Genomic DNA, 144,179 nt, shown 5'->3' with positions numbered 1-144,179 from the left:
TATGCTATACTCTTGGACATGCACATTGCTTTCTGTAGGCAATACAGGCTCAATCCTTTTCACATTGGCAGTCAATAAATCTTCCCAAGAGCTGCTGTTGCTGTGGAAGGCTTGCAGGGTGTTTGTCTGCCAGATGTTTAGAAGGCTGGATTCTATATCTGACTATTTTTACCGCAGCCAGAGAAAAAATAATCCATTTTTGAACTTAGTAATAAGCATTGTCAGTCTGGGTCAGCATTTTTGACAGCTGAGAAGCTCTATTCAACACAAGGTGTTGAGATGATTATTCTCCTCTGAATGGGAAAAGGAAAGTAAAGGGCAAAGGAAAAAAAAAACCACAAACGACGGAGGTTTGAGACCTCATCTTGCAAAATGTGACATGAGCAACAAAGACAGCACTGTGCCAAGTAAGATTAACATCATTGTCCCAAAATACAATTCCCCAGGCAACTTCACCCACATTTAAAAAGATTTTGCCCAGAAGCACTATCTTCTTAACATCTTTGGGATAGTGATGTTTACAGACACATAAAGCATTCTCTCAAGTGGTGGTTAAACACTAACAATGCGCTAAGAACATGCACTGACAAAACCTTTACAGATCATTACCATCACCCGATTGGCCTCTAAAAGACCTTTGAAGCATACTCACAGTTCACCATCTCCAAAAGAAACATTACAAAGGAAGAAAATGGGAAAACTCACTCAAAATTTCCAGGGCAGAGGAGGTTTTTTGCCTCTTCTCTCACATTTCTTCAGCGAGAGTCTGGTTGATAGGAGCAAAACCACCAAAAGCTTCCAGGGGGCTATGTGGTCTCAGAGACTCAGGGACACCAGCTACCTGAGGATGTCTGTCCATACCAAACTTCATAAGGCTTCTCTAGAGGCCTTATTGGAAGGTCAAAAGGGTGCCGAGGAGTGGGGGCAGATCTTTCTGGTGTAATGCAGTGGATGCAGGGGGCCCAAGAGGCAGCTTTAAGAACCAGATTCTGAAGACCTCATTTATGAAGTAAGGCATGGTACTAGTAGGTGTAAGAATATAAACTCATGGTGCTACACAGTGGTGAACAGGGTCACATTACCACTTTGAGCTCACCTCCAGAAGCAGGGACACGACTTCTTTCAGAGTACTTAAAGAACCCAGCCACTCTAATTCCAATTTACTCTTTTTGCAAAAGTACTTTTAAGGGCCCTGCCTTATGAGCAGTGGTGAAGAGATGACATATTCTGTTCTTTTTCTCTTTGCGTTGCTCAGCATCTCCGAGGTGTTGCCACATGGTGGCTTTCTGTAAGAGTACAGTTTTATTCCCATCTGAATCTGAGTAAAGGCACAACTTGTCATCCAGCATCCTTTACATCCCTTGCATCTGCATTCCTTCTGGGGTGCTACACTTAAGGTATTTATGAACTTTTTCTTCCAATCTCTTCAGGATAGACCTCCTGCTGGACTCTTCCCATCAGGTAGAAGAGGATTCACCTCACTAATGGGAACCTTCCTTGGAGGGGTTTTGACCACTTTTTAGGCTGTGCACTGTATACTCTTTCTGGGTGAACAGACAAATTTTTCAACAAGGGTATCCTGCAGCTTATGACAGAATTCAAATATATCTCACATATTAACATCATGATTCGTAGTATAATTTTGTGCCATGAAAAGGCCATCATTTGTCATTTAAAAAAGAGAATGAATCATTTGCAGCTGAAAATGTTTTATTATCTCTTCTTGAAATTACTTGGTCATTCAGCATCTCACACTATGTTGCCTATTTGAGAGAAGGAAACAAATAACGTCAGCAAGATCTTAGGAAGCCAGATAATGAGCTCTCTTGGTATCAGTTCTTTAGTTACAATTTCTGATCTGATGTTAAAGCTCACCAGTTGGTCTCAGTGTTTGTAATAGATAATACACAGAACTTCAGAGTCTTAAAATGAGAGCTGCTGAGTGCACCTCTATTTTTGTCTTAATAGCTCACATGCTTTTTGCATGGGAATAATTGAAGGTTATGAAAACTTTCACAAAAATGAACAAACTAATTTTAACACCCAATTTAAAACTCTTGGTCTAATATGGTAATGTTTTACTGATGTGGAATGCATTTGAAGTAGAGCTGTATGAAGATAAAGTAAGGCAGATTTTAGCCTTAACTTCATTTAGTCAGCCTATTCTCCCAGTTACAGACAGGTTGTTGCATGTCTGCTTAGTACTGTTATTATAGAAATATTTCCACCCTCTTCTGTTATTTCCTTTAAGGTCTGCAGAGTCGTCCTCTCACTTCTTGTCTTTTTTTTCAAAACTGCCTACAAGACTACGACTCTTTGACAATTCTGATATTTCTTCTCCTGGCACTTTTTGAAGTTAATCACTTCAGCTCATTACAAAAACAAAAATAAGATCAAGGGCAATCAAGTAATCCAAATGACAGTTTAAAGTATCTTCACAGCTATAGACTAAAATATTTTTTCTCCTTTCCCATTGTAAGATATTTTCATGCTGTTCATTTGAAACCAAATCTGAGTAAGTTCTTATGCAGCTAAGGTCTGGAAATTGGCTTCAGAAAACCAGCAACCTGCAGAAATGAGGTGACAGAGCAAACGCCATTCTTACTGCCACCAAGCAGCTCAAACCTACATGTGAGTCCAGATTCCCTGACTGCAGCTGGAGAATGAAGCCATGGAGAATGGAGCTCTCCTGGCATGGCAGGGTAATGCCCCTTGCAGCAAATGTCACCTTTCTCTGCAATAATGCTATGGCCACAGCCTGCACCATTTCTTCTGAAAATTTAACCCCCAAACTTCAGCACAGTTGTCAAATATCTTGTTCTCATATATCTCATAATGCAATATATAAAGGGAAGTGAGAGGAGCACTTTGTGTCCTCTGGAGACTGCATTGCTGGTCAGCTGCAGGTAACACCCAGAGGTACCAATGCCTTCATAAGAGAGACAGCTGTGAATCTCTACAACTACCAGTGACAGGAACAATATTTTAGCCACTGTTTCCATCTATCTAACCAGAATTCTGGTTGTTTTGGAAAAAACATGTCCCTCTGTTATTTGTGGGCAAAGTGTATTGTGCAAGGGAACCTTGGTCCCTCAGTAGAATCCTTAATTTTCTGCAGTTGAAATACCCATACTGTGCATAAATAGGCTAAAGGTTTCACACTACAGCCTCCTAATGTATTTTTTCAAATGCTATTTTTTCAGCCTTTTATTCTTTAACTGCTCTTTATTTTGTTAATTTTTTTCCTTGAAGTAAAGTTTGCCAAGGAGACTGCTCTAACACATATGTCAGATATGAAAGCATTAATGTTTTATTTCAAATCCTGACTATAAATTTGCTTTTCCTAGTGGGGTTCCAACAGACAACTGCTTCATTTTTTCCTTTCCTAGTGGAAGTTTTGTATTCATTTATAGCAGAGATTTATGAGTCAAGCTCAGCAGTGGGAAAGCAGTAGCAGCCTGAAAACACAGCAAAGTGCATAATGAGCATATGTACCTGAGCTACTACAACACTTTACAGCAATAACATTACTATTTTAAAAAATCTGAGCTTCCAAAAAAAAAAAAAAAACCAACCCTGCTACAGATAAGACTGGCTCTTTCCCAGAAAATATTATACATATTAATATAATATCCCAGCAAATAGGTAATACGATGCTATCTTTTCAGTATCTCGGAGAAGCATTTCCATGTGTCTCTTAGCCAGAAGTGATATTCAGTGTATCAGCGACTGGGGTAGAGTGGTGATGAGAAGCTGCGGTAGCCGTGTGACCCCTGCTGGCAGGAAATAATTGAGAGTAAAACGTGAGAGGAAATTAGACTCTGATTGTAATGAATGACACGCTGTGACTGAATCAGTAACCTACATAAAGATTTGCAGTACCAATAGAAGAAATAAATAAAAGGTCCTGTCATTGTGAAACGTAAGACAAATGAGTAAAAATTCTTCATTTAAAATGTCAGTTTAGCATTTTTCCAAGAGAGGATGAAAACCTCTGCTAGCCCACCTAGTCTTGTCCGGATGCATTTGTGTCATGGATGTCATTTTCATCCCCAAGAGCCAAACCTATCTAGGATAAAGGATGTGCTGACAAACTGCCCCTCCTGGAACTAAGGCAGTGCTCAGAGCTTCCCTTCTGTCCCAGTGACTGCAGTTCACCCAGGCCAGCATCCAGGCTGCTGCAGGAATGTCTGACACATTATCTTCTCTTGCCGTTTAAGTGCCAATCTTGGACATGGTTACTGGAGTTTTCTAATGTTGTGGCCAGTAGTAGTGGCCACAACAAATCCAGGCCTCAGTGGCACAGAGTTGAGCATGGTCCAGAACTGACACCTACTTCCCAGATGGATCACACTGAAGTCAATAGTATGCTATAGCATATTTCATGCTGCACCTTTTTCTTGAAGCCAAGTAAAACTTAGGAGATACAGAAAGGAAAATGCTCCAACAGACTCCATGATCTTGTTAGTATATAACATTCCTCTTAGTGTATAACAAATACCTTAATTTGTATTACACATTATTCCCCTTTCAAAACACAGTAGATTTCAAACACACTTAGACTAGGTTCCACGTTGATAAGCTGTCATGCATTTCATTGGTAATTTGCATTACTAAGGTTGAGACTGACTCATGACCCATCAGTCCAGTGCTCCAGACTCTCTCTCTTCTCTGGGCACAGCCACTGAAACACACTCTCAAACTGAGGGTCTTTCCCATGGAGTGGTCAGTTGAGCTCTCTGCTATAACTTACAAAATTATTTTCTTCTCTGAAATATCTACAAGGTTAAAAAAAAAAAAAAAGGAGAAAAGAAAGAAAAATGGATGCAGCTGAAATAGAAAAAAACAAACACAAAGTTTAGTGTAGCTAAGTTGCATCTGGCATTTACATGGGAGGAACAAGCCCAGGCAGCATTACATGATGGGGCCACCCAGAGATGAAAAGCAGATATGCATAAAAGGACCTGGATATTCTGGCGGTCACTAAGTTCAAGCCAGACACGTACCCTTGCCATCAAAAGCCTTTTGCCACAAACCCTATAAAAGCTGGCTTTTGTAAATCATCAAAATTGGTAAATTTTGGTAAATTACTAATTCACTGGTAAATCATCAAAACTGAAAGCTTATAGTGTATAGCAAATACTTACAATTCTGGTATTGCCCATGCAGCTAATTAAAATTATTGCATATTTGCCAGACTAAATGTACATAAACAGTCCCACATCCCTACTCCTTCACTCAAGTCTGCCAATTTACTGAGGGTCAGTTTTTCCCAGTTTTTGATCCACTGATCATTACAAAACTCCATTTCATATACCAGATCCATGTTACAGAGACCAGTATACAAACAGTTTTACACACCTTGCAATCCCAACTCACAAGGTGCTTCCCCAGCGGGTTCCCACCTCCCATAGAGAGAGGAGACATGGAATAAATAAGATTTATTTCCTGAAGATGTCCAAACAACAAGCTGAAATCAGCTATGTGGGAGTTAACAAGCAAGATTGCACAGGAGAGGACAGAAGAAATCCCAGATTTTCCATGCAGGTAGGACACTCTACAGGGCTTTGGCTTCCAGTGGGGATAGGAACAAACCTCTTTAACTCATTAACCAAGGGCTGAACTTGGGTAAAGAGTAATGAACTTGGGTGATCTTTTTGGTCTAGCAATTTTACACTAAGTTTTCTTAAGTTTAGGGAAATTCAATATGACAAAGAACTGAACTGCCTCCTGCTAAAAACTCGTGACTTAAAACACTACAAGGCAAACACATACTGCACGTAAGACTGGTGAAGGGTCTTATTAAAGACATCACTCCTCACGTGCATCCCAAGAGCTGAAGCAGAAATTTGGATGCAGTAATGGCATTCAAAACAGAGCCAGCCCTTCACTCAGTGAGCTGGAAAGATATTTTTCACTTATTTCTCATGTGTGTTCCTGCTTCTGCATCTGCACTCTAGAGATATAGACACTGAATATATGCTTTCTATAAGAAAACTCTTCAGGAAAAGTGAAGTGAAGAGTGACTTTTATAATTGGTGCTAATATATGCATGGAAATTGCTGATCTTAAACAAGCTAAGCAGGGTTTGGAAATATTACAGCATTTCTATTTGGTTGTGTGTATAAAAAGCTGTTGAATGCTATTCTGACAGTATTTACAGAGTAAATATTTATTAGTCTTAAACACAAAGGAAAATATTCTGCAGATTTGTGGGCTTGCAGATTATGATTATTAATTAATATCCTCAGTGTAACTTTTGGCACTGAATTTGTTAAGTATAGTAGCCTACAAAAATAAGCAAGCAGAATTTGTTTAGTTTTGGACAAAACTAATATGAAACTTGAATTTAGCTAGTGCTCACTGGACATAAGTGGTTTGGCCATGCACATCCATGGAGTAGATCCATTTTATAGAACATGTTTAAAAAGGAAAAATTAATGCCCTTATTTTGAAAAAAAAATAATAAACATATCACTGTTCTCAATAGAGATTATTCCAGAGGAACTAAAAACCCCTGGCAGGTGTATTGGTGGGCAGAGATAAACTAACAGCTGAGGTCACCCAGACAGAAGCCTTCCCACTAGAAAGAATGTTGGAGTTCACACACATTATCTTGTGTCAGGGTCACAACCAGCAGACAACTCAGACACTGATGACCAAAAAAATCTTCGTGACAGGAATCAGCCAGACATGGTTTCTTTTGTCTCTTTTCACACTTTGCACATTGTGCTTTTACAAATGCCTCTCTACCCTTTTAGCTGTTTTCGCTGGTTTTAGCACTTCCCCTATCACAACGCTTCATGTTGCCATTCCCAATCAATTCCACTCCTCTATGCTGGATTTTCACTTTTCTGACCTTTTCTTTTCAGAATGAATGAAGATAAACACAAACAGGCATATGGCTACAGCAGTATGTCCCCACATACAGCTAATCAGCAATAGCTGCAGTACATTCAATTCACTCTTGAAAAAAAAAGGTAATTTAGATTGATTTTCAAGGGAAGCTGTGCTTGGAAAACAATAGAGTTCAATTTTCAAAGGTATAATAAGAGAGAATAAGAACTCATTACCACAGCTCTTATATTATACTTCCTCCCCCAAAAAATAAAAATTAAACAGTGCATGAAACAACCATCAGAGGGTGCATATACATCATGAGTTTGGCTTGATCCCTATTTTAGTGTTAGGCCCTGGTACATTAGCTGCTCATACACATAAAATGTGTTCATTTCAACTCTTGGACCCAAAGCTCCAATTGCTCCCCTGAGGATTCAGCCCCAGCCTAAAGGATGTGGGCCAGATCTCATTAATTAGTCTGAAGGAGCTCATAAAAATTGTATGAATGTACTTGAAGCATTCTTTTCCTAAAACAAGAGGACTGACCCTTAAAATTTATAGACTGATCTGAGTGTGAGGGATATTTCTATCTCTGTTGATAGATACTTTGAGATAAGAATGGACTTGGAAGGTGTAAAGTATTTTTTCACTTCCTACTACATAGTCCATGGAAAACGAATCAGAATAAGAATTTAAAATATAAATAGGGTAGTTACAAATAAGTTATATTCAGATTTGTCTGTGCAATGGTCCAGATACCTCCCAGTCATACGTTTCCAACTATAAGCATCAAAACCTGCTATATTGAAATTGAGCAGAAGCTTTAAACTATGACAAGAAGCAATCAGTCAGGAGAAAAATCAAGAGCTAGTGCAAAAGTTACAGTCATATGATTTTGTGGCTGTGGTAGTTCTCACAATTACTGAACTAGCCATGATGGTATTTCTATGGCTATTAAAGAAAGAAACTCAAACTTTTCAGGCAGAATGTCCAGAAATGAGGCAAAAGTTCTCCTATTACATAAAAAGAGACTGGAATTTTCTCTTGGAGAAACTCACTGGCATGTATGAGGCTATATTTCACAATCCTGTTTCCCACGGTTCAGAATTTTACTTAAGTCAACAGGGAGGTGAAGCACCAAGTTTCATCTTCAAAATCTGGCTGTACTTCATTTATGGTTGCCAAAAGAAAGAAAAAGCAATATTGCTATTTTAGAGGGAGAAATTAAATTTTCCACTCCCCTCTCAAGTAAAAAAATTAAAAATTGAGAGTTAGCAATTTTTTTTAAAGCAATCTATTGTCAGACTGAAACCAAGACAGAATGCCACAAACTGAGAAGCAGCAATCTGATAATCTGTTTATCTTTCATTCCTAATGCCAGTGGAAGTTTCACTCTGAATTATGTTCACTGAACACAGTTCAACGCATCATTTTGGACAACAATTGAAGATAGATCTACTCTGAAACGTTCTGATGAAAAGACAATCACGTACCTTTAGCCTATGCTAGTACTTCAACTGCTTTCTCTTGTTTTGCACATCCATAGATCCATATGGTTTAGCACACATTGGTGTGCTATACATCCATACACACAGCAACATTTAGAGTATAGCCCCCTCACAGCAAATGCCTCTTTTATGAAAAATATGAAGTATAGAACCTTATAAAAATGGGTTAGGGTAAAAATAAACACCAAATCACAGAATTGTTAAGGCTGGAAGGCAATGTCAGAGACCTTCCAGTTCAATCCTGCACTCAAAGCAGGGTCAGCTAAAGCAACACTGAACACTGACCAGGAAAGGTTTGGATCTCTCCAAGGATGGAGGCTCCAGAACCTCTCAGAGCAGCAGAGTGCCAGTGTTTGATAACTTCCACTGGAAAAAATAAAAATCTTGCATTTCATTTCAATTTCCAGTATTTAGTTTTTATGCACTGCCTCTTATCCTGCTACTGGCCATCACTTAGCAGAACCTGGTTTTGACTTTTATTTTTTCCTGCAAATATTCATACATTTGAATAAGACTCCCTGAGCCTTCTCTTCTTCAGGCTCAACAATCTGAACACTCTCAGCCTCTCCTCATACAAGAGATGCTGCAGTACCTTAACCATCTTAGTGGCCCTAGCTGGACACACTCTAGTCCATGTCTTTCTTTTACTAGGGAGCCTAGAACTGAACCTGGAATTCCAGATATGTTTCACCAGAGCTGGTTAGAGATGAAGAATCACCTCCCAAAATCTGCTGACAGTGCCCTTTCCCATTCAGCCCAGGTTGCTGGAACTATTGTGCAACTTTCTAATATTTACAGCATTAGCGTCCTATAGAATCTATTCATAAAACTGGTATCTTCACATGAATTTGATTTTTTACATGGAAAACCCCAACTGCTTGCATACATGATGCTTACATAAAAGAATATATCACTCAAGAATGTACAGCTTATAGAAAATCCAGTCTGTTAAATAATAAAAAAATACTTTGTCTTGGAGCAACTGGGAAAAGACACAAGCTCTTTAGACAACAGTCGCTCATAAAACAAAAACATGAAAGTTAAAGCTATTTATAGTGCCTGAGATTATAAATATTCAGAAAAAAAAATTAAGGAAACACTTCTCAGTTTCCCCAGTCTGCTTCTGAAGTTGTTTGATCTAGATAAGCAAATAAATTTAATTACTTGGAATAAAATAATAAAACTGTACCCATGATCAGAAATACCTTTTTTCACCAAGGTGCAGATAGGATGCAACATGTACAATTTAAAGGGGAATAATCACTTTCTGTTCTATATGAAAAAGCATTCTGTGTGCTTTCTTGGGTATTTCTACTGCAATTGCCAATGGATAAATATCCTAAAGTGTAGCAGGGGCTGTAAAATCTCTGTCCATAGTAGTTTCAAGACCTGACAAGGCAGTCCTAACAAATTTGGTCTTATCAGATAGCTGAGTCATCTTTGAGAAAGTTGCTGGACTAACAACCTTCCAAGTCTTCTTGCACCCTGAGTAATTCCATTATTTGATGGTCCAGATGATTAGATTTCTTCTCTGATATACATAGTGTTTGGAGACCTGAAAGGCCATGTGGTTCTACATGGAAAATAAATTCCTTGCAAATTTGTCGTGCATTTCTTACTTTATTTGTACTGTGCTGCATATGAAGCAGGAGGAAATATAATTTGAAAGTGGAAATGCACTCAGAAAATTAATTTATGCTACTTAAACTGTAAGCAATTTCTTCCTTCTCTCAAGGCTGTCAACAAAAGTATAAAATCAAAGGCGATCTGAGGAGATTTGCAATCTGACAAAATAGGGAATGGGAAAATGTGTCAGAGACTTACCCTATTTAAGCCTATCCCAAGATCTGAATGCCCTTTATGTGTTACAGAATTAATCCCACTTCTGATTTTCTGCAGACTCTGGAACTCATAGAATTAGGTTCATCTTCCCCTACACCCCCAAAGTAAGCAAGATCTGGAATAGCTCCAGAATGAGAGGCACCTCTTTATGTTAAAACACATGTATTTCCTTGAATATCCTTGTTTTTCAGATAAGTTCACAAAAATGGAATGCAGAATTTCACATTATATAAAAGATTTTATGAAGCAAACACGACTGAAAAGTGTTTGTCAATTGAAAGGAATAAAAAGCTATTCTCTGTGGAGGAGAAACTTTTACAGGATAAGAAAAGCTTTTACAACACAATCCAAAACGAAACAACATCCATTTCACGCCAAGTCTGTCTTCCCAAGTGTTGTGCAGAGTTTTACAAACCTAAAAATACGTTTAGTTTAGTACAGAGTAACCTTGGCATAAAAACTCCAGAACCTGAGTTTAGAATCAAAATATCACCACTGTTTTAATCACCTTTTAAATAAAATCCGTCAAAAGTGAAATTTGCAAAGAACTTTCCTCTGGAATTCTCCCCTGAGAAAAAACCCCTGTTTTCCAATTTAAGTAATTTAGTTAAAGAATTAAAAAAAAAATAAAAGTCAAGAATTCTAGCCAACTGAAACTGGTAAACTTCATACAGCTTTTTCTGTGAAGGTCTATTGACCTGGTATCCCTAGATCATCATAGTGTTTTCTTTAAGATTTGCTAAGCAGTTCATCTTCAAAATATACAGAATAGTCCATCTCACCAATATAGTGCAAGGAGTGAATTGAAACACAGCAGGACTAATTCAAAAGGAATTCTAAAACTCAGTTTGATAACTACTAAAATCTCAAACAAATGGGTAAAGTTGAAGGGTTTTTTCCCCTTCGCTGTGCCTTCACACACGCTTAGCACTGACCTTCTACTGTAACCTCCAGCTTCACAACTCTCTCCTTTCTCCACTCCATCCCCCCGCAGACAAGACCCAAATTGTTCTACCCTGTGGGACCCCCAGTGTGTTTGGTGACTGTGTGTGAGTGTCAGAGCCACAGGCAGTGTCTGTACGTACATGCCAAAGCTGGGGCAGGCTGAGAAGGATGCCTGTCCTCAGAAGGCACCCCAAGAGGACAAACGTATTTACAGAACAAAATCTTCCTCCTTAATCTGCGTTTGCACAATGGGCTGTGCAGGGAGGATTCTCCACACCACTCTTTCAATGAGCACAGCCCTTCTTTAAAATAAGATTATGAGGCACAGCCACCACCCTTGCATCCTGCCCCGGGCACCGCCTTGGCAGTCCCTGTACATGCCAACCCACTTACATGCCAGTCAGTGTACGTGCCTTGGTGCATCAATAAAGGCCTTTTCTGCATGGAAGCTGGAGAAAATGGCTCAGGACTACATCCCTTGGCTCTCCTGGGCTAGAGACCAGGAAGGTAAACAGCTCCACATACTTAACAAACAGGAGCAGAAGTCCCACAGGGGAAATGCAAAGAAACTGTTTTTAAAAATGGTTTGCAAAGTCTTTTTCTACTTATTTATTTATATCCTGAATGGCACAGGCTGAAGATTGAAAGAAGTGTCATTAGGGAGTGACTAGAGACAAATAAATATTCTGCATTAGAAAGCAAACAAGCCAAAACAAGGTGCTTTTTGCTCTGTGAATATTCCCTCTAGGTCTCATTAACTGTCAGAAATTAGGCAAAGTTCTAAACATTTTCCACTGTGGCTCTTGCTGCTGGGAGCATTCATATTGATGTCACCATTTCAGAAGTGATTCAGAGCAACTTGAAGGCAGAAGTCAGACAAACTTTCTACTGACACTAATATCGCTGGCTGTCATTTTACATTAAAATTTTGTTCCCTGTGCTGCAGCAGCGCTCAGTTTGTGTGACCTTCCTGGTACTGAAGTGTCGAAAAAAAAAAAAGCTCAGACATAGCTTTTATGTTTGTTCTTGTGAGTTTTCATTGTGACCTTGCCTGCCCTGGGAAGAAATGGACCAAATGTTGCCCTTTGTTGTTACTGCTCTTTAAACTCTCTCTTCGCTAACAGCTTTGGGAACCTCTAGGAAGACAGTGTTTTTAGGACTGTGCCATGCTCCTTTTCAGTGCAGCTCTTCTGGCACTGGGATAAGAGGGAAGTTATGCCAGAATACCTCTTTTACTTCCCATTCTGTGCCTCTGAGGCACAGATACTCAAAAGCACATTGATGGATAATGCAGCCCCAATAGACATCCTGGCTCTCCCAGGAGGTGCCCAAACCTCTTTTTAAAATCCAAAAGAAGTATAGAGGGGAAACACACATGGGTCAAGTTGAACACAACTATGACTGCAGGAATCTATCCTCTGAATTCATTCCCCCTGCACTTACAAAATGAATACACGTAATAAAATTAAGGGTCTACCAGCCCAGCTAGCAAACAGCTCAAAAACTGTGTTCTTTATAGCTGATATTCAGCTCTTCTGCTTCTCACTGTACCTGGAATTACTACTCCATATGAAAGTTTATCACAGATAATTTTCATTAGTTAAAACAGTATAGCAGGATGAGGAACAAGAACCTAGGGCAGAGTCACTGCAGATAAGATGATTATAACTAAGTCAGTTGACAATTTGCCATTTCTCTTGTTCCAAAAAGTATGAATATTAATTATGTACACATTTTTAAAAGAAAAAATGTATACACTGAATTACATGACTGTGGCAGTAGCCCAATTAATATACCATTTCTGCTAGATCATCTATTATAAGCAATAGAAAAATTTTATGTCTCTGATAAATATACTGAAAACTATAAATGACTTTTTACCACACTGCTCAAAGAACCTAATAAACTGGGAAAAAGTTAAATCTAGAAAGGTCTGCTCTACTCTTGATGTGGGCATCATGGTCTCACCAATCCTTAAGAGAGCAGTGTTCTGCTGTTAGCTTCGCTTCATTTAGGAGCTACTGTCACACATCATATTGTCAAGATCAGTAATACTTCTGGGAAAGAACAATTTAATAAAATTTGGGTAATCAGCTTTTACCTTGAGAGAGGGTATCTGAGTACAGCTGCAATGAGGAGTTTAGAGCAAATGCCAAATTAAACTCACAACTTCGCCCACGATCTCCATTAGCTGCCAAGGCATAGATCTTGGGTTTGTCTGTTTGCAGCAAGGAAGAACAGAGCAGTGAGAGTTATCTGCTCTAAAAGAAGTCTGCATTCTAATTTTCTTTTTAGAATCTGAGCCAGAGCTTTATAAAAGCCCATTTCTGCATGCCTTTATAAATAGTAGCTCTTTAGAAGTCCTGTAAATTGTATTCTAAAACGGCTTGGAGTGATTACTTTCAGAATGAAGCATAATTAGATGTGTCAGATGTTCTATCAGCATTTTCTTCAGCACAATGTAAACAGGTATAAAAAAAGTCCTTGGGCTAGCAGCTTAAAGCACAATGAATTACTGAAAATTAAAATACAAAGTTAACTTGGTCACTCTTTTGCATCAGCTACTAAGTAGAAGATGACCTTTGAGTGAAGCAAGAAATGCCCTGTTGTGGCTGAAAGAAACCCATACAGGTTTACCTACATATAAGTTACACAAAATGGAATTTAATTCATTCTTATCAACCAGTCTTAAATATACCAAACAGATGGCATTTGAGACACCGTTACCTATGTGGGAAGCACATGTTGATCACCTCATCCATTATGGCAACACACCGCTCCTTCATTCTCACTACACGAAGATTCATGAGAAAGCTTGTTCATATATTCTTTCTAATCAATTGGGTAATAATGACACAATATATAACTTAAAATATAACTGAGAACATATAAATTAAAATAGCAAAGATGCAAGGCTTTGAGGCTTTCTTGGGGGTGGTGCTGGAAATAGTTATAATGAAATCTAGAGGCAGGAAAATGGAAATGCACATTATATTGCTTCCCCTCAGTGACAGGGCATTGGAAGAAAAAGTCAATCCTGCCATATGCAATGTATTATTTATACACTGTCAGACTAGTATGTAGTTTTAGCAGTAAAAAACTAACCTGGGTAGAAATAGAAATCAGTAGTATACAGGCACATGAATATGAAGCTGGCCATAAACAATTCTAATTTAGAAGTGTTACAGCAGAATTGTACTTTTTTATCATGTCTGCCGGGCAGCAACCTACATTATCAAGCAGTGCAGAACAGGAGGCCCTGAAAAGTATGTGGCAGCAGTTGTGCCTGACTCCTGTCACCCCGGGGGTGTTCTCTGTCACACATTAAACCAGAGCACAGCAAAATGTGTAACCATAAGGCATGAACTCTTGTTTCCATCTCAAAATGCCCAGCATAGTACATTGGGCTGGAATGTCCTGCAGGATTTCCTACCCTTTTTCCTTCTTTCTTTAGGGTTCACTTATCACACAGCTCTTGGTATCATCTATTTTGCACACACCAGTAGGACAGTGTAACACTGCACGTGCTGCCTCCAGAGAAAGAAGACAGTAGAAACAATGACTTCGGCAGGATCAAGTCTTCATTATTGGAAAACTGATGTCAAAGCAAATTAGCAGAAGTAAAAGCAGATATAGCAGAAGGAAGGACCCAGTATATAAGACTAGCCTCTCACTCAGTAGCTACAGTCTTCTCAATGCATTTATCCCCATCTTTGTTCTTGCTGGGAGTTGGAAAAAAGGAAGGAAGCTGCTCTTAAAACACCTGTGCAGATGGATGTATGATCACTAGCAAAGCCTAGTACTCAACACATAATGTTTATTTATTGACCACAGTTGGAATGACTTTACTAGAAGTCCAGCATGACCCAGAGAGATAAGACCTGAGGTTACCAAACACTAAATAGTAGTGAGCCTTGTTTTGAGCTTCTCTCTGTATTAAGTGGAGAGAGGGAGAGATCAAAAGAGATGTTTTCAGAAGACACAACATGCATGGTTTTGAATGGGAAGATAGGAGGAATCACTAGAGGCATCTAGATCTCCCCAAACTCCATACAGTGCACGTAAGCAGAAAGATACTCTAAAGTCCTAGGTTAAATTAAACTATACATAATAATTCTAACACTAACTCTTGTAAATTTTGGCAAGATCCATTTCAAATGGTCTGTAGCTAAGCAAAAAATAGCCAAAGATCTCTTTCTTTCTTTCATCTTGTAGACTGCAGACAGAAAACTATCCTTCAGAAAAACGTCCAGGAAAACCCGGACAGGATAAAAAAATGGGCTGACTGGAATCTTATGAAGTTCCACAGAACCAAATGCAAGGTCTTGCATGTGGGGCAGAACAACCCCCTGCACTATTGCAGGCTGGGGGCTGGCTGTCTGGGGAGCAGCTCTGCACAGAAGCTGGCAAGGGGATTAGACATGATGACCTCCAGAGGTCCCTTATAAACCAAAATATTTGGTGATTCTGTGTTTCTATGAAAAATCCTGTTCACAGGAATACTAGAGGAGCATAGGGAAAACTTCCAGCTACTATGCAAAGCAAATGATTGAAACACAATTCTGTCAGGTCTGAAAAGTATTGGAGAGGGAATACAAAAATGCAAATGTTCTACGTACCAGAGAAACACAAGATTTGGAGTAAAACATTGGAGAAAATACAGATAAATGAAGAAGAAAAATTGCTTTTAACTTAAGAAAAAGCACACTACACTTTGTCAAAATTTTCTTCTGCTACTGTCCTAGAACTGGAAACCAATTTTTCCGTATTTTAAAACTGAAATTAAATAAAATTAAAAATATATTGCTTTCATGGAAAACAATGAGTAGAAATACTTCAAATATTAACATATAAAATGGAAAAAACCTAAAATTTTGACTGAAAAGAGAAACAGAAACCTTAGATATGAGAAATAAACCCCAAAATAAATCTAGTCATTATTTAAAAAAATCAGTTCTTAACAAAAATTGGTCAAAGTGCCCCTTTTAAAGAAAACCTGTTTACAAAGGGCCTGGAATTAATGAAATTATGTTGTTTTGTACAACAGCACAACTCAGTTCTTCAGCTTTCAGCTAGCCATACATTTTTGGCAATGCAAACCTGTAAAAATTTAGTTTAATAACCTATAGCTGTCATTTCTCTCAAAGACAACTTTTCAGTAAACAAAAAGGCAGACATACTAATATTTATAAAGTGGCAGCAGCATGAATATGACAGCCTTTTATCATACTGCTGTGACGAAATGTATTGTCATCTTGCTTTAAAAAATTTGTTGAAAGACAGCATTCCATTTCCTTTTAGATTAATGCTAAAATGGTTCTGTTTAACATCTTTTTGTACTCTAACATGAAGCAGGTCATAATTCACCTGCACACTTCTGAACCAGGATAAATACCTAATTATATGTAGTTGATATTTAAAAGTACAACATCTAATACAATAGAACAGATGTGACTCCTGCAGTATCTGCTCTTTAACACTAAATGGTGGTGAGAGTGACCTGCAGCTGTTACAGAAGCTAAATGCCTAATGTATACATGATTCCAGAATATTCAGCAATATTCCACAATGTTCATCCCTTAGGAACACTTGAAAGCCCCTGCCTCTCTTTTCAAAAGTTCAGTCTTTTGCAGAAAAACAAACTAAAGACAGGGTTTGAGACAGCTACCACAAAAGTGGCCTGGTACTTAGCGACCCTTTAATAATTACACACCATATTGGCCAGAGATGCTAGAAGTGGAGAAGAAGCAATAAAATAATTTCAAACAAAAATTATTCAAATGAAAACAGTAAAAAGCTAAAACTCTGAAAGAGTTTACAAAAGCAATAATAAAAAGAACCCAAATTATCTATTGTTAACACTCTCTGTTCTGCCATCATTATAAACCACTCTAGTTTATAAACACTTATTATATTTTGCAATCATGACAGGCTTGTGAAATGGGAAGTGAAGCTAAAAAGTTCAGAAAAGATGCCTGTCCAGAAATGTACCTTTGTAGTTTGGATCAATACTGTTTCCATTCAATCTCTGAATTTTAACTAAGGTGGTGTGTTTTTAGGAAGCTCTGATGCATTAAATTCTCTTGGTTGGAAGTGTTTTGTTAGTGGGATTACATTATAAGCTTTCCATTTGGTTCGGCAGAACCAAGCTTCTGCATCTTTCAGAAATCTTGCTTATGTAAATATCTCTTTGTTCTATGATTTGAGTAGTAGTATTAAAACTTTTACTAGTTTTCCTCTCTAAAATGCCTGGGTACAGCCTGAAGATTTTGGTACAGTTAGTAAAATGGAAAAACTGAAAACATTCAATGCTTTAGCCATTCTGAAGAATATAAGTTGCAACAGGTAAAACTGGCTGAAACAGCAAGAAAACCACAATCTAATTCAAACATCATCAACTTCCCAAGGCCCACAAATATCCCTATGTTTTTTGGCTGCAATGACAGGATTTTCTCTTGTGAGGGTGCTGCTGTTCTTAAAATATCTTTTTGACTAGGTCACCAGAAGGTTGTTATGGTTACTAACATCTTGCTTTTGAAGACCCTCATCATGAAAAGCAGCTTTTTCTCTCATATGTGGAAGGACCATGCAGACATGGGGAAAATTATTAAATTGCAGGGGATTATAAATATAAGTGCAACACTCTAGCACCTAAGAACAATAACAACAAGGGGAAAGAGTGAAATTAATCTGATATAGAATAGGTGCTGTTGTATTTCCAGACTTACTCAGGGCATTTGAGGAACTATAAATGAACAGACACAATCATTATAAATTCTAGGACTGTTTTTCCCTAACTGTAAAATAGACTTAGAAAACCATCAAGAAATTCATCCAGCATCCTTGTAAGCCAGTGAAAAGGAAAAAAGCTACCTCTGAAAATGTTTGATTCACTTGTTAATAAGGCTGTCATGCTTTTCTGAAAAACTTCATTGCTACTTTAGTGATATTTATCAAGATGAGCTATATGCTGAGCTGAGATCAGTGGAATACAACTCCACTGACTTGACCAGAACCATTTGTGCTCAAAGACTTGAGCCACTTTCTTTTTGATATTTATGGAACTATCAAACCTTGGGACTCCTACTGCAGCAAGCCTTTCTGTAACTAGCATGTATGCCAGCTGAGGAGCATTACATAGCAGCCTATGCTACCTTAATTATGCAAAATGCAGAGCTGGGTACTGTGAGCCGAAAGTAAGAATCCTGATTACATAGATCTCCATAAGGGTTGATGGTGCTATATCTTGCAAAACAAGCTGCTTTTTATAAATCTTGCTTCTCACAAAGCCTGCTGTTTAGGCCATGAGAGCTTAACTGCTCTCATTATTTGCACTAGACAGTTCATTACTTGGTGTTATTACCCTAACAGCCATTCAAGGCAGAAATGACACAGGTTCTTTACTCTCTATTATTATAAAATTACTATTTCAGATGCCAAATGTACCTTTATAGATTGGATCAATACTGTTCATTCATTCATGTATATTCTGGGTGATTGCAACGTATTGACCTAGGTAGCAATTTTGAAAATGCATTCAAGAGCTGAGTTGAAAATAGATTTTGATGATATGTTTCTGAGTACTTTTCTCAGTTTTGAGGATGGTGTGCAAATTCCTTTTTTTTTTTTTAATTATAAAACATATTCAAGGCAACCTTAAACACTCAAGCAAGTTTTAAGTTTTGCCCTACAGATATTAAACTGATTCATTTGAAAAAGTCAATGAAAAATTTTCATTAGGAGAAAACCAAAACTTTAGCCAGAATTCACTCTGGCACTTCTTGTACAACAGATTTTCATAATATATATGATATATTCATAAGATATAAGAACTTCAGTGCAGCATGAATTACTACATATGTCAGGCAGATTTTGGTGGCTAATGCTGAAGGGTGAACAGTATCTTGGGAATACAATCATGGAATCATAGATTGACTCATAGAATCACAGAACAGTTTGGGTTGGAAAGGACCTTACTGATCACCTGGTTCCAGCCCTCCTGCCCATCTTTTTGGCCCTTCTCTGGATTTTCTCCAACAGGCCCACATCCTTCTCATATTGGAGGTCCCAGATCTGGAAGCAGCACTCCAGGTGGGATCTCATAGAAAGGAGTAGAGAGGTAGAATTCTCTCCCTTGACCTGTGGGCCTGTTGCTTCTGGTACAGCCCAGGATGAGTTTGGCTTTCTGGGCTGTGGGATCAGAATAGCTGGTACAGGACTTTCATTCCCATCCTCACTGTCACCCTCTGGCTTAAGAGTGCATGTGCTGCTTTTCACCCACTCTGCATTTTTACACATAACATGCAAATTCTGGTCCAAGTCTGACACAAAATTTCTGCCTTCTGTCCAGCCACTCAGATCTGCATTCTCTCCATTGGCAAAAGGGACAGGATAGGAAAAGGACTGTACCATGGCAATCCTTGGGATTCCCTGAAAGAAGGGTTTTGACTTGTGTTTGTGAATGAAATAATAAAGATTGTTTTCCATTGTTCATAAAACAATTTTAGTCAGGATACCAGCATGAACAGTGAATTTGTGAGAATTAAGGAGTGCAAAAGTCTCATCTAATAAAATACAACAACATCCAGCAGAATACTAGGGCACTAATACTGGAGATGCTTAGTGAAGTGAAAGAATAAATCTCATAACCACAATCACAAACATTCCGATCCTGGTCTTGTAGAGAATGATCCCTTCTCTTCTCTCTTTGGATCCTCATCTAGCAGTAGATACCACACAAAGTCTTTAAAACATGATATTATACAGAAATCATGCAAAAATTACAACTCCACTGAAACACAGGGCTTTAAATAATACTAATCTATCTGAAATGAATCAAATTGAAGACAAATTAATTCTTTCAGAACACTGATGCATTCATGCATTTCCTTCCTGACACTGAGAAATGTTCAATTACAAATTTTATTTGTTTTCACATTTAGATCTCTTTATGGTTTCACATAGATATAGGTTTTCCCAAGGAGAAAGCAATACTGCAAAAGCATCTTTGAAGAGATGCATTTTAAATTTTATATTGTAAGCATATCTAAAACCAGAACAGGTTGCTGTGAGGTGGCTTGCCTTACTGCATTAGAGGGTTAGAATTTTGTAACCAAGGCCATGGGGGCAGAGCTCTGTTCCTTGTAGGCTCCTTGTGGGCACTGGGTTTGGTACCAAGTGATCAAGTCTCAGCAAGAACAGGAGCAAATCAAAAACAAAACCACAATTAAATATACAATGAGATAATCTGCAAGATCTTTAGGCAGGTAAACTCCCACCTGAAGGGTCCCTTCAGAGACCAGTGCAATGCTAGACCTGCGCTGCTGTACATGAACAAAGATTAATGTTTCTGCAGCTTTTTTTCTTCCCCTACTGCTGCCCTGGGTAATAGCTTGTAAGCAATGGTTTAAGCTAGGAAAGAGACAGTTTGTCTGTGGTCATACAAGGAAATAAAGCTTGTGGAGTCATGTTTTGTATTTGATGCTTCCATTAAGGGGTGGTTTTACTCTCCATTAAACACCAAAGTTCCTCTAGTAGGGGTGAGGAAGCAGGGCATAGATGAAGAGACACAGGAAGTTGGGCTACCTCAGTTCTGTTGTGCAGAAAATTCCTTGCTTTTCATGTGGTCATTGACAGATGGTCTTAGCAGACACAGTTTTCATCCTCAATGAGATGACTGTGACACCTGCCTTTGAAGAACTGATCAGAACTACTATCACAGAAAAATACCTTTTCCTGTGTCCCTTCAGAAACAGAGTGATGAAGGCTGCCTTTAGACCATGTCCCTTGCTTTCTTCACCTCCAAACCATCCTGAAGCTGCTATGTTATCCAGAAATTACAAGCTAAAGTGAAGGAAGAGCCATCACAGCACAAGTCAAAGCAAGACTGTCTAGTCCCCTTAACTGATTTCTGACACCTCAGGGAAAAAAAGTTATGTCCAATTTGGGAAATGAGTGGCTATGTTTCTGTCAGGCTGTGTTGCCAAAATCTGTCTAGAATGGTTGATTTCCTGTGAAAGCTTGAACCTCTGATAAGAAAATTATTCCAACTTCACGTCATATTTGTTTACTCATATTTTTACACAGTTTGTTTATTCAATCAGTCACTAGTTTTATGCAGATCACACTTCACTTTTAATCCTCTCCTATCCTTTATCATGACCTAGACCCTCCAGGATTTCCTTGAAATACAATCTGCCAACTGAGCTATGCGCCACCTCACAAACAATACTTCTCTTCACTTGTGCAGTAGAAGCGTTCTTAGCACAGTCCTTATACGTAATATCTTCTTAAAATGCTTATCACTGATACACCACAACCCTCTATTCACTGCACCTTAGTTGCTGCTCATCACTGGCAGAAAAATAACACTCCAGGAGCAAATACATATTTCACTGTGAGGCAGCAGGAAGAGATTTATTTCTTGCTAGCTTGTATGACAGTTCTCACTGTCTAACACACCACTGCTGACCATCTGAGAGGCACCTGTATTCTTGCTTTTGCAATTCCTCTACTTTACAAAATCTCTGCCTCCCCTGGAAATAGAGAGTTTTTAATGAAACAAACTCATTCCAGTCTCCCTAGAAACACAGCTGAGCAGCCTTCCCAGCCATGCCAGGAACACTTGCCTCTTCCAGTTGCATAGCAGGTCTTACAAACCCCCGTGAATCTCCACTCAAAAGCATGGGAATTACTTATTTCCCCTTTCGTGTATCATTCCCAGGCAGCAATTCCTTATCTGCAAGTACCAAATCTGTACAGAAGACACAAAGTCAAATGGGACAGCATCAATATGGGAAATGTCATACACTACCTAAAAATAAAAAATGACATTCTCATCTTTACGATAACTGACTTTGTCCCCTGCCCACTAAAATGAAATTACATCACCCCTCCACCTTGTTTTCCCTCTCACTTGTCTGCCCTTTTTACTCAGGTACCATTACCTCTGGTAAGAGAAAGCACTCAAAGCCACTTGACCTCCTCTCCCCTTTCTTCTCCCCCATCCCACTGTGACAGAAAGGCCATTCCAAACAGGGCCTGAGAGAGAGAGAGGGAATTAAATTGATGGGACTTCTCCATTAATTTGCTCATTCTCCTAGCTCTGTTAAATGAAATCTGCGTGCTGATACTTGCTACCAAACTTATATTCCAAAATTATTTTTGCTACAGTTAATTTATAGGTACAAAATAAAGCATTCATTTATAGTTTACAGGGAATAGGGGTGGAGGGGGAAGTGTATACATAGTTATTTTGGTGGGTTTTACATGTTTAAAAATGCATACAATATGTAAATGAACTGTATTGTTCAATTTATTCATTGAATTTTTCTCATTAAAAATAAATAAAAAGGAGAATTGATAAGATTACAACACAGGAAACAATTAAGAGTGGCAACAATTCAGAATAACTAAGCCTTCTGCATATCTTAAAAATACTGAAAATAGAGTATTCCATTGCTTTCAGTTAAAACTAGCTCAAGCTCAGCAATCACTTGCACTACAAGAAGAGTGGCAGTAATATTTATTTTTAAATCTTCTTCTGAACAAAAAAATAGATTAAGATGTAGATTTAGACTAGTTCAAGGAGTAAAGGTACAAAAATAGCAAAAGCCAGAGGTGACATGATGAAAATAAAATACAAAACGAGTCAAAATTCTGCTTTTCATAACATAATATAAAAATGCTGTGCTAGCCAACTAATTACCATCTAATTTTTTCCTGAAATGTTTTCCCACTCAGATTGCCCATTTGTTCTTTTTAAGCTACTACTTCAAACACATTAAATTATATGATTGCATTTGTAGCACATATAGTAATGCAATTGGCATTAAAGAAAAAATCATGTTCAGAACAAAAGCTTTAATTAGATCTAAATATAGAATTATAGTGCCACTAGTTGTTTCAAAAGCCTTTTGAATCATCAAAGGTTAATTGTCAAGATAACACTGGCGTGATTAAAGGGAATAAATATGTCACATTGATTCGGCTCAGCATTAATGCACTAAGTAAATCCTAAATTACTGCACTCCCTCTAAATCAGACTACTGAAAATAGATTCTTAAAAAAACTATGAAATTATCTGCTTCCATCCTAGGGATTATTGTTCTAGATAATTGAAATGTTATATAGCTGAACAAGCTGTCAATATTTGAAGGTATTGCACTGATTTAGTAAAGCAACTTCTAGACTAGGAAACCCTGTGGGATTTGAGCACTTGGAGCCATTTTGCTTATATTATTTTTTAAATTAAAAAAATAGGAAAACAAAGAGGCATGTAAGAGATGAAAGCGAAATTAGATTAAAATATTTCATAGGAAGTGAAGAATCAGAGGCAACATCAACTTTAGCAAGTACTTGGGTATGAAGTGGGTCAACAGGGAAGCAGCCAGTGTTTGTCTTTTGTAGCTGTACAAGATGGCACAGAACTTTTCCCTTTATCCACCCCTCTGGAAGCAGACTGAAGTTGTCCAAAGGATCATGACTGATTTAGACCTTTAGGTCTCTTTAGGTTAGGATGCACTTGATCCACAGTAGGAGCACTAAACAGATTCTCGATTAATATTTATCAAAAAAATATTGAGTTTATACACATCCAACTGGTCTACAACTCACAGCAGCCAACATGCAGCTAGAGATAATTCAAGGAATTCACTACATGGCTTTAGTTATGTATCAAAGAAAAGTGTAATGCAGATGCAGCTACAGATCCCCATAATCTGCTTCAGCAAATGGCAAGTAATGTCTCCTATGGCCAGTTTATCTCTACATCAGGAGAATTAGCATGGAACCACTAGAAAAATACAGACTGAAAAAAAGCTTTTGGACATGCATATCAGTTCTTTTTCATATTTGGTAGGCTTGTGAAATACTCATGAAAATTTGATGCTTTAAGGGAGAGAACAGGATTGTGGAAATGAATCCCACTATTTCAATTAAAAATCACAATACAACTAATACAACTTCATGATTTCCTACTTATTTTTGGACAGACGTGAAATCATATATAAATCTTACTGGATAAAAGCTCAACTGATCAGAACACTTTTTTAAAAGCAGAATAGAGCAACTTGGAGAAACTGCACAATTCTTCAGGCTTTGTTCTCTGTGTTGAAAAGCTTTAGCAGTTACTCATTGTGCCTGTCAGCAATTTTGTCTGTCACATTAAAAAATAAATAAATCACTTTTCTGCCATACAAGAACTTTTTCTAGACTGCACTTCTTGTCTGAACAATGTGTCCTCAGCTTGGAAATGAAATCCAAACTGTGATCTACTCTTTCTGTTACTAATTCTACAAAGGGGTATCATCATATTGCAGGGGTTCCATACTGCTGTGTCCTTATCGCTAAGGTTCCATACCTTCTTGGTGTTTCTCATGGGCAGCTCCTCAGAGCACCAACTATTTCTTCTTCATAAAGGAGCCAACTGACTCCAGTTCCCTTCTCAACTAACCAACCCACTCTTTTATAGCACTCTTCTTCTCATTGGTTACAGCTGTGGCCCCTTAAAGTCAGGCCTGTCCTAATCTTTGCTAACTGGCCCAGCTGCAACTCCTTTAGGAGTTTAGGGGTTACATTACTCTCAACACTATCTTTATTTTCTTATATTCTATCCCCCTACAACAAAGTATGTTCTTGTTTAACTTCTCCTGGGACGCTTCTGGTGATATGCAATGCATTATTAAGATAACAAATGAATAAAATAAAAATTCTCAAATTCTAAGTAGAGCTTGCAGAATTTCAGTTTCTTTGGTGGAGACAGCCTGTCTAAGTCCACATTTGTGTGCTTCTTGTTCTTTTGCTATGAGTTTGGGAATCAGAGTGTATTGTTGCCCTTTGTATTCAATATATGGCTTTTTGGCCTTCATATGTTATATAGAAAATCCATTAATTTTGGTCTTAATTGCATTTAAATACATACATACCTGACTTTATAATTTCTGCTTCAATTTGAGTAATCAGTCATGCTTAGCTACAGTTTAAAATAAATATTTAAACTTTCTTCATCATTATCTGCCTCAGATAATGATGAAGCCTCAGAATAAAATAACTTTGTAAGCAGTGGAATGAACACTACCTGGAAAAATGAACAGAATGGGAAAGTTGCATCAGGAAGTGGAATTAATTGTTTTCTGTTCCCTTTCTGATTCAGCATGGCCAAATATGTTGAGCAACTGATGACAAATTGAATAATGTCAAGGGGGAAAGGTGGAAAGTAAAAAATAGTGACTAAGCAGCAAGTCAATGCTTCAATATATAACTTTTTTCTTATCACCTACCATGTGAAAAATTAGGTGTTATGATTTTTTCAATCTTATTATTGGTCAACATGTTCTCCAACTATTTATTTACAAATGCAAGACAACCTTCTAGTTTAACTACTAGGCTACACAAAGAGCCAGCATTGCTTACCATCACACTCATATAAAGAGCATAGAAGCAGGGAAGACAATATTCTAAGAAGTATTAAAAATCAGTGCTCTATTCATCATACATTCTTTCTACTGACTAAAAGAACTCTGTAAATTTTGAACAAAACCAGTTTTTAAAATTTTCAATTCAAAGTTTTCAAAATCATAAACATCAGCAAGTCACACTTTTCTCCCTGAAAAAAAGTCCTGAAAAGTAAAAAATAATTATTTTTTTTTGGGAAACCAAATATTTCAGTAATAAAAAGGAACTTACTTAAGAACTCCTATAATAAAGCCTCATGATAATTCATTGTCTCAAGTGTCTTTGTTTTCCTTAGGTCAAAATCCCAAGCATGATTCAATTTCCCAGTATGGATTTTGTATGAGTACTCTTGGTGCAACCTTAGATGGTTTATAAAGAAGGAAAACCAAAAAACACACCTGGGGCTTTATTTGAATCAAGGAACCTCATCTATACAGAAAAGCATGCCATGAGAAACCTAACAACAGTTCCTGTGAGTACCTCTGAAATAGAGATTTTTTTTTAATGTATTTTTCAATTTCTGAATTTTTGTCTAAATCTTCCATAAGTAAAAAAGCCTAAAAATGTTGGCATGAAATGATAGTAAACAAAGTTAAACGTTCTCAAGGATTCATTGAGTTCACAGTGTCAAGTAGACACACGTGAATTTCAGAGAAGTTAACCTACTGTGGTTTCAGCCTTTAGTGGTGCAGTTTCATAATGGAGTTTAAAAGACACAAAACAGCAAATGAACAATGTGCATGTTCTGCAGCGCAAGAACAATTTTCCTTGACAAATATCCTTCTCTGTTGTTGTGAAGGTAATATCTTAAGTTCTGGTAAATTACAGAGCCTGTTACAAGAAATATTGACACATACACTGCATTTTCTGCCAGTAATGGCTGGAAAGGAGAAGACATCTGCTGAGGGAAATGCCTTATGGTGGAGAAGAGATGATGGGCAATCTGTGAAAGGATGGGGCTACTGAATGTTTTAATGTTACCTTCTCCATCATTTTTGACTGACCTTGTCCACTTCACTGATGTTATAGTTTGAAAAGGTTTGAGAAATACAGAGCTGCAACCTGTGAATGAGATTTAAGCTTCCTCGTGATGGTAAACTTTGTTAAAAAGTAACCTTTGTTCACTTTTTAAAGAAACAGCTAACACTTCTTGTGGAGGGTTTGTAATATCAAAATAATTGCTGTGTGACAATCAATCCTGAAAACTACAAGACCCTCTCAAGTCCCACCCAACAATGAGTTGTCCTCCAGCCTGGAATGACTAGAGCAAGTCAGTAAATAAGAAATAATTGCCAAACTGCAATATGTACAACAGCTGTCTATGTTCTAGATGTCTGTGAGAGAGGGCTCAGGGGAGGGCAGAGGGCAGAGAAGAGTCATGGTGCACTAAGTAATTTTTTTGCCATGGTCCTGGTTATCTCTGTGTTTAACTTCTGGGTGTCTCAGCAACTTCTTAGCAAGTGAATATTCCTAATTTGCCCATAAAACAGAGTATGGAGAGAAGACCCAGTTTTCAATTCTTTCTTTGCAGCAAAACTCAAATATATTTAAGAGAGAACAATTCCTTGTCTCTGAAATTATTTCCACTAGAGTCTTTTAGGGCTTCTTCTTTCCAGAACTGTAATACCACAAGATGCTGTGAGTTCAGTTGTGCTGTCCTAGTGAAACTGATCTTCTGCTGATGAAATCACTGCCATTTCTGAAGTTTCCAAATCAACTCTTCCTTCCCCAAAAGCAATCTTTATAGAAAGCAGTTGGTGTAAGGGAAACATTGTCTTTCCTGATGTAATTTGGTGAAGAAATAAAAAGTGTTTTGAAGAATCAAGAATACTGGAGACATAGTTTTTCCCTTCCATTGAAGGAATGGAACTACTGCAGCAATTCCATATAGAGCTCGGAGTCCCCATTAGGTTCTCAGCAAATAATTCCTAGAAATGCAAGGTAGGGCAGATGTGTAGGTGAAACCCAAAGGTTCCATCCAACCCACTTTGTAACACTACTCTGACAGCAATCCAGCATTCTCCATAGCAGAGCAGACCTGAGATTTTTGTAGCCTTTAGCAGACTGTTCTTCCCTGTTTCATTGTCACCAGGACTGTCAGTGCTGCCATTAACATTACTTCAGAAATAGCTGCTATTCTGAAATTCTCATCTGCTCCTATGTCAGAACTCTAGAAGGCTTCAGAAACTCTCAGCAGAGATGTCATTATCAAACCAGCAGCATCACAGTCACAACAGGAACCAACATGCTCTATTAGTCTTAATGTACTGTATTTCTGTTCCTAATTTAATAGCCTTGCAACCTTTTCTGCAGCATCTGTTAGCTGCAGCAAGGTCATCAACTCTTTCATTAGTGCTGAATGGCAGAAAGGACTGGCAACATGCAGAGTTTCCTCAGAAAACCCAGTTTTCCTGAGTGTCACTTATGGTTATTAGTACAGATAGGACTTCTTTCCTAGAGAATCACTCTGCCCTTTGGTGGAGCTGGAACTGGGTTAGAAACTGACAATTCTTCAAACTACGCTAATTACAAAGATGGGAAATTCAGTGAAGGAAGAGCTACAACCAAAAAGTTTTTTAAAGGGTGGGGAGTTTAATAATATAAACCTTACCTTTTCAGCAGCAGGGGGAAAAAAGTCAGAGAAGTGTGTAAAGTGTCAAAGGTACTGGTAGTAGTCACTTCTAACTAGCACTGTTAGAATTCAATTGCCCATAAGGAATTCATGAAAGAAGTGCAAAAATAAACTAGTCAGTTCAATTAAAGGATCTAAAGCAGTAGGATAGAGAGGATAATCCAGAAGAAATAGGTATCTTCTCTGGACTAATTAGTCATTGGTCATCTAAACTGTAATAAATCACCATTTATTAATCTAACTGTTCAATATGTAGACATAAAAACATATAAGAACATAATAATGGAAACTAGAAGTTCAAAATTCTGATGCACCCATAGGTTCTAAAGAAAATGGAGCGCAATGGCAGGGTTGTGATATGACATGTCAAGGAAATCAGGCTCACCAGGTAAAGCAAATGAGATCATAATTTAGACTGTTTGAAACACCTCAGTTGAGAAATTTGTTGGGGTTTTATTAGAAACAGTTTACATTAATTTAATTAAACTATTCACAAGAAGTACTATCAGCATAAATCACCCAACACTTCTGCACTTTTAACTAAATTCTGAATAAATCTTTTAGCAAATGTATAAGGGTCAAGATTTCTGTTCCTGACATTTCTAACATTAGAAAGTAAACCCAGAAAAAAGTCTCTGTAAAGTGCTGCTCATTCTCCAAACATGAGGCTTTTATTCTTCTTCTGTTTTTATTCTTTTAAAGAGAACTGATAAACTTCTTTGCAGATCCCCTATAGTGAAATAGGAGATATATTCTCACTTTTTGATCATAAGTCAAATAAATTTGGACCAAGACCAGACCACTAAATTATATTTTGTGTCTATACAGCCACACAGGATGGTATATGGCATGCCAAGACTCAGTGCTACATGCCAATTTTGCAGATTAACCTTTCCAAAGCAACTAATATATCAAATTGTTCCAGCCATTTGATAAAAATGTTTTACTTTGTTTAGGTCAAGATAGAGCCATGGGGTTTTAAAAATTAGTTTATTCCCTTAATCTTAAACACATTTCATTACTATGACACTGAATAAGCATGAGTAAAGGAAATATAAACAGTTTTCATCAGGAATCATTCTTATCAGCTACTCCTTCCCAAAGGTTAACACACTGCAAAGCACCTACACAAATAAGGACTTGTGTTTGCAAATACATTGAATGAATATGCAGAGAAACTAAATGTTGATACCACTAGTCCTCCTATTCCAACCCCTGTATTACCAGGCTTGTGCTGCTTTGCTGTAGTTCTCCTGTGTTGTGCAATTTTTTTTTATTTCTGTTACATCTCAGAGACACCAACAGAGAACACAGATTGCCAGGAGCTGACAGCAATCTTCTGGTACGCTGTGGAATGGTACCAGTAAAACATACCAAGAAGGAAAATATACTTACAGTGACATTTTTATTATTAGATCCAAAGAAAGAGGCAAGGAGGTAGGGAAATCAGCTCACTGCACTACAAAGCACGTGCTGGTGGGCAGACTGAATTCCTTAATGACATTCTTATTAGGTTCTTTCTGCCAAATCCTGTTTGCTTTTGCTGTCAGAACTGTCTGCATTTACAATGAATAACTGCTTAGAAACTACTTACATAAAGCATTGTTTTCATGTCACTGCCAAAGATGGCATCTCTAGGCAGATGAGAGAGCACCTTGTGAATGAGTTCATTGAACAGTAATTTTTAACACATTTGTGCTGGGACAGTGTTTCTATGGACACAGTCAAACTGGTCTGGACTACAACATCCTGAGGATGAAGACCTCCAGATGCAACATACTCTTAATTTGAGTGATCTGATACTATATTTTCACTATGTTTGCAATTGGGTTAGCTCTACAGTGAAGGCAGGCTATCAGAGTAGTTATGAGAGTAGTGAGGTGCAGTGGTTGTGGGAAACCCTCCAAACAAATATAAATACACAGTATGCCAATGCCCTAGTGTAATACAATCCCAGAGGCAGAAGCATCTTGGCAGATGGGGAAGGGTTGCAACACATAAATGAGCTTGCAGGGTAGTCTTGTAAAATCTTGCCAAAATTACACTGTTTACACAACAAATAAAGCAGAGGAAGATGTCTCTTTCTTTCCACACACTGCAGTTTTACCTTTATGCTTTTATCTCCAATGTTTAATTTCCCCCTGGTCAACACCAGCTCTGTATACAAAACATATAAAGAATACATAATTTAGAGTGAATGTCTCACAGTAAAATTTCCATTATGGAGCTGGTTTGCTTGCAGTACTTTTTACTGTGATGATGTGACCGATCTGAATCCTGGCTATTACATGAAAGTTTCTACAGCAAAACTTGTTCTTTGTGAATAATTTTGTGTATAAATGTAATTCAGTAACTGTTGATGGATCACTAATATGTCTTTTCCAAATAAAGTGTGACACAGGTTGAGCCCTGGGCAACGAAACTGTTTTTGAAAACATCTAGACTTTTAAAAGTAAGCTGTACGTAGCATGCACCAGAGTCCTTCTCAGCTTTAAGAAGGTATTACTAGAAAGAAGTTTTTTAACGTGGAACAAAACACGTAGTGGCACAAAGAATTTAAAAGAGAGAAAACTATAGGAGAAGCCTAAAACCTTCAAAAGGCAAGAAGGTCAATCCTAAAATGCAGTAGTCAAGGTCAATGGTGCAAATAGGTGGAAAACAGCCTTGCAGGCTGATGTAATCCCACAAGTATTTACTTATCATCAGATATGTAATCCACACCTACCCCCCATCACATTGGCTCCAGTGTGATTTTACCACCTGCATGTTAGGTAGTTGTATTCATGTAGTGTAAAGTGTGACTGCAAACTGCTCAGAGAGAAAAAAATAAAAAGTTGTATATGTACCTCTAAGCATCATTGCATAGCATATAGGACAAGCTTTCTCAGTGCCTGGATTTGACTTTACTGGTAAGGAGCACAGAATCACTGTTTGGGTAAATTGAGTACCAGATAAAACCACATCAAAAGAAAAAATTGGAGTCTAATGCATATGTAAAATTTTGTCTTTTTTAAGTACAGTGGTGAGAGGGTGTATGATTTTTTTTTTTGCCATGTTAGAAAATTCTAGGGGCCATGTATTTCATGCAGTCCAGAATTCACCCCTTAGCCTTTCATAGTAGGTCAAATAGTAACATTACTACCCTGCTGAGAGTATATCTCAGTGGGTGGGTGATGGGGGAGGACAGAAATTTTTCAGGCACAATTACAAAGGGAAGAATTGTCAAGGTCTTAGCATGACTATCCCTTATCCTGCACAAGAGCCCTCTTCACCTCTCAAATGCCTTTTCTTTCTTCATGCAGGCATTGCACAGTATGATACCCAGGCTACTGCTAAAAAACCATGCCTGCTGCTATGAATCTCCCTGTCAGGAAGCAGCAAGGTCCAACTGTGCCATAAGGAAAAGGCAGTGGGAAACCAAGGATGATGAAGCAGCTGGCAGACAGAGGGGCCATGACAGCAAGGGTCAAGTCCCACGGTACGTGACTGAGGTAACCAGAGAAGGTGTGGTGACAGCACTCAGCTGGGCTGAGAGTTCAGATCATGAGACAAGATCACAGGGACAAAGCAAAACAACTCTTGACAACAGAGTCAAGCCAACATGTCAAATCAGAGTCTGGATCAACAGTGTCCACAGCTGGGGATGGGCATGACTGTGGCACAATTGCAAGGTAAATCAGGTGGGCAGAGCTGAGAAACTTGGGGGCAAGAAACTCAGCTTAAAAGCAAATCTGAAGGAAAGGAATGGGGATCCATAGGGCATCTTCAATCTCTTTTTCACAAGAGGTCTTCTCAAAGAGCCAGCCTGAACACAGACAGCTACACACCAAGCCCAGGCAGGCAAACTCCCAGGAGGGGAGGGGAATGTGCTGATACCCTCTGGACTTCCAACATAAGCACTCAGTGTGGGTTCTCCTTCTAAGTGATGATGATCTCTTGAAAGAAATGAGAACACAGCTCAAGTGGAATCATGTATTTTTAGAATGACTGTAATAAACTTTTAGAGTAAATCTTACTGTTTGCTCTATGGTCAAAAAAGACATGTGGCTGTAAGAAAACTTGTCAACCATACTATCTGAGGATACTGATTCTCAGAAAAATGGAAAAATAAACTGCCATCTGGTTGTGTTTAAAAATGGATAGAGACTGTTGTATTTTAGGTGACATGCATCCTATTTCTCAGTGACAGATGGAAAAAGAATATATACTCACACAATTTAACTCAGACAAGTCTTTATTCTTAGTATTGAATTCAGACTCCTTGTCAATGAAAAACATTGAATCAGAATGTGAGATTATAATTAGATAACTAGTTAGCTGAGTACAGCTGAACTACCAAATTAATTTAGATGGAAAAATCAGTGAGAGACTCAGATAAGAGCCTTGTTATGAAGTTCTTTATAAAACCCCCATGAATCGATAAAGTAGTCATTCCCCAAGCTAACAGAGACCACCTTTGTTATTTAAATCACGTAATACTAATCTTGCTAGCTCTTGTGCAACCACACCAACCTGCAACCCCATGATATTATAGGTTGCTCCAGTTTTCCTCTTTTTCACTATAAAATAAGGGGGAAGATATTTTTGATCTAGTCCCATCATGATAACTGGTGCAAGAAAGGGCCAGTCAGAATGAAGGATGTCCAAAAGAGAACTAGTTCTTGTGGAACCTGAGTTAGAGCTGATTATGGACTTCATCACCTCAAACTTGAATCCCACAATTGACTAATGCTTAGACATCTGACCCCAGAATTGAAGTTATAACCCTGTGCCTTGAATTATCTGCATAAAGCATGAGGAGAATTGGCTAGCTCAGAGTAAAGTCCATCCAAACAATGAATTATTAATTGACTCATGTGGTCCTGGTGTCAAGTAAGTTGCGTTCCCCGTAGGTTCAGAACCTGCAAGGAGTTCACCTATATTATATGAACCATTTTGCTATAGTGCTGGTGGGTGGGTGAAGATTCCACTCATATTTTTCAGCTTAGTAGATGCCATTAGCTTCGGCAACACAGTTAAAGCTGAAGTGGGGTCTCAAAAAATTTTGTAATTTGCAATTGTGTTACAATTACACAATTGTAACACATGCTTACATGTGAATTGCAGATACAGTCTTTAGGAAACAAAAGAACTATCATTCTGCAAATGCATTTTTTCAGTGCAAAGTACAGAAAAGTAGGGGTTTCTGGAATTCATGTTTGGTAGCAGGTTTAGTGTCTCAATATTTATTTTGGAAAAGGTCTGCATGGAAGCGATGCAGTTTTTCTTAGAACAGCCAGACAAGATTCTGCCTCAGCCTTCACGGATCGTTTGTTACCAATGTCCCAATCCAGAGTTTAGTTTGGGATTTACACTGCATCCAAAGAAGAGCAACAAAGCTGACAAAGAATCTAGAATGCAAGTCCTGTGATAAACAGCTGAGGGAACTGCAGTCTCTGTCCTCGAGTAAAAAGCAATAGGACAAGATGAAATGGCCTCTCGTAGAGCCAAGGGAGGTTTAGATTAGATATAAAGAAAAATTTCTTGACAAAAACCTTGTCAAGCATTGGAATAGTCTGCCCAGAGATGTGGTGGAACCACCATCCCTGGCAGTGTTAAAAAAAGAATGTGAATGTGGCACTTAGGGACATGGTTTAGAGGTAGGCTTGGCAGTTTTAGCTTTATGATTGGACTTGATATGTTAAGGGTTTTTCCAACCTAAATCATTCTATGATATGGTCATTAAACAGGTGCTTTAACTTTGTGTCTACAACAAATCTTCTAATTATTCATCTTTTTGAAATATGCTTTCCTTACTTCTTTACTTTTAGCTCATACCTCAAGGAATTAATCTGGTTTCATGTATGAAGAACTTTACAGACTTTTCAACAACCCACGTTCTTAAAAGGCATGTTTTGTATGTACAGCCCCCATTAAATTCACAGGGGGCTGTGAATTTAACAGTCCTTCTACTGAAGGACTGTTAAAAAGTGTATTCTGGAAGAAGGGCAACATATTAACATATATTGAATATTGAAGCCTCTGAGTAGCAGCCCCTTAGCTGTTGTCTTCCCTCTCCTTGAGTTAGCTTGCTCCTAGAGGGTTAGAGTGAGACAGTGATATATAAATAAAATATTACTCTCTTTTGCAAACTAATCAGTGAGTAGATAGATCATAAATAGACATTTCTTAATTTTATCAGATTGAAGTAGAATTATATAAACTATAGGATTGCTTCTGCTGATGGAAGAGATTTTAAATAACATTTCTCCAGGCTTTATTTGGAAACTGGATGGTCAGATGATAATTACCCTATTTGCATTTCTAAATTACTGCCAGCAGAGCCTTAGCTACGGCAATCTAGCAGAGACCAACACTTCATTGGGCTCAAGAGGCAATTAAGCTACTGAAATCCAAAAAAAGGGAAGCATGAACAGTTTTTCAGTGTCTTGCATTAATTGTTCTAAAGGCTTTACTTACCTTCTTGAGATTGTCTGATCTGTAAACTGGGATGATCATTTGCATTATGGTAATGAAAATACTATACACATCAAAAGGATGAAAAAATCCTGTAACTGCCTCATTTTTAGTGATTGATTTCTAATAATAAACCTGAGCAGGTTCAAGGCAAAGGATCTCACTGGGTAAGTTGCAGATATGAGCTGCAGACTGAGTGCTTGCTCTGGCTTTACTGCCGGGATGTAAAAATTCTACATAGCTTACTTCCCTACATAGGTGAAGGAAGCTTACATACAAATTCTACATAGCTTACTTCACTATTTTCAGGGTTCGACTATCCAAACTATTCAAGTATATAAAAAAGAAAATTATTTGAGGAAGGTAGTGTCTGTGTGTTTGGGGGGTAATTAACAAATGAAAAGCTGAAGAGTAAAAAACTAAAAATCATCTCAAGCAGAAGCAATACCCAGGAACAGGCTCAGTGCTGAAACAAATGTTTTACAGACTAAGACAATGAAAGTAAAAATCTGAAGTACAGAAAGCTATTGCACTAAAACTCTTCCTAGTATCCTCTCTCTCTCCTTTCAGCCTGCATTTTTCCTATTTGACTAATGAATATTAATGATCTGAGTTTCCAGGCCAAGTGAACCAACAACCAGATGCTGTTGCCATATCAATGTACAAACCCTAGCTGGAAAGCCCCACTCAAGACCACAGAGCATGCTTTTGCAGCCCCATGGGAGTAGATCTCAGTGGTCTACTCACATCTACAGACAGTATGGAATGTACTAGGCCACAATGCCTATGTGATAAACCCTGTCAACATCCCACACCTTTCCTGGGCCCTTCTTCATGCACTCATTTGCACATCTGTACTGGTTTGGGCTAGCACAGAGTTAATTTTCTTCACAGCACTTCATATGGTATTTTGGATTTGTGGCCAAAAGAGCGTTGGTAATTCAGGTAATTTTGCTATTGCTGACATGGCTTGCACAGTGTCAAAGCTTTTTCTGTTTTCCACCCCATCAGTGAGAGGGATGGGAGTGCACAAGGAACTGGGAGAGGACACAGCTGGAACAACTGACCCCAGCTGACCAAAGGGATATCCTAGACCGTATGAAGTTTTGTTCAGATATACAAGATGAGGAGAAAAGGGGGAAGAAGGAATATTTGGAGTTATGGCATTCATCTTTGCTAGTAACCCTTAGATGATGGAGCCTGGCTTTCCTGGAGATGGCTGAACACCTGCCTGACCATGAGAAGTGTTGAATGAATTCCTTATTTTGCTTTGTTTATGTGCAGCTTTTGCTTTACTTATTAGAGTGTTTTTATCTCAATCTACAATCTTCCCATTTTAACCTTTCTGATTCTACCCCCTTCCCACAGCAGGGGAGGTGGATGATGGGAGGGCAGTAAGCAAACAGCTGCAAGGGGTTGAGCTATCTCCAGTGGTTAACCCACAACACCACACCCGCTCTGCACTTCTCTTCATAAAGAGTCTTCATTTTTACTTACTTTGTCCAGTATCTTAGCTTAGCTTTATGTAGGGAAGATGAAATTTTTTGTCAGGTGTTCATGTCTCTGGACTACTGCCATTCCCTACTGTTTGACTGTGGTGTCCCCAGGACCAGCACTTGGCCACTTTTCAGGTAGAGCTGTGAGCATTTGAACCCAAAGGACTCACCAAGACTGGCAGTGGGACATACCAGATGACAGATGAAAGCTGCAGAGCACAAAGAATTTTGTGCTGTTGTAACAGCAGTTGTACTCTAATGATGTTTTGATGCATGGTCTGAGATGAAAACAGTGAGCAACAACAGGAACTGGGTACCAGGTAGTTCAGCTCCCAGTGAGGACAATTGTCCTACAGGCAGCATCTAACCTAAGTGCAGGGTCCAATATTGACAGCAACTACAGCTAAAAAGAGAGATTTCTTTGCCCTTGGTGATAAACTGTAACTATTTCCCAAAGTGCATGACTATGTTGAAGGGCATCAGAGGTACTTAACAGCTGGGGTTTCAATAAATTTTTGGTTCAGGCATAGCTATTTCATTCAGCAACCACAGAGAGTGCTTCAGCCCATAAATGTATGAGCAAAGCCTTTACTAAAGCTAGACAAATGTGAAAGGTATTACCTCTAACAGTATTCCAGACTTTGCAGTCTCACAAGATTAATTTAGGTGCTGTAAACCATGTCTACCTGGCTATAAACATTTAAATAAATTATAAAGGTAGTCAGGAATATAATGTTGGAATTTCTGGAGAACAGCACACAAATTTCTAGACAAAGCTTCTTGATGTGATACTTCAGTATGATCATTTTCTTTAAAAAATGAAAATTGAAAACAAGGCCTTCAAAAGCATTTTCTTTCACACTGTCTGTTGACATGTGAAAACCATACAGAAGACAAGTGCATGGCCTGACAGATGGAATACAAAACTGGTTTTACTTGCACTTGCTCTCCAGTTGGCTGGATTTAGCAAATGGAGGCTGCATGAGATGAATGAGTAATTGGAGTCTCTACAGCCAAGTTCACTTTGGGTGAGAGTGGTGGGCTGAGCCAAAGCACACAAGTGCCATTCATGTGGATATCACCCTTCATTCTATTCTCCTCACACGAACAAACTCTTCTTCTTTTTCTAAAGCCCTGGAGTACTGGGAATGAGGAGAGAGAAAAGGATCAGAAATCTACTTTAAATTATTATCATCTGGCACTGTTCTCAAAACTATTGAGAGAAACATGGGTAATTAAAGCTTTTATTTCAAGATATTTTGGTACAGTTTCAACAGACTACTTTCTTTTCCTTTCCCTCTTTCCATAGTACTTTCCATCTTCTTCTGAGGGCTTATTCCTTTCTGACAGGAAGCTGTCACTATGGTCTTTCCTCTCAAGTTTTACTACAAGGATTAGTAACTCCAGGAAGACAAAAGTTCATCAACTCTGGTCTCCAAAGTATTTGTGTTTTGTGGTTGGACTGTTTCATATCTAACAAATTGTGAGATCTGATTGGAACTCTCATGGTCCAAGTGTTCATATGTGTCTTTCTCCTGCATGGAATTTTTGCTGCTAAACAAGACAAGAATAACATGTATACTTCCCATCTGCCTATCACAAATAAATATATGGGGAAATTAACATCTCTAAGAGCTATGCTATTTCAGATTAAACAAGCTGGTGATTAAAAAATTACTGAGAGACCAGAGAGACAGGAGAGCAGGGAGGGAGACATAGAGAGACATAGGAAGCTATACATACATTCATACAGGGATGTACCTAGGCTAAAAAAATCACAGCCATCACCAGCACAGACATTAGGGCAAAATCTACATTAACAGCTCATCTTACCAACATTGCCTGATTCTTTTCAGGGTACCAGTTTAAGTTATTTTGGCAAGGGAGTAATTTTCCAATATAATCTATGCAGGCATATTTGTACTATTTGGAAGTGCACCTATCCAGTACTACCCAGTACAACTGGGAATACACAAAATACTTTTGTATATATAAGTTTCTGAGCCACCTATTTGCTGGAATTACCAATGACTTGATTCAACATAATGATTTTCCTTTCAGCTTGCACTAGGGTTTGAGATAGTGTTCGTACCTAGTCAGCCTATCACGTGTGCATAGAAGAAAGGTTTCCAAACCTTTTTGATCTACAGCTTCCCCCAGACTTCAGATGTAAATCTGACAATAGATTTTAATTATTTTTTTTTTGCAGAACCTTTTGCAGAATGCTTCAACATAATTCACACACTGGAAGTTCAGAACCTAGCAATATTTCCCAAATGTAGTTCAGGTGTATGTTCCAGCTTTGCCTTCATTGTATTCCTTCCTCAATTCATGATTCACCTCACAGTATGGTTTCCACAGCTAAAAGCAGAAGGCTGAATAAACCAGTAAGGTCATATGCTCAATCCAAGCCTGGCCTTCTCAAATTAGTTTAAGTGCCCACTGTGGAGCCTATGATAAATGTAAACTTGTTTATTTATAAAACCTTCCCATGGAAGCCTTGGCACAACATGGAAAGATAAATTTCTGATAATTATTTTTGATCTAATAATGAAAATGCTATATACAACAGATTTTGTGGTCTTTTGCTTGTTGTTTTTAGTAAGTACTGCAGTAATAAATCTTCAGTGCCAATGAGAGACACAAGATGTGCACATAAGAATTGTCCTTTTTTCTATGAATAAGTTTCATACTCAAAAGTTCACATTGCTTGTAGATTAGTTGCAAATCTATGGAATATTGCTTTCACTAGCAGTGAATTTATTCTCTGTATAACAAGAAAATTCAAAGGTTCTTTAGCTAGGTTTGGTTGGTTGTTGGGCTGCAAAACAATTTCCAAATTCATTTAACTGGTATTCACCAGGAGAATTTACTGTTTATGTAAGACCATAATTTAACTTTGGAAGGCAGCAGTGAAAATTTATTTGGTTAAATCTCGTTAGCTACTGGAAAACCTATTTGGAAATTCCTAATCTTCCTCACTTTAAAACAGAAATTTGGTACTGTAAATAATCTTGACTATAGGCTATAATTCTAAAGCCTGTAATTGCAAACAAAAGTTTACACACAAGGCTGTTCATTACTGTCCTTCCTCACAGAATATTTCTACTGAGATAACAAAAGCTAGTTTATACCAAGGTAGGCACTTGTCTGGTTTTGTATCTATTCAGCTGTATCCTGGAAAAGAACAAAAGCACACATCTAAGTAAAATATGTGGATCTGTGCTTTTGTTTGCTTTGTAAACATCAAATCACAAAATGTTTTAGGTTGGCAGACACTTGTAGAGGTGATTTAGTCCAATCCTCTTGCTCAAGCAGGGCTACCCAAAGCCAGTTGCCTAGTTCCTGTTCAGATGGCTTTTGAGTATCTGCACGAATGGATATTTCACAGCATCCTTGGGTAACCTGTGCCAGTGCTCAGTCACTCTCACAGTACAAACATGTTTACTGATTTCATAGGCAACCAAAGTGTTTCACTTTGTGCCCACTGTCTCTGGTCTTGTCACTGCGCACCACTGAAAAGAGCCTGGCTCCATCCTCCTTAGACTCTCCCTTCAGTTATTTGTACACATGGGTGAGATCCCTCCTGAGCCTTCTCTTCTCCAGGCTGAGAAGTCCCAGCTCTTTGAGCTTTTCTTAATATGAGAGATGGTCCAGACCACTAATCACCTTAGGAGCCATTTACTGTGCTCTCTCCAGTATATCCATGTACATCTTGTACTGGGAAGCCCAGAACCGGACCCAACACTCCAGGTGTGGCCTCACCAGTGCTGAGTAGAGGGAAAAGCTCACTTCCCTTCATCTGCTGGCAGGACACTTTTTAATGCAGCCCTAGATACCATTAGCTTTCTTCCTATTTGGACACATGACTAGTTCATGTTCAACTTGGTGTCTACCAGGACCTCCAACTGTTTGTCCCCCAGCCTGTACTGCTGCCTGGGGCTGTTTCTCCCAATGTGCAGTGCTTTGTGCTTTTCCTTGTTGAATTTTGAGAGGTTCCTCTAAGCCCATTTCTCCAGCCTGGCAAGGTTTGTCTAGATGTCAGCACAGCCCTCTGGCATATCAGCCTCTTCTCCCAGTTTGGTGTCACCTGCAAATATGCTCAGGGTACACTTTGCCCCATCACTCACTCAGATGATACATGATGCTCTTCTCTTTGCAGCTGTCCTAGATGCCTCCTCATAAGGTCATGGACTGTCATAGCTAAGGACTTCATAAACGTAATAATAACTTCATAAATGTAATAATGCTTCTGTGCTACATTTACAGAAATGTTTGTGTGTACATGTCCTCCCTCTCATTCATCTAACTTCTCTGACACTACAGCTAGAAAAATTCATGAAAAAGTAATAACATCAAACAGCAGTTTTGGAATGTTTGCACTCCAAATGCAATTCAACTGCACTGTGATACAGACACTTCTCAGTAACGTCTTTCTATAAATTCAACTATATAAGTGCTTGAACACCTTTAATGACCTTATTTACTTTCTGCTTCATTGACAATCTGAGAGAAGTTGAACAGCACTAAGACTTTCCTTGCCTCAGAGGAGAAAACACCAATATCTAGACTGCAGAGTAAATATACTCTCCAGCATGTTGCAGTCCTGCTCCTTCAGTTACTTAGCATCAGCTCCTTATTCCCAATCAAAATTATAATCCTCACATTGCTGTAACACAGAAGCACTACCACTGAAGTGGCTTGTAAGTCATCTGCCTGAGCTTTGCATGAGGAAAGGAGAGGCAGACCTTTTATGAAGCACATCACTAACACGGGTAAAGTCCCATCCAGCTAGCACTACTGCAAGTAAGGGTGCAGAAGGAAAAGGGTTTCCTTTTACTAGTGCTATAGTGGCCAGCACAGACTTCCAGCAAAAACCCCAAGTGGCTTTTCTTAACAAGGAGCAGTCCTCAGCCACTATGCTACATCCACAGTACATGCATATACATCCCTAGCCCACCCAGGGTATGTTTATTTTTGTTCACTTTCTGGGCCAGCGGTATAAAAGTAAACCAGGGGCATGCAGATTTGACTGTTGTATATCATCAGAGGAAGGCATGGGCTTCTTCAGTACAAATTCCATCTTGATCTGGATTAAATACAGCCCAAAATGGATGCATTCGAAGTCATTACTTCCAAAGTGCTCTAGGGTAGAGCAATACCAATTAAAAAGATCCAAAGGGCTTGGGAAATTATGAAATGTAAAACAGCAGTGAATGAGTAACTTGCTGACCCAGCCTAATAAACTAGCTTCTTTGATGGATGATAAAAGAACTTTGAGGAACAGTGGTTTTAACTGCTCACAAGTTTTTATTATCACTAATTTAGCACTATCTCTGCTATTTCATTCTGACCCAATTACCAAAGGATCTTGCATGTGGCCTTCTGCACTTTCAGAATAGATAAAGCACCTTAAAATCTTTTTCCAACTTTGAAAATGTACATGGCTGCTTTCAGTTAACTCAGGGGAAAAATGCATCATGAAGAACAAGTACTTTATGTACTTGCTACATTACTAGCTTAAGTAATGCTACGAATCAATTTAGGAATGCTGTTTAATTATTTTTTTTTCCAATTGAGTCTGAAGCCTGAAGCAACTTTTTTGAGTGTTGTGTCTTGGGTTTCTATACACTTGGTGTAAAAACAAGAGCCTCAAATTTTACAAAATGAAATACTGGGGCTACTCCCACATGAACAAAACTGCTTGACAAAATAGATAGACCTCACTGTAGTCTGAAATACAATTATTGCCTTAGATGTTATAAATTTATTCTTTGCAAATAACTGTCTAAATCATTAAATGATTCACATAATTTCTGCCAATCCACATATAAGTAGTCATTTTCATATTATGCTTTGACACTTACTTGTTTGCTTGCATTCACTGGATGATCTGTCTCTTTATTTGTATGTTTTCAATGGCTGGGAATGTCTCAATTCTGCTTAGAACTGTTATGATCCAGTTGTATTTGAGACTGTTTGTTACCCTCCAGATAATAAATAATAACTGTCTGAAGCACTTAGCAGTTTTCTTTTCCTTCAGAGATGTTAATATAAAAGAATAGACTCTCTTCCCAGAACTACATGTTCTCATTAGCCTTTATAAAAACCACAAATCCTCAAAATTCTAACTTTTCCTGAAGAGAAACACTGCAAGTTTTAACTCATTTTTGTCTGAGTTCCCTTCCCTGCTATGATCTGTTGTTAAAAGTAGAACAAACCAAGACAAATAATCACATTCCAATCTTTATTTTTTTTTCTTTTAAATCATGTTTTACAATATGTTCATGCATGAATGCTATTAGTTCTTCAAGATTATCTTGGGCTTTATACATCTGGGTCAGTGTGCCTGTGCAATGCAACAGTGTAACTCCACAGAATCATCTATTTTTAGAGGAGGATAACAATATCAGAACAATTCCTCCCGGGTAAGCATCACTAGGATGTAGCTGAATGGTGAGGAAGCACACAAGTAGCTGGGCAACTCTGTGCTACTTCCTTGGCTACACTGAGCTTTCTAACTTAAGAGAACAAAGTTATAAGAGATGAAAGTAGAGTGCTGGTAATGGCTTGATTTTATTCTTGCATTTTCTTCAGAACTTTTTAACTCTTTTTGTTATCTTGTACATAGCAATTCTCTCGGCTCAGGTCTCAGTCCCCAGGGTCCACTTATGTCTCCCACATCATGCTGTGGAACATCATCTCTTGCAGGAACATGAGTGGGACAGAAAGCAAACATTTTCCTGGTATTTCCACATGGCAGAAGAGTCTCTTGCATGCAGCATCATGTGAAAATTCTACAAATTGTAGCAGTTGGTTTGGTGGGGGTTTTTTTTCCCAATTCTGGAACAACAGCTGGGCAATTGCATAGTTTTGATCTGGTGTCAAGGTAAAGTACATTGCAAGGGCGCTGTGAATTCTAAACTCATACTGGTTGTTCAGGTAGATATACCTGTGCACAATTTTTAATCATTATCAAAAGTTATTTTAAATTCCCATCATTCAAAATCCCCCGTTGTGTTACAGGCTGTGATTTAGTGAACAAAAAAAAAATCAAAATGCTCTCATAAAGCACTTTGAGAACTAAAGTTGAAAACTGCAATGTGGGAGGCAGGGTGTACTGCCTGTAACCCATCTCAGTGAAGACTGCCATTAGCTGATGTCATGTGATCAGCCTGACCAAAATAACAACCCGAAGGCAGATGGATGCCTACTACCTGATTTATAGCACATTAAAACTCAGCACTCAAAACTCTATCATCCCTGTCTTGGCACATTTAGCAGCCACTACATACCAGAACCTCTGCTACTGGTGCCAGTCCTTGGCACAAGGTTGTGAATGTGACCAGCTGTATCCTGAAATAAGTTGGCTGTTGGCCTGCTGTTGGCCATCATGGGTCTGGAGAAATTTATAGTCCTTACAAGGTACATGTGGATAGTTATAGTTGAGATGGGACAGACTTACAGTCTGTCCCCTGCAGTTAAGTTAGACATATTCTGTCTCATTTGCAGAGTGACATAGACACAGCTGGCCCTGGTGTCACGCATGACAAACAGCTGGCCCTGCAGAGAGCATGGCCAGCCTGCCTCCTGCAGAGTTCAAGTCTCCTCCACCATGAAGTCCCATAATGCATCCTGCACCTTTGCTCTCCTTTTCCCATCCTCACAGATTGCAACCTGTCTGAACATGTTTCTGCAGCAAAACTGGCATGAAGACTGAGTGAGGTGCCAAGCAAGGTGCTTTACAGAGGCAGCATGACTGAGTCACAGACTGAGCAGCCCAGCTTAAGGCAGGGCAACTGTTAAAAGTGTCTTGGGCACCCCTAAAGGCTTGTGGATTTTGCACTGTTCATATGAATATATCCTGTAATATTCTCTAGCTTTCATGCAGCACTGCTCAGCTGTAGCTTTTTGATGGCCAAATTTACTGCTGGTATAAAATTCTGCTACTTTTTGAGAGATTACTACACAAGATGAATTTGGAGCTAGGTCATGTTTTAAATGATCTGTTATTCCCTTTACTCCATGTACCCAGAAGCAGTGGAATGAACTCACAAGTTAGGTATAGCAAACACAAATCAGAGGAAACAAAAATCAAGAGGAAAGGAGTGGCCTTATAATCAGGGCCCAGGGTTAGGAAATCTCAATTCTCAAGGCTTCCTGAAAAAGTCCCTTTTCTTCCACAGGTCTCACAGAGGGGGATATTCTTAATCACTCTGCACAGCACCTTACTGCACTTACCCTTCTGACTCTTGCACATTTGTTTCACTGACTTTATTCCTTGTAATAAGGAGTTAACTCTTGTTAACTGTGTGAGTCTCTGACTGAGGTCATAGTTTCTTGCTGTAAACAACCTGCATTTCTATACTGAAAAGAAGAATTTATTTCAAGAACATTTGCTCTCGCAGTCTTCTCCCGTGGGAGGCAACTGTGAGAAAGAATATCCCTTACCAAGTGTGTGGAGGCCACACTACTCAAGGGGAAGGTCAGGCTGTGGAGAGAGATTTCTCTTCAGATTAAGTGTATTTGCTGGCAGGAGAACATGTTTTGACACATGAAGAAGGCACCTACCCTTCCAGGCAAATACCAATCTGCAGTTTGCAACAGGCCACTTGAGATAGAAGCTGCAGTAAAAATATAATAGATATTAAACCACCTGCAATCTTGTTATCCTGAACAGAGGTAAAGTCATAAACTACAAGTTGGCAGAGATGTGGGGGAGAAGGGGGAAATACTCACATTTTTCATTTACAGAATCACAGAAAGGGAAGGCACCAGAGCAGGTCATCTGATCCAGCCTCCGTGTTCAAAGAGCGTCATCCTACTGCACCTTGAGGGGGGACCTTATTACAGTCTACAGCTTCTCACTTGGTGGAGGGGCACACACTGACCTCCCTTCTCTGGCAGCCAACTACAGGACCTGGGGGAATGGCCTGAAGCTATGGCAGGGGAGGTTCGGGCTGGGTATCTGTGTTTTTCACCCACAGGGTGGTCAGGCATTGGGACAAGGCTCCCCAGGGAAGCAGTCACAGCACCTAGCCTGACAGAAGCATCTGGACAATGCTCTCAGACACTTGATTTAATTCTTGGGGGTGTCCTTTGCAGGCTCAAGAGTTGAACTTCATTATCTTTGAGGGTCCTTTCCAACTTAAGACTATTCTGTGATTCTACAAAATTGCATCCAGGTGGTTCTCCTTACTATGCAGATATGGAAAGCGCATTGGGGACGAGGCAGACAGCGCTTTCAAAGCACCAGGTACTGAAGGCACCAGCGCCACGCGCGTGCTGTGTATGAGAGCGTCCACGTTTGCCTGCTCATTCCAGCAGGTCACCACCCAAGGACCACCACAGTGGCAGGCGACAAGTGACCAAGCCCGCCCGACCCTGAAGCACCCTGAAAGACGAGGTCAGCGGGAGGCTGCGGGCGCGCTCCATTTCCCGGGCACCCCGCAGGGACCGCGCGGCCGAGACCGGACCGCTTGTCATGAGGGAAGCGCGGGCCGCGCGCATGCGCCGCCACCGCTCCGGCCGCGTCCGCGGCCCGGGAGGGAAGGGGCGGGCGGGGGAGCGGGCGCGCGCTGCCGCCGCCGCGCCTGCGCGGGCGGTTCTGGGGCGGGCGGAGCGGGGCCGAGCGGAGCCGTGGGTGGCCGCGGCCGTGCCCGGCGCTCTGCGTGCCGCTGCCGCGGGGCATGGTGAGCAAGGGGCCGCTGCTGCGCCTGCTGACCGCCATCAACCGCAGGAAGATGAAGCTGCTCATGGGGCTCGCCTTCGTCGCCTACGTCGCCTGTGAGTGAGCGGGGGTGGGGGCGGGTCTGGCACGGCCATTCATTGCCCGCTGGCACGGCGCCCCCCGTCCCCTCCGCCCGCCGTGCGGGAGAGGAGGAGGAGGAAGGGGATGGGGAAGATGTGGCGGCGGCGGCACCTCCCGCACCCCGTTGCGCTGCCCAGTTGCGGGCGCGCCGCAGCTCTGGTCCGGCGGGGCAGGGGCTCCCCGCGGGAAGCTCCGGGCGCGGGGTTCGGGGCTCCTGCCCTGCGGAAACTTTGCCGCGTGCGGCCCTGCCGGGCGTCCCCCGGCAGCCGGCGCTCCCCTGCCCCGTCCCGAGCTCTTGCGGGGAGCGGTAAGGGCGGGACGTGGCTCCGCGAGTGTTTCCGCAGCCGCTCCTGTCCTCAGACCGCGCTTTGTCCGCCCCGATCGCCACCTGGTAGCGGTGAGCAGCCCTCAGGGAAGATTTTCCAGGGTAGGCCTCGTGTCTGGCTTTTGTAAAATCCTCCCAAGTCCTTTGAGGGCTAAATAAATGTTTGTTTATTAACTCGGCGCGTAGCTGGAGTTCTGAGAGCCGGGGAAGAGGCACAGAGGTACTTTAGAAAATCTTAGAATAGCCAGTGACGGGGATGTTTATGACTTCACTTACTAGCAGTGACTCAGATAGATTTAAAATGGATTTAAAACGCTGTCCTGTCAGCTCTCTTCCCATACTTATTTCTTCTGTTGCAATTTTAATTTATTTTATTTTAGCCAGTTTCGTTTTCAGACTCCGGTAGATTCTATGCGGACAGCACGATACCTTGTCAGTTCAGATAGGGAGCAAGCCGTTCTCTTGCTGCCTGAAGGCACATAGGTATAGGTGAGCTAGCTTTGGGGGTAGGTGTGTACATCACATTTCAGATCCTTCCTTTGGATTTGGGAAGGTGGAGAGGTACAACACAAGTAATTTTGTTAGAGGGGTGGTGTTTCCTACCACAGAAACACAGCAATTCCCTTCATTACCATATGTTGCTGTCTTTACTGGACCTCACTATTTAGGTGTTTCTGTTACCATTGAAGTTGTGTTTCAGCTCTGACTTTCAGGACAGTTTGTTTGTCCGAGTGAATTTAGGTCCCTTGCATCTTGACAGCTTAATGTCAGTTCTTTCTTTGAAAGACTTACATGTTTTGCTAAGAGTGATAGTTTTCAAAACATAATTTAATAGGCTGCTATGAAAACTGGATTTGAGTGGTAGGTGACACAGTCATTGGGACCTAGCTATTGATTATATTCTCTGGACAGTAATTGGTGTTTGCTTTCTAACGTTGTGAGTAAAAGTTAGCCTTAAGGAGAAGCCTTCTGACTGCTTGTTTTTTGGGATTCAGAAGGAGAGGGACTGCAGGTCAGTGTGGCAAAAAAGTGGCTTGAAAAGGCAATAAGTTGGCATCTGATGGGAACATGTTTTTTGCAAATCTAACATGCTGTGTTTTCCCATCTTCTGACTAGAGATCAAAAGTTGTGGAATCTTTAGGTGTCAGCTACATAGTATGGTATGGTATGGTAGCAGATGCCACAGCTCTATCAGATTCTAGGGAGAATATTTTTTGTTTGCTTTTCTCAGGAGTAATTATTTATGATCCCATTCACCTACCCTAAAAGGGTACTCCTCACAATGTTACTGAATCATCACTACACTCTGCTTGCAGTCAAATAATGCCTGACTGAAATAGCAGAGAATCTGAGAAAACTGAGCAGCTGGTGTAGGTGTATGTGCTGGCACTTCTTACATTCCTTCTTTCTGAAGTACTCTCCAAATGACTAAGTGTTTTTAGGCTGTGTGCCTCCTTTCCATGAATTTCTATTCAGTATTAGGGCATGGGCATTCAGACTTGCAGCACATTTTACAGGGAATGGAGTAGTTGGCAAGGACAATATTTTTTTCTGAACTAGAGGACAGGACTTTTTAAATAGTGCCATTTTGTCAGCCTGTGTGTGAAACCCTGAGCAAATGTTTTGGGAACATAATTTAGAAAAATAGTGTATTTCATAGAAATCTTGCCTTTGAATGCAAATTGGTTACAAAGGTGCCTGAAAACTTCTCTGTGCGAGTTTGCAATCTAGAGAAAGAACTTTTGCATACAGTTGAAAGGCTGTGAGCTATTTCACTCTCAAGAGTCATTGAGTGGCTCTCTTGGTAGTTTCACACAGTGGTGGATGGCTGGGCTGTGTTCATTATCTCTGCTCCCCATCCATACAATGACTGAAATTTCTTTGCTGTGCACCAGATGAAGGAGCTGGTCTGGACTGAGATCACCCTTTTGTGTTACAGCAGTTTGACAATGTGGGTATTCAACAGCTGTTTGGGCCCTGCTTGAGGAGGTGGTGCACAGTGGTAAAATGGGATAAAAGCTGGCAGTGCTGCTGGCAGTGTTGCCGTCACATGCTTTGCAGGTCTACACTTAGGAGCCTGTCTCCGCAGGAGTCCTGTTTACTTTGGTTGGAGTAGCATCATGACATGATATACACTGTTAGAGTCATATTATAAAACCCCTGGAACTCCTTTATGGACTTCAGTTGGTTCCCTAGTAGCACTTAGAGCCAGAAAGATCCTTACTTTGGATTTGAATTAAGGTAGTATTTGATGCCTCATTTCTGTAAGTCTAATTTATATTGGTTTTAAAAAATCATTCACTCGAAACATTGTGCTATGCATGGTTTGTATGTATAAAAATAGAATTCAAAAGGAGCATTTCTATGTAGCAGGCAATTAAAAGCTGTTGTGACTTAAGCAACTGTTTCCTGGAAAAAGGAAGTGAATAAAGTTTACCTTTACCTTTTCTGTAGGCCCTGGGTGAAAGGGGTGATGTTGTTCCCCACTGCCCAGGTGATGAATTTGGAGATACTGCAGCTAGCAAGCTGTCTGAATCACTCTGTAATATGTCAGACTGCTAGTCAATTTTTTATTTATACTCTTCATAATTAGCTTAGTTGACTCACCTTCAGTGCTGTGTTCTTCTGTGAGCATTGCATGACTATACTATGCTACATATAGTGGGAAACCTTGCCCAGAGGTTGAGTTTGCATTGCCCTTTTTTAGAGAGAAAAAGTCTTCTGCTCCAACTTTCATTTAACCCCCAGAAGAAGTGCAGGAGTGCTAATGCTAATCAAAGTGGGGTGGAGGGGTGTGTGGAGGTGGACTGAAACAAATTATTTCAGTCATGAGCTCCACTTACATCATGGAGTAAACTGTTGTGAAACCACAGCTTCAGAACATGAGGTGATTATAGAAGTGAAGTGGGTTTAATTGATTTTTGTTGTCTGTAATGAGAAATGTAGACAGATCATAAAAGAGCAGTGAATTAAATCAATAATGTTAAAAAACTTCAGTGTCACCACAATATGAATAACTTATATGCAGGCTGAGAGTGTTCTTCTGTTTTTAAAAACCCCATCTGTGTGATGGGATGTCAATACATAGACACCTTAAGCTCACTCCCTTGGAAGTTTTAAGAATATATATATATTCAGCTTTATATGGACGTGCAACCATGCTTCAGTGGTACTGTCTTTGCAGAATCAGAACCTATTTAAGTTGTTGGAAATGCACTTAGAATCTTGTAGTCAGGATTTAAAGACCAGAGCTCATCAATCTGCATGGTTTGGTTTAATCTTGATGCTACTGTAAATAATCTGCTGATGTATGACAGGGCAGTTGCATGTTCTTAATGAAAAAGTTAAGAGCTCTATTTTTGGTAAAGTAGAGCAGTTCTCTTTACTCATTTGTAGATCAAATGGTTCTCAGGAAGTATATCAGTAGCCTTTTTCCTTTTCCCAGGGGAATATGGAATAGTAGGGTGCTGTCATGAGATCTAAGCTTAAGACCTCGTTTCCTTTGTAAGATAAGTTATAGCACAGCTATTAGAACAACTTAAAATCAAATGTCAAAATAATGTGAGGGAAGTACATCCCGTAGTATAGTGGCTTGACTTTTCACAGCATTTGCTAGTTTCCATGGTTGTTATCCTTTGTTTTATAGGATTAGCCTTTTTTTTTGTCAATTTTTCATCAGCTAGGAAGAATACAATATTCGCGTCTCAAAATATCGAGGTGTGAGTGAGCTTTCCAGTTTGAATCTCACCAGCCCCTTGCATGCTGCTTGTCTTGCATATGTTCAAAACGAAGATTAAATGTTACTTAATGTTTTGTTTTGATAAGCTTTTACTTCCACTTTTCGTAATAGAAGAGCAGTTATCAAGTTGGTCCTCCCCTATTGCTTCAGGGTGTCTCAGTGTTAATCAGCATCAGAAATCTTCCTTCCCCAGCCATTTTTAACTAGATGTCAGGACTGATTGGCCATGGAAGAGTTCAAAATGGTTGTGTAGGATATCAGGCTTGCTGGCTGGGTTCACATTCACCAAGTTGCCTTTCATTTGTGGGTTTATGCAAATAGGCTCACTGTTGTAAGAGCTTCCACTTCCTTGCTTGTCAGGCTTGCAACTAGCTGTACTCCTGTAGCTTATGAAAATTTGTTCATGCTTCAGCTGTTTGTCAGGAATAGATGGACTCTGACTATGCCTTGCTAGCCATGATGTTTTAAAACAATTTTTGGCATCCTGGAGAAATTAATCTTACGGTTCCTCTCTTATCTCCATTTAATATTTGTCTTTCATCTTTTACCTCCACTTAGTATTTGTCTCTTCTGCAGCATGTGCAGGAGACAGCCTGGTCATCATTCCACTCAAGGCCAAACACTCCTTCTTTACTGTGGGATCTCAGCACATCGTTCCCGATGTCCAGAGATGCCAGGAGAACCCTTGGGGGTCTCGAAAATCCTAGAATGTTGCCAGAAGTGTTTGGTGGCTTGATTTTGATCCATCCACAGAAATAACAAGAGTTTGAGGACAAGAGAATCACTTTAGAGTAAAAGGTGTAAAAGGGACACATTTAGAGGGTGAAGTATAGACTTTAAGGTTTTTGGTACAGGGGGGTTATGGAGACAAGATGGAGGGATCAGGGCGTGTCTCGTCCTTCTTCTTTCTTCTTCTTGTCCTCCATCTCCTGTGGTGATGTTGGCACTTGGGGATTGGTTTATGGTGAAGGTGCACTTGCTAACATGGGTGAAAAGCATTGGGAAATAAAGGTAAATATTATGTACGTAGATATTAGTATAAAAGGACATGACCGCCCCGTGGGTGGTCAGAGAGTGCCTGTGACTGCTTGCAGATCAGACCTCTGTTGGGCAGACAGAAAATTTTGTAGATAAGAAATAATAAACAATCCGAAGATCGAAAAGCTGAAGAGTCCAGACTCGTCCTTTAAAACGCGTGCCACCCAAGAACCACCCTACCCGTGTCGGGGCAGAGACAGACAGCCGAACCTGACACTTTACCCTCTGTTTTTGCAAAGGGAAATATTTCTCTGACATTTATATTGCTAGTCTCTTTTTTTCTAAGGTTAGTTGACCAAAGCAGAGTTTGGTTGAAACTGGTAGTTTTCAGCATCTCATTTATGGACTGGAGAGAGAGAGAGGTGGAGGTTATGGCATCAATTTACCTGAAGGGGTTTGTGAAAGGTAGGTGGGAAAAGTGAATTTGTTTGTTACAGTGCTGACCATTGGAACATTCTCTGAGTCCACTGAAAACAATCTTAGCTATCAACAGATGGGTCAGTGGAGGAGCAGTGGTAAGAATGATATGCTGAAGATATGAGGCAGGAAGGAGTAGGAACAGAGAACTTGAAAAAAGACTAAATAGAAAATTTCAAGAGAATTTTCCATCTGGGAAACTAAGAACAAAATTCAGTCATAAAGTGATGATGCTAATTGAAATGTAAGAAAAAGTACCCTTGGCTACCTTCCTATGCAGTATGAAGCTCCATTAACTCTTGTAAAGAAAGAAAATTTGCATAATGTTATATCACACAGCTGTGGGAGAGTATTGGCTTGCCAAGGTGTAAGCGTTTGTTCTTAAGAGAGTGGAGAAATTTCCTGGTGATTGTGTTGCCTTTGTTTTGCTAGTTGATGACTAGCTGAAGGGTTGACACAGAGCTGCAGTGGTGCTGTCCAAGATACAGAGAGAGCATCTTTCCCTTAGCAAACCCTGTGTCTTTGTGTCTAGGATACTTCTCATGTGGGAATAGTTCCTATCTGCTGTCTTTGATTTGGGGCAGGAACTTTACTGTTGAGCAAGGCATCAGTTCGGGAGATGCAACAAGAACTATTTGCCATACAGAGATAGATTTAGACTTACCAGAGGTGTATTTTCTTTTTAATCTTTTTTAATACTCAAGTTGTTGTACTTTCCCCAAAGGCATGATCATAGACTTCATTCAGGAAAGTGACATCTCTTAATACAAAGTTATGATTAGTAATCGTATGTTCTTATCTCCACTAATATTGTGAAATGCACTCATCAGTAAAATAATTTTCTAAAGCAAATTGACATACTGCTGGAATTACAAATGGACTACAGTTGAGAGGGTTTTTTTATTCCTAAGGAATCAAGACTATAAAAGGTGATTTTAAATATATTGGGCAAATCATAAAATGGTTTGCATTGGATGAGACTTTTAAAGATCATCTAATCCAGCCCCCCACTTCCCTGGGGGAATGTTCTACATCTTTCAGTAGAACAGGTTGCTTAGAGCCCTGTCCAACCTCATGTTATTTCCAGGTGTGGGCCATCCACAACTTTTTGGGGCAACCTGTTCAAGGCTTGCCACTCTCATAGTAAAGAATTGCTTCCTTGCATCTTACTTAAACCTACTGTCTTTCAGGCTAACACCATTGCCTCTTAAGGGTCCTCTCACTACAGGCCTTGCTGGAAAGTTTTTCTTCATTGTTCTTGTTAGCCCCTTTTAAGTAAAGCCACAGTAAGGTCTCTTCAGAGCCTTTTCTTCTCCAGGCTTTTCTAGCCAGCTCTCTCAGTCCTGGTAGGAGAGGGGTTCTATTCCTCTCACCATGTGCAGGTGGTGTCTCATGAGAGTGGAGTAAAGAGGAAGAATCACCTCAGTTGACAGGGTGACCACACTTCTTTTGGTGCTGCCCAGTGTTTTTGATTTGTTTTCTGAGCTGAAAGTGCACATTGCCATTTCATGTCCAAATTTTCTACCAGTACCCCCAGGACCTGCCTGACAGGGCTGCTCTCAGTCCTCTTGTAACCCAGGCTGTACTCACACTGGTTGTTGCTCCAACCCAGGGGCAGGACCTTGCACTCTATGAGGTTCATGTTTGCCCATTCCTTAAGCTTGTCATTGTCCCTCTGGATGACAACCCTTCCCTCAATACACTTACCAGCTCAGTGTCATCTGCAGACTTGCTGAGGATGGGCTCAATGCTGTGTCTGTGTCGTTAATGGAGATACTGAGCAGTACTGGTCCCAGTGCACCCCTCTGACGGACACCAGGTGTTACTCATCTCCCCCGGCACTGAGCCCTGGGTGCAGCCACCCAGCTGCCATCTCTTGAGGAGTCCATCAAAGTCATATTTCTCCGATTTAGCCACAAGATGTTGTGTGGGAAATAATAATTTCCTAAAGAAAATAATTGTTTTATTAACATTATTAAATATGTAAAATAATTAAATTAAAACTTTAATGCAATTGTATTAAAAGCATTTTATGATTTCCCTTTACATATTCTCCCTTTTTGTCAGGTTTGTCTGGAAACTAAAACCTTATTTATTCCAGGAGACTGAAGTTGCTGAGTGACTGTTGAGAGCCAGATTTAAGCAAAAAAAAAAAAAAAAGAAAGAAACCCAAACCCTTTTTTGAATGCTGTTGCATCTCTCTGAAATGGAAAATTTGACGCAATTCACTTTGGATGTTCAGAGCATAGTTTGCTCTAAAAATTCTGATTATGACTGTATATCAATTCATATTTTTCCTGCATGCTGTTTTTGTGAAATCTATTTGTAACAAACATCATCTTGTAATCTCTATATTTTGTGGAGCAGAAGTTGAAAGGTGGAAGATAAAAGTTTCTTTAACAGTCCTGAAAATGCAAACAACAAAGCAATTGGGAAAGAATATGGTTTTAAAAGAGATTGCATCTGTTTTGGTACTCTATGGACATCATGGTTTTGCTTTTTAAAATATCTGTTTTAAAATGTATGTGATGCTGAAACTAGTGATGTCACTAATAATTTCAGATTGAGTGTATTTACTGTTGAGGGCCTGTGGTAGTCTGTGACTTGATTTTTATGTCATTTAAAGAGACCAGAAAGGAGGGATAAAGATACAGGCTTCTTTTAGGATTGTGTTGTAGGCATGGTTGGTTTGTATCCAAAGGATAAGCTCCTGGACTATTCCTTTGCTGACAGTATCCCTGTCATTGCAGTCCTCTGCATTCAGCATCATTTCAGAGTGGGGCTTCTCTAGAAAAACTAAACAAACTTCTAAATTTTCAGGAATGTAAATATATTCAGTAGGAACAAAACCAACGCCAAATTCTTTACTCATATATGACTAATTGCCTTTAAGGGAGCTTTGAGAAGTCTTGAAAACCTACAACAATTTTACTGTAAGACTGTGCCTGCCAGGTAGTTACAGCCTAATCTCAGTGGCTGGGGAAAGAAACAAAAAAGCATTTGGGTTTTCTACAAACCTTGAGTGATTAATGTTTAGTCAGATAAATGTAAATACCTCTTTAATAAAAATACTGCGATTAGAGAAATATTTTCTTTTATAAAAGAGACTGTTTTAGAGAGTTCTTCATCATTTCACTCAAGAGATGATGTCCTTCCCTGGAAGCCTTCACTTTAAAGTGAAATGTCTGTGGGAATGATTAATGGTTAATTTACTTTACTCTTCATAGTACTTGCAATTAATCCTTGCAAAAATGCTACAATAAAAATTATTTCATTATTTTATGAAAAGGATGCAAAGGGGAAAAAAACCACCTCAAATAGGTGTAGTCCTATTTTTACTCTTCCTACAGCCCATTAAACCAGGCTACAACAATTCAGATATTCTGCTCACTTCCCTAATGCCAATTTGCTATGACCTTAATCAGTCAATGGGTGAGGTTTACAATCCGTCTTTGAAAGTAGAAGCCCTGTCTCCTTCTGTTGTAGGTGAGTGTCTGAATTGTTAGGTTACAAGTCATGCTTCTGTCTAGTCCAGTGAATCATGAATTCTTCCCTTGCACAGAGTTTTGGTAGATGGCAGGAAGACTGTTTATGAATGCCCTCTAGTTGGATAAGTTGGAAGTTCTTCACAGAGTATGTTCTGTGTGGCTGTGGGGGGGTGAGGATGTTAAATCTCTACAGTCTGAGAATTGGCACAGGACTATTATCCTGGATTAATACCTTTTGGCTTAAAAGATTTGGCTTTAGACTTGAATTTTTAAAACTGGCTTTTACAGTGAAGTTCTGGGTTGTGTTAGTGTTTGCTCAAATTTGGTCCATTAGGAGTCTCATGCTTTTGAAAGCTGGGTTTGTGTAGTGCCTAATTTGTGACCTTGCTGATGTGGAAGATTTTTCTTAACCATCTGTGTTTGCAGCTTTTGGGGCCTGAACTTGATGGGCCTGTCAAGTGGTTTTGTGATGCCTGTAAGGATTTTCATCTTGAATTTAGGCTTGTAATTTTCATCATTCTCCTTGTGGATTTGGACCTACTTACCTCTGTGTTTCCATGATTCTTGCCTGAATGTCAAACCAGCCTTGACTTGACCTTTAGGGCAAGGAAATCCTCTGTGAGCCAGGCGTGATTCTGGTTCTGCTGCTGGGTAAGCACATTATATAAACAGCTGTGTATTTGGAAGAAAAACAGCCAAACCTTATTTCCACTCTTGTACAAAAATATTAGCTCTGATCCCTTCAACCTTGGTGTAAGCTCCATGTGAGCACCAGTAGCCAGAGATCCTTTTTAGAATTGCATATTCAGAATCCTTTATGAAGGCAGTCAGTATGTTGAAGTGAGTTTTTGCAATATCTCTCTACACATGAGAGACTTCAGGGTTCTTCAGATCTCTCTGTATGATAGTTCCTCTGTGATTAATTTTGCAATTTTTTTTTTTTAGTGGTACCCAATACACTTTGGAAAAGTTTAATGCAAGGTCATGTTCTCCTACAGAATTGAGATATCAAAAACAGTGTTTCTGCAAGGATGTGAATGCCTTTTTGAGCTTCCCTTCCCTGCTGTGGACACTGAGCACACACAAGTCACATGTTTTCTTTAGGAAGCCAGTTCTTTGAATGCAACGTGGCTTCACTGTCTTTGCAACAAAACTGGGAGGGTGGTATTTGTTGCAGCTGGCAACTCTTTTTTTTTTCTTCTTCAATCAGTTCCTACTTCACCAGCTAAACCCAGATGCTTCCTGCCACTGCATAACCACTTACATTCTGTTTTCTGTAGCCCAGAAAAATAATTCTTTGTAAGTATAGCTCAGTCCTGTTTAACTGAAGAATTCTTTACCTGTTACTGCCGGATTGTCATCACAAAACATTGAAAGAAAAGTGTTTTTTTCCTTAGTGTTGTCATACATAATTCTAAAATCCTAGCCAGAGGGTAAATATCTTGAATTTACTGTGCTGAACACTGTATTCTGTTTTCACCACATTAAATTTACTTTATCTAGTTGACACAAAATCCAGGTTATTTAAAAATTCAGTTGGATTTTATGGGTCATTTGTTCTAATATAATAAAGCTCCCCTATCTTTTCCCCAGAAGATGACAGGTGTTTTTATGGTATCACCACAGATAACACAGAGCCCTCCTACAGCTTGTTTCTTAGTCTGTCATGGATTCTTTTGAGTTACTCGTGAATTACTCAGCAGCACTCAGCACTTAAAAACAGTTCAGTAGCTTTCCCATCCCCTGAAGGCTAGAACAACTGCATTACTGAATCCTTATTTGTGTCATCCCCACTCCTCCTTCTTGGGAATGTCTCATTTCTCCTGCCTGGAAGGTGCCTGTGACTGTAGCAGTATTTTTGGTTTTGTTTCTGTAACACCTTATCCATGAGCTCATTGAGTAATAGTGATGGAAATGTATGTGCAAAGCCTAAAGGTAGACAAAATATTTTACAGCTTACAAAATCTGTGGACACTTTAGAAGTTTTCTGTATGTATGGTAATACTGCATAGGCTACTCCCTAAGACCCAATGTAATTTGGTCCTTAGCTTGAGCCTTGTCTCTTAAAGAGCAACTCCAGAATGATTTTCTGGAGATGCTTGGAGTATATTTCTTGTGTTGCTTGTTTTGCAAAATCCCTTACAGAACTGTTCCATGTTAAACTTGTTTATCTTGATGATGCAAAGTTGTCAAGTGTTCGTTGTCAGTGTAGCCTGGTTTATGGCTTCTAATTTTTTCACTTTAAACTACATTCTGTTTCCTAGTTGAAAGTTAAAAGTAAAGTCAGTGTTCTCATAGTCTTCCTATGATCTCCTAAGCCCTGACCAGTTACATCTTTTGGTCTTTGATTTTATATTGTGATTTATCTTTCTATAAAACTTTTTCCATACAAAGAGTAATAAATGAGTTTTGTTTGCTCACTTGTAATATAACTTACATTGCTTACTTGCAATATAACTTACATTGTAAGTTATATTGCTTAGGTGTCTTTTGTGGTTACATCACATTATATATGTATTTAGACAGAATTATATGTGTACACAAGCACTTGCTACCTTTAATGCTGGACTCCTGAGGCACCTCTTTGGACTGGTTTAGCTCTAGCCTGTAATGGCCAGTCTTTTGTCACTCTGCAGTTTCCAATTTGTGTGGTTCAGGTCCACAGGGCTCTTTTCTTGCTCTTGTCGTTTTTTCCAGTATCCCTAATAAACAAGTGTTCTGATTTATCCAATCTGTGTGCAGTCCCAAATTACAGGTTAGATAATTCCTGCGTATTTTTTTACAGTCCCATGTAATATCATCGGAATTCCACCCATACTCTGAAACTGTGTTCTAGACACTTATGTATGGGAGGTGTATATGTAACTTAGTTTGTGATTGGCTTACTTAATATTGTCTTAAATTCCATCTGATGATAATAGGAAAAAATTACTTTGGGTACTGCTGTATGACATTTGTAATCTTTTCTCTCTTCTTATTTTCCAGCTGTATGGGGAAATTTTGTCAATATGAGGTAATGTATAAAATTTTTGTATTGACTGTCCTTATATTTAATAAAATTAACTTACCTTTCCTATCAATATATGTATAAAGCAGGGAGAAAAACAGCAGCTCACACTTTTGTTTGGGTGGTTGCTAAGTAGCTGATACCATTTTTTTTTAAATAAAAAGTGTTCAGTCTCAAAAATGGTTGTATATTTGCTGTAGATCTCATCTGGAATTTTACTGACACTTCATCTGCTTTTCTTTTTACGAATTCATCTTCTGATTTTGGCCAGTTGGTTGGCATACCTGTTTGTACGGGCTTGGATTCTGCTTTTCCTTAGCACAGATGTGACTGTATCTCAGTGATAATGTGGGCTTAAATATTGAAGAGCAGCACATTGTCCACTGCTTCCCATTATTATATTTCTGTACCTAGAATCAGAAATGTGCTTTGGAGAGTTTTTCTTCCTCCACAGTTAATTGGTAGAAAATCTGATGATTTAACTGCTGAAAAGCAGAAAATCCTGCATTGTCCCCTAGAATTTTTTCATTTAGAAACAGAAAGATGATTTGTATGCAGAACATGCAGATTTCCACATTTCTGCTTGCATGTGAGTTTGTCCTGCAGGAAAATTTACTGGGAAGACACAGCTGCAAAAGAAATTGAAGAGAATATGGGGACAGCTTGTTCCCTACAGCAAAGTCATTGTGTATAGAGGACAAAATATTTTACCATGTTGTTTTGCTAGTAAGGGGTTTTGGTATTCTGTTGCCACTTCTAGCAGCACATAGTAAGGAAAGTTTGAGACAAAATAAGAATAAGAATAATAATGAATTTTCTCTAGGCTCTAATGCACCCCTGACAGCTTACCCTGGGAGTCTGTTCCTAACCCACTCTCCTCCTCTCGGAGTTTCCCACCCTTGATGCAAAGAGTGCTCAGCTGTCAGACAAACAGCTGCTGGGCTGCTGTAGGTTGCAGATGGAGATATCAGTTAGATTACCATGTTATCATGACCAATGAACTATGGCAGCTTAGCAGCTGTTACATGAACAGCTGAGCATTTCTTAACAAAGGACAAGAACCTCAGAGAGGGGTTTGAGGAGGACAGGTGGGTGTGGGATCCTGATATTCCTGTTTATTTCCTGATCCTGTTTATTTCCTGATAAGCGGTCCTTACAAATTCTGCCACTACCTGCCTCTGAATTCTTGTTTGAGATGTCCTTTTTAGAGCTGTTGAGGGTGAAAATTATTTCTGAGGGACTGATGTTGGTCCTCAGCCAGTAAGATTGTCTTCATTAGGAAGAAATGCTCATAAAAAAATAGATTGCTGAGTGGCCAGTCCTTGAGTTGCAGGATTTTACTGTGAGTAAAAAAAGTAGGAACTATTTTTGAGGGGAACTTCTTAAATTCTGAGGGGGTTTCCAAATTTTCCTTGCTCACTTATAAGAGAGGAAAGACTATCTGTTCCACAGTTGTTTGCATAGTTTTTTGTAAGTTTCTGTTACTTGGGTAAACATTTTCAAAATCCACCAGGATAGCTTAAAACCACTTCTTTATAGTACATTCATTCAACATTAGCTTCAGGGTTTTTATTGCCACTAGTGCAATAAATGACAGCTTGGTTTGAACAGATAGTTCAGGGAATGTGTGTCTTACCGTTGGAATTTACTGTATTCTTTAGAGATACAAATGAATCTGGTCAGTTAGGTCTTTGCCTCAGTAATAGACGGAGTTGACTTTCTTAAAAAGTGAGTTTTACAGAGGGTTATGAAGGGAATCATTGCTTTAACTTCTAACAGTGTGGTGTATATATATATATATATCTGCTTAACAAAGGATCTTCTGTTTCTCTAGGTGTAGTGAGTTCAGGTCCCAACTAAAGGAGCTCTGTTTTCACTTGAAAGTACTGCATTTTATGTTGGATACCCATGATTCCTCTAATATGCAAAAACTTAACTCCTGTGAGATAAATAATTCCCCTTTCAGAAGGTTTAATTGAAAAAAAACCCCAAAAACATAGTAACACAAATGTTAGAAAAATTACATAACCTTGATACAAGAGGTAGAATTTAAAAATGCATATTCTACGCTTGTAAAAGTTTGCTCAAAAGTGAACATAACTGAGACACTTTACCCAGTTAGATGCTAAATAAGACCACACAGATTTGTGCAAGACACTGGCCTTTTTAGACCGTATTCTATTTTCATGAGTTACCACAACATACTTCATCCTTGGCCTCATGTCAAATGAGTAACATTTGTGTGAGAAGTCAGTATTGCCCATCAGGCAGTTACTGAAGATGTGTTTTAGTGCAGTTGGGGTTTTTTCCCATGTGTTTGGAAAAGTTCAAAGTCAAAGTGGCATACATTTGCCTAAGGGAAAAAGTGTCAGCATACAGTTGGCAGAGACCCTCCAAGAGACATTTTGGGCCTTTGCACAGTAAATTTGCACTCAAAACCAGTAATTAGACACTTTTCTAAAATACAGGTAATTTTCTATGTAAAATGAATGTCATTTTTATTTGTACTGGTCTTCCTGTGGGCTTGGTTCAGTTTCTGCCAAACTGATGGATTTCAATGGAAATTAGACCATCCTCTTTAATTTGTTTTAATTATGTTTTTGAAATAATACTAACTTGAGGTGCTTTGAGGGTGCTGCTTTAATACGATGCTGGTGCAGTGGAGCAGTTATTGCTTAGGTGTGGATTATTGTTTTTCTTTTCTTGCCCACAGGTCTCTTCAAGAAAATGGGGATCAGAAGGTGGAAAGTAGAATAGAGGAGGTTAGTTTGCTAATAGTTGTAATCTGTTTTATTTTCAGTTCTCCATTTTACTCATTTCATATTGAAGTGGTATATTTAGTTTATATTTAGTTGTATCTCCTTATTCTTGATTCTGCTAAAACCAAAGCATTGGATTTGTGTCTGTACATAAATTTTTGAACTGTTCTTCACTCTAGTGTAGTTTTTAACATTGATCTCTGACTCCATTTTATTTTCATTAAAACATTTCTTGAAAGTGACAGATCTGCTGATAGATTTACCGCAGAGACTATGGTAGAATTCTCCCAATAACTGTTTTATTTGTTACTTAAAGGATGTACACAAATTCTTTCCTCTGACTGCCTTACAAAATGTGAAGTATTTACAAGGTGCATTACAAATTTGAAGGTGCCCAAAATTGCTTTGCTTTGTTCTTAACTAATGAATAAATATAGCAATGTTTATGGCTGGGAAGGGTGCAGTGCCAAGGCTTTAAGCACAAGTCCTGGCAATTTCTGGAGTAGATATGGGGACTGAACTTACTGGTGGTTCTGGACTGCTGTACCAATACCTCTGAATTTCCATTTCAGCCTTAGTTTATTGTGAAATATTGTGAATGTGTGCAATGGATGTTTCTCCAAATGTTTCAGCCTTCCAATCTAATAACAATAAAACAAAGTATTAAATAGATAGAGAAGTCCTCGAGGTTGATACCCCTTACCCTTGTTGTATGTGTTCCTGTGCTAGTGTAGCCTGGTCTGCCCGTTGTCTTGCATTCCAGCAGTTTTATATAGCAGTTGTTCCTCTGGACACAGAGAGCAGCCTACTGAAATTGCTTAAAATCAGTGGAGAGCCTGTATTCTTAGTTTGTCTTTTGCATTCCTCTTTCTCTGTTTTTTTGGTTGGTTTGTTTGAATTTAAAAAAAGAGATTCTGGTAAGTGTTGCAGAAAGCACTGTGAAAATTCCAGTTGTTCAAGAATGGAGAAATATTTAAAATTCAATGTGTAGATCAGAGGTACTGTAAGGTCTGAGAAGTTGGACATTTCTGGATCTTATTTTTAAAGTTGTATAATGTCTTACACCATCAGAATAACTGTTTCAAGAATTATTTGCTATTCCACAGAGCTAAATATTTAATGAATATAAATGATAATGCCATATTATTTCCTCTTAACATGAATATGCAGCTTTATTCAGTTTATGAAGTTACTGAACTGTCTAGCTCTAACCAGAAATATTTCTATAAAACAAATTAATGGTGGTTGCTGATGTGCTGCCACTTAGTACCAGTTAGAACCTCTGACAGCTTTCAACTTATGTATAGCCCAAAAGGGTAAATTTTGTGACAAGGCTTTAATGAACTTAAAAACAAGAGTTCAGGGACTCCTGTTGAAATTCAGCAGGACTGTTAGAAATTTGGGTCCTGTGATAAAGAAATTGAAACTGATGCTGGCATAAGTGATTCTCTCTTCTAAAGCCATGAAAATGCAAACAGAAGTCTTGGTAGGTGAACTATATTTTCTAACAAATTTCCTTTCAATATTTTCTTAAGCCTAAATATACCCTCAAATCATGATGTAGAACATATTTAGGTATTTAAAGTGATGTATCTTTGAATTTGCATAGTATGTTCTGAGAGAATTACAGACATTTCACTGGAGCTAATGCCCTTCTCTCTGTGTCCATTTAAATAGTTGATGTTTCAATTACTGACCCATTGTTCTGTTGTTGGATATAGATTACCTTTGACAACCTCAGACAAGTCACTTATGACTTACTTTGTCAAATAGGAATCATAACATTGGATGTCCTTGTCAAGACTATGGTACTCATAGCCTTGAGATGTTTTGTTTTCAGTGATAAGTTAAGGGATTTCATTTCACACTTTTCTAGGTGATTTGATTTTTGGTGGAAAAGATTCCAGTTTTTTTTTTTTTTTATGTAAAGGAGGCTTTAAAATGTAAGTTTCTTGGCGTGTCTTCAGTAAAGATCTGCATAGGAGACTGCTTGCCATGATTTCAGCTCTAAGGCAACTTCCCATGTGTGTCTTTTGTGATTTGAATCCTGTTTTATTCTTCAAAGAGTAAATGTTTTTCCTTTATTTTAGGTTGTTGCACCTCTAAGGGAGAAAATCAAAGATCTGGAAAAAAGGTATGTCATCTGCTGAATTTGGGAAGCAGCTCAAAGGCACAGTTTTTTTTCTGTAGCAGTCAGTTCTGCAGTTGTAAGCTTGAAATAAATTTTTGTATATACCTTCAGAACCTTTGATTTGTTGTCATATATAAGTGAGGGCAGGTCATTGAATGCTGAGAGAGTAATGGTTAAGGTATTCTGGCTGATTGATCCTACTAAATCAAGCTGGGAGTGCTGGACTCTGTAATGTTCAAATCCTGTGGAAGTATTTGCTATTTGGAGTCCAGCTGACGAATGGATTACTGTGGTTTATGTCTGCTAGGACATACTGGTTTCATCTTCAAGAGACTTAAAAGTATGTTTTACCACACTTTTCCCATACTTTTGATTGGTTACTCTGCTTCAGCTACTGTGCAGTGACTTGCTTGTGCATCTTAGCCTATATGTGTGCTTTGGATGAGCCTGGCTGACCTGCTTTTCTCAGGATCTGTAAAGGAATGTGTTACCCCTCACTCTGCCTGTTCACCTTGGTGTCACATCAGTTCTCTGATCTGAGTGTCCTCATGAACAGATGATTTCATCACAGAATGAGGTCTGGTATGGCAGTGGGAACTGTCAGCCTGACGGGCACATGCTGCTTTTGCCAGTGGTGTATTGTTTTACAGGTGACACTGTTGGTGTCCCAGGCAAAGCAGAGTGCTGCATTGCAAAGGGTTAAGATTGGATTGTCCAAGCAGTACCAGTGAGCCCTTGTGGGGTATTGCATACTGGTGGTTGTGCCCTCTTCCTCTGGAGAGGGAGCAGAATACCATTGCTGCTGGCCAGATGTATGCTTGACACCTGCAGTACTTTGGTGTTCAGAGTTTGGTCTTGTCGGTGAGCAGCTGCCCCTCCTCCTCCCACCCCTCCTGGGCTGTAAGGAAAAAAAAAAAGGAGAAAAAAATTCAGTTATGTTTTTTACAATTGATTTGAAAGGTTCAGTGACCTGCCATATCCAATTTATTTCAGTGAGAATACTGAGCTGGTTGCTCACCTCTTAATGTGCACATGAACTTCATAGGTTGAGCTAGGTGTATATTGGCAATATGAAACAAATTGCAGGTTGTGTCACCACCTTGCCAATTACAATATTAAATTGATTTATTTAATTTTTGTTGATAGTCCAGTAAGCCTTCAGCTTCAGTTGTGGGTTATTCAGGTATTTTCTTCTGCCGTCCATGGAAGACCTTTGTGGGAGGGTATCCTGATTGGCTCTTTTTTATTAAATAATTGTTGTATTTTTTCAAATGAGCGATGAGTTGTTGAGTAGAACCATTAAGTTAAAACTTCTCCCTCAAGCCATATAAATACTATGGCCTTTTCATGTGTATTGATAAGTCTTGTTTCAGAACTCTAGGAAAAAGGAGAAGGAATCAAAATATTTTTTTACCTCTGTATGAACCAATCAGGAAATTATACTTTCACAAAAAGGGTGCTCTTATTGGGTTATTATTATTTTTCAAATAATGTAGCCATTTACCTCTGGTGGTTTAGCTGAATGTGGGTTGTTGCAATTAATATTTTTTAAATTTTATATCTGTGTGAAGTGGCTGTAAATAACTACTCACTGTCAGATGCCTGAAAGCTGATCCTGCTTGCAAAGCTTATTCTAGTGTCAATGTTTTCTTATTCATAAGATGATAAAATTTGAAAGCAAGCCATCTTCATGCTTTTGAGAAGCAGGAAGGACAAGAATTCCTTAATGCTAGTCTTATGACAAGAGATTGTTTAACTGAAGCTAGAGCTGTAAAGTTTTTATTAAGATTTGCACAGCAAAAGCATTGCCATGTCATCATCAAAGCAAGCATCAAGTCAAGATAAACTCCATTTTGTTGCCAAAAGGTTTTTGGCTGCCAGACTATGTCCCACTGCCTCTAAACTGCTACTGGTGTAATAGAAGGAGCAAAAATGGTTGTGAGGTCCTTTGGCAGCAATATGACCCCAGGCTGGATTACTACTACCTTAAAAGAGTAGTCTTCAGAATGGAGGAGAGAGACTTGCCTTGCATCTAGTTATTTGGCACTTAAACTTATTTTGAACTCCATAAATCTCTTGTTAAGTGTGAATTTTCCTTTTTGTCTCAGAAAGGATATGGATTCCACATCTGCATTGTGCTTGTGCACTGTCTTTCATTTCTTCAGCATAAATCAAAGCAATTGTTAGTGACCTGTATAGTGATGTAAGGCAAGTGTAAGTAGCTTCTTTCTCAGTCTCCCTGTGTGGCTAAGATTGGAAGGTTCCATTGCCATATTTCCCCTATCTGAGAAATTGAAAGCAGCTTTCATGCTGTGATGAAAATTGGATCTGAAGCATCTGTGCTCTGGTGCTGAAGAATTCCTGTTGAGCCAGTACTGCAGGTTAGAAGCAGAGGAGGAGGGCATGCTTCTAGATCACAGTTGTAGGGTCAGTTCAGTGAGTAGCTTTTGGTGAGGATAAGAAAATGTAACTTTTGGCATTTTTGGCTCTTGCATGCTACACCAGGCTATCTCTCACCTGTGGACTTACTGGAGGAGAAGAGTAACCACAGCATGTGCAGTGTCACGCTGATATTTAGTAGAAGAAAACCTGAGCTATTAAATTGCCAAGACTATGAAGCTAATTTCTGAAATAAATAAAATTTACACCTTCTTTCAGAGGGCTTTGTTGCTCTGTGCAGAATGCATGCCAGGGAGGGAGAGAAGTTCTTCTAAGCTTTGAAGCATCAAGAGCTTGAGAGAGCACTTAAGATTCATATGTCACATAATTTTATTTTATGGTGTTTTTGGTTTGATTAAGTTCTTGTAAAGAAGATGCAAAAATTAAATTACTAGCTTCAAGACTATCATGTAAATGACAGTCTAGCATGTCTAAGAAAATTAAGATTGGTTTTCATACTGAATAAACTCTGTTGTAGAAATTGTTGAAATATCTTAAAATGTGTTTGTTCAACATTCTGATTGTAAACTTTATATTGATTTTTGTAAAAATTTAAGACAAATTAAAACTTTGTTGTAAGTTTCACATTGAAACTTCAAGGAGAAGTGTTTGAAGTCAATGTGGTAAGTCAACAAAATTTGTTCCAGAGTTTTAAGAGGGTTGTTTGCCTTTTAAAACTTTAGAAAGAGGGTATCCAGTCACTGCTCATGTTTTATTGTTTTATTCTCTTGTGATGTCATGCCTGACACTAGTTCAGCTCTCAAAAGATAGAGGTCAGGTGATTCATTATATAAAATCAGGGAGAAATTTTTAAAGCACTGTTTGCAAATGAATTTTGATATTTCAGCATGCATAGGCATTGTCTTGTGTTGACCCAGATTCTTTTTTAGAATAAAGGACTAAATATACTCTTAGCAGAACTTTAAGAGTGGAAGGTTTTCAGAGTAGTTTCTCACGTATCAAAGAGAGGTATGTGAAAGAAAACAGGCTGAAACTTACTTAGTTTTTCTTCTTTGTTTTGAAATGTTCTATAGTTTCACCCAGAAATACCCACCAGTGAAATTTTTATCAGAAAAGGATCGTAAAAGAATCCTGGTAAGTTTGTATTTACTCAGAGATTGTTTTGGGGAAATACCAAAAAATTCTGTGGAATGTAATCTGTTTTGTAGGATTAAAGATACGAGAAGGGATGAAGGGAATTACCTTGGCTGGCACAGGTTTTAGGACACTGCTTCACTTATTTGTGTTGATGTTCTCAAACTCAGCATAAGAACAATACATGCCGACTCTGCTTTTGAAGTGTGACTTGCCAACTAAGCTGCTCTTGCCTGTAATTCTCAGGATCACATTGCCAAAGAGTCTTCACGTGCGCTCCCAGAGAGAGTCTTCATGGCTTAAACTTTCAGAGACTGGGAAACTTTTAAAGCACATCTTAACAGGAACCTTGTGTGACCAAATTGGGCAAAATGTAGTCATAAGGCTAGAAAAGAAGTTGCTCTGCAGGGAATGTTCATCTTCTCTGTTGTTTCTGTTATTTTGAAGCATCATAAGCAGTTGAGGGTTGAAGAGGATGGCAGGTTAACTCAGGAAAAGGAGTTGTCCAGGGCATTCTTAAACCTAGTGAATTGTGCTGGAAAACAGCTTTCCAGCTTTGTCTGCAAAAATTTTGATGTTATCTGTGACCTAGATTTTTCCATGTTTCTGTGTGTCTTTGGTGGGGGGGGGAATTGTCCTCATGTTTTGAAGGCAGAGAAAGTATAGCTACTTGAGATGTGTAAAATAGAGTATGAACTTCTGCTTCTGTAGTAATGAAAGTTAAGTCTACAACAAAACCCTGCTAACGTGCCTAACTGAGCTGGTGCTTTTGTTTGCTTTGACTTCAAAATCTTGAAGAAAAAAGCTGAAAATATGCAGAGAAAATTATTTTACTGCATATTTAGGCAATAATCTTCATTGCTATTGAAAAATTTCACAAAGTGTTACCAAATCAGTTTAGTTCTGCAATGGTGTTCTGTCATTTTTATGACAGTCTGACGAAGGGAGACCTGTAGACTCCCAGTGCCCCTGTTGACTACAGAAAATAAACTGAGGAAAATAGAGAGAGGTTTAATTTTGAAAATTCCTAAATTGTGTACTTCGTGTGTTTGCAAGGGTATAAAGTAACCTTAATGTCATGTTTTCTGTGTAAGTGAGAATGTACTTCCAACAAAAGTGTCAGTGAAAGCTGTTAACAGGCTGTGGAGCTCTTAATGTTCACTTCCAGACTTTGCCACTGAAAAATACTGGTTATTTTGTTGAAATTTGTTGCTTCAACAGAGATGGCAAGTAGTTGGAATAGGAGAGTTTTCAGCTGACCTGGAGGTGAATAGCTTTTTGGTTCCCAGTGTATTTTGTAGAGTTTAAATAACTACAGAGAAAGCTGGCCAAAAGGAGTGGCAGGTTGTTCTGACTAGTTTTGTGCCGACTGGGATGGGCATTCATAGGCCTCCTGCCCATGGGAGCAGTTACCTTCTGTTACAGTGTTGCTGTCATACTTCTAGGGGAAATAATCCCATATTCTTTTGAGTAGCTAAGTTCCCATAAAAATGTTGCATGACACTTCAAAATTCTCAAGAACTAGCCAGCCCAGTGAATTTTGCTAGATCACATATTTTGTTTTGTATTTTGTTAATACTACATCTTTTTCTAGAATGCATTCTTAATTTAACTTTTTTTTTATTCTGAGTGCAGTTTCCAGCTCCAGCCTGGAGATCCCCACAGCACTGTCCTGACAAGACAACAGCTCTAGCAGTTAGTTTTTATTAAACAGCATCTCTCTGGAGATGATTTCTGGTTGTGGTGGTATCTCAGCTGAGACCAGATATCCTGACACTTTCATTGAAAAGAGATCTTCACCTTGTTGTGCGTGATTTATCTATTTCCTGAGTTCTCTGAAGTGACTAGGCCACAGGCTTTCATATGCAAGAGAAACAGTTCTATTATGTGGAAGATAGTGTTGCCATTGGTTCAATCTATTGGGTGTTTTTTTTCTGAATTCAATATAGTAAAGTGATAAAAGCAGAAAACAAAAAAAATTAATATAATTTCCTTATGGGGCATAAGATGTTTTGAATCTGATTGCAGACAGCAGAAACGTGTAATAAATAGAAAACCTGTAAGTGCCTGTGGTGAAGATAATTATCTGTAATATTTGTGCCTTTTAGTAGGTGCTGAAGTTACCAAGCATACATGCTTTACTAAGTAATTAAATATTTTCATTAATGTTGTCTTAATAAAGAATTCCTTTTTAAGACCCAAGTGTTGGTGCTCCAGTTCTGATACGGATATGATTCATGTACAACTTATGATTATGTGGATTAATATGTCATTGTGATTTGCAGGAAGTAATATTTAGAAGTGCTGCTTGTATCAGTAATTACAGGAAGGTTATACAAAGAACTTCAGTGATAAATCATCTTTTCTTTTTTTTTAATGTTGCATCAAGTAATGATAAAAAAGATAATTTACATAGTTTTTTTACTTTTCCAGGGGAAATTCAACTCCTTTGTCAATCATTTCTTAAGTTCTTTGTCTAATACCCATGGAAGTGATATGTTAATAAAGCCAACTTAGTTTCATCATAAAAACTACTTGTAGGTTTAAGGTAATTGGAAACTTCTTTCCAGACAGAATTGGTTTGTGCTTTTTTTAACCTTTTTTTGTGTTTTTTTCCTTCTTACTGTGTGTGTGCTTTTTTTCTGTGCTTTTAATGCTTTTTTGCCTTTTTTGGTTGGCTTTGTGATTTTATTTTTTTTTAAGGGATATTGGGAAGACACTTCCTTTTACTGCACCAAAGACATATGTTGCAAGCATTGAGTTTATCTTCTCTTGGCAATAGAAGTAGCAGCAGGAAATTTCCTTGGGCCTCAGTTGAAGAAGTAGGTTCAGATCTTCTACAGAAAAGTCTTATCCTGTTCACCACAGAAAAGCCAAAACCCTTGGAACATTCAGCAAGGCTGCAGTTTGTTTGCTCGTCAGGATAAACTCATGGCATTAGGCTTGCCGTGCATGGTTTGTTTTTTTTCGCCTCTTGTAAGTGGTGACACATGGCAAAGGGCTGTTCTCCCTCAGTTACTGGTCTTCTGTCCTCATTCTCAACAGTCTGCTAGAAACCTGCTCTTCCCTCCTCTCTCTTGCAGAATGACATGAGCCTTGAGATTGTTTCTTTTATTCCAGAGGGAATTTCTCCTAAATCCTGTTTCTCCTTCAGATTTGTTAGGGAACTGAATGAGATGTTGAATCTGCCACAAGAAAGCCCTGACAAACTCAGAAGAATACAAAATAGACCAACTAAATGATTCTTTCATTAACTGCCATTTACAATTGGTTTGGCACACTGGTGTCCCTGAATTTTTAATAAGAAAAGGAAGAATGAGAATACAAGAAGTGGACATGCAATTTTTGCAAAAGAAAACAGATGTAGTTTCTGTATGTTTTTTTCCCTTTTCAATCTTTGGAGGTTTTCCTTTGCTTTTTTCCTAGTTTTAAAAAAAATTGCTAATCTTGCTTTTTTAAAACAGTGGATGGCAGGGTAGTGGACAGGATAAATGTTTAGTCTTTGACTAACCCAAAGTAAAAGAACTTCAGGCATCTCATCCTTTTCCACACAGCACTTTGTCATTTCAGTACACTATCCGTTCATTAGATTCCTGCTTGATTCCATTTTGTCCTTTCATTGTTTAGTTAAGTGTCACTACAGCTGAAGAATGGACATCAACAGCGGAATCACTTTGAAAATGTGAATTTGACCATGCAGATATCTTTTCCAGCTGATACCATACAGGTCTTTTACAATTCTAGTTTTCAAGTGTTGTGATCTGTTGTGTCTTGGTTCTTGAAAACAGTTTATGAAATGCAGAGAAAATAATTGCTTCTGTAGATGGGTCTGGGTGTGTCACACAACTTGCAGTTCTACTTATTGTGCTGACTGCTTCAGTACTAAATAAGTGATTTTTTTTTTTGCTTGTTTACTGTTGAAGTCTGTGGTGTAAAAAGGGAAACATTAATGAGCTTGTTTCTTCAATGAAAGAGGAGTACAGAGTTTTAAATATTTTATTTTTGCTTGTTTCTTTGCAGCAGAACATCAGAGTTTCAATACAGGCAAATGCTGCATGTCAGAGCTAATGGTATAGAATAGAGTTTTTTTCAGTTGTAAGGGACCTGCAAAGATCATCTAATCCAACTGACTGACCTCCTCAGGCCAGGATGATGTAAGCTATGGATGCATTAAGACAGAGAAAGAATTATTATTTTGGTTTTAGGAGATATTTCAAATGAAAGGTCTTCAGAGAATTCCCTTTCTCCTTTCTGGGTGAAAACTTACAGTACTTACTTAGAACACCCAGCATGTCTTCCATGTAAGCCAGACAGAAGCTGGATTTGACATGTCTGATAAATCTGATGTGAAAATGGCCTGCCATTCTGTCATACCTTTTTTTTTCCTCTGAGAAATGGGATTTGCAGAAATTTCTCCTAATACCTTTCTGCATCTTTTTAGACTTTGCTGTCACAAAAAAGAGCACAATCCAATTTGAAGGAAAAAAAGGAAAATAATGTAATCTGAAAAAGAGATTTTGTTGATGTGAATAGATAGCTGACCTTCTAGCCTGAGAGTGATGAAACATGTCAAGTATGTCTCTCAAAATTTTAAAATCTGTAAATCTTGGGAAAAAAAATATACATGGAAATGGAGTTGTTTCCCCTGGAGTAAGCAAAGATCTGAAACCTACTGTTCTGTCATGTTTGTAGACTTTGTCTAGTGTTTCTGTAAAAAGAAAAAGAAATTTATACCAACTGTCCTAACGCAGATAACTGGAGGAGCAGGGTTTGTGGGTTCTCATCTTACTGACAAACTAATGATGGATGGCCATGAGGTTACAGTTGTGGACAACTTCTTTACGGGCAGGAAAAGAAATGTGGAGCACTGGATTGGTCATGAGAACTTCGAACTGATAAATCATGATGTCGTTGAGCCCCTGTACATTGAAGGTAGGTAGTCTCTGCTTTGGTATTTGCACTTTTTTGTGCCTTTCCCTTCTAAGTGCATGCATCTGTAAAGAAACAAAATTTATGTGCTGAGTTCTGGGTTGATCTATCTAGTATCTGTATGCTTTGTTTATTATTAGCCTGTTTTCTGTGAGCAGTATGAAGAGGTTCAGAGCACTTTTGTCTGAAATCAGTTCTTTTCTGACTGGACAGGAGGAAAGAGACCTTAAAAACATCCTGATATGTCTGATTTTGTGAGAAGGCAAGATGACAGTGGGTCAGTCTGTCTGTCCCATCCATTGTCCCACTTTACTATGTGCCTGCACAGGCTTACATACACAGAATATGTGGTCCAGATATTTCATGAACTGAAGCGTATTTGAGGGCTGCAGCTACACTAGACATGCATCCTGCAACTGTGTATGGTCAGTTGAGAGGAAATTAACTTTCCTTAGTTGCCTTCAGTGCCTTCTGTAGAAAACATTGCTCCTGCTTTTAGGTGCAAGCATTCTACAACCTGAAGAGTTGGAAAACAGCAGCACTGAATTTCCCTAGTTTTCAACAGAAAAAAGAAATAGACCAATTCTAAAGGAAGAAGCAAACAAACAAAAGTGTGTTCTGCTTTAAAGTAGTAGCTCAACATCTGAACTATCATAAACCTCAAACTATTAAATAGTCAGATTTCAAGGCACCATTAACATGGTTGTATTGGAGAGAGATATGCATTTATAGACTTCTATGGGAGTATCTAACCATATAATGAGTCAGTGAAAGCATTGCTCAAATTACACTGCAGTTCTGGTGGGTGTGGTCCATCCTTTTAAAACTCTGTAGCAATGTACTTGTTCATTTTAAGAAAAAAAATGACTCGGTGGTTTGGGTTTTTTTAATTTCCTGATGAATTCTAGTGGATGGAATTTCACAGGAAATATCTCTAGTAATTGCATCTCTTGTATTATTGCTTGTGATGAATTCCTGGCAACACTACTGAAACAGTCCTGCAAAAACACATGCTCCTTCTCTGTTCCGACAATGCGCTGCTTCAGATACTGCCTGTTATTTAGAAGTTGTTTCAAACTTCTGCTTCCACTGACAGGATAATGGAACAAGAATCTTATTAACTGACTCCAGGTGCTGGTGGCTCATACCTCAGCCAGATCAATTTGTCAGCTTTTCTAATCTTTTCCATTCTTTTCCTTCTTTCTGACTGATTACATTTGAGACTTTCTTAGAGAATTATCATCATTGCTATATTGTTACCCAGCTAACTAATGAATGGGAATTCTGAGATCTTTCAGCTACCTTTTCCTATGGCCTATGTAATTAAAACAACAATTCCCTATTTAGTCCTGACAGCTAATTATTACATGTTATTCAGTGGGTAGTTTATTGAATGTCTTTTCATCTTCCAACAGTGTAAATTGAGGCTGGCATGGCTAAGTGTTAAAATAAAATTAACTTTCGTACACTAAGAACATGGTAAAATTTCATTTCATTGCAGAGTTTATAGTCCAATGAGGCAATGGGGAGACAGTTTTTTAACAGATCAGCAAGTTGGCATATACATCAGATGCTTCTTTTCTTACTCCCAGTTTTCTCCTTTTTACTTGTAAATAGAAGTTGGAATGACTGTGCAGTCATGATAAAAAGTAGGTTTGTGTCTAAAGAATTTCTCTGTATTTGCTGTCCTGTTTAAACCAGGTTATATAAGGTTGTTTGACAGCTCAGTTCCAGAGAGGAAAATCAGTGCTTTATTTCTGAAAGAGACCTCATTTTGGTCTAGAAAGAGCAGTGCTTTCTCTTTGGATGTGGAAAAGTGAATTTAGTCTCAAGATGGGTAGCTTTCAGCTTCACAGTGGTGCCTACGCACAATCTGCCTTGGCTGCGTCATTATCTTTGAACCATGACACCAAGTGGGACTCAGCATTCTTGCATCTTCATCTAGGTTGGCCAGAGACAATAAGGAAACACATAAACACACATTTTATTTTTTAGCCTTGTGACAACTAGTGTTCTCGAGTGCTGAATGTCTTTCTCCTCTACTAGGATTTTATTTGCTTCAGCATTTGGAAATGTCAGTGGGAGATGCACAAGTTTTCACTTTGTTTTTTCCAAGCAGAAGAAAAAGGGTTTTGAATTCTTTAGTGGAATGAAAGTAGTTCAGGAATCTTGAAAGATAAAAAATAGTTAAAAATAAGTTGGAAATAACTATATTAACCCTTTTTTCCTATTATAGTTCAGTTCTGTGTTTTTTAAGATATTTTCATTTCAGCCTGACCCCTCACATACAGCTTTAATACACTATTAAATGGGCACTTTTTTGGTCCAGGAAGACAGAGGTTTTTTTTCTGAAGGCTAGTCTGGAAAGAAAAGATTCTCTTAACACTCTTTTTTGTAGTATCAGGAAAAAAAAATAGAAATACACCTTTACTTATTTTCTGTCTCATTCTCTACATTCATTAAGGTTACAAGTGCCCCAAGGTAGTTTGAGAGCACTGTGGCTTGTGTTCCTACAAACCATATTGTAAGGACACACAGATGTTAATTGGAAAACAAATGAGAATTAATTCTTTATCTGGTGTTACTGTGATGCATCCCAATTTAGGGTAATGGATAAACTGCATTAGAAAATGCCAAAGGAAATTCTGTATTAAATAAAGGTATGTTATTATTGATGTACTTGGTTTCCATAGTAACATAAGCATTAGTGCTGTTTTGTTTATACTTACCTTTGCATTCAAGTTGACTCTGTGTTTATAGTAAAAAGTAAGGGTTTGTTTTTATTTCACTGCAAGACACCCAAGTCTCTATTTCTATTGTGAAATATTGTTATACTTAAATATATGTTTTTTTAAAAAGCAAAAAAAAACCCAAACAAAACCACAAGAAAACAAACAAAAAAGAACCCCCAAAAAACCAACCAGAAATACACAGCCCATATACCCCAAAAAATCCCCAAAACCACACACATGAAAAACCATGACACTTTCAAGGTGATGTCATAAGATCATCCATGATCATTCCACAAACTGGACCCCTAAGCAGGAAAAAATGCCTCTCAGTTCTCAGTCTTGATGTCCAGTTTTCAGCTACCCTAGGGCACACACAGCAGTTGAATAAATCTGAAAAAAACATCAGACAGTTATACATAGCCCATATCCTTCTCCCACTGGTGTTTCTTCTTCCTGCTTCCTCAGAAACTTTTGGAAGCCTTAAAACAATCCTCTGTAAAGTGATAGGTGCACATTTCCTTTAAACCCAGCTATCTGCTGTATCTGAAAGATGTCCTCAGCTGAACTGCTGCACGGTTCACAGGAAAACAATTTGGCCTTGTGTTTCTTTTTGGTTGCTTGGTAGTGTTGTTTTGGTTTAGTTTTACTGCACCTTTCACAAATTTGAAATAAAAACAGGCTTAAAAATGCCACAGATTTACAGTCAGCAGTGGAAACAGTTGAGTCAGTGGAACTGATTTCACTCCCCTAATCAAAGGTGCACAGTATGTTTTGAAAAGTACTGTATGATACTTCTAAAATTGCAGTCTATGGCAGCTGAAACTGCTACCCAAACTCTCTGGGCAGAGCAGTGAAGAGTTGGTCCATTCTGATGCTCAAAAACTTTTATTTAAAATAAGTGCATGTGCACTACCTAAGTAATATAATATGAAATGAGAGAGAAGTGAAGTGTCAGTGGTAGGTAATGATCAACTGTTTTATGGCTTATGTTCTGAGATTTACTGATTTTCAGTTAAATAAAACTGTCTGGTTTTGCTCTTGGTTTGTTGTTCTGTTTTAATTCTTCATGCCAGCAGTCCAGTTTCTGGAAAAACATTTCTTAAGTGTTGGCTCTAATTTCAGTGACTGTTGTGAACACAAAGGTAGTTTTGACTCTCACTGAAAACGTTTTAAGATGATATGATAAAAACACATTTTGCAAGTTGAGAGACAGGGTGTTAGCACACGATGTTAGCACGTGATACACATAGTGGCAAGGATATTGTCTTTCAGAGTTTGCAGGAGGTGTTGTAGTTGCTAGTTACATGTACATAGGTAAGTAAAGTATTTATAGACAAATTCTATAAACAGTATTTATAGAGTTTTAATAAATAATTTGCTTGACTGGGACTAAAAAAACCTTTTCTTTTTAAGGACTTTGCTGGCTTGTAGGGCTGAGAGTTGATTTTTAAGACTAAGACTAACAGTCTCACAAAATTGGTCAAAAGAATAGCTATAGCCTTCTTGTGAGTAACCTTCCAGATATCAGGAGGATAGCATTTTACTAAACAGTGTTCTACAGTATCCCAGAATTGTTCAGTCTTCAGGTCCTCTCTCAGGTAGTTTAAAACACATACAACAAATACAAGCACAAAGGATATCTTTAATTCATGGCACTTTTTTTTTGTTTTTCTTTGGCTTCCATACTTCCCAGATTTTTCCCTTCCTAGTCTTTGTTCTCTGTGCTTAATATGTTCAGCTTGCTGGTTTTAAATTGTTTGGTCAGGAAAGTCTATGGCAAGGCAGAGGGTAACAAATGCTACTTTATTTTGTTTGTCCAGAGCCAAGTGCAGTGGTGCCTTAATCTTGGTCTGGTGTGAGGCTGTCCAAAACTGCTCCAGTATGAGCAGTATGGTAAATCTTTATGAAGTTATTCCAGTTTGCCTGACATTACAGACAACATCTTTAGCATCAGGTAAATGAACTAGTATTTGTCCTTTTTAGTTCTGGGCAATTGAAATGTCTCGCTTCATTGTGTCAGCTTCTCTGGCCTGACCTCCAGTAATGAAATCAGCACAGCTGTTTTTTTTTACAAGAAAAGTCCATACATTCAAGCTGAGAAACCTATTTGTATGCTTCTGATCAAAGCTCTTCTGCTCAGTGCTTCCTGACTAGCAAATACAGTGATGGATGCAGGTGCTTAGTGGAATTAGTGACCCGTTTAGTCCTTTCTGGACCATGACACATGTGGAAGGCAGAAATTGAAGATGTAGGTCATTTCCTGTCATAGGAAAGGTGGTAGATTTCTCCCTTACCATTCACTTAGGAAGCATGGAGAACATATGCAGTATTAGGGCTAGAAAATGAAGATGATATGAAGGAAAGTGGTTTTATGGCAGTATTTTGGAGTTTTATGGAGTATTTTGTCCTAGTCACCCTTGGACAAGTGGTTTTACTGATCATTCTTGTTTAGCATTAAGGAAAATACAAGATTGAATGTTTGTGTCCAAATTTAGGTATTGCAGATTCCATGTATGCTAAATATCAGGGATTTTTTTAGCTTTTCACATTGAGAAGGGCATAATTGGCAAACATTTGTTGCTGTTTATCTTGCAATATGTTACTTTAACCTTATGTTGAACACAGAGTTCTATATTTGCCACAGTGTACCTTGTGTACCTGACTTGAATGTTTATGCCAGCTTCTGTGTCTGTGCTATTTTGAAATTAATTTGATTTTTTGGCCCTTTTTTCCAATAAAATTGTAACATAACAAATTTGTTTAATTTTTCTTTATCAGTAGTCTATAATCCTGTGCTTGCTAAACTACTTGCTGCTGTATTCACAGTTAACAAAGTTCTAGTCTCCCATGTGAGCTACACATAGAAGTTGCAGAATTTTATTGTTATCATTTGTTACTCTGTTGTGGTCCTTAACATAACACTTTGCACAACTGTTCACATGGTTGTTTTCGAATAATTGCGCCATGACTTTATTGCAAAGCCAGCTCAAGGCTTTGTATTAAATGTTGTAAATCTTCTTTACCTCGTGTAACAAGAAAGAGTTGTGGAGGTCAATAACTAGATATATTGCTTTCTGTCCCAGGCACAAAACAGTTAATCCTTTGAAAAGCTGTAGCTTGGAGAGCTTTCCACAGCTCTGGCTGGAACAGAGATAAGTTTCCTGCTGTCTTAAATAACTTAACTTTGTGCTACAATGCACAAGGTTGTCAGCCAAGCTGGGTGGATGGCTTTGTCTAGCTGGCCTGCTGAAATTCTGAAACAGAAAAAAAAAAAAAGCAGGTATTTTTCAGACCTGACAGTTAATAGAGGGAAGGTGGAATGAGAAACAATTATTCTTATTTCAGCATTGTCAGATTGATGGGAGCAAATTTGAAAAGTTTGTGGTAGAAACTTTTCACCCTACTGAAATATCCAGCATTCTCCAAATGTTTTGGAAAAATGGTTATATTTTCATTGGTCTGAGGTTTGATATATGAAAGATTCCTTCCCAGGCAAGAGGCAGAGGTCCTGTAGCTGCCTGGTTGCCTGTCCTGATCTAGAAGATGGCCATCTGACACTTGGCAATTTCCCCATCTTCCATGTCTGTGCCAGTTCTGCTCTTGCTGAACCTTTTCCATGCAGGGATCGATTTTTGCCTTTATGCATGGGGGAAAAGTACATTGAGGTAAATGAGATGGGCAAAACTGTACATCTGACAAAAAAAAAAACTTGTTTTTTTTCCCCCAGCTCCTTCTTTGTTTCATTTAAAACAATTGCTAGCTGGGAAACCAAAGAAGAATGAAGGACTAAAAGAAGGAGAGTGCTTTCTTGCTTGCTGTCTTGCTTTCCATCTTTATTTTGCACTGTTTTTCACACTTAGTTTAATGTTTAAAAATAAGTAAATAAACTTGAATAATATAAGGAGTTTTGGGGGTTTTGTATTTTACATGCATTTCTTTCTAGCTAACAGTTACGTGACCACTTGGATGATCACAAGCCTGGCTGTATCCTTGTGGAGCAAAAGGAATTGTAATTTTTGACCTTCTGTATATGAATTGCCACATGCCATTAAGGAACCACTTCTATTTGGGCTGCAATGGGTCAAAAATTAGGAGTATTTAAAAAACAAAATCAAAAAACCACAAAACAAAATTAAATTAAATGAAAGGAGAGGGAGGCAGGAAAGAGTTCATTTCTGCTTTGACAGGTTAGGATTGGGCAGTAAATTACTAACAGACCAAATTGTTTTTGAAGTTTTTTCTCTTTCCAAAAATTCCACCAGAACTTGTCAAAACTAATGTAGAAAGGGTTGTGAAGAAATAGGTAGAAAAAAACCAGCATAAAACTCAGGTCAGACTTCAGCTTTGAGTTGGCTGTAGGTGACTTCAGCAATTACTTTGTTAATTTTTCTGCACCATGGTGTTTGAGTTGTGCTTGCTGCTTGCAAGCATCAGTCAGCATCTTTGCAGAGCATTCCTTATCCCTGCTTCCAGTCTGCCCCTTGTCTTTGGTTTTATGACAGTAACATCCTGTGGGAAGAGGATACTTGAAGCAAAACCTGAGGCAGTTATGTATTTTATTCATGTTCAGAACTCATCTGTAGGAATTGTGTTGAAGTTCAGTAATCCAGTTAAAATTTACCCCATGCTACATTTTTCCATCATTTCCCCAGCACAAAAATTGATTCCAGCTTTATTCACTGCTTAAATTTACAGTGTCACAGTGACCAAAGTAAGGAGTAGTTATTCCATGTCACACTTCATCATGCAGAACAATTAACTAGCTTCATGTTACAGAAGTAACTCCTACAAGTTTCATTTGGATTAGCAATGCAGGCAGGGCTTGGAATTGAGGCTGAGCTGGGAACTTTGTTCTGCCAGCTCTCACTGCATCAGGTGATCTTTGGATGCTGTTTGTATTGCTATTACAGGTGCCTTGTGTGACAAACTCTTGATGCTGCACCAGAGTTGATAGTGGTTGGATGTACTATTTCCTGATCATTCAACAACAAATAGCAGAGAACCTGCTACATGAAATTTTACTTCTCTGCACCTTTTTATGTGAGAATAAATATTCAACATTGCACATCTGCCAAAGCTGTCTCTCTTTAGCTTTCTGGGCTGTTTTGACATCTTCTAGGCAGCAATTTATCCCTGCTCTGTAGAGATAAACAGCTGTAGACCAAAGAGAGAATGGCAACATAAAAGCAGATATATTTTGTGACATCTGCATGAGCATACTGTCAAATATCATTTCTCTGTCAAGACAGTAAAACTTGTAGTTACAGTCATTAAGTTTGCCTTAGGAGCTCATCTTATGTTATGTTGATAGTTAATTGTTCTCTGGGGTGAGCTATGGCTTGAAATAATTTCTCCTTATTTTGGTCACTTGACATTGTGAGTTTAATCAGTGAATAAAATTATTTTGCAGGATTTCTTGTGTTGCAGTGATAATGCAGGGCTGCAGTATGCAGTGAACTTTGAAATGCTTCCTCCAGATGAACCAGTGTGTGCTTATCCAAGCTGTGTTACATAAAAATCAGGAGCTGAGCTTGCCCAGTAGACAATAGACACAACACTTAATCTAGAAAAACTTGATTTATATACAAGCACACTTCATTAGGGATTCAGAAAGAAAGTAGGTTGAATATTTTACCATGCCAATATTGCTGGTATTTTTAAAGTGTTACTACCAGAAGATGTGCTTATCTTGAAAAGAATGTGATGTTTTGCTGTGAAGGAGATACTTACCTACTTTTCATTTTTTCATTGCTCAATAGCCTGTTGAAAAATAAGGGGTGACTTTCACATGCATAATTCAAGCCACTTATTTATGCTCTTGCCCTACTAGTCTGCTTTTTTTAACTATATTAGAGGTCAGAAAGCAAAGGTTTGCATACTTGCTTTGTCCGGTGATATGAGAATGGGAAGGAAGTCTTGAACAGGAGGCACATTCCTCTAATATTTCAGTGTTCTCAGCTAGTTAAAAGTAGGTGATAACTTCATAGTTGATATTTTATTTTTTCATATAGTTATAGGATAAGGGGAGATGGCTTTAAACTGTAAGAAGGTTTAGATTAGAAACAGCAAACAGAATCACTCCTGTGAGGGTGGTGAGGCACCAGAACAGGTTGTCCAGAGAAGCTGTGGATGCCTGATGAACACTTGAAAGTGTTCAAGTCCAAGCTGCATGGGACTTTGATCAGCCTTGTCCAGTGGAATGTGTGGTGGGATTGAGGTGATCTTTAAGGTCTCTTCCAATTCAAACCATTTCTGATTTTTTTTATTTTTTCCCTACTAGATGTAACTTGTATACAGCTTGTGCTGGTTAAGTAAGTATGGTTGTACTTAAATAGAGAAAAAGGAAAACTTTTTTGGTTTTCTTTTTGGGTTTGGTGTTTTGTTTTGGGTTTTGTTTTCTTTTGTTTTTGTTTTTGATAGTCAAGGGTGCTTCTAACCTGTTTTAAGTAGGAAAAGTAATTTATTAGAGGAAAAAGTTCATAATGTCACAGATACTGTGAAAGTTAAAGCCCCCAACAGAAGGCTATGAGAAATCAACATGTGGTCAAAGTACAGATTATTTTTAATGCTGTGATTTTCTATTGCTTTTTAATAATAAAACACCTAAGGAAATAGAAGGAAAAAGTTTGTTTGACCAGTAGTGTTCTGTTCTAGGGCAAGGCAGCCTTATGCCAGGCAGTATTTTCTTCTGTCAGAATAGCAACTAGCCTTGACTTTTCCAGCTTCTTTCCGGTTTCAATGTCAAGTCTTCTTAAAAAAAACCAAACCCCTAACTTTTCTTTTAAAACACAAAGGAATCATTTTCCCTTTCTTTTATCAGGCCATTCTAATTATTACTTCACCTTTTGATTGCTTTTCTTGAATGTCCTTGGTGTAGAGGATTTGTTCTTCCTTAAACATCTCATTTGAGTTTATGTTTAATTTTTACTTTTGCAGTTGCTTATCCAAGGGTGGTTTTTTTAAGATAGTTCTGGCTTGCTGTGATTCAAGATACATAGAAGACAGAAAGACATTAACAAATTTACAACAGTCATGTTATGAAAGGCTTGCAGGTTGAGCTTTTGAATATCAGATACTGCCTATGACACTGAATCCAGTTTTCATTGCTTTGTTTTTATTGTAATTTAACAAATTTGTTTCTAACAGTCTTTTGTTTCTAATACCTCCAACCTTCAATCAACTCAGACAATGAATTTCAACTAGTTCTTTGGTTAATTGTATTTCATAACAGGGAGTGGAGGAGTGTGTCAAAATCTCTGTATTGGGTTTTGATTTGTGTGTTTGTTTTTTAATTAAAGCTAAAATACTGTATTATCCAAAGTTGCATTGCATATATGTATGCAAATGTAACATACAAAAGTAGCAGGGGGAAAAAAGACAGAAGTTGCATGCTTGTATCTTGCTATGTATATTTAATATATAAATAATACAAAGCTGATTAATGTTTCATTGACAGATGATGTAAAAATAAAAATACAGTATTTATTTTTCCCAGAAAGTTTCTCCTCATATTGAAAAAATGTTTCTATCATTTTTACTTCACAGTGTATTTTAGAAAGATACCCTGAAGTTTGTAGCTGCTTAAAAACTTGAGGATAACAGAATACTTTTGCAGCTTCTAAACATTTTGGAACTTCTCAGCTAAATTTTTTATAAGTGGAAAAGTGTGAACACCAACACAGACATATATCCATGTCAACAATGTCGATATATTACATTATGCTCTAGGTGTTGTTTTACTAAAAATTAAGTTTTTCTTAGAGTTACAACAGGTTTGTGTACATATCATCTGTAGGTAGCAATACAGGAAGTGCTGGGTTCCAGTGCTAGGAAGTGCATAAAGGAATACTTATTTCTTGACTTCAGTTCTTTCTCATTTAATATCTTATGTGGGAAAATAATAATGCTTTCCCCTCTGTTTTTCTGTAGTGGACCAGATCTATCATTTAGCATCTCCTGCTTCTCCTCCTAATTACATGTATAATCCTATAAAAACATTGAAGACCAACACTATTGGGACATTAAACATGCTGGGTAAGTGGATTTTTTTTTTTATTACTTAACTTGGTTAGACATCATATAATCCTGACAGAATTGCTGGGGAGATGGGAGGATGCAAATGAGTTGCACATTTTAAAAAGTTGTTTCTTTACACAAAATAAGGTTAGGGGTATTTTTACCCTCTTTGAAGACTTTTGTTTTCCTTTAAATATATCTGCAAATGAACACTTATAACATGGCTGTCAAAGGACAAGAACTTTGTGCCTGAAAGTTGGCTATGGAGTGTGCCGTAATTACAGAAGTAATAGGAACAATTAAGAGCATGGGATTTTTATAGTACAGTTGTGTTCATGATTGCTAGCAAATTCTGAAAGAGTGTTTAATGTCAGGCATCATGCTGGATAGTTAGAAGGCCATGTTTTCAGCTTTGTCTGCTAGTTTTGATGCTGGGAATGGGTCAGTGGAAAGAAGGCCTCAAGACTTCACTACTTTTTCCTCCCATCTTTCTGCCATTTGGTATGATGCAGGCTGATCTGAATGTCAGTGATCCTAAGAATTGTTGAGTCAGAAAAACTCCTGGGCATTAGCATAGCTGAGTTTCTTATTTGAGTGATACTCTAGAGAGTACAGTTCAGAGAATCAAGTGATTCAGAAGCTATTGAATGACAGAGGTGAGAGATTTGTTTGATTTGCCATGCGAACTTGAAGACCAGAAAGCCATTGAAATGGACTGGAGGATAATCTCAAGTGATGGGTAGGATGATCCAAGCAGTTTAAAATGGCATAATAAAGGAGAAATTATTGATTTTTGTCTACAACATGTTATTCTGTGTAAGTTTCTTTACATGGCTTGTCTTTAATCTATGTAAGGAAGGATTTGATAATCATAATATACTATGTTGTTTCAAGATCCTGGTTTCTTAAGTGGAATGCTTCCCTGGCCTTTATTTAGATTGTAATAGATTAAGTTTTTGGATCTTGATTCACTGCAACTGCTAGTCTCAGAAGCAAACACGTCCCATGTAGATGCTGCTCTGCTATTTCTTAAGTTTTCTAGTTTGGAAGTGGGAGCTATGGATGTGGTTTACAACTAAATTTGCCTACTGAAAGAGATCAAATTGTCTTTAAAAACATGTAAAACAGGATCACACTAAGGCAGCTAGCATGAGTGAAAGATTCTTGCACTTGCTCTAATTATGTTCTTCTTTCCCCTTTGCCCAAAATCTAGGTTTAGCTAAACGTGTTGGAGCACGGCTGCTGCTGGCCTCTACGTCAGAGGTTTATGGAGGTAAGAATGAAACAGTATTTAGAGCTCTTCAGATATGACTATGTATTTACACATCTTTGGTGTATGATAGATTTTCATCACTGTCTTAGCTTGCTTTTTTAGGAGATGTTCTTCTTACAGTTTAAAATGTGAGAAGGGCATTTACAGTGCTTGCTTTATGTATTTAATCAAGAGTGGTGGCAGGAGACTTGCAGTGTTGTCCATATCTTTCCCGTGTCCTTTACGTCTCTTTTTCCAAAGGGCTTGTGGGGAAATTGAGTGTTGTACTCAAAGTCCAGATGCCATAATGAAAACCTGAGAAGAAAGATTTCAATAGTAAATATGCATATCTTTTTCCCATCACATAGGAATTGTATTGTTAAGATTTAGCAATTGCCCTGTTGTCTAAGAGACAAAGGACGTAACCCCCAAGCTAAAGGAAATACTGGTTGTGCATGCAGGTTCTTGTGGTGTATCTTAAAATGTAGTATTTGGGAATGCTCTCCATCTTCCTCTTGCTGTTAGAAGTGAAGGAGTGAAAGAATGATGGATAGAATGGTGACTGGATGCAGCAAGAATCTTTAGTACTTCCTAGGGTCTTTAACAGACCCTGTGCCTGCTAGATGAACTTCCTTCTGTTCTGAACTAGTGCATAATTGATAATAGCAGTGTTGAAAGATTAGTGGAGATACACAGGCACAGTACCCTGCTCAGTGGGAGCAGTTTGAGTCTCAGCTGAGAAGAACAAACAAGTAAACAAAACATGATCAAAGGTACAAGATACAAAGCTTTGTGAGCAAGAAGTGAGGAAGGACAAAGAACACAACTCCAGGTGTACACTTTTGGTGGAGCAACTTCAGAAGATGGAAAGTAAATGTCCAAGCAAGAGATCACTAAGATGATTGGCCAGCCAAAGCGGCCTGAGCATATGCAGCGTTCCTACTGCCTCCCAAGCCTTAGATTATCTATGGTCATGCTCTACAGAGAAAAATGATAGCCCCAAGGACTCTTCTGCAATTGAACAATCTCCCTTCTGGAGTATCTCTTCTCCCACAGCATCTTTTCAGGCCTTTTTAAGATTGTTGTGAATTTTTATAATCATGTAGAACTTGTGTGCATTTACCATTGCTCTGTGGCTGTCATATGGCACAAATTCATCCATAATCATGTCTGAACAGCATAAAATCTGGAACGTTTAATCAGAGCTGACTGTCAAGGTTTTTTCAGAAAATTAGCTCTCAGCACTAGGAAGTTCTGTAGTAATGTATGCAAACTTCAAACCCAGTAGAAATTATACTATTCTAAAGACAACAGAGGGGGAAATTTAACCAATAGTTTGTAATTTTTCAAGCATATAAAGCACACACTAGTAAGGTTCCTAGGTGATTGTTGTTTGATTGTTTTTTTATAATCAAGAACTTCTATGCTGGATCAAACCAAAGGATTGTCTAACCTGATTGTGCCCAGTCATAGCTAGTAAAAATGCTTAGGGTAAAATAGAAGAAATGTAAGTATTTTGTGGTGCATCACTCTTACCTCAGTAAGAAAAGCAGTACATCTCTATTTTCTCTATTTTCCTTTCCTTGTTTCCTATTTTATGAAATTTGAATATGTTTTACTTTCCTACATAACCTATAATGCCTTTTACGTAACTGCTGCCTACATAACCTGTAATATTTCCTCTGAAGCACATTAGGTAAAAGTTGTGTTCATGCCCTTGAGCCTTTGACCCTCTGTTCACACACTCTTTTAGGGAAAGCAGTTGCTGGCTGTTGTTTGCTTGTACTCAGTTATTTTACTAGTCTTTCATCTTCTGCCTCTGCTGTTTTTATGTTTCCAGTGATTGTATTTTAAAGAAATTGTGTTAAAACGTAAGATTTTCTAAAGTGCAGAATTCAGAGAGAAGATGTGCTGGCTTGTATAACACAAATGCTCTACTGAAAGTTTCATCACATATAGTCATCTTTTGATATACCATAATCTAAGGTGGTTTTTTTTTTCCCCCATAGATCCTGAAGTTCACCCTCAAAATGAGGATTACTGGGGGCATGTGAATCCAATAGGTCCAAGAGCCTGCTATGATGAAGGGAAGCGGGTTGCTGAGACCATGTGCTATGCATACATGAAGCAGGTATTAAACTTGTACCAGACTCGGTGTTTTTTCTGTAATTACTGAAGGCCAAATGTATGGCAAGACTGGAATATGTGTATTTAGGGGGAGGAGGGCAAAGAGAATGTCTTAAGTAGGAGCACTTACCATGTTGTTGCAAAATCTGTTTTCTTTAATGGGAAGGTTTTATTGCTCCCATCTGTTGTGTGTTTTCAGATGAGCAGTCTTCTTGTGGAAAATGTACTTTAGTGTTCTTAATAGGTATAATATGTCTTTCAGTATAGTAAATAGTTTTTAGACAGATTAAACTGAGGTGACCTTAGTGTGCTTAAAAGTCAATGGGATTGAATCAAGCCATTACTGATAAATGTGTAATGTTGAAGGAGAATAATCAAAATGAGAATATACAGATAAGAATGGGAAAGGTCTTTAATGAGTACTTACATAGAAGCAATGTATTTTAAGCACTTTTGAAATGTCTTAAAATTATGTAGGTATAAACTACAGACCCTAATGAATATCTAGCTGTGTAATGCCTGTTTTCAAAGACAGTAACATGAGGATAAAAATGCAATTTAAAATATGTTTCAGAAATTATACATGCCAGTTTTCTTGTGTTTCCTAACCAGTAAGTAGAAACTCATCATTAACTAATGTAGCATTGACTGTTTACCTGTAAGTAAATCTTGCTTAATTGAGGTTCATCTAAGCTTTAGGAGACTATTCAATTAGCAAATATGGCACACTAAAGAAAATGGTATCAGTATTTCTTGTTTGCAGCCTTAATATAAAAAAGTATAAACCACACATAGTGTATTGTATAGAATTTTAAACCTTTAAATTAGAAAATTCTAAGTACTTTATAAACCTTGAAAACAGAATCAAGCTGAAGTGGTAAGACTTTCAGACATGGTATTTTAGTATAGAGTAGTAATTTTGTCTCATCTCTTCTACCAGACAGAGAAGGCAGAGGTTCTGTCTCCTTTGTTCTCTTTTAAATCATTTAAGGTCCAACATGGCGATACTGCTCTTGTTCAAGATGACATCTCCAGTATTTCACTGTAGCAGAATATTCCTTGTCAGTCTGGAAACCCATTTGCAGTTGAAGATTACAGTTTTTATGAGAAATTCTCATGCTCTAGGGTGTTGCATTTTTTGCAGTATTCTTTTAGAAGGGCATGAGTAGGTAATTTTTAAAATCATGGGCTATATCTTAAAACCACAGAGTGAGTCGTGATAGCATCTCAGAGATTTTATGCAGGATTTACAATAAATGGGAAAGGTTTATAAGGTGGAACTGCAGTGCACATGTACATTAAGTAAAAACTCATTATGCAAATGGCCTGTCTGTCCTAGAGGCAGTTCTGTGACATATTTCTTGTACTTTGTTATGCGTTAGTGAAGTCTCCCCAAGCTTATCCTAAGTTCAGCTATATTCTAAAACACTGTTGAGCTGGTATGGGGAAAAGAGAGGGGGTGAGTAGTGTTTAGGTGATATGGTGTTACTAGTGGAAGAAACCTTACCTTTTGAAAAGGTCTGATTTCCTCTATGTAGATAAGCATTGTGCTTTTAAAATGATTTTCAGTAGGAGTGAATTAGCCCCAAACAGTTAGGATTTGCAGTATTTCAAGCTAAAATATTTCCAGAATCTCTCAGCTTCAATTAAAATAAGAAACAGACAAAGTTATTTTGCATTTTTTGGTCATTTCTTAAAAAGATTTCCATCATCATGCACATTCCTAGATACCTTAAATACATAATAGTGTTTCCAAAAAATGTGAAGTAAAACTAACCTTCTGCATTATATTTCAGACAGCCTGTTTGAATCAGAATGGTTTTTGAATCTAGTCAAAGTTGACTATTTGCTGTTGTCAGAGTTCCTCAATAGCTTGTCCTGACCAAGGCATTTTTAGTGTGTTCTTTTCTGCTAGTGATGTTGTTTTGTTCACTTATTTTGACCCTGTGAATTAATAATTTCTTGACATTATGACCTGAAAAAGTGGAGAGGGGGAGTTTCAGCACACACTATTGCAATGTGAATTTTGTGCTTCATTGAGGACTTGCCATTCAATTATCTGTGCAACCTTAAAAAAAATTGTATTTGACATTCTGGAGCTACCTGGAAATCTTAGTATTAGTGTTTGTGCCAATACTCTGGATTAATTTAAATACTGACTAGAATCTGATACTACCTTCACAGCAGGGATTTGCATCATCTGCTTAGGTGTGTTGTAAGTAAAAATACATACCAGTTAAAGTGCTGTGCATTTAAGGGTGTTTTGTGAACTAGATTTCTCTCTTCTCTTATACTAGTGACCTACAAGGAAATTCTCCAGAGCTGAAGAAATACTTCAAGTCACTAGGGAATGTTACAGGAGAATTTTTATTCTCCTTCCACTTTCTTCATCCATTTTTTCTTACCAACTATGTGACTCTGAAAGCTTTGGTGGTAAGAAATGGGCTTGGTTGTGATACAACTATCACATTAAGTGATAGTTTTGGAATTGCCTTAGAATAGCTGAAGTGTTGAACTATAAGCATAACATTTCAACTGTAAAATTGTAGGCTGTGTTCAGGGACCTGCATTATGCCCAAAGTATAGAATCAGATGATTTAGGCTATCCTTCCTAGCTTGTTTAGGAGCTTTAGTGTTTATGTAGTTCAGATCTCAGCATCACTGTTTCTGCAAAATAATTCTAAAAATCTATTAGTAGAGTGTTAATGGCATTTTTTAATACAATTGACAGCACATACAAATAAAATTCCTTGGACCCAGCCTCACTGTAGAGTATTGTAGCTTAAACACATCATAGATGGATCCAGTGTACACAGTGCTAGTAATTCTGCTGTGATTGCAATTTAGAGGTTTGGGAACAATTTTGAGTGTTAATGATCTGTGAAATACATGAGAAAGAATATGAATCAGTAAGAAAGGGACTATTAGAGCAAGGAATGCTGACAACAATCTAAGTAATTTTGGCTGAGATACTGGTAAAGATTTTTGTCAGGTCACAGTGATACCCCTGCTACTGTCTGGACTTCTCCAGCAGATTCTTTTTAATTCCAGTTGTCTGCTGGAGAGCGGACATTTATAGCTTTTTCTTTTATGCAGGGAGGTCTGGCTCATACTTGCTGTTTAGATAGATCCACAGACTTTACAAGGAAGGAGGCACTGGTAATTAATAGGAGAAACTTGCCTGATATCCTTGTGAATTATGGCCACAACATGTCATATTCAAATTGTTTTGGTTAAAAGAAACTTGGTATTTGAATTGTATTAATCTATTTTCTAAGACAGTCAACACAAGAAAATGCCTGTTCTTAAAGAGCTTATAAAATTAAAATATGTCTTTTTAAGTTATGGAGTTATTATAGCATCCTTGATACCCTTGATAGTTTCTGGACCTGGGATCTCTAAAACATAAATCACCGGCAAAGACTCATGCTGGAAACCATGGACAGCTTTGTTTTGCATGGGAGACTGCATAATTAATATTACATTTTAACTGACAGCTATAGAATAGTCTTGAGTACTTATTCAGAGGAGGTATCTCTGTAAGCAATAACAACCTTTTCTGCTTCTTTACTGTTTCTTTTCATCTGTACAGGCACAGTCTCTGTGAAGAAATTCATACTGATAAATAATAGAGTGAGCTGAAGTGTTCTGCTAGTCCACAATCCTGCATTTTATGATCTTGCTCTCAGGCTCTTTTTTGGATTGCTCAAGGAATTTTCTTTCTGATCAATCTGCTGTGGGAAGACATTGTCTTAAACTGTGAGGGCAGGAGGCAGTTGATAGCATTTTGTCTCAGCATTAGGGATAAATCTCAAGCTCTCTTATGTTTAGTAGTATAAATATGAGCCAAAGAGGGGTATTTTTCTTTCTCTAGGATGTAATAAAATATTGTACATGACTTACTGCTGCAAACCTGGGAAAGTAATTGACTTTGATAGTGGGAATATGGTAGAGGTAGTCAGTCATTACTACATGTTATTGATAATATTCGGAGTAACAGGACATAGCTAAGACAGAGTTCATACAAAAAGGAGTAGAGTTACTCAGCATATAAAAAGGATCACTTCAAATGAGATGTTCATGAAACAGCAAAAGCAGCATTATGACAATTTTTAAATTACTCCAAAAGCAGCATTATGACAATTTTTAAATTTACTCCAAAATCTCTTTGTCTGTGGAAGAGTTTGTTTTTAGGAGACAGATTCCAGTTTTAAAGGGGCAAATGAAAAATTAGCTGCATAGAAAATAGATTTTTCAAAGCAGTTAGCTGCAGGGAAAAGCTTTGCTAAATGATACTATAAAAGGTTACTCATTTTAAAAGACAACGTTACAGTGGGGTGAGGAGAATAAATAAAAGGGAGAAGAAATAATGAGTTCATTGTTACTATGAGTAAGTGCCTACAGAGAATGTGTTGTTTTTCTTTTCTAGATCCCTTGCTAGTTTCCAGCCAATACTGGAAAACAAGGCTGCTGCTGTAGCTTGTGCTGTGCAAGAAAGGCTTTTTGGTCAGCATTGTTGAATGAGTTATTTTTATCTTGAATAATAGCTTCCAAGTGCCTTATTTTCTGCACTTGTTGTTAATGGCAGTATCTGGAAAGCCCATGGGAAATACAACCTGTTCCTGAAGGAGTCAGTGGCCTTCTTAAGATAAAGTGCTAGGTAAAACAAAGGAGCAGCTCTATAAAAGTATGTATTTCCAAATGCTGTGAAGGCTTTGGGAATCGTTCTGTAATGTGCTGCTGGAAGTATACATTTGAAATGTTACACTGCTGTACTTTTTTAGCTAGCAAGAAATAAAGAGTATGGTCCCAGCTGATGCATTTTGCATGGGAAGAGACTTCTGCTTTTTCCAGAGTCTCTTTCAGCAGGAAGGACCCAGTGGATGTTGTGAGGTTCTTTTTTTGCCTCTGTTGTGGATACAAGCTTGTTGGACAAAGACTGTGTATCTTTTCCTGTGGCACAATAGTTACCTCCCTTGTTACTGTTAGTTTACCATTTAGTTGCAATTGTGCAAACAAGACTTGATCATGACAAATGAAATCTTACTTGTAGTTAAATGGAATTAAATGTTGTTTGACTTTCTCCACACTGGGAAGTGTTGGGCTTTACCTGTACTACTTGGTGTTTCTGATTTCTCAACACCAAGTAGTAGTTGATGTATTGAATGTCCCTTTTGCCTGTCTCTCACCTGTAAAAAGCTAGTTCTACTGCTTTCACAAAACATCTTTGAGGTTTAGGAGTCACTTGGAGACCTAAGAGAGAAGGTCACATTTTCCTGCAAGTGTCTCTTGTAGGTGAAGCTACATTTATTTCCAAGAAAAATGTGTTTCCAGATCTCGTCTGGGTGAAGTGTGTGTGAGCTGCAGCTTTCAGCCATGGATGTACTGACAATACACTTCTTCCACATACATCCTCTTCCACGACAAGAGCAAGTGTTGGTCTAAGCCTTAGTAAAATACACGGAAAATACAATATGTTCTGTGTATCCTCTGAAGGAATGGTTATGGAAGGAATGTTTGCAACTCCAGAACACTGTGGTTGTGACTTCAGTTGAATCAGAGCACACAGTTTGCTTCAGACAAATTTTTTCCAGTAACTGATACAAGGATGTCTTTTTCTGGGAGGTGGGAGGACTTGGTAATATGAAGAGGATACATAGGCCTGTATTGAGGTTGATACCTTCCTCCCTACCTTGTGACTGTCACTTTCAGATGGTAGCATCTATCTGCTTACAGTATACCATATTGCTCTGAGCTCAGCAGTATCCTATTTTAGCTCACAAGGGCCAAACATCCTTCTTGTAGGCTTTATCATAAACTGTGGCTTGTCCAAATGAACATGTCAGTCAAAATATCTCAAGAGAGATTACTTCAGTCTGCAGTCTCTATCTGTTAAAATGCTTTCTGTAGAAAGAACTTCTGGAAATTACAAAAATGTTTCTTGATAAAAATTACACCATTGAAGACTTTGATTGTAATGCATGTATTTACATAGCCTAATAAGAAGGGCACTAGAAAATATTAGGGCTGTAGTTACAAAACCACTTTATGGCCCTTGTAAAAGATACTTCTGACATGCTCAGCTTTTCTAAAGTATGGACTTCTGTAATCTGTGGAAATGTGGTCTTGGTACTATATCTGCTGATTGTGAGACTTCACTTTTATGTGCAAAGAAAGTAGCTAAGTCCCAGGTGAAATAAGTTGTTATTGGAAGGGTATTACTGGAAAATCTTAAAAGTTCTTAATGGAAGAAAATGCATGTGCTAAAATCATGAGCTGTTCTAGCACTGATTTAGATTTGCACTACAAATACTGACAACTAGTATAAATTACCTTGGTGTATGCACTACATTTTTCAGGAGGGCTGAGGAGAGATTTGAAGTGTTTCATTATTAGAAAGTAATGCATGTTAAAGCTGAAGGAGAGATTCTTAAAAAGCTTTTTTTCAGGGTAGATAGATGCTTTTATTAAGGAAGTAACAATTCTTTTTTCTTTGGCTACAGGAAGGAGTTGAAGTGAGGGTTGCCAGAATATTCAATACCTTTGGTCCTCGAATGCATATGAATGATGGAAGAGTTGTCAGTAATTTTATCCTACAAGCTCTGCAGGGAGAACCACTGACAGTAAGTGATGACCTCCTGGTGATATGAAGAACATTCACCTTTATATCTTGTCTTGATTTGTTGCAAATGAGGACAGATTTTAGACAATATTGATGTTCCCCTCCTCCAAAATGTAGTTTTCCAGTATACCAAACCTAAATGTAAGGAAGTACATGTCTGAAGATGTGCTCTGTCAATGGGGTTGATCTTTCCCAGAAAGAAACAAGGCTACCAGTGGAAATTTGCAATTTGCACAAACATTTCAGCATTCTTTATATTGGAAATATAAACAAAATCCAATCATTGTCATGCTGACTAAACTTCAGCAAGAATATTATTGTAATAGGGGTTTAAAACAGAATCTTCTACCCAACATCACTGTTCTGTAGGAAATAACTGTTTGGTGTTGAAAATTACATCAAATGTAATTTGATGAATCTGAGAAAAGAAGTAGGAGAGTTCTTTAGCTGACCAGGTCAAATAAAATTAATTATCAGCAATAAGCAATGACTGAGACCTAAAAAAAAAAAAATCACTTTTACATCATCACAGAATTTGGCTGACAAGAATACCAAGTGTGTTGATTTCTTTAGAAATGCTATGTATTTGGTCTCTCAGTTCAGAGTACTTGTTTAAATGGGGAAAATAATCTCTTGAGAGAACAGTGTCACTGAGCTGTAGAAATTGTGGCCTGTGCAAACATGACAATTGTTGTTTTGTTATTGTAAAGGAAGATTTATTAAGAGAAACTGAAAGATAGAATCTCTATTGTATTTTCCAGCCATTGCATGATGTGGGAAAGATAACCACATGGGTGACCTTGCAAAAATCATGTACAATACTTAGTTGTGTAAAACTTATCCCACGTGCTATAAGTTAAGCTAAATGCAGGAAGCTCTACATAAATACATAAATCTCCTTCCTGTTTGTCTGGGAGTCCATCAGGCTGATGTTGTGCTCCTGGTGTGTTCCTATCTGAATCAGTTTTTGGATAAACTCTTAGACCTCTGATCTTACCCAATGTGTGCTGAAATTGGAATTCTTTTGGGCTCTGAATCAGCCTTGGAGAGCACAAGGCTTACCAAGTAACAGATGGCCTGTGTACATTGTACTGCCCTTTCTGTCCTTGAGGAAAACAAACATGCTTTCTTTTCTGTCCTTCCAAAAGCCTTTCTGTTGCAGCAGGTTGATGGCAAAATGTGTGTGTCCCCAGTTAAACTGAAATGTTTTCACCTCTTAAATGTGCCTACTAATAGCTTTCAGAATGTAAGTATTCATGTTCTAGAGACTTTAGTACTGCACTCGGTTAAACTGTAAAAAAAATAATGGTATCAAATACCATTCTGTACATCTCAAGTATACATCAATGTCTGTTTGAACTTCAGCATCTTGCTCCAAAATACCAGCATGTAACCTGAGGAAACTTCCTTTTTTTCCCCTCTAAAGTTTTGATACAAATCTGTATGACTTTGAGTTGTAGCATCTAGAAATTACTTTGCTTCCCATTTCCCTAGATAGTAATATTTAGAGCCACATGATTTTTGATTTTTTATGTCCTGATTGCTTTAAACACAGTGCTTTTTCTCAACAATTTTTTTAGTGACCACTAACATTTTGTGGTCTCTTTGAAGTTGGCTGTTGTTAATGTGCAAATCAAAACGGCTCATCATAACCACATCTTAATAGTCTGAAGTTTGCTTTAAATGTTTGGAACTCTTTTCTGGCTGTGAGTGCAGGCTGCACCTTCTTCCAGTGTTCCAGGAGAGGACAAAGCATCACTCTGTCCTACACCCCTGAGAAGGTATTCTTCATGCAGAGGTCTGGTTAACGAAATGCCTTGGGATATGTTTACTGGAGACAGATCCAAGAGGAAGACAACCTTCAGTGAACTGATACTTCACCAAAGGCTCTGCAAGAACATTTTTTTCCATTCCTGTAACATTGAGCTTGTGTCTCAAGTGTTTCTTCTTGAGGCAGTTTTCTAGAATGGTTAGGAGAAGATAATTGGGCTAAAGAGGGCTTCTGTATTTATTAATTTCCCTATTTTTCTTGTGGTTTTAGGTCTATGGACCTGGAACTCAGACAAGAGCCTTCCAGTATGTGAGGTAAGCCTTGTTTGTTCTGGCTGATAATTTACTTAACCTGGTCACTTAGCCTGGTCAACTTTGTATGCATGTGCATTTGTTGAACTTTTTAAAATAATTTTTTAATACAAGCGCTCAAAAAACCATGCACCCATTGAAATCTGATTTCAGCATTCCTCAGCTGCCCAATCTGCTTTACTGGAACTCTTAAGATCCAGCTTTACTTTCAGAAGGGAGACATAGAAATTTTTAAAAATATCAAGGAGAAAAACATTAATTGGTTTAGAATTTTACTTGAGATACTAACATGCTCTTTCTTTCCAGAGACAGCCAGTAGCAGACAAGTTTTTAGTCCTGAACAGTTTGTCACTCCTTGCATTTTAATGCAATGCTGCCACCTCGTGTCCTTAGGACTGCTGTAGTTGGTGTGCAGACTGTGCACAAAAAAAACCCCAAAAAACCAAAAACTTAAAAAAACCCATGCTGAACTTCTGGGTTGTTGTAAGCATTCTTGGCTTGGAAATATTCTTTCCCTTTGCTGAAGGTAGTATCAGTGGTAGTAGATTTTAAAGAAGCCCCATCAGGTCAAAGTACCCATTCCTTTCTTGATTATAAGTCATAATGAAAAGGATATGGATTTCTATGTCTAGGGCCAGGGTGCTACATCTGTGGCTAATAATCCAAAATAACTTTGGGTTATATTGCTGAGGGAAAGTAACACCAAAATACTGGTTTTCAACGAACTTGGTTTAAGAAATTTTGAAAATGAGAAGACAATTCAAGCAGCAGGCTGCAAAGCAGGTGGTAGTATTATGTGCCTCTGCATTACAACTTACTCTATTCTATTTGAAATTCATTGGAAATCAGCCTCCAGATATGTTTGGATACTGGAGAGAAAAGGAAATATTAATCATTTTTTAATACAAACACTCAAGAAAACATGCACCCATTGAAATCTGATTTCAGCATTCCTCAGCTGCCTGATCTGCTTTACTGGAGCTCTTAGGAGTCAGCTCTCTTTTTAGATCAAGAATATTATTTATAGAGAAGTGGAAATAGCCCCAATCTGTTCTTCCCTCTTTTACAGTGATCTTGTGAACGGTTTGGTGGCATTGATGAACAGCAACGTCAGCAGTCCTGTCAACTTGGTGAGTATGAGTGCTCCACTCTCCTGAGTTACAGCACACTGGTCAACACCACCTCTGTTTTCCTCCTTGTCACTGATACTGATTTCTAGAAAAAAATAAATGGAAAAAAAAAAGGTCTTTCCATTATGAAGAATGTATTCTCCCATTCTCTTTATAAATAAGAAGACTGGGCCCCTGGATATTGAGATCTTACATTTCCAAGAACAGGATAAAGTTTCTGGAGTTTTTAATTTGTTTTAGGAAGAAGATGTATGTAATTAGATCACGAAGGGAAAAAATATGTGGGGCACACATGCAAGGTCCAGAAAGAAAATGACTGAAAACTGATTTTAGTGGGAAAAAAAAGCACTGAAGGAATACTTAGCTCTAGATGATTAGAAATAATTTCATACTACCCTGGATTCAAGGAAAATGTGATAGAATTTTGTGGTATAGTTCTCTAATATTGTTTAAAATGCTTGGAAGTTAACTTGTCTAGTAAGATTTTTGTTCTGTCCAGTTTGTTGTCACCTTATTCTTAGTGGTGGATTTAAGAATAGAAAAAGGATGCATATCCCAGGTAATTTCTTGTGTATACTTTTGCCAAATCAGATACTCAACTCTGCAGGGCAGTTCACTAGATTTTCCTTTTCTCCTGTGGCCATTAATTAATTTCTGTGTTTCTATACAAATGCTGATATGTTTAAACTCTATCACATTCTTTGTCTTCAGAAAACTTAGTATTTAAATCTATATGTATCTTAAGTGCTCAGCTTTTGGTCAAACAAGATGTGGTAAAGAAGAGTTTTGAAACAAGGAAAGCTGGGGATGGAGGGAATTGAGTCTGATGAAGGGGAGCTAATGGTAGCAGAAAGGTTCAGTATTTGATTGTGAAATATTGATCGGGAAATTATGTGCAAGTTGATTAAAATAAAGAAAAGGAATATTGTATAGGAAAGCAAATAGCCCTTACATATTGATATGTAAGCTGTAGTAGATTCAGAAGCAATTGTTGACAGCTAAATGAGCCTGTGTTCCTAACTTTGGATGAACCAAGAACTTGGCATACTTCTTCATGATACCTCAACTGGGCATGGTCCTTGAATCCAGATTTCCAAATGATGTGGCTGTGGGCTGCTCAGTGACATAGGCCTTTACTGTGATTGCCAGCTCTTTTTTTTGGGGGCAGGGGGGAAGCAGGGAACAGCACCTCCCTACATATGCTGAATTAGCAACAGGAATATAATGGAGGACAAATTTTCTAATGAGTAAGGAACTTGTTAAAGTTGTTTGTTTTTTTTTTTTTCCAACAAAGTAGAATAAAGCTTGAAGTTTAGCTTTCTCAGAGTTTAACCTGCCCCTGTTGGAACCACGTCTAGCGCGTTGTAAGGTGTTTAATTGTTATTGAAATGAGTGTCTCTTGTATTTGTAGGGAAATCCAGAAGAGCACACTATCCTAGAGTTTGCCCAGTTAATTAAAAAGCTTGTTGGTGAGTGCAATTATTAATTCTTTGTAAAGTTTATGAAGTACTTATTGTCATTAGATAATTGTTACTCGATTAGTGTGTGTAATATGTAGATAATTTAATTAGTCTTTGGATTTCTTAATAATTTTATCAAAGGCATTTAATCATATCATTAAATATTAATAAGATAATCCAAATCATCCCAATTGTCTGTAAACTATTGCATGACGGGTATAATGAATACATTTTCTGTGTATCTATGCAATCTATACCCATTAATTTTTATAATGTTAGACAATTTTCTAGGTTTGTTTTAGCACAAGGACAATACAAAAATGAAATGTAAAATATGTGAGTGAAAATGAAATATCTTAGCTGCAATAGAGATACTTCAGGAAGGTGGTTCTTCACAGTTGTGCAGGCAGTGGTCCTTCAACTACGGTTAAAAACCTCATGCTGTGGCAACAGTCTTCCTCTGTTCTTTTCACTGTTTCTGACAGTGATTCTTGAAAGGGTTGACAGCACCTGGGAAGAAAACACTGTGGCTTCCTCCTCCTTCTAGCTCTGACACCTGTAGCAAATCAGAGCTCTCAAGAATGGAAGGAAATGGTTGTGCTTGGTCTTCTAGTGTGGCTCCCTAATGAGATGAAACATCCTGCTGCCATTAGCCAAGGGCTTTTAGTCTGTACATTCCAGAAGTGCTTCTGACAGATCTGAAAAAGATGAGTTCAGACATATAATGCAGAAGCTGATGCATGTGTTGTTTCTAATAAAAGACTGTTCCCTCTGGAAAATTTTTGTGAATTCACAGATCAGGGAAGGAAATGTAAAAATCACAGCACCAAACCCGTCAGACACATGGATTAATTGTCACCTCTGTTTGTCTGTTCACAAACAACTTGATGTGTTCCAGTCCACTCAGGGAGGCAGTTTAGTTCTAAAATGGCATGTAAACTATTTGCTAGATTTGGGTAGAAGAATTGGCCTCTTTCTGTGTGTTGTTCTGAGGAAAGGCAAGTGCTTGGTTATTTAAATCAGACTGGAGACTATGGGCAAAAAGAAACTGATGCCCTTTTGTAATGCCAAAGTGCTAACAATCACGGAATGATTGAGGTTGGAAAAGACCTCTGGAGGTCACTTGGTCCAACTCCTCAGGTCAGGCAGGGCAACCTACAACCAGCAGTGGCCCAGGACCATGTGCAGATGGCTTTTAAGTATCTCCAAGGGCAGAGACTCCACATCCTCCTTGGGCCATATGTGTTCCAGTTTGTGCCCACTGTCTCTGATTCTGTCACTGGGCACCACTGGAAGGAGCCTGGCTTTCTTGTCTTAATCCCCCCCATCTGGTTTTTTTACACATGGGTTAAATTCCCCATAGCCTTTTCTTCTCCAGATTGAAGGGCCCCAGGTCTTTCAGCCTCTCCTCATATTCCAGTCTTTTCATCATCACCATGTCCCCTTTGTTGCACTCGCTCTGTATGTCCTGGTCTCTCTTGTACTGAGGAGCCTAGAACTGCACCCAGTTCTCCATATGGATCTCATCAGTGCTGATTAGTGGGAAAGCTGATCTCCCTTGTCCTGCTGGCAGCACTTCTGCAGCCCAAAGATATCAAAGATACCCACCAGGACCCTCAGTCTTTTCCTGCCAAGCTGTATTACAGCTGGTTGGCCCCCAGCCTGTACTTCCCAAGACTCAGAACTTTGAACTCGTTGAATTTCATGAGGTTCCTGTGAGCCCTTTCTCCAGCTGCCTTTCTTGAGCTCTGGATGGCAGCACAGTGCTCTGGTTTATCAGCAATTCAGTACTGATCCAATGTTGACCCTTGGGGTATAGCCTGAATTACCAGTCTCTAAATAATCACCATCCTCTGGGCCTGGCCATGCAGTTTTCAGTTCTCCTCACTGCTCATCCAGCACTCAGTGAGGGTGTTATGGGATCAAAAGCATCACTGAAGTCAAAGCAGGTGATACCCACTGCTCTGTCCTTCTCTACTGAAACAGTTATTTCCTCATAGAAGGTTAATAGACTGGTCTGTGAGTGTAACTTGATTTTTGTGAATCCATGCTGAAATCTTTGTGAAGTGCTTTGTGAACCCATGTTGCTGTGGGACAGGTGGATCACCCACCCAGTTGCTGCATGCAGTGCACCTGTGTCTGTGCAAAGCATTTCAGTGATTGAATTATGAAGCAGAGAGCTGCAGAAAGACCTGCTGCTCCAGTTGGTAGAAAAGATATAAATGCAAAGCATAGCGAATTGCAGGTGATAAATCACAGTGTCTTGTTTAATAGGCAGTGGGAGTGAAATCCAGTTTCTCTCAGAAGCACAGGATGATCCTCAGAAACGAAAACCTGACATCAGAAAAGCCAAGTTACTGCTTGGCTGGGAACCTGTGGTATGTACAGATTAATTATTGTTGCTGTGTGGTAAAACACCAGGAGGCAGAGGGGGCTGAGGAGGGGCCACATGATAACAGTAGATTTCCCTTACTGGAATATCTGCCTAATGCCATCTCCAGAACAGTTTTAACATTTTAACTTTTTCACTTGCATATTATGAAATCATTATGAGATTATTACCTTTCTGTAAGCCCAATGAATCATTTGAAGTGTATGGTACATAGTTACATTACCAAGCCCATAGCTCATGGGTTTGCTGATGTTGCTGCAATCCTCATTCCTGTTGCTGGCAATAGGAGTTGGTTTGCTTGGAGATGTAAGATCTGTCTAATTCCCAGAAAAAGTGTGGCTTTCATAGCCAGCTCCCCATTCTAACTAGCACAATGGTTTGTACCCTTCTTTAAATTTGCAGACAAAAATCATTCCAGGAAACATATGAACCTACCTAGTAAATGTAAGCCTAATAACAGAAAAAGATCAAGATCCTTCTGAAAGGATTCATGGAGGCAACTGATATTGATAGATCATGTCTGACAGCACAAGGGTGATAGCAAACTGTTGCAAACACAGAAGGTTTAACTTTTGTATTTCTGGCCTTCTGTGTTTGGCACAGGCAGTAAGAAAACTTGTTCTGAAGTAGCAGTACAGAGTTGGTACAGCAAGGCAAGCAGTTTCTGTGCTGCTGTTTTTATCTTCCTGTACTGATGATGGTGTCAGCAAGCATGTCAGAGCATATGGCTCCTGAGAAAACAACTCCTCTGTTGTTCCTGTCTCCATATTCTATGCCTGTATTTAAGCACTGCAATTTGTAGGATTACAATTATTTGTATAGGATTTAAGAATATCAAATGAGATACTGGATGCCAGCTTTATACCATGCTGCGAAAGATGATCTTTAATCCTTACAAACAGAAGGGGCTTAAATGCTGGGTGTTTGTCTCTTTCAATGCATTAGGAACTGAAAGTAGAATTATGCATGTCTGTTTTGATACTAAACAGACCCATCATAAGCATGTGTGAGATTTAAATTTGTTGGGTTTTTCTACTTATGTCAGAAAATACATGTGGTGTTTAAAAGCTGAGCTGCATCAGCAGTGAGGAGATGTAACCAGCATGTGGTGCTGTTAATACTTAGATTGGCTAAGAGTGAGATTCCCTGGCTCCCTTGTGATAGCTGTTTTATAAGAGATTCTGTTGTGAAATGAGCTGATGTGAACCTAGGGTGATATAATTCTCTCCTCACTTTTGGGAACAGGTCCCATTGGAAGAAGGTTTGAATAAAGCAATTCATTACTTCCGTAAAGAACTTGAGTATCAGGCAAACAATCAGTATATTCCCAAACCAAAACCTGCAAGGATGAAAAAAGGAAGAACAAGACATAACTGAAGACTATTAGTTGGACAGGAAATTCCCTGCTTGACATTTGACGGATGTAATTTTTTTTTAATTTTTTTTTTTTTTTTTGAGAGAGAGACTTTAAAACAGGTATCATGAAGAAGGAACTGGAATTTCATTCTGAAGCTTGCTTTAAAGAAGTGGATGTGCCTAAAAATAACATAAATATTCCCTTTCCCTGCAAATCTTGCCTTGCACTTTTTAAATCTGTCTTTTTATGTAAAATAGAGTAGAAGCATCTTTTAGTATCTTCCAAGTTTTATATCTTGATGTGAGATCATTTTGTTGTGACTGTCCTTGACAGTTTTATTTACTGGTTTCTTTGTGAAGCTGATGATAAACACAAATGGGATGAAAAATGCCAATTTATTTATAAAATGGGTACTATAAAATATGAGATGTTCTGCTATGCATAAGAAAAAAACTAGTGGTATTGTGTCAGGTGAGAGACACTGACATCTGCATATAGAAGAGTTTAAAAGAATTCTGTATGAGAGCTTTATGTATTCTTTAAAGGAGAGATTTTTTCAAAAGTTTAGTTTTAGTTGTACACTTGAATTTGAGATATTTTCATTGATTACCATGGATAAGGATATTTTGAATCACTACTGTGTTGTGCGTACTCTGGGAATAAAGTTAATGTATTATTGGTTACAGTGGTTGAATATGCTATTTTAATAAAATACTGAAACTTCTGTTTGCTCGTTTCAAGGTTTCACTGTGGGAATTTCTCTGGATTTGCACATCTGTGGATTTATTGTATATTAAACATGAAGTAACAGTCTGTAAATAATCCACTCAAAGTTAATAACTGGTCTTGCATTGCTTGTCTCCTAACAGATGTATAGTAAGGGCTGCAGGATGTCTGTTGAAATAGATCAGACAAAACCATCCTAATATATTCCAATTCAGGTAGTTGATAGTGATGCGGGAATATAATATTTCTTTAAACCATGGAGCCTAACTTCAGCCTTCCTGAGGAAATACTGAAGAAGTGTTTCTATTTTAAGCAGTTACCAAAGTGCCAGTAAATGCTTTCAACTTTAGTAACGATGCCCTGTTATCTTAGGGGAAAAAAAAGCAACAAAACAAACAAAAAACCCCTAAAAAACAACAACAAAAAACCCCACTTCATTTCCCCTTATTTTTAATATTTCTCCTAGTTTTTTAAAGGTATTTAAAAGGCATTTTGACTTAGTGCCACTCAAAATTGAAAATTCTAAACCTCAGCAAGCAAAGTGACTTGACTTTATCTCATTAGAGCTTGATGTTTTTATTAGCTTTTGAGTATCTCTAGGTTGATGGTAAATTGGGAGTTAGCAGTAGCAGAGATGTTATGCCCAGCCCTGGGGAGACTCCAGAGCAGGGTGGCATTTGGGCCCCTTTGTCTGAGCTGTCTGTCAGAGCCTCACAGTGCTTGCATGGCTTGGAGTCCCTTCCAGTCTGTCTGCTCAAGTTCCCAGGGACTCCAGCAGGGTGGGGTTGCTGCATTCATTGCTGTGCCCTGCCTGGAGTGGGGCTGCAGGGATTCTTTTAAGACTAATGGGTTTTTCCTTGCTCACAAGTGCACGTTTTCTCCCATTGGAAATCTGCCATACAGCTGAGATGGGGAGCCATGGTGCATTTTCCTGTCTGGATTCAGAGGTGGAATTTAGATATTATACATTACCTCCATCTTTTCACAGCCAAGCAGCTTGAGATCTGCTTTTTTTGTATGAAGCCTTTTTCTAGGTCCTTGATCTGGGTTTTTATTCCATATTAAATTACCTGAAAAGTGCACCATGGTGTGCTGCTCCTAATGTGCCTGTAACCTGTCATTACTGAAACACTCACAAAGCAAAGCCTCTCCCTGTACTCGAAGCCACAGCTGGACATGTGCGAAAGTAGTGCCCACTTCTTCAATAGTTCTTTGGAGAGAACTGTAATCAGCTCCCAGCATGGAGGTTTTAACCCTTAAAACTCTTAAGATGGAGATTATATTTGGGGGATGTTGCTGTTTCTCCTTAGATTTCACTCCTTGTGCAAATTGTGCCATTGAATGCCAAAGTCTGTGAAGAGATGGGACACTGGTACACCCCTGGTCCAACATTCAGCTCAGCCATGGAGAGTAAATGGGAGCTCTGGCTACCAGCTGTTACTTCCAGGGCTGCTTTTTATTTAATCCAGTGACTTCAGTACTAAGTATGTGAATTTGTACAAGCATAAGCATGCTACTACAGACTAGCACAAAATGTGTATGTTAAAAAAAAAAATCCCCTGGGAAGTCTGAACCTTTAAATACAAGAGAGAAGGATTTAAAAGCTCTTTAGGTTACGTCTCAGCCTGACTTCCTTCATAAAAGGAGCAAACTGGAGAGGCCAAGTGGCTGGTACCAGTACAACCCATCTGTGAGTGTGTGTGATGCCTCCCACTGGGCCTGAACGACAAGACTGCAGATTTGCTACTTTCCTCTTCCTCTTCCTGGCTTTTGTTTCAGAGGTTCCTGATTCAGCTCCCATATTCTTTTTTAAAAGTGTCTTCCAGCAGCAGGAGCTGAGGTAGCTGTTGCCCTTAGGTTTTGAAACCAGTGACTTGGGGCTGATTCAAAAGGCATGAATCATGTTAAGAGTCTGCTGATGCTTGAGACTGAATGTCTGGGATACTTTGAAGTTGTCTGGTCTGAACTGAGTCTTCAAAAAGGCAGATGGAGGTTTGCATGTTGGTGCTCTGCTCCCATGTGGGGTTAGACATACCAGCAGGAGAAAGAGGCATCAAGTGTGTTGGGAACCACAGGTAAGAAAGAGCTGCTGCCTCTCCGGACGAGCCACTCTTGATGGGGGGTACTAGAATACAGCACTGAAAGCTTGGAAATACAGAATTTGGGAGTAAATGAAGCAGAGGCATGCTCTCAGGATTTTTTTATTCCTTTAGAAAATTTGAGAATTGGGATTTTCTGCTGCCATCTGGTCAAGCAAACAAGGTAAAACTAACATGACCAAACTTGAGGTGCCTATTTACTCACAATTTACAATGGGGAGCTCAGCTGGTGGTGGGTTCCTCACTCTCAGTAGGAAATACACAATGCAGCAGAGGGAACTGGCTGGCTTGGTGCTGCTGAATGGGACCAGCTTTCCAGAAGGAAGGGTGTGCAAGGCACCTGCTGCTGTGCATCCTTTGATCCTCAGAAGCAGGACCACTCCTGTTGCTGGAGGTTACAACAGCATGAGATCCACAGTTGGATTTTATTCTTTACTTCAAGCATGACGTACTTTTCCTTTATTTCTCTATGTAGGCTGCTAAGGAGCATTGTCAGCCGCATTGCTAGTCTACAGACAAGCTACAGAGGGGCTTGCAGACCTAATTTATTTTAAGTAGTTCCATGAATATGTAACCTAGAGAATCCTCATGCTTAACTTTTTGCTATATGGGGAAATAATGATCTGGTAGTTTCTGTGTCTAAGGTGTTTGCAGCTTCACTTAACCTATATAGACTGGTGGGTTTAGTAACCAGTGAGTTCACTACCATCCCAGTATTTATGTCTTAATCTGCTTTTTTCAATAAATTTTTAGAAATACAATGTATTGGGAAAAACCCTCACTTTTTGCCAGGGTTTGAATTGAGTTTCAGAGTTGAAAGAGGCATAATTGCCTTGGAGAGCAGGCTACAGAGGGCAAAACAAGGTTTCGATTAGTTTGATGGATTGAGCCAGTCCCCAGCCTTGCTAGTATTGAGTTTAATGCTGCTTGAGGCCAGGAGGTCTCTGAGGGTTGTCAGGGGCTGGTCCACAGAAAGAAGATGCTTTGTTAACAGCAAGGGAACTGTACACTCAACACTGCTAGCCCTAACAACCCTACATCCCTTCCCTGAAGTTGCTGGGAATGTGGCTGCCACAAATCCATAGTTCCTCTGTTGTGAGCATTTCCCTGTGGGGATTTCAGGTGTCAGAAGGGAGTACCTTATTTGCAGCTCTTGACTCTGTAGAGCTACCATGAAGAGCAGCAGTAGTTCTGAAGCAAAACAGGGCCCTTTGTATGTGGCAGGAGGCTCCTGAATGCAATTCTGTATCAACAGGGAGGCTTTGCTAAAATAACAATTCATATTTCTTGCAAAAAAAACCCCAGATTTTGGCTTTCTGTTCCTTGTCTCAGTCCTTCTCTTGCTTATTTCATAATAGCAGATCTGACAAGTCTTTATCCATCTTGGTTTGTTGCCATATACCGCCTGGGACAGGCACCAGTTTGTTTATTCTTGCAGTGTTTTCCCTAGATGCTGGCATGCTCTTCAGCAAGGAGCAGGATCCTCTGAATACTCTGGTCCCTACCATAGCTGAAACAGCTGGAAGGTCCAAAGCACCAAGTTACAGGGAACAGTGGCCTAAAGTGCTGTCAAAGCCACACACAGCAATCTGGGCTCTGTCCACCCCACTGCAGAGAAAGCTATTCTAAGCAAGGAAGGCTGTGTTTTCCACCTGGGAAACAGTCCTGGAATAGATGTGCTCAATCCCCCATCCCCAATATGTTAGTGTCACAAGCAGGAACTTAAAGGGAATGATGACCTATCCTCCTCATTAAAAAAAAAATAAAAATGGACACAGCCATAATACTTCCATTCTTTGGCAGAATGGTTTGCTGGCAGGTGTTACCAGCAAAGGAGGCAGCGCTGCCCTGTGAGTCTGATGGACCTGCCTGGCTGACATGGACAAACTCGGGGATGTTGCAGCATCGGGCTTTGAAACATGAAGCACTGGAGCATGGCCGAGCTGTTTCTGCTCTGAAAAGAGCCACAGTGAACCCTTGCTGCTCTTCTGTCTTGTTGGAGAGGTTACATAATGTCAGTGCTGGGATGGCTGAGGGTGATGCTGATGTGAAGTGCTCTGTGCTGTCTGCACAGCAGCATGGAAATGCTGAGAGGAGGTGCACAGTTCTGTCTATGTTTTGGGACAGAAATAGTCAAAGGAAATTAAACTTTGAAGCACTCCATGCATGTCAGATGAAATTTTTTTTTCCCCAGTAATCTTCCTCCTTTTGCCCAAGGCTGATTGCTTATCCTTGCTTGCTATCTACCATTGCAACTGCTGTCCTGCAAGGCAGGTGCACCCCTCTGCAAGGAGAGTACCCTCACCTCACAGAGTTATTGCCTTGTGGTGAGTGACCCCAGCCAGCAGCAAAGTGCCTTCACAGCCACTCCCTCCTCCTGCCCCAGTGGGAGAGAATTAGACAATCAGATGGGTACTCTGGAGGGCTGAGGTAACAGAGCAGTTTAATGAGTGAAGTAAAGAAGAAGAAATCCCAAGTGATGCAAAGGCCACTCACCATCTCTCCCAAGCAAGCCTGGTGCTCACCCAGTCTCTGAGAAATGGCTTCTGTAGAAGTCAAAGCCCTGACCCTCTTCTTCTTCTTCCCAGCTTTCAGTGCTGAGCAAGCATTATATCATTTGGAATTGTCCAGTTTGGGTCAGCTCTCACCCAAGTACCCTCCCAGCCTCTCCCCCACTCCTAGCCTGCCTGCTGGGGGACAGTGTAGAAAACAGGCTGTGCAGGCACTGTTCACCCAAAGCAAAAACGTTTGCGTTCTGCCTACGCTGGTTTAGTCACAAATCTAAAACTTGTTATCATATGTGTTGTTATGTAGGAAGTTAACTCTGTCCCACTCCTTAACCCTGCAACACAATCTAATGCAAAAGATTTTTCTTTCCTCTTAGGAAATTCAGAAGACAGAGATCATAGATTTGGTTGTGAGCCTGCAAGGCACAGAAAGCTGCTAGACTGAGTCAGCCTGCAGGAATGGACAGAGTTTACAAAGGCCTAGGGAGAGATGGTCTTTATTTACAGCACTTTTTTTATTCTTCCTTATTCAGCTGGTCTGAATTCCCAATTGTAAATTCTGGGAAATGATGGAAATTACCAGCATGGTTCAAACGTTGCCAAATTCAGTGCACTTTTTGGATAATATACAAAATGAAACTATTCTTTTAGGAATAGGTGTTTTCCAACTGTGCAAAAAAGTCTGTGCTTGACTCAGAATGCGATTATTCCCTATTTGGAATAAAGGCTCTTCTACCAAGGAAACACACCAGTTTAAACCAGTTATACTGGCAAGGATTCTGGAAACACACCAGTTTAAACCAGTTAAAGTGGTTTAAGGATTCTGCTGAGATTAAGCCTAGGGAAGGCTGAGGGTTTGGAGGCCATGTTAGGCCAGCATGGATCTGTGTGTGCAGAGAAGTGACCAACATGTTCAGTTTGGCTCCCTCAGCAAAGAGCTGTCTCCTGGGAAGTGTTCCTGCAGGGAGCTGTGCAGTGCCGGGCTGCATCTCCTAGACACCAGCCCATCACACAACAAGGGCTTTAAGCAAAAGATTAGGAAATACACTCAGATTTAAGAAAGCAGTGAAGTGTAAAGAATGGTGTTGCCATCATCCATGCTTTGGAAATTTCTTGTAAGCTTTAGGTGAGAGACAGCTAAGTCATCCATGCTGTCTTCTCTGACTGCTACAGTTGGTAGAACACATTTCATCTCTCTTTATCCTGATTCTTCAGTTCCAGAAGTCAGAGAAGCCAGCCTTCCTCACCTGCCCCTTCCCAGTCCTCTACATTTGTCAAGTGCCAGCAGTGCTTTCCTGTGCTCAGCTCCTCCTGAAGCCCCTGACAGCTGAAATCTCCCTCCCAGGCTGATGTTGCTGTGATACAGAAATTGTTTGTGTTTTGGGATTCTTAACACACATGATGCCACCAACAATCCCCCTTTAATCCACTGTGTTTTACTAACAGATGTCTGGTCTCTGATATATTTTGATGCTCAGCTTAATGTGCATGTTTCTGTCTGAATTGGGGTAGAGGGAATTTTGCAATAGGAAATTATGATGTCAGGGGATTGTGTTGGTTGCTGTCTGACACTAGCTTAATTTTAAATAGCTTACTTTGTTGTTTTATTCCCTATTTTGAGCTAAGCTGAAAGCTTGACACTAAGTGGAATGGACACAAAGAGGAGTATTCAGCAAAGATAACCTTTGGGTTATCGTGCCTGGGAGGGGCTGGGGCTGCTCAGGTTGGATGCTCTGTGCCTCAGCAATTACTGCTGAAGTCAAGTTCCTGCCTTGAGCCTGTTCCCTGGAGAATCCTTTCGCAGGCTTTGTAGGTAGGCAAGCTCATCTGCACTGAATTTAGCTTTTGTGAATATCTGTGTCCTTGACCCAACAGGAGCTGCAAAAGTGCCGTGTCAGGCTTGGAGGGCTGCACACTGTGGGTATGGAAACAGCAGAGGAGGAAACAAAACAGCACTTTAATTGACAGGAAACGTTTTTTTCTTTTCTCCCAAGAATAATTGGATTTTTTTGTTAATAGAAGTGTGAATGGGAAGGCACATCTTAAATGTAATGGCTAATAATACGTATTCTATATGCCAAAGTAGATGATATAATGCAATTTTGCAATTGATTGTAGGACAGCAAGAGAAAAAGCCCTTTAAAAAGGAATCTGTAGTAATACAGTTGGAATTAAATTGCTGTTATAAAGTCTACTAAATAATGGCAACATGATTATCAAAAAAGCTTTATTTCTATAACACTTTTTATATATAGTGTACTACTAAGTAATAATAGTTAAAAAAAATCATGCTGCTTTGATGAAAGTCTGGCGGTTCCTTTACTCTTTCTGTTTGACATGACCAGAAGAAAAAGCAAGGTCATCCTGACTGAGAGGAGGGCTCAGCCTCGCCCAGCCCTACAGGCAGCAGCTGCCCTAGGGTAAATGGCATTAGTAATCAGGCAGCAGCTGCCCTAGGGTAAATGGCATTAGTAATCGTCGTAGTTGACGCCTGCCCCGTGCCTGAAGGCGTGTGGGTTCCGTGGGCCAATGGGAGAATCTTCATCGTAGTGGTGCTGGTAGTGCCCACCGTAGTACTCATTACGAGCACGCCCCAAGTTGGTCCAGTAGGAGATGTCATCTTCAAATTTCTGCCAGAAAAACAAAAGAGAGCATTTGCTTTCCAGCCTGAAACTACTGTGATGAGATGAAACTATGAAACTGAAGTGGTGCAAGAGCCTCTTCCAGAAATTCGGATCCTTTGCACATTTGTCATAAATGAAATCTTTAGATCTAAGGGGTTTTGTGACTTGTAGCTATGGGATTATCAGGATCCTGTGTGCAGGAGTTGTCCTGCCCTGGACCCAGCCCCATACCCCCTGCCCACTGCAGAGTGCTTAAATTGAGACCGCCTTCATCTGAAATGTGCACTAAGCACCTTTAATATTTCAATTACCTTGTCAATGGTGGACTGTAGAATTATGTCAATATTTTACAGTTAAAAATCTAAAGGTTTAGTTCTCCCTTGCCATGTACCTTTAGTTGCAATATCCCTGACTGGGGTGCAACAGCCTTTTGCTTTCTGCCTGATCTCTGTCCCCCACCTTGCACAGGTAAAAACAAAGGTACAATGCAGCCTTCCAGCTATGGAAATGCAATAAGCACTTCAGTTCTGCTCACAACAGCAGAGGAAAAATAGTGTGCAAGGATATCAAATGCTTGCCAAGTCAAAGCCTTTCCATCTGAATGACTCTTTGGAAATATTTTTGGCTGAGATTTGGGGGGAAAAAAAGGTTTTACAAATACACAATGGATAAGTAGGGACCAAGTCCTTTGCTGGAACAAACAGTTATTTCATTGTTAAGACTGTGTCCTAATACTCAAGAAAACCTACTAAGTGGATTCATTGTGTCCCACAACAGGCCTCATTTTGGTTTTTGAAATGCATACAGGAACTTAGAGGAGAATTCACTTTATCTACATGGTTTGTCCTTGCTCCTTTAGTATTTTCCCCCAGTCTTCAGCTTCCAGTGTATAAAACCACTTTTCCTATTTTTCCTATTTCTATTAGTGAAGGGGGATGTAGCCATGCTGTTGAGAAATGACTTTTGTCCACATAATATCCAGGAGAATTTAGAAAAAAGTACCCTTCATTATTTCAGCTCAAGCAAAGGATTATTTTTCTAATTGTTGCAGCTTTGAAAATGAGTGCATTCATCTTCCAAGCAATCCACATAGCATGAAGTTTTAAAATGTACTCCAGCCTCCCTGTGCCAATGCAATCTCATTAAACATATTCATACAGCTGACAGAAGCCAAGAATTCAACATCTATAACTATTTTTACCTCTTATTAAAAGCAGAAATTATTCTACATGTGGGACTGCAACCAAACACACTTTTTTTTGCCCTATTCCAGCATCTATTTAGTAGAGCTTTGTGCAGAGTTTGATTCCACTCCAGTGTTTTTATAAATAAAGCGTTTTTTAAAAATGTGTCCTTCTCATTTGAAGGGAGGCTGACTGAATATTATCCAAAGGTTTTCCTTTCACATATAGAGGGGAGGCACAGCTGCCAGTGTTCATGATGGTCAGGAGCTGCCCATGCTGTGGAGGCACAAGTGTGCATTGGGTGCATAATGTCAGTGCCATTCACTGGGAAGGGCCAGTCACAGCCAGCTTGGTGTGGATTTCTCAGCATGTTTAAAAGCTGATCAGGTTGAGGCTGACAGGAAATTACTGTCCTGAAATAGGATTGATTGCTTTGAGTCTGGCCACCTATTCTGCAAAGCAAACTTTGTTCATATGTCCAGTTGCAATTTATTAAGCTTAAGTTTGATAGCAGGCAGGAACTCCATACAAGACCTTAATATAATTTTTTTCAACTAATAAAATACTGCAAGGATCTCTAACACGTAACAGAGGTTATATTTCTGTGTGACATTTGCCACTCTAAAGAAGAATTCTGGGCAGGGACACCTTCTACTACACCAGGTTGCTCAACACCCCATCAAACCTGGCCTTCAACACTTAAAGGAATAGGGCATCAACCACTTCTCTGAGCAACTTGTTCCAGTGCCTCACCACCCTCACAGTAAAGAATTTATTCCTAATATCTAATCTAAATCTCTTTTTTTTTTTCATTTAAACCCAATCCTCCTTGTTCTATGCCTGCCTATTCTCCCTCTTTTTTTAAAAGCCCCTCTCCATTTCTTTCACTGACCTGCTCATCGAAGCCCAGGTACAGGAACTGCTGGTACCACTGCTGCACGTCGGGCTGGCTCCTGTCCCACAGCTGGCGCCGCTGGCGTCTCAGGCTGCTCAGGAACTCCTTGGCTGCCGTTTCTTTCACGGACACCTCCGGCCTCGCAGCAGCAGCAGCAGCAGCAGAAGAAGCTGAAATTAATCCCCCCCACAAAAGGCATGCCAGGAAATTTTTGGTCAGCCTGAAGTGTACTGCTTGCAGCAAGTAAGAAAATGATTCTCACATCATGCCATTACCTTTGTGCTTGCCAGTGCAATGCCTGTAGCAGAGTAACAGTAATAAACCCAGGAATCACCAGTGTAATAGGATTTCTCTGCTACCCTCATTCTCCTGGATTCTTGTAAAGCATTTCTGAGCTCAAGTACAGCAGCTAACTGAGGAATTTAAATAAAAATACCCAAATTCAATGAGCATATACATGATGTGTTTGTGCTTTCAGGAGAGCAGACCAGCCCTAAGTGCTACAGTTGCAGAAATTGGGTTGAAGAAGAGAGGTGAAGTTAGAGTGACTAAGGAAGCTGGAGAAGCACTGCTAACATATTAGAGTGAAGGGAGAAACACTTTAAAAGATAGATTTTTGAAACTGATGTGTGAAAAAGTAGCATTTAGATGAGTGCTACTAAATGCCCTGTATGCCTGAAAATAAAAGTCCATCAGGTTTTCATAGTGACCTATGTGAGGGATGCACGGAAATGCCCCCAACCTGCCAGACCCAGATGTGCCATCTGGCTTGCTCCATGCCTCAGAGCAGCGTGCTGTGGCTGCTGAAGGAATTGCTGCAGCTCCCAAAGACATGGATGAGAGGACTAAGCAGAATGAGAAGAAATGGCCTCAAGTTGTGCCACAGAAGGTTTAGCTTGGATGTTAGGAAAAAGTCCTTGGCTCAAAGAGTGGTCAAGCTTTGGAACAAACTGCCTAGGGAAGTGGTGGGAATTGCCATCCCTGGAAGTGTTCAAAAGACACATGTTTTTTTGGGGACATGGTTTAGTTGTGAGTGTAACTGCTGGGTAAATGGTTGGATTTAAACTTGGAGATCTCTCCTAATCTAACAGTTCTATGATTCTGTGACTGGCCAGCCCCTGGCCAGACATGGAAATGATAAAACATGGTATTGATCCGGCTGTGATACCAGAGGTGTGTAGGAGTAGGAGAAGTCTTACCTTTAGATGGTTCATTTCAATGAGAGAGAAATCAGGAGCACGGGTGTGCATGGGATTTTTGGAGGATGTGTGGGAAGAGACTGGGGTAGGCAGGGAAGTCAAGTGGAGATGTGAAGAAAACCACTGAAGCAGGAGCTGGGCACACTCACAGAGGAAGGCAAAGGACTACAGAAAAAAAGGAGATTCTGGAGATAAAAGTGATAGATGAGTTGTTGAAGTAAGTGGTAAACAGTAGGCTGTCCTGCAGTGATGAGCTGGAAACTGATAACTCACCATGAGCTTGAACTAGGTGTTATTGCTGGGAGGGACAGCTAAGCAGATGTCCCATGAATGAGCCCTCACACAAGGGACACTGCCAGCAAGGGAAGCAGTACTGTGTGCTTGGCCTGCTTGCTTTAGAAACCAACCAGAAAAGGGAGCAAGGCTGGAGTCAAAAAGGCTGCATATTCCCTCTATCATCAATTTTGCAGTTCTTCCTGACCGAAGCCATGTTGTCTGCGTGCCCCAGGAGCCTTCTCCCCAGGGGGCCTGAGCAAACAAGCGGCCACTGCTGTGGTGCAGGAGGGTCACTCCTGTCTTCACACAAGCCCTGCAGAATGGTAACACAAGGAACCCACACACAAGGAAAACAGAGGTGGGTGGGATGTATATTTAGTTCTGGCAAGAGGTGTGGAGTGATGCCAGAAAAAAAACCCAGAACAAAATTAGAAAGCCTGGCAGGAAGTGGAAGTCCCCTCTGTGAGGGTATAAATTCTTTGCTTCAGCCATAGAGCAGGCTGAGGGGAGGTGGCCAAAACTTCTGGGATATTTCATCTGCTGTGGTGTAGCTTGTTCCCAGCTGGCATCGTTTCCACTAGCTTCCCTCAACCAGAGAGCCATTCCATGCTTCTGACTGCTGGGCCTTCGGCCATCATCTCTCCCGTAAGAGAGCAGTCTTCCAAAAGGGAAGCACATGTGGGGCCAAGAAGAAAAAAAGAGCAAGTCAAGGCATCACAGGCAAGCCAGGTTTGCACATACTCTTCCCCGTGCCTGAGCCAGCAGTATTTCCATGCATTCCTTGGAAAAGTTTGTGACTGCCCCAAATAGATAAATGCCACGTCTGCCATGCATCCCCTGGAAAAGGCTCTGTGCAGAGCAAAGGCAGCATGCCTGAGGCTGGGCACTGCCTTTCAGAGGGAGCTGTGGTAAGCACAGCCTCCAGCCCAACATCCCAAACAGGCACACAGGCAGGGCTCTGCCTGAGCAGGAGGTTCTGGTGTGGCCCATTGTGAGTGTGGCCCTGTGCTTGTAGCCTCCTGCTCCATCTGCTCTCCTGGAGCTGGAGCTACAGGGACAGGTCATCGACAGCTTTGACTGACAGCAGCTGACTCCAAGGAAAAACAAGGAAAAGCACTTTGCTGTCTCTTTACTTACCTTCTCGTTTCTGAAGCATCAGTTTAAGCTTATTTCCCCTTGAAACATCTAGACAAATAAAAATAAAACACATACATTTACTGAGAAGGAAATAACAACAACAACAATAACAGAAGTTTATTTCTCAAAAACTGCCAGAAGTATTTTTGTCATAGCTCCAGTTCAAGAGGCAAAGCAGAAACTTGCTCTCTTTGCTCCCATTTCCACATTTGAATGCAATATACACTGCAAGGAAGCTTCTGACAGTCCAGCATCTTCTCCCCAGCTCTCTTGGCAAGGGAAACCCTATAATGGCCTTCTTCACCAAGTAAATGATTATATTTTTCATCAGAAAACTGCAGTTGGTGCCAGTACCAGCACCCAGAGCAGCATGATAATTCTGGAAGCCCCTCGTCACTGGGTGAGGGCTGTGCTAACAGTCAGAGTGCTCCAAAACTGTGCCTGGCATCCTGCCCCAAGGCACATCGAAGCAGTCATGCTGCTGATCCCCAGACCGGAGCGCAACGGGACACCTGCAAGCGCTCGGCTGTTCCGAAATGCTTCAGTCGCGGGCAAAGAAGCACCTTTTTAGAAAGATGCCGAGCTCGCACAAGGCTTGGAGCGTGCGAAGGCTCTCACCCCCGCGGGGTGCCAGGGCAAGGTTGCTCCCGCTCCCCAGGCCGTGCCGGGTTCCGCTGTCCCCGTGTCCCGCACGCCGCGCTCACTCACCGGGCGCCGCGCAGAGCAGCGGCAGGAGGAAGAGGAGGAGGAGGAGGAGAGAGGCCCCGGGCAGGGCCCCGCGGGGACACGGCGGCGGCATCGCGGCGAGGAGAGCACAGGAGCGGAGTCCCACCTGCGCGGGAGGAGACGGAGAGGATGGAGGCGGAGGGCGGGACGGAGGAGCGGAGCGGGAAGGGCCGGGCGGGGCGGGGAGGGGCAGCGGCAGCCCGGGGATGCGCGGGGCTCGGAGCGGGGCAGCACCAGGCACCCAGCCACTGCTCGGCCACTTCCCAGAGGCACTTTTTTATTGGAGTTACACATAATCGATCCGGTGAGGCTGGTAAAGACCTTTCAGCGGTTTATGCGGGCTTTTCTGACAGGGGAGTTTAAAAAAAAGTAAATAAAATGGCTGTAGCGTGTCATTGCTCTGGATATAAACCCAGTTTGTCAGATCCTTGTAACAGTGCATGGAAATGGAGAGATAGTCCTGATGGAAAAACTAAACAGAATCAACCAAAGGTGACTTAGTTCAGGGTTTTCTCTGTCTCCCTTCTTATCACCACCCAAACCCACAGAAAATCACAATGCATTTTAGCTGATTAGCTTTAAAAAACAATTTGGATTTTTTTTTCCCTACATATGGACAGTTTTAGTTTATTGTAAGAACTCAGGGACCAAAAGCCAAACTCACAAACTAAGAGCCCTTGCTCAGCAGTTCCATAACTGTAATGGTGCCTAAAGTTACTCTTGCCTTTTCCTAATTTGGACTTCAACCTTCCCTTGGTGAATTAATCTTCTATCAGTTCCTTCCCCTGCAGATGCCAGAAACACCCCAGATGAATTCCTAATGAATTCCTTACCCATCCTAAGACACAAACCTCTCTCTTCCCTCGCAGCAGAGACCCACAGCACCCAGGAGACCATAATGAGCATCTCACCTCGTGCTGAAGCTGTGCCAGCAGAGAGCAAGGGAGAGCCAGGCCCCCTCTGTAACTACTTGTGAGAAATCTGGCAGGTGCTGGGGCCTTGGCTCTGTGATAGAAGGATCGGTTCCAGATCAGTTGCAGATGAATACACACACACACACCCCACACACAGAGTGCATACTCTATATATTGCAGTTGGATATAAATATGTACATTTAATATATTTGTGTATATGTACACATAGCCACGAGTGCATGATGGGGGAGCTGTGCAGTGGCAACTCCCTGTGATGAGATGTGGAACACAGACAGGCACAGCAGATCTTGGGAGTAGGACCAGACCCCATGGTTGGCTTCACCACTCACTGTAAAATGCAGAACAATCACCAGAGTGGGCTGGTCCCTCAGCAGTGTCTCAGCCCCAGCCTGAATGCTGCTTCAGGGAATCGCTCCTGTTTCCCCACACATCTTTCCTCTTCTGAAAAAAATCATTTGAATTTGCACTCAAAGCTTTTCCCTTGCTGTCCTTCACCCCCCAACACCTCTGAGCTAAAGCTCAGACATCTCTGCTCATCCTTTTTGTAAGGACTTGTTCCAAGATCATGAAGTGGTAGGACAAGGGTTAAGGGCTTCAAACTGAAAAAGGCCTCATTTAGATATTAGGAAGAAATTCTTTACTGTGAGGGTGGTGAGACCCTGGAACTGCTTGCCCAGAGAAGTTCTGGATGCCCATCCCTGAAGTGTTCAAGGCCAGGTTGGATTGGGGTGTCTGAGCAGCCTGGTCTTTGGGAAGGTGTCCCTGCTCATGGTCAGGAGGGGCTGGAATGGGATCATCTTTAATATCACTTCCAACCCAAACCATTCTATGATTCCATTACCCCAGTTCAAGTGGCAGTGTCAAACAACAGTTCCACACAAAGGACCTCTTGCTCTCTGCAGGAGCCACATCTTCCCACAGAGAGAGAGAGAGGGAGGGAGCAGCACCCTCCTGATCCCTGTGATGGAAGCACTTCCACAGGAGGCTGGGGTCCCAGCTCAGCTCCCATGCAAATGTGAACCAGAACTGGTTTGTCTTTTCTGCCACTGTTTTCGAGTGGTTTTGCCCTGTAGCCCCATGCTTCAAGTGTCAGCAGACAACACCATGTGCTGGAGCAAAGGCCCCTTCTCCTGAATCAATGCACTCTTTCATCAGGTTAACACTGACAGCCCGTTTGTTAAAACCACCAGGGCTTTGGGATAGCAATTTGCAGAATATAGCTAGAAGGGACAGAAGTGAAGAGCACACATGCAAGGCTACATGGAAGAGTTGTGATGCAGTTAATTTATAAAACCAGGGCAATAATTCATGCATATTCGTGGTTTACTGCTATACTGGTAATGGCAAAGGTTGTTTTGTTCAGCTGGCTGGTTTGTAGCAAGCCTTGTGTGGAAGCTGGGGCTCGGCAGAACTTCAGGTGCTTTGTGCCTCTCAGCCAAGGAAATACAAACACAGAACCTCTTCTGGATACTAGATAGACCATGATGACTCAAGAAACTGCTGGGATAAAATGCAATTTTTTGAAACCCAGAGAAAGGATTGACTCAAGTACAAGGTTATTGTAGAAATTCATTGCTCTAGTGATGGAAGAAGTGATTGACAGAAGACTATAAACCTCAGGTTTAAAGTGAGTGCAGTGTCTTCAAGAAGAGGTCACTTTCTCAGTTCAGGGGACAGAAGTTTTTGACATAAAGTAAAAAAAAGCATCACAGCACTTTTTCAAAGGTGAGGTGAAAGGTGACTGATGTTTCCCCAGTAGCAATCTTTATTTCTTTTCAGGTTGTTATAAGGACTTAAGGCAGTGTTGTCCGTTTTGTAGTAAGACACTTATTTTTCTGCTGAGTTTGAAGCTATTGCATTGTTGTTCCAAGTATTTACCCATGAGTGAATATCCAAGTTTATTGACATGTCTGCAGTACCCCTTTCTGTTATTTACCATGAAAAACCACAGTTGCTGTGTGTACAGATGGAATTCTGCAGTGTTTTCCTGGGATCTCTCCATCAGCAGTGACACTGCTCTCTTTAAAACCTCCCTTTCTTCAGCATCACCAGGATCACCAGTCTTTGTTCTTCTTGTAGGTGACTTTAACCTGCCAGACATCTGCTGGGAACTTAGCAGAAAAGAGGCAGTCCAGGAGGTTCTTAGAGTGTGTCGATGACAACTTTTGTCACAGCTGGTGAGTGAGCCCACCAAAGGAAGGACTATGTTAGACCTGTTGTTTGTAAATAGAGATGGGCTGGTGGGAGATGTGGTGGTTGGAGTACTTGATATTTGGTGAAATCAGGAGGAACATCAATATGACTCTTACACTGGACTGCTGGAGAGCAGACTTTGAGCTATTTAGGAGACTTATTCAGAGAGTTCCTTGGGAAGCAGCCCTTAAAAACAAAGAAGTCCAGGAAAGGTGAGTGTGCTTTGAAACAGAGATCTTGAGGGCACAGGAACAGACTGTCCCTGTGTGCTGAAAGATGAGTTGACAAGGTAAACATCCAGCCTGGACGGGCAACAAGGTTTTGAAGGAACTTAGGAATAAAAAGAGGATGTATCATCTTTGGAAGGAGGGTCAGATGTCTCAGGAAATATTTAAGGGGGTTGCTAGGGCATGTAGGAAAAAATTAGAGAGGCCAAAGCTCAGTTGGAACTTCATTTGGCACCTTTTGTAAAGGATAATAAATAATGTTTTTACAAATATGTTAATGGCAAAAGGAAGGGTAAGACCTCAGTTCTCTACTGGATGGGAGGGAACTTAGTAACTGCAGTTGAGGAGAAGGTGGAAGTGCTTAATGCCTTCTTTGCCTCAGTATTTAGTGGGAAGATGGCTTGTCCTTAGGACAGCTGTCCTCCTGGGCTGGCAGAGGGTGTCAGGGAGCAGAATGGTCCCCTTGTTATCCAGGAGGAGGCTGTCAGAGAACTGTTGAGCTGCTGGATGTTCATAAATCTGTGGGCCCAGATGGAATCTATCCCAGGGTGATGAGGGAGCTGCAGATGAGCTTGTGAAGCCTCTCTCCATCATTTACCAGCAGTCCTGGCTCACTGGTGAGGCTCCAGATAACTGGAAGCTGGCCAGTGTGACACCCACTCACACAAAGGGTAGGAAGGAGGATCCTGGTAATTATAGGCCAGTTAGCCTGACCTCAGTACCGGGTAAGGTAATGGAACAGTTTCTAGTGAGTGTCATCACACAGTACTTATAGGCCAGGCTGTCAGAACCAGGCAGCAGGGCTTTAGGAGGGGTAGGTTGTGTTTGACCAATCTGATCTCCTTTTATGACCAAGTGACCCTCCTGGGGAATGCAGGAAAGGCTGTAGATGTTGTTTATTTGGATTTCAGCAAGGCCTTTGACACCGTCTCCCACAGCACACTCCTGGACAAGCTGGCAGCCCATGGCTTGGACAGGAGCACTCTTTGCTGGGTTAGGAACTGGCTGGATGGCCGGGCCCAGAGAGTGGTGGTGAATGGTGCTGCATCCAGCTGGGGCCAGGCACCAGTGGTGTCCCTCAGGGCTCTGTGCTGGGGCCAGTTCTGTTCAATATTTTTATTGATGACATGGATGAGAGGATTGAGTCTTTCATTAGTAATTTTGTGGACAACACTTAGCTGAGATCATGTGTCAATCTGTTGCAAGGTAGGAGGGCTCTGCAGAGAGACTTGGAATGGTTGGATGAATGGGCAGAGTCCAGTAAGAAGAAATTTAATAAATCCAAGTGCTGAGTCCTGCATTTTGACCACAATAACCCCCTACAATATTACAGGCTGGGGACAGTATGGCTGGACAGTGCCCAGGCAGAAAGGGACCTGGGGGTGCTGGTGACAGTCGGCTGAACATGAGCCAGCAGTGTGTTCCTGGTGGCCAAGAAGGCCAAGGGCATCCTGGCCTGTGTCAGGAACAGCGTGGCCAGCAGGAGGAGGGAGGTCACCCTTCCCCTGCCCTCGGCACTGGTGAGGCCACACCTTGAGTGCTGTGTCCAGTTCTGGGCCCTTCAGTTTGGGAAGGACATTGAGACACTTGAGTGCATCCAGAGGAGGCAACAAGGCTGGAGAGGGGCTGGGAACACAAACCCTGTGAGGAATGACTGAGGGAGCTGGGGGTGTTTAACCTGGAGAAAAGGAGACTCAGGGGTGACCTTGTCACTCTCTACAACTCCCTGAAAGGTGGCTGTAGTCAGGTGGGGGTTGGTCTCTTTCTCCAGGCAGCAGCTGACACAGCCTTAAGTTGTATCAAGGGAAATATAGATTGGTTATTCGGAAAAAGTTTTTTATGGAAAGAGTGATGAAGTACTGGAAATGTCTGCCCAGGGAGGTGGTGGAGTCACCACACACATCTCTGGATGTGTTTAAAAAAAGACTGGATATGGCATTTGGTGCCATGGTTTAGTTGAGGTGTTAAGGCATGGGTTGGGCTCAATGATCTTTAAGGTCTCTTCCCTCCTAATGATTCTGTGTGATTCTGTGTATGGAGGGGTTTCAGGCTTGTTTTAGGGCTTGATTTTCCTCCATTGGCACACCGGTGCTGGAAGCTCTCTGCTGGCATGGTTGGGCAGCATTCTCAAGGGCATTAGGTAAGAAAGTCTGCACCTATGATGTCATTTGGTTAAATGTCTTTCATCACCACTGGTGGCAGTAGAGACCCTTGATGTCGAAATTTCATTGAAAGATGTTAATTAATGCTGTCAGCAGGGCTGTTCCCCAGGCAGCCCTGGAATGGGGAGCAGTGAGCAGGGCCCCTTTCAGCATGGTGTAAACTCCATCAAGCCCCTGAGCATAACAAAGACCATGAATTGGAAGGAAGCCTGCAGCTGGATAGCAGGATAGAACTGGTGGGTTCATTACTTTCCCAGCATGGGGTTAGACTGATGACTATGGTCTTGCAAGCCTGAGGCAAAAAATTGGGAGCAATCCAGTGAAAACCACTCTGAACCTGACTTCAAGAATATACAGGCAGGAGCAAGGCAAGGACCTCACTGAAGAAATTCTGGTAGATTTTTTTTGGGAGGGGCATCATCTCTGGCTCAAAGCATCCTGAATTTTAAGGTGTTTTACTATTATTACTGTAGTTAATATTCTACATTTTGCCTAAAATTTTGTACAAAGAGATCTCTGAATAGGAGAGATGCCTCTGATTTTGCCTCTCATCACAGTAGCTGTTGAGAGAACTGTGGCTTGTTCATTAAAATGTAAGAGATAGTATCAGTAATGGCTATTCAAGGATATTCAGTAATTCCAAGCACAACAAAAAACACTAAAAAGATTGATCTTTGTTTCTTTCCCTCTTTCTTTATTAGGATTCATGATTTTAAGTGCTTCAACACAGTACTGTTCTTAAATACAGTGTAGATTAAATGCTTATATAATCACAGGACTACCAAAGTTGGATTTCCAAGAAAACCCCCCCACCAAATATAATGAGACTTAGGATAAAATAATGAGGCTCAATATGAGTCTCAAAATATTGAGTCATCATAACTTGATGGGCAAATAGATAAGTTGGAAATTGGCCAGGGAGTGCGGGAGATGACACTTCATCTTTTACAAGTAAGCACGCGTAGATTTTAACAATCCACTAAAGTGATCCATTGGATCAAGAACATGGCAGCACTGAACAGTGTTCCTAACACCCAGAAAATCATTACTTTCTGCTAATAAGGTTTCCATAAATCTCCCAGCCATATTGTCCAGGTTGCTTGCCTTAGGGTAGAGGCACTTGGCACTCCAAATGATTTTCTGCAGCCTGTTCCAAGAGCCATGTTTTCCTTCCAAACAGAAGGAAGAATATTTAAATCATCAGTCAGTTCTTTCCAAAATATTTTGAGTTTCATACTATTTCTTCCACTGCCCCAGAGATGTCCTGACAGTGAGAGGACCAGTCCCAAGACCCAGAGCAAACATCTTTTCTTTAGGAAAAATTTATTTGTTGTCAGCTGTGAATCTCATTGTCCTTGGCACATGATTTGGGATACATTTCAGCCATTGCATGTCAACTGGTTGCACTATTTCTTTGGTCCATTTTAGTAATAAATATTAGAGCTCATATTTTCCATAGAAAATAGCTTAAAATAAAGTTGTTGGGATTTTTTTTCTCCTGCTTGGCTACTGCTGATATTTTTCTCAGCTTCTGTCTGAGCCTGCCAGGTAAGAAATGGTGTCTGTTGGTCTGTCCATCTTCCTCCCTTCACTGATTGACAGTACTTTACTGCCCTCACTGCAGAATTTACCTTACTGCTCTGCTGATAAGCACAGTGAGAAGCAGATTAGTTCAGCAACATTATCAGATCATGGCTGCTTCCTTTCCACAGAGGGATAAAAACATTCTCTCTCTAAGAAATCCTTCTCTTTTTTCTCTTACACTGCCTCCAGCATACATTTAGGATAAACCTGGAAGCATATAGAAAGTCTGTATGTCAGATTTAAGAGGAAGGGAGGTGGAGAGGGACTGTAGTACATTAATACCTGTTTTTCTGACATGGCCTGATTTCATTCAAATCATTCTTTCCTTTACTGCTCTCATTTGGGATACTTAGTTTCTATGCTTCTTATTTCTGAGCAATATTTTACTTGTGTGCATTGCCTTATTTTATTATTCACATCCAGAATGTACACACACTCTCATAAAAAACCCTGAAAAAAAAAAAAAAAAAAAAAACCCCAGAAAAAAAAACCCCAAAAAAAAAAACCCAGACCCACGGGACAAACAAGCTGCACCTACTCAAATATTACAAAATGCAAAATCTCAAAAATCTTAAATCTTAGCAATGACAGCGGGTAAAACGTGGGCATGTTCCAGAGTGGATTTCAGCCTGTGCAGGGAAGTTCACCAGGAGAACAGGTTTGCCTTCTGAGGAGCAAAGAGCCTGAGACAGTGACAGGTGAATCTGTAATAGGTCTGCGCAAGGTTTCCCTCCCTGTGCCTCAGTCCACAGCGCCAGGAGCTGCAGCAATGCTGGGCAGCCTGGGCAGCAGGGCAAGCCCTGTGCTCCTCTACTGCTCCTCACCAGCACAGCCAGGAGCCTCAGAGACCTGCAGAGACACAGCCCCTGCCTGCCGAGCACGTGCTGTAAAAATACGTGGGTTTCATTTGAAATGGGAGAAAGTGTGTGCAATTTCATGGGGAAGGAAAAGGGGGACATCCCAGAGAGCCTGAATAGTTTGAAGCCCACGTTTCAAAGCAGAGGAGTGGGAACATTGCCTGGAGTGTGCCAGGCATTTCCAGCATTATCAAAACAACCTGCTTCCCCCTGCCTGCCTTCTCAGGCAGGTGGGGATCACATGGGCTGCAGTTTCCAGCAGCACTGCCAGCCTGCCCGAGGCAGGCCCACGGGATGCAAAACGTCTGCCCAAACAGTCAAAATACAAAACACAGCAGCAGAGGGCAGGTGACTGCTCTCTCCTTGGGTCAAAAACGAGCCCTTGGGAGCCTTAGGAACATACAGTGCATCGCAGCTTGGAGCATGATTCTCAGGTTATTAGAGCAGAAACCTCACTTGTCTTCCTGGCTTTATCACACATGACCTTACACCTCTCTTGATCTGCTCTGTGGCCGCTCTTGCTGGCTCTGCTTTATATCCGTGCTTCCCGGTTCCACTAATGCCCTGCCTGTGAACAAGCCCATGCTTCTGCCCATCTGATGTTGGATTACCTCTCTGATTTACAGTTCAGTTTGTTTCCAGGAGAATGCACTCTCTGTACTGTCTCTGTGCTCCTGCTAAGAGATTGTGACATCTTTAATCTTTGCCCGTGAAACCCCACTGCATCCAGCTGTCCCTGGATGCCAGTGACTTCAAAGGATGGGTGGCTGCAAGCTATGGAAATTTGAGGGAAGGTTTTTTGCCCGTTGTGACCATTTAGTCACCCACCCTGCAGGTATTCATGCACACATGCATTTTTAATGACAAGAGCCCTAAGGAATCCCATTTATTTCAGAAAGATTAAATCCCACTCTATGCCTGGATCTCACAAAACTGTTGTACAGAAACATGGCTCAGCTGGAAATGTGGGCATTTCATCCCCATCTCTGCTCTCCTGGGCCTGTGGTGAGTGACAGAAAGGAAGGCTGCTGGTCTCTGATCACAAATCACAGCATGGGGCCTGACCCAGCTCACATCAGCTCTCCTCGTGCTAGTAGGACTGCACAACTCCTGAACCCCTGCTGGCTCTCCATCAGCCAAGCAGAAGAGCCTGCCTGCACTTGTCAGTGTAGAGAGGCCTCTGGAGTCCTGGCTCACTCCTTGAGGCACTGGCATAATTGCTCTTTTGCCCTGGAACTCCTGCCACAGAGGATGGCACAGAGGAGATAACATGCTGCCATCTATCTCCAGCATGTTTTTTCCCTTCCATCAAAAATATCCTGGCAGGCAAGACAGCCATGGTTTTGGTCAGATCATTCAGGTTTTGGGCCAGACCAGATATCAGCTTTAATCTGAAAGTTAATTAGCTGCAGAGAGAGGAATTCTGAGGACATAATTCTTCCAGTAGGAATAAGCAATTCAGTCACTTACATTTACCAAAACCAACACAAAATTATTTTGCCTCCTCCTCTCTCAAGATCTGCCATTACAAATCTTTGTATCTGATTCCTTTTTAATTTTGAAGAGAACCACAGTGATTTCTGCTTTGAAGAACCTTGTCCTGGTTTAACACATTTTCACATCCTGCATGGCAGATCTGAAGTACTGCTCCTGAATGAAGGATAGTGACTGAGGTTTTATTAGGTAATGTTATCACCTCATGGCTACAATTCAAAGATGATTTTACCTGGTAATTAATTGTTAAAATGCAAGTGTAGTACATATTCCTGAATAGTATTTGGAACTGGGGAGGACCTGAGCTGGGTAATGCCCTGATGCCCTGATGACACCAATCTCTTTCTCTCATGTGTGAGTCCAGGTTAGGGTTTAGCCATACAGCAGTGAGTAAACACACAGACAAACTTCTGAGAATTTTTTTTACGTTACAGAAATGGCACTGGCACAGTAATGACTCTATGATAGATTGCGGGAGGCCACACAGTGGTATTAGACTGTTTATTTTTACTAACTTATAGCTGGAATAGAAACATCTTCTTAAAGATGATCACTTAAACTTGTAATTTTTATGTTGATTAATGCAGATGTAGGGATAGCAATATAACTTTGATGTTGGTAATCAAATAAAATCATTTAGGCTGGAAAAGACCTCCAAGGTCAGCAGGTCCAACCACTGACCAATCACCACGTGGTCAACTAAACCATAGCAGTGCCATGCAGTGCCATGCAGTGCCACGTCCAGCTGTTTCTTGGACACTCCCAGGGATGGTGACTCCACCAGCTCCATAGGGAATCTATTCCAGTGCTGTTACCCTTTCTGTGAAGAAGTTCTTTCTGAATTTCTGTTGTTGATAATCAATTGTTAATCAGTCATGGTAAGATCTCTGTATCATAGAAACATTTAGTAGGGAAAGACCTTTAAGACCATGGAGTCCAACAACAAACCTTCCCCTGCTGAGTCCACCACTAAACCATATCTCTAAGTGCCAAATTCATGCATCTTTTAAAAACCTCCAGGGACCATGATTCCAATGCTTTGCTGGACAGCAGGGAGGAGATAGGAGCAGATAGGAAGCTTTCTGCTGTTAGTTTTTTTTGTTTTTTTTTCAATTAAGAGAAAATGACAGATCAGTCATACTTTGAAGAACACCATACCCATCATGGAAGCACAATTTTCAGAGACTGGGCCTGACCAGATGCTGTGCAAAATTTAGGCACTTGGATAAGAAAAGTTGTGGTTCTGCTATTTAAATACAATAGTTGTCCTTGGTTTTATTAAAGCCAATTCTTTACCCTTGATAATTTCATATGAAATTTTTGTCATGGGATTTGAGTTGGCCATGTCATGAGAAATTATTTTGCACTTAAAAAAAAAAAGCACCAAATACAACCAAATCATTGAATCCTTACAAAGCCATTAAATATGTCCACGGAAAAGCTTTTCCGTAATACTAATCTTACATGACTGACTAATTTTATTTTGTAGTTAAAACAATCCATACTGAGATGTTTGAAGAGGAAGAAGAGAAATACACAAAAGAGATGAGAAATACATATCAGAAAGAAGAGAGAAATACAGAGTGGAGAGAGGACTTTTTATCTGATAAGAAGGAACACATGTTGTAAGGTATGTATTTTAGTGAAGAAGCCAAAACCCTCAAATCTCCACTGCTGTCACCACTCCTACAGAATTCCCATCAAACCTACAGTCTCAATATATGAAACAATCAATCAGTGTCCCTAGCCATGGAGAGATCCCACTACACAAGGCATAGATTGATTTCCCAGGCAACTCCAGGCAAAACTAAAAGAAGAAACAGATTAAAACAAAGGCTGACAAATAAAATACCTTCATTTTGGTTTCATTATGAACAAATTCCAACTCTTATTATTTCATCCAAGCTGTCTCTCTCCAATTCGTCTCCAGTCTCTACTTAAATATCATATATTTTCATTTTAAAATAATCTCTCATAACAGAGGACTAAACCCTTATATGTAAATAAACAATACAAACTAGGAATATTAATAAAGATCTAAGCACATTTTCTGCATAGCAAATATGTTGGAAAATGTTTCTTCCTATTCCCTTCCCCTGCTATAAAGGCAGCTTCAGGAACAAATTATCCCAAATGATCTGAGGCTGAGTTTATGACAAGAATAACGACACTTACAAAACACATGTATTTTGATGATATCTGAATTCTGTGCATGGACAATGCAAGTGCAGGTAGTGGAGCAGCCTCCCTTCTGAAACACTTTTAACCTAATTGGACGTGTAATAGGCTCAGAGTCTAAGGGGAAACATCAGATGGATGTTAATGATACTAGAGCGCCTTCTAAAGAATTGTCTTGGACTATGGGGATCTTTCTTAATCAAGGAGAGGTTTTCTTCTCCTTGTCAAAAGACAGTCTCTGTCACAGGTACTCTCCTTGATCCTGAAATATTACTTTATACAGGGATGTCAGAGGACCTGAATTATGCATGTGGTCAGCCCAGAGTGATGTCATCTAGCCTTAAAATCAATGCATCTCTCTTGGATATGAAAGGAAGGAGGAGACAGGTGGTAGTGTAGAGTTTGTACATTCACAAGTCACATATAAAATGGATTTCTCCAAATTTATACAAAAAATTCCAGCTGAAGCCATCTTTCCTCCAACCAAACCAATATTGTTTTCCCATCAATTGCTTAGCAGTGGCTTCAGGCAATACCTGAAAAAGGTTGGTGGCTGATGACAGCACTGCAAGGAACAGAGAGGCTGCAAGTAAGAGGCAGAGGAGGCAAAGGGCAGTGGTGTAACATTAGAAAAGCCAACAGGCAAGAGTGATTTTACAAGGCCTTGACAAATTCCATTTACTCCGCAAAGTTAAAGACTTTTACTTGTGCCTCCCGCCTAGAATGAAAACTCATTCTCCTGCTGAGGATGAAATCTGTGTGTGTTGGAACTCAGTACATCCCTCTGGGTGTCCAGAGTTGCAGGGCCCCTGCCAGGGGGCTCAGAGACCCTGGCATGCAGCCCAGAACACCTGTGGATTTGACCCGTGAAGCAAATTAACAACTTTGTATGAGGACCTGAAAGCCACAGAAGTTTAAATAATGTAATAGTAAAATTATCACAGGGTGAAAAGGTAGATTTTGGGATTTTTAGAATGGGGGTTTTGGGGACAAGATGGACTTGGGCATGTCCAGTCCTTCTTCTTCTCTACCTCCATCTTCTGCTGTGATGCTGGCACTTTGGGATTGGTTTAGAATAGAAGTTCACTGTCTAACATAGGTGATAGGTATTGGAAAGTAATTGTAAATATGTTAAATGTAGTTTGTAGTATAAAAAGATAAGACCGCTCCAAGGGCAGTCAGAGTGCCGCTGGCTGCCCTGCTGAGTGGACCTCGGCTGGGCAGGGAGAAAAATTTTATAAAGAAGATATAATAAACAACTTTAAGAACAAAAACTGAACAACTCTGGCTCGTTCTTCAGACACACGGGCCAAAACAGAGACTTTTCACATACCTCGGGGCTGCAATTAACAGCTAAACTCCCGAGGTGTGTGGTGAGTGGTAAGAATATTCTCTGCAAGCACAGCCTTCATAAAGCAAAGGAACACAGATGTGCATCTCCCCATAGCTGCACTGAGACCCAGCCATCAGATGTAATGGCTGCCACAGGGAAGGACTGACGTCAGGGCTTATCCTTCCTATAACTGAAAATGCAGGTTTGATGCACGCTCTGTTAACTGTTCAGTTCCAAAGGTTTCAACATCTTTTCCCAGTAACCACACTTGGCAATCAATATTTTCAGAGGCCTCTGACACAGCCTTAAAGGCATCCCATCTGTCTGTCATTGGAAAGCTTCTCATCTCTATATATCCACATTAGTATTCACAGGGAATGAAGCCATATTAAAAAAAATACATTGAGTATGAGGCCTCTAAAAATGCCCTGGTGGATTTATTACAGAGTGTCAGTGTGTTGGAACACCCAAATGAACATTCACATGAGAGGCCCCAGAAAACAGCAGACCCCACACAGTGTCTTACAGACAATGATTCTTTATATCATTAAGTCTTCCCTATAGTAAGTCAAGCCAAACACAGCATGCAAACATTTCTGTATTTCAGCCTGTGCTAAATAAATGCTTTTTCCTATTGTTTTTTAATGACAGATGTTTCTCTTTGAATTTCCATGCTGTAGCACAGATCATTCTACAGTCACCTTAAAACTCTACAGGTATGCATGAATGTATGTGAATAAACTGCAAATGGTAAAATATGCAGAACCTCTGCATGCCAATTTTTTAAAAAATATTATCTGTACATCACTGTTCTCTGCACTTGTTAAGGGATGGTGTTCTTCCACCCTATCAAAACTTCCCTAAATAAGACAGATTCTTAAAAAAGCCCAAAGTAAGATTTATTCATGGGAATGATCTTCTTTATTAGGCACTTGTTTGAGGCCAAGAATATAGCTTGGCTGAAACCAAGACCTTAGGAGGTCTTAGCATGAGTTCAGTTCAAAGAGTTTAGGAGCAGCCCATGCCTGATTTAACCACATGCCTCCAAACATCGCACACAGAGCAGGCTGCCTTGCTCCAGGTCCTCTTGCCCAGCCTGCAGCACAGCATTTTCCTGCAGAATTGTGGTGAGCTGTCACTTCTGACCATTTTAATCAGTCCAGCTGTAGGGATGCTCTGGCTGGGCTGGGACGTGTGTGCCCTTGGAGCACTGCAGCTACAGCTGCATCACTGAGTTTTTAATGTCTTCTGCAAGCCTGGCTCAAGTCTTCAGGCTATCTGGGCTATGAGTAAAGTCCAGCCTGAGGAGATGGGGCAAACATATGATGATCAGATGATGATCAAACTGATGATCAGATTTGAAGAGTAAAAGCACACTCTGGCTGCTGCCTTCAGCTTGCTTTCAGGAATCACAGTGAAGCTGAGCCACTCAACTGTCAAGCTTGCTTTTGTTGCAAATACTCTCCCTTTATTCCCCAAACATGGCATTCTTAATTGTACCTATAAATTACTTCTTCAGTCCTCTTGTGTAGCAGCATGAAAAGCAAGCTTTAACATGGAATGTGACAAATCTACAGAAGTACACAAACCATAAGACATCTGTGTTACAAACTGCACATTTCATCAAATAAGTGATTTTTTTAGTTGTTTTCTCATTGGTTAGCTGCAACAAAGAAAGTAATAACAAACAAACATTAGATTTCCCAGAGACTCTGCTAATATCCCCTTTATGTCCACTCACTTCTAATACTTTCAGTCATTTCCTCCTCTGCAGAGCACACATTCACACCCCGGTGTGTACACACACAGATGTGCACAGGCAGACAAAGAGCATCCTTGCAGCAAGGAAAATGCCCTGCTTGAGGCTACAGATCACTGAAGGCTAAAACATTTCTTTATGATACCCCACAGCTGTTGTCAGGGAAGGAGTAAGACACCACAATAATTTTTTCTAAAGAACACTGGCACTGTTTTGACATTCCTCCCCTTCTTCCAGCAGACAAATATTTTATCAGTTTACCTTTAATGCAATATGCTTCCTGTCTCCTTCCCAGGATGGGAATGCCTGGCCAGAAGAAACGACCTTTCCTGCCACAGAACAAGTTTCTCTTTATTTCAGCATGCCTTGCCTCCTGCAAGCAGGGCAAGAAGCGACCAAGGCTGGGAGCACGGGAGCCGCGGGACTGGTGGGGATGCCGGGCGTGAAAGGCGCGTTTATTCTGCCTCTCCCAAATCCAGCCCCTCGGCTGGAGGCGTCTACCCAGCACTCCTTGGACCAAGTGTGGGGAATCACATTTCTCCTTGATCAGGCTGGCTGCCTGGAGGAAGATGATTGCAAGCAGATGTACCCATGTTCTCATGTGAAAGGAATTTCAGCTTTTGTGTCAGCTGTACTGCACGATCAGCGCCCAGCTCCAGGGAGCATTTTCGTGATCTTTAATTCTTTGCAGGTGCTGGGAACCAGCATGTGTTGGTACAGCAGAGCTGAGACGCAGGAGGGCCGGCACACCTGGGGTCAGCAGGAGGGCCAGAGGTCAAAGGCATGACCAGCAGGCTCCCCTTACTGCAGGGACCAAGGCTGGGGTTCATAAAGGCCCATTTTCCTGGTAAATTTGAGCACCCATTGTGCTCAAAATGTCACAAGGCTGTGGCAGCAAAACTCTGTTTTACCACAAGTGCAGTGGTTTCAACTTCTTGTTATGGATGATGTAGGAGGAATAAACAAGATGGACATCAATAATATCAAATTATTTTATCTCAATATGTAGGTAATGAGGAACAGACAATGAGTGTGGCATCTGTATATTAAAAATCTCTTTTTTTCAGTGGGATATCCCAGTAATGTTCCAAATGGCCTAAGGAAATTTCAATCCATTTAAAGAAACACTTGATGCAGTTACAGCTGTATTTTGGAGGCACATTATGTATTTTTAGTGCCAGAATGGCTTAGATACATATCCAGACATTCAATGGGAATGGATGTACCCTTTGGATCATACTTCAGGATGTCTGGCCACATCAGGGTGAATATTCCTGCTCATGGGATATACCTGGAGGTATAGTGGCAAAGCAGCTGTAAGCAGCCCATAAGGGCCCAGACTCTGCACATGGGGCTCCCCTCCAGGCAGCCAGCCACATGTCCACCTTCATGTAGGAGCACTGGGAGGAGAGGCTTTACTTACTGCCACCACTTGGAAATAACATGATCATGCAGACTTCAAAAGCACCACCACTGGGGCTTGCTGTTTACTCAGCAAAACCCAGTCCACTTGGCACAGATTTTTAAACCTAAAGGAGCAGCACCTGGAAGCCACCAAAAGCCTTTGCTTTGCTTTGCTGACTCCACAGAAAACATCAGTGCTTACTTGAGGAGTTGTCTTCTTAAAAAAATAAAATTCAGCTTCAGGTCTGATCTGGGAAGATCCAATGTAGCAAATGCTTTTTTAACAGCAAAGGTGAGTTAAGCACACTCTGCCCTGCTTTTCCCCACATTGCTGTGTCTGCCCACACGGCCCTTCACAGAGTCATGCAGTGGTCCAGATCAGGGAACCAGCTTTGGCAGCAAATACCCCAAGGGAAAAGAGAGAAACAGCCTTCCCATCATTTCACTTCATCTCCTGATTCATCCTCCTACTCATTGAATGAGACTCAGCACAGGGGACAGGAAATGTAGAGAGCCATGTCAGATGAGACTGAGATGCCCTGGGGTGTCTCACCACCAAGAAAAGCCTCTCTTCTCCCTTCACCCCTTCCAGGAGCTACTCTCACCGCCTATACCACCTTGACTCCAACATCACATCTTCACCCACACAGTTTAACTCACTAAACCACCAGGAGAATAATCTGGCAGAAGAATAATCCAGCAAAAACCCATCAGTAATGGAGGATTCACCTCTGCTTTAACTGCACAGTGGCAGCAGCAAATGCTTTGTGACAAGGGTTGTACCAACACACAGGGAGGCGTGCTTGCTGTAGGTATTCCTTAAGAAGCTCTCATAACATTTCAGCCTGTTTTCCTGGAGAATGAAGAAGTCTCTGCAGAGATACCTGCTCAAAAGCCACCCAGGTGACAAGCCACTCCAGCTTTTTGTCCTGTAAGGGCTTTGAAATCCCTGTCCCTCCGTCCAGCCCAAAGGTTTTGTCTTTTGTGACAAAAATTTCCCTGAAGCAGGTGAAGGGCTGCCAATCAGTGTAATCTGGAAGAGAAATCTACTCCTTGGGACAATTTTGGGCTGGGAGGTGTAGAGACAAATCCGTCACAAGTATTATTCTTACAGCAGCAGGAAGAAAAAGGGACTCCAGTGGCTTGATTGCTTTTTATCACCTTGCTGACTCCAGCTTTTGCTGCAAGAAGAGAGTGCATGTCCTTGCTTGTCCCCAGGCACTCATCTTCATGCAGGTTTCTGTCTGCACACACCTTGCTGGCTATTTAGAGACTGAAGCATGTGCCAAGGAGTTGCCTTCATGGATGTTTTGCAGTCTGCAAGGGACACATGCCTGCATTGCCCCGTGGAGGGTGTTTCCTGTGACTCTACTGCATACATGCAGCTCGTAGCACCCTGACCCTCACTGTCCAGCTGCCACAGAGCAGGGGATGCTGAGGCCACCCAGCTCTTTGCCACAGCCCCTCATGGAAGTGTAGCTGATGTTACACTTGTGGCTGAAGGCCTCTCATGGGGGAGCTTTGCTGCTCCTTCTTTCTGGCTGCCATGATTCATGACCATCCATGACTGTCCATGACCGTCCTCCAGCCAGAAGAGCCCCAGTGTGCCACTGCCAGGGGTGAAGTGAGATTGCAGCTACACCAGAAAGGCACCTCATGAGCAAGAACAATCCTGCCAAGTAGCTTAATCCAGGGTCCTTCTGCAGGCTGCATTTCCCAGCCTGAACATCCAACACATGGGTGATACAACAAATCACCTATCAGACAGAAGTCTAATTCCCTCTCTGTCTGGTGAAACACTGTCTGGTGAAACACTCTGGGACAAACCTTCCATAATGCAGAAACTGAAATTTCAGCTAAGCAAGAACTGCATAAAAGGATTTCTGATGTTCACAGCCACATTTCTTATAGAGCCTGTGACTCAAAGACTGCATTTTTTGCAATCAAAACTTTCCTGCATAAACCCAGTGTCCAGAAAAACAGCTCTGAAGCAATATCCCAATTCAGAAATACAAATCTTTATATCTTTAGAACTAGTTGCTCAGATAATGTTTTTCAAACACTAAAAAGTAAGGATTAGGAAAACAGTCATGAGACAAATCAAGTAAGACTGGGTGAGAATTTTGCCTTGGTACATAGCCTTGTGTTATTAAACCAGTAACTGGAGCAGAAAGCTCCTTCTAGACAGATGCAAAAGGCAAAAAAAAGGGGTGTTGACGAGTCATTAGTCTGAATTACTGGAAAGTGGGCAGCAAACTGACAGGTAGCTTCCAGCAAATTTCTGTGTAAAGGTTTAATAGAACTTTCCCACCAAAAGATTTGAGAGTTTCAGGACTTTCACTCCTAATCACTAAGAAAGGCTTAGACATTACCCCAAGGAAGATTTAATATTTAGAAATCTGATAATGCACATGTGATGGGGAAATGTCAGCAGAAGGTGGCTACTTTTAGAACTGTGGGAGATGGACAGAAGGGAATGCTGTTCATTAAGATATTTTATTTCAGATTGCTTGATCCATATTATTTAAATAGTATGTCAGCCTAAATCAGAAAGAAAGACAGTTTCCTTTTTTACCTTAGTTATTTTGCTTTGTGTTGTCTGTAATTGCTGTAAACAGATCCTGCAGCTACTGAGCTATAGAGTAACTAAATCATCTGTCTTGGGGAAATTCTTCCTGTTCTCCTGCCAACTCTGCCTCTTTTTGGCCACCCCCTACCTCCTCACATTCCAGCCATGGCTCTGTTTGTACTCCTGTATTTTTCATAGTACCAGTGGCTCAGACTGGAACATATTTACACCTCTCTCCCTTATGCAAATGGACCTTGCTATGAATGGCCCCTCTATGAATGGCTCCATCTGTCTACACGCGTGAGCTCTCAGAGCTCAGCAGCATTTTGTTGAGGGCATTGACACAGAGGTACCCTCCTGCCAGCTTTATTCCATAAATAACTACAGCATCATTTTTTGGAGAGGGGTGGTGAGAGTGCCGAGAAACCACAGCATCTCTTCCACCATCACCCTGTCCCAGTTAAATGAGTGAATTCCATCAAAATCCTCCTCCCCTTCAGACTTCAACGTTTGTCTAAAGCAGATGGCCCCATAAATAATACATCCTAGGAAACCCGATCAGTCACCTCTGGGATGTGCTTGAGCTCCTGTCTCTCATCATATCATCACTAGATTGGCTCTGGGAATTCTCTTAATTTAATCCTTTTAACAGGTCATGTGTGCAAGAAGCAGTGACTGGGAAATTAGATGCATTTGACTGGGCTGTATTGTTGGTAGCCTGAAGTCAGCAGGTCCCCACTCGGTCCTTTTGGGGATTTTTTGGGCAATGCACTCTGCTGCTGACCCCTCACTACCCAAGCCCAAGGCAATGAGACCCAGGAGTGGTGTGGCTGAACATGGGGAGGCCAGGAGAAAGGGGCCAGGGGTCAGAGTATCTGAGCAGCACCCTCACATGTGGCCAGAGTGTTCTCAGCAGGAAAACTTTGAGCAGGGAGGTACTTTCTACCTCCACTGGGAATGGAAAATGTCATATTTATTTTAGGATGTAAATCCGTAAATTCCATTGTCTTTGTCTTGAGTCCCCTATACCTATTCAAATTACTGGATTTTACCAGGAGCTCAGAGATCTCCCACAGGATTTATTCTCACATTCATGCAAACCTCACTTTGGGTAAGTGGGAAGAAATTCTGTGTACCAGATGATGAGGTGGGTCCTTTGTACAGTTACTGCCATGGTGACACCAGTCTCAGGGCTTCCTGCCCTCCCTGCCCTGCCATAGCCCCAACTCCACACACATTGGCAAAATGTCCCTGCTTGGTTTGTGTTCCCTTCATTGCAGTGCCCACAGGATGGGTGTGCAGGGTGATGCTGGGGGAGATATGGGGTCTGCTCACATGGGGAACAGAGGCAAGAATAGGACAGCTTTCCATGCCTCCGTGCCTGTGGAGCCACAGCCTGGTCCATGTGGTCATACAGGCTGCAGCAGGCAAGCTCAAAGTTCCATTTCCAAAGGGTTTGGAAACCACTCTGTTTTTTAAAAAAATCGGTACCAGAAAGGAAAAGCTGGGCTTGAGTCCTTATCTGGAAATGCCTGCAGGATGCAAATATTTGAAAGTAGCATTGCTAAACCAGAATGGCTTTTAAATCATAACAAATCATATCTTGCATTTCTGCAATGCCTTTCATCCTATGTTCTCTTCCCAAACATAAACACATGAAGTTCAACAACACATCTGGCAAAGCATTGTGCTGTGTGGGAGCTTTCACATCCCAGTTTGGAGATGAGCAGACATGTGGGGTCAGTGGTGGCTGCCCGCCCCACATCAGACAGGATATTTGCAGCAGTGGTTGGAACATGGCCAAGATCTCAGCTCAAGTCGGGAGAAATCTTTCCCTGGTATCCCTGGAGATTTATTTGTCAAGAGACTTGGTCACAAATCCAGAAAATAAAATCTTGAAGACTGCAGGGGACAAAACAAACTCAACTTTTCCAGCTATCTTTTTTGAGCTTTTCTGTGTCCATCCAATGCTTTGGCAACGTGGAGATGTCACCACATTTAGGTTTCTGTCTTCTGCATGCCCGGTTGGCATTCTGCTGGAAACCGATTGTCAAGAGACACATTTACTGTGTGGCGAATCAGAAGTTGTTATTATCACCACCCCATTAATTTCCACACACATCTGCTAGAGTACTTGTTTCTGCCTGTGTCTCACATTTATCTTCATCTAATCCACTTTTTACTGCCCTTGTCTTAGTGCCAGCAACTATCATGAGGCACTGTAAACACTTGTTAGTTAACCATTTATGACCTTCAAACTCCACATTACACTAGTTGTTGGAGTTTAGTGAGTTTAAGATTTCCCATATCATTATTATTTTGCTAAATTATGAAATACTAAATTATTTCATAATTTAGTAAGCATCCTGAGATGGTCCCAGCCCCCCAGGGGCAGGAGGGGAAAGGAAGTTTGGGATTTTCAAAGAGGTCCAGGAACTGAGGAGCCCAGTTCTTCCTGGATATCTGTGGGGCTGAGCTGAGCTCAGTCTGTGCCAGCTTCTAGAAAGCTAAACCTAAGTCCTTTGATAAGCAAATAAGTGAAGAGGTTTTGTGCATCCTAAGCCTTCTTCAGGTCCAACACCAGCCTAAATGTGCCCTGGCAGGTCCCACCCCACTGGTTGCTGCCTCCCCTCTGATGCAGCAGGAAGGTGGGGTGGTGCCAGCTGGTAGGAAACATCAGCCTCAGCAGCCTTTCATCTCCTGTCTGTCAGCCACTGTCCAAATAGGACGTGTCTCCAGTGAAGGGGGAATATTTCTGAAAAAACAACATATCCTGCTCTCAGAAATGCTGGCTTCATATCTGCACCTACTTCCTACAGGACACCTCAGGTTAAAATGACTTCTGCTAAATCAAAAATAATTTTTCCCATACTACTTGACAGCTTCTTCCTCTGTCAAATGCAATTATTTCCCATTAATTAAAGGGCTGCATCCAGGCTCAGCGGGAGGCTGGAGAAGTCCAGCTCTCAACTGAAAACTCTTCATTTCTGCTCAGCATTCAGGTACCCAAATCTCAGCAAACCCAAGCTGACTCCCTCCATGGTGCTGCATCCCATTGGCAGATGAGCAGACATGTGGGGTCAGAAGCAAAGCTGGGCTCCCTCAGCTGAGGAGGCTGTGGTGGTGTCAGACAGGAGTGGGCAGCAGGAGTCAGCACGCCCATGGTGGCCTCTCCTCAGTGTGGTGGACACCAGCAGATGTTACTCAAAGGTTCCTTCTGGCCCAATTCTGTATCTGCTAATGGGCTAAATAAAATGCAAAAGAGGTGTTGATATAATCTTTGAGTACCAAATAATTGCCTTGGTGTGTTAGGATCCATCCTGTCTGGATTTACTGTGCCCTGTTGGAGTTAAGTTTCCTCTTTCTGCCTTTTTCTGAAATACATATACAGTAGGTAAACATTGGCAGGATAAAAATATCCCCCCAGAACCTCCAAGGCAACTGCACAAAGCCTGGATGCAGGGAGTTTCATTGCACTAATGGCCTTATCAACACGTGCTGGCACTGCCTGGACCTGTAGCATTCCCCAGCCTCTCTGTGGAGCAAGGAGGCACCAGAGAGAGGAATCACTGCATTTTCATCCACACAGCCACCTGCAGCAGTGCAAATAACAAGTACGTGCCTGTACCAGATCTAATCTGCCCCAATATCCCCTCTGCAGCTGATCCCCTGTGCCTTGGTCCCTCCTGCCTCCTTGCCACTCTGTGAGTCTGTATGGATTATGTGCAGGTGATCCAAAGAGAGCAGCCTGTCGTAAAGGGCTTGTGTTATCACAAACTGGCAGAGGCACCCATCACCCATCTTCATTCCCTTTCAGGCCCTGCAACATCCCATTAACTTTAGCAGTAGGAGATTAGTCTTGTGTTAAGGTTGAATTCACCTGACTTAAATTTCTACCCACTGGATCTTGTTATCCCCTAGTCTGTAACTTTACACTACCCCACCACTCTCTTATCAGATAGATTTTTATGTCTTCATGAACATAAGGCTGCTGAGATTTCTCCTAGGTGAGAACGACAGCCTTTCTGCCCCAAGTCATGCCTGGGAAGGCTTGGTCTCCAGGCTGAGGGTCACCTGCACTGTTTTCCTGTGCCTCTCCCCAGTATTTCCTCATTCTTTGTGCAGCATGGCCCCCATACCTGGGCATCTCTCCCCAGAGTGGTCTTCTGCATGCTGCACAGACAAATAGCAACGAGACTGCTTCTGTTTGGTGCTCCTCTTCTTGTGCAGCATTGCCCTGGGAAGCTGTGCTGAGGAGGCTATTCATAATCACTCTCATGGCCTGCCTGGGACACATTCTCCTGTCTTACAGGTAGTCCTTATGTTTTCCAAGCTGCAATGTGCCTCTATTCTAAAAATATTTAAACATGTTTTAGATGGTGACTATTAACAAGACATTATTCTTTCTCACTAACCTGTCATTATCACTGTAGCTTCATCCCCTAACTTTCCCACAATCCACTTTATTTTATAGCACAAGCTGATTGTAGCACTTAATGATTTAAATACTAGATGAAATTTTGCTAGTTACAATTCTTTAATGTTTTACTTTTTGCACAGGTCTTCTTCACTATAATGAAATATGGATCTATTCCTCTTGAAATCTGTTTTTGGTGGTGGCTTGAACTATAATGATGGCTGCCAGAATTCTGCTCCAGACTCTTGTAGTGTAGAAGACAAGAATACTGTTGATCTCCATGCCAAAAATAAATCCCGGGAGCTTATTTAGAAGCAATTTAGCTTCTAAAGTTAAAGTTTAATTATTAAAGTATCTGAACATTTACCAGGTTAATTAGACTGGATCAGCAAAATCTCATTCAGATGTAGTGGTTTCCCCATTTCCATTTAGATATGGATCTCTTTCAGCTTTATGCTGTGAACCTTTATATCCAAGTCAGCAAAAATGCCTGCAGCCTTTTTTTCTCTTCTCACTTGCTTCTTTTTTTTCCCCCTCTTTCTAATTTTTGTCATTACATAATGGTACTCTGCTTCACTCCAAATGCATTGTTCTGTCTGAAACCCACTGGAGCTGATGAAAGTCCTTCCACTGCTCTCAGAAGGCTCTACCTGAGGCTCATAATTTATGCATTACCTCGGCTGTAAGCATCTGAGATATGTAAAGAATATAATCTTTTTCTATCATGTCTTCTTTTTGTTCCTTCTAATTTTTTCAAAGACTCCATACAAGCTGTTAATGGAGCAAATGACATGGAAACATAATCTGTATTCCTGCAGGTTTTGTGGCTGTGCTTGCTGCTTATTCCTTATCACCTGAAGAGATAAAGCAGTGTTGGTGACACCATAATTGAGTTAGTGAAAGTGATTTATCAAGTTGCCAACAGAGAATGAAAACTTTGGGGGGCGTGGGGGGAAACAAGCAGCAGGAGAATATGAACTTTTCAGAAACAAGAATCTTGCTTTTTATGCAAATGGTTATGTTAATGAAAATCGAGGGGGGGGACCCATAATCACAAGAATTTTGCTTACAGAGCAGATGATGGCTTATCTAAGAAAAAAGCTTTCAAAGCTAGCCCTGAAATGTCATGTGGGTTTCATTATCTCTCTGATAAAGCCTAGTGTGTAGGATCTGTTCTTCACTCCTTTTGCTAGCTGATTAGGAATAAGTCTATAATTCTTCATTATGCAGAGAAAATGTGGAAGAATCCTATACTTGAATGCAGGAACAGCATTCTTCTAGTGTTTCTTTCATGGAAGAAAATAATTTTCTTAAGAACCAAACCAAAATCCTAATGTCTTCCAAAGAAAAGCCTCAACAGAGTTTAAGGCAAGCTTTTGGTTAGTTCATTTTCCTCTTCTTACTTCTATAAATCATTATCTAATATTTGCATTGTAGGTCCACTCAAAAGCCCCAAACTTGGGGTTCCATTGAGCTAAGCTCCAGATAAGCATCAAGACATCAAACTTTGTAAGTGAATGTGCACCTAACAGCTGCTGCAGCCTGTGAAAGGGCAGAGCCCTGCTGCTGTCCTCAGCAGCCTCGGGCCTGGTAGCTCCCCCTCTGCCAGGGCCTGGAAAAAGGCAAGTGTTCCACAAGGGCTGCTGTGGAAGGGCTGCTGTGACCCCCAGCCCATCCTGGAGTGACACCAACGGGCAGAGGGAGCAGCTGCCCACATGTCCTGTAGCTGGTGTGGGGTGAAACTGCACCTCAGCAGTTAATCAGTGAGCCAATGAGTTTAAAATTAAGCTGCTGTTCAAATGTTGCTGAAGGGCTCAGGAGAAAGTGCTGACACCTGGCAACAGCGCTGCAGTTTGAGAGCTCGTACAGCTTCTGGGCACTGGTGTCTGTGGAAGCTGCTCACCTTTGGAGATCACCACCTTCCTCACCAAGCCCAAAATAAATTCATTACCACAAGAGGTTGAATTTTATTTGGCTGGGGAGTCATTGCTTTGGAGAAATTGTCCCTTTTATTTAATTAATTGTTTTGTTTTCCTCTCTACAGGTACAGGAACTGTGAAACAACCTTATCAGTTATTCCTAATTTTGATAAATTAATTGTCTCCCTGTAGAGTGATTGATTACAGGAGATGCTGAGAAACGCATTTGCACATTTCAGAGTGCCTCAAATTAATTAATTATTCCACTTGAGTAACAAGTTAGTGAGCAGGATGAAGAAAATGCCTTTGGAATAACTGTTTGCAGCTCCCTTGTTTTTAAATAGGCAGCTAACAATTTACTGCTCCCTTCTTTTCACTTGTTTGTTTTACTTAAACTGAGTTCATTAAACTTGAAGACTAACAAAGTTTTTACAGTTTGTTAAAATAAAGTTTGTCAGAGAGGAGAACCCCAGTCATCCCTCCCAGTTTGATGCCAGGGCCAGCATAAGATGCCCAGAGCCTGGAGAAGGATCACAGGTCGTCAGGAGAACACCTGAAGGGCAGCACAAAGGAATTCCTGCCCCCCAGCCAGTAAGTTATCTCTATCAGGGGGCCCAGCTTAAATACCTCTGTTCAAACACACAGCATGGGGAATAACTGAGAGAAGTTAGGGTTGTGTGCGTGCCTGCAGAGCTACAGCCTCATCAGCATCATGGAGACGTGGCTCCCGTGGCTGGGGTGTTGGAAGGGAAGGATACAGCTCTTCAGGAGGGACAGGCAGGGGACACAAAGGAGGTGGTGATGCTCTCTGTGTCAGTGACCAGCTGGCAAGGGGGGGGATTCTACTGCACTGCTCCACTCTGGTAAGACCCATCTGGAGTGCTGCATCCCCTTCTGGGGGCACAGGAAGTGTGTGGACCTGTTGACATGAGTGCAAAGAAGAGCCACAAAGATGATCATAGGGCTGGAACATCTCTCCTGTGTAGACAGGCTGAGATTGGGGTTGTTCAGCCTTGGGAAAAGAAGCCTTCAGGGAGACTTTATAACAGCCTTCCAGGTCCTAGGGGAAAGGTGGAGAGGGACTTCTTACAAGGGCATATAGTGATAGGACAAGGGATAATGGCTTCAAACTGAAAGAGGGCAGGTTAAGGTTGGATACTAGGAAGACATTATTTATTGTGAAGGTGGTGAGGCACTGGAACAGGTTGCCCAGAGAAACTGTGGATGCCCCATTCCTGGAAGTGCTTAAAACAAAAAAGGTTGGATGGGGCTCAGAGCAGCCTGGGCTAGAGGAATGAGTGAGTCCCCACCCAAGGCAGGGAGGGGGGTGGTTGGAACGAGATAATTTCTAATGCCCCTTCCAGCTGGAACCATTCTATGATTTTATGATTTTTTCATATGAAAGAGAATGCAATCAGCTTTTCTATTAAATAAAAAAGATGAGGCTCCCATTTTTAAAACACATTCACTGGCATCTGTTTATCTCTGCAGCACAATAGGTGTTTTCTAAACCTTCTATTTCCCATTATATTGTGTGGTTTTAGTTCCTGCTTTTTCTATCAATATATCTCTAATATATCTGTAAAATTGCTGTGGCATCATTTTGACTCATTTTCTTCTTTTCTTTGTAGACAGAGGCTCCTTCCTGGTGAGTCATTCCAGAAGCCGTGCAGGGCTCATTACCATGGGACCAGCATGGATCTTCCCATTTCCCCTAGACCTTCCATGGGGCTACCTTGAGAAGACTGCAGCACAGTCCCCTGTGCTTTCCCTTTCAGAAAAGCCAGTGAGATGCTCAGAGGCACTGAGGGTGCAGTGCAGGAGGTTCCTCTAGTCTGTCACAGTTGATGTTGCATTCAGACCATGGCATTGGGCCATGTGAATCCATGAGGAAGCACTGAAGAGAAGCTTTGGTAACTCTCCCTCAGTCCCTTCATGTGCCCTGTTTGTTTGCTCTCAGTTCCCATGCCAGGGCAATGCCCCCTGGCCAGAACAGTAATGCAGCCTTGCAGATTTGTTAAACATCTGTGGGGTGAGGATGCCTCTGCCTAAAGTGGCTGAGAGACTGATCCTGCCTGATGAAAGATGATGAAAGAGACATGACAAACAAAGGAGCATGGAGGGGATGATAAGAAGAACTGTGATGAGGTCTCCAAAACCCCAGCAGAGAAGCAGGCAATGAAGGAATAGTCCCACAGCCAATTCAGCCAAATTCTGCAGAAAACTCACAGAGAAAATAAGGAAGGGACTGTATCTTCAGTATTGTGGTGGCAGCCAAAAGTCCTTCCTGTTGATTCTTGAATTTCGGTTTCATGACTAAAGTGTTGAGAGGCCTCAGGCAGGTTTAAGACTGTGATATGCAAAGAGACTCCATTGCTGCATGGGGAGTGAGAAAGCCTTTCTCTAAAAATCAAATTCAGAAGAAGAGTTTGGGATGCAAAAGTCAAAAGGTTTCAAATCTTTTATATCTGTGGGCTTCAGGCAGTATCTGCTCCCTTCAGCTCCTTCCTCTGGGTCACTTGTGACTTTCAGAACCAATTACAAGAGTCCTGCTGCCAACACAGGCCTGAATGCAAAGTAAAGCATAGTCAGGGCAATAATCCAAATTCTCCTACCAGCTCAGCCTGAACTACTAGTATCAGTAATACAACTGGAAGAGGCCTTTGAGTGAGCAAACCCAGTCTTTGGCAGTCACAGGCAACCATACAACGGAAGGACCCACACCCTTTCCTTGCTTTGGCACAAAACACTTCAATAATCCATGAGAAAATCAAGATCTTTGGTGCAGAAATAAAGTAAGGAACAGCCACCCCAAAGGACCACAGAAAGGCAGCAACAGGAGTCCTAATGGCCTAAGGCAATGCCAGAGTAAGAAGCATGTCAGCAGAGTAAGTCCAGATGGTATCTTTAGAGGCAACTCATCAGTTCTTGATTTGATTCTTGTTTCTAACCCAGCGATCAGATCAGCTCTGAGTTTGAGGAGCAGAGACATGACTCATCACTCACGAGGTCGCTTGGTTGCTTGGTCCTACATGGAGAACTTTTGCCTCTTGTCCACCTTCTCCCCTCCTGCTGTAGCCAGTCTCTGACTTCCAGAAGGAGAGGCACCAAGAACCACTTCTTGTTCAAACCTTCCCTATTCCCTCTACTCAGATAAACTGAGCATTACAGGACGACAGGATGTGCCCTGGTCCTACAAAGGACTGTCAGGAGCATGGAATTAACTAGTCCTTATCCCACCCTGGCAGAAGTCCCAATCAATTGAGCATTTTGCCAGGCAATCTGTATCTGAGGATCTAGCTGCATTTTTGGGATAAACCCTGATTTAGAAGTTTAAATATTTAGCCAATGTTGAACATCTCATATTGAAACAGAAAAACTCTGTGTAGCCATACATGTTAGCAAGGGACATGGCGGGTAGGTAGGTAGGTAGGTAGGTAGGTAGGTAGGTAGGTAGGAGGCTTATTGTCTACAAAATGATCTTTTCAGGCAAGCTGATTAAAATCAGGGTTTGGGAAAACAAAACATGAAAATGAGGACACCTTTAAAAGTTGCCCAGATACACTGTTATTTCCCTGCATTATGTCATATTCTTCTATTTTTGTGTTGCTACTACAGCAACAATTTGATGTCACAAACAGAAAATTACAGTTTAAGGAGAGAGAGATATGAAGCAGGAGCAGATGACCTCTTTAAAGTTAATAATAATAATAATCCTCTTTTCCTGCAAAAACCTTTGGTAACAAAAAGCTAGAAGAAAAGTAGAAAAATGAAGTAATATACAAGTCCTAGAACTGTCACTAAAAAGTGGGGTTTGTTTTAAAGCATTCAAACAAGAAGTAAGTGGGTCTTTTAGCTTGTAGCTATTGCTGCACCAAAAAAAAGCCAAAAGAAAATAAAAAAGATTCTTTTTTCTACTCTGGAATTCTTACCAGAACATGGTCTTGAGCACCACATGAGTGCAGTTCCCACAGAAGACAAGGTCAGAGTTTGACCCTTAACTTTATTTTTAAACATACTTTTTTGCATTTGAACATGTAAGTAGTAGTAGTTCAAGAGAAAAATAAAAAGGTCCAGATACTTGATAAAATATCAGCAAGGAATAAGTTGATTCTGCTTCCAGTTGATGCATTTATTGTCCCTATTGCCATGGTAGGACACCACATGACACTGGCCAAGCATACCCAAGTGGATACATTATTTTGATTAGGGCGAAATAAATGTCTCGGAAAAGGCAGAATAAAAATTAAAAATAAAAAAAAAAAAGGAGTATCAGATCATAAATTAGGGCAAATTTATCATCTGCCTTGAGTCAAGAGAATACAGAAGATAAATCAGGGAGAATTGAAGGATGTTACATGCTGTTCTGAAGGTGGGCAAAAGAAGACTTTTCATTGAAGTGCCTTGAAAGAAAAAAAGACTTTGGAAAGAAAAACTTCTTAAACATCAAAAGATAAAGGACACCAATCAGGCTTAGTGAGCTAGTCTTTGAAATGCAGTACCAGCTTCTAAGTCAGCAAAACACGTGCAGACTTAAGTAAAACAGCACAATGCTCTCCCATACTTATGGAGTTATTTTCACGAACAAGACTGCATGTGTCTATTAACAAAATTCCTTTTTCTGCAGCCTGCAGATCCAAAAATAAACCAGTAAAGCAGAAAATCCTCATGTTGAGAGAAACTGAGAGGACTGCCAGAGCTGCCTATTTAAAATCTCTCCCAGAGCTGGAGACATCCACTTGCTTACACATGCTAGTGCATATCTAATCACTGCAGTTAACAACCCAGCTGCAGGGTGTAATCCAGGCCCTTTCATAGCCCAGACTGAGTGTATCATCTTGGACATGGAAGCACCTTCCCCCCGTTGCTGTCAGTCCACTTCTGGGAGGATATTTTAGCACTAAGATGCTCAGTGAGAGGAGCCAGGGGAGGGAAGTTGCAGTGCTGGTTTTCTTGCATAGCTTGTGAGTTTAAAGCACCCAAACAGGGGACACACTTAAATCCACACCCATCCAGGCACACACATCATCTGTGTACTGCCTTCCATGAGATAAAAGATTTCATTTCCAGCTTGCAAGAGATGGTGATTTTGAGGTTTGTTTGAAGGTGCTGGAATACAGCAGCGGAAAGAAAACCACAGTGAAGTCTGTAAGAGGAGCTGGACACATATATTGTAAAAATGGTATGTTATCACATGAGCACAGTTTCTGAGGGACTTCCTCATGACAGCAAGGACATTTGTCCATAGCCCTGT

At 40.2% G+C, this 144,179-nt stretch overlaps 2 protein-coding genes across 3 annotated transcripts; one reads left to right on the top strand and one right to left on the bottom strand.

The window, feature by feature from the left end:
* Positions 1 to 45,797: 45,797 nt before the first annotated feature.
* On the top strand, positions 45,798 to 101,245 carry UXS1 (UDP-glucuronate decarboxylase 1). The gene is made up of 15 exons (XM_066545262.1): positions 45,798 to 45,959; positions 57,977 to 58,004; positions 60,712 to 60,760; positions 62,848 to 62,891; positions 66,362 to 66,422; positions 71,174 to 71,354; positions 82,013 to 82,117; positions 83,313 to 83,372; positions 85,361 to 85,482; positions 91,982 to 92,101; positions 94,142 to 94,185; positions 95,252 to 95,312; positions 96,724 to 96,781; positions 99,047 to 99,150; positions 100,410 to 101,245. Exons 1-15 carry the CDS (start codon positions 45,863 to 45,865, stop codon positions 100,539 to 100,541), a joined length of 1,266 nt encoding a protein of 421 aa, XP_066401359.1. The 5' UTR covers positions 45,798 to 45,862; the 3' UTR covers positions 100,542 to 101,245.
* A 6,818-nt stretch (positions 101,246 to 108,063) lies between these two features.
* ECRG4 (ECRG4 augurin precursor) lies at positions 108,064 to 129,023 on the bottom strand. 2 transcript variants are annotated; one of them, XM_066571604.1, is made up of 6 exons: positions 128,878 to 129,023; positions 113,877 to 114,000; positions 113,169 to 113,216; positions 110,554 to 110,726; positions 108,295 to 108,483; positions 108,064 to 108,256 (listed from the first exon to the last, which is right to left on the bottom strand). In XM_066571604.1, the coding sequence occupies exons 2-5, from the start codon at positions 113,965 to 113,967 to the stop codon at positions 108,322 to 108,324; spliced, it is 474 nt and encodes a 157-aa protein (XP_066427701.1). In that variant the 5' UTR covers positions 113,968 to 114,000; positions 128,878 to 129,023; the 3' UTR covers positions 108,064 to 108,256; positions 108,295 to 108,321. The 2 variants fall into 2 exon arrangements, with proteins under 2 accessions (XP_066427701.1, XP_066427700.1); XM_066571603.1 differs by having other exon boundaries at positions 108,064 to 108,483.
* Positions 129,024 to 144,179: the final 15,156 nt, after the last annotated feature.

Source organism: Molothrus aeneus, chromosome 2 (genome assembly GCF_037042795.1).
Source record: "Molothrus aeneus isolate 106 chromosome 2, BPBGC_Maene_1.0, whole genome shotgun sequence".
NCBI lineage: Eukaryota > Metazoa > Chordata > Aves > Passeriformes > Icteridae > Molothrus > Molothrus aeneus.
Note: the sequence above shows the minus strand (reverse complement) of the source record. Positions and strands in the feature narration are given on the sequence as shown.

Bases quoted from the DNA above. Each gene is read 5' to 3' on its own strand.
- UXS1 (XM_066545262.1), top strand. From the start codon at position 45,863: ATGGTGAGCAAGGGGCCGCTGCTGCGCCTGCTGACCGCCATCAACCGC. The intron at 85,483-91,981 runs GTATTAAACTTG...CTTTGGCTACAG, and splicing joins GCTATGCATACATGAAGCAG to GAAGGAGTTGAAGTGAGGGT. The intron at 95,313-96,723 runs GTGAGTATGAGT...TTGTATTTGTAG, and splicing joins TCAGCAGTCCTGTCAACTTG to GGAAATCCAGAAGAGCACAC.
- ECRG4 (XM_066571603.1), bottom strand. From the start codon at position 113,967: ATGCCGCCGCCGTGTCCCCGCGGGGCCCTGCCCGGGGCCTCTCTCCTC. The intron at 110,727-113,168 runs GTAAGTAAAGAG...GATTAATTTCAG, and splicing joins GATGCTTCAGAAACGAGAAG to CTTCTTCTGCTGCTGCTGCT. The intron at 108,484-110,553 runs GTCAGTGAAAGA...TTTTTCTGGCAG, and splicing joins ACCTGGGCTTCGATGAGCAG to AAATTTGAAGATGACATCTC.